Genomic DNA, 144179 nt, shown 5'->3' with positions numbered 1-144179 from the left:
CAAGAGAAACAAAAGATAAAATGAACTTGTGGGACTTCATCAAGATTAAAAGTTTCTGCACAGCCAAGGAAACAGTCAGAAAAACTAAGAGGCAGCCCACGGAATGGGAGAATATATTTGCAAATGACACTACAGATAAAGGACTGGTATCCAAGATCTACAAAGAACTTCTCAAACTCAATACACAAGAAACAAATAAATCAAAAAATGGGCAGAAGATATGAACAGACACTTTTCCAATGAAGACATACAAATGGCTAACAGACGCATGAAAAAATGTTCAAAATCATTAGCCATCAGGGAAATTCAAATCAAGACCACACTAAGATACCACCTTACGCCAGTTAGAATGGCAAAAATAGACAAGGCAAGAAACAACAATTGTTGGAGAGGATGTGGAGAAAGGGGATCCCTCCTACATTGTTGGTGGGAATGCAAGTTGGTACAGCCACTCTGGAAAACAGTGTGGAGGTCCCTTAAAAAGTTAAAAATTGAGCTACCCTATTATCCAGCCATTGCACTACTGGGTATTTACCCCAAAGATACAGACGTAGTGAAGAGAAGGGCCATATGCACCCCAATGTTCATAGCAGCAATGTCCACAATAGCTAAATCATGGAAGGAGCCGAGATGCCCTTCAACAGATGACGGGATTAAGAAGTTGTGGTCCATATATACAATGGAATATTACTCAGCTATCAGAAAGAACGAGTTCTCAACATTTGCTACAACATGGACGGCACTGGAGGAGATAATGCTAAGTGAAATAAGTCAAGCAGAGAAAGACAACTATTATATGATTTCTCTCATCTATGGAACATAAGAACTAAGATGATCGGTAGGGGAAGAAAGGGATAAAGAAAGGGGGGTAATCAGAAGGGGGAATGAAACATGAGAGACTATGGACTATGAGAAACAAACTGAGGACTTCAGAGGGGAGGGGGGTGGGGGAATGGGATAGACTGGTGATGGGTAGTAAGGAGGGCACATATTGTATGGTGCACTGGGTGTTATACACAACTAATGAATCATCGAGCCTTACATTGGAAACCGGGGATGTACTGTATGGTGACTAACATAATATAATAAAAAATCATTAAAAAAAAAGAAAAGAAAAGAAAACAAAGTAATGTAAAAGAGAATCGCAGTGATGACATTTGAGCTCTCTGGAATGAAGATATTTGAACTGTCTTCAATGACAAAAATGACAAAAAACAAGGTACTAAAACCTGGGAGAAGGAAGAGGTTTCAAATGCAACAATGGCCATCAGGCAGAAGCAAATCTGGGATATTTGTGAAAGAGAGCTGGTGTTCCCAGAAGGTAATGAGGGGGAGAGTGCTAGGTGATATGTCAAAAGGTAGTTCATATGTGGCCTTATACCATTATGGTTAGGTTCATAAGTTGTTCTATATGGAATGGGAAGCATTTGAAGGGTTTTAAATAGGTATTCTAATCTAATTTATCTTTCAGAAGGGTCACAGTCCATGCTCGGAGGAATGGCTCATGGGGGAAGTGTGGGGCAAGACTATGGCACAAAGACAGGAAGAGCTTCCGAGACCCGATGAAACCTGATGGAGGCCAAGTTCTGGGAGGGGCCCTGCAATATAGTCACATTTTCTTTATGTGAAAATTTCAAAAGTAAGCTATTTTAACAGCAATTGGTTAAAACCAGTCTTTTCCCATGCTAACTACCCCTCTTTCAGGCTTTCCCTTGTTTTAGGTGGTGTTGGAGTAGCTTCAGACATTTTTGGGAATCTGGCTGGGGTGAGATGGAGCTGAGGACACATTTAGTTTGCATTAAGTGAGATATATTTATGTGATTTACAGTGATTTCTGCGTATAGTTAAGTTTCTGCTTGCCGTTTCTCGTGTAGGAATTGCTTCCAGGACTATTCCTTCCACCCAGCTGTAGGATGTGGAACTGCACAAAACTGGCTTGGACATGTTCTGTGGCCCTCAGTACTTAAGTATGTGGGTAGAAGAAGACAATCAAGGTATGAGATATACAGAGTTGTGTCATATAATTAAGTAATCCGCCTGTTCTCGGTACCTCCTATCAGAGGAATGAATCATATAGTGTTTGTCCTTTTGTGTCTGCCTTATTTCACTGTAGCCTATTTTCCAGGTTCATCTGCATTGTGGCATGTCTCAGTATTTCCTTCCTTTTTAAGGCTGAATGATATCCCGTTATAGAGATATGCCACGTTTCATTCATGCATTTGTCAGTTAATGGACATCCGGGTGATTTCTGCTGCTGGGCTGTGACGAATAATGCTTCTATGAACATTCATGTACAAATTTTTGTAAAAATATGGTTTTGAATCTGAGACTTGACGAATAAGAGAGAATTAGGCAAAAATGGGAGTGAGGATCAGAAGTATAAAATAGTATAAGATAGGAGAAGTAGTCTGGGGCCAGATCTTGCAGATCTTTGAAAGGAGTATAGAGTTTATTCTAAATATAATGTCAGAGCCATTGACTGAATAAAAGCTCCACGTCGACGTGATCTGCTTCATATTTCAGTACTGTCTCTTCTGCTGCTCTGTAGTGGGTGGGTCGTAGAGGGCAGAACTAGTGAGGAGACCAGTTAGAAGACTACTGCCGTGGTTCAGGCGAGGGTGGATCATAGCCGGATTAAGGTTATGCTGGTGAATATTGGATTTGCGACTGCATTCAAGAGGTATTTCCTGGTGGTTGCCAGAGGGGAGAGGGAGATACAGGCTCTCAGTCATGCAATGAAGAAGTCACGGGAATAAAAGGCACAGCACAGGGAATATAGTCAATGATACTGTAGTAGCGTTGCATGGTGACAGTTGGGAGCTATGCTTGTGGCGAGCATAGCGTAATTTTTAAACTAGTCAAATCACTGTGTCATACACCTGAAACTAATGTAACACTGTGTGTCAACTACACTCAAAAAATTAATAAAAATGATGTATTTATCTCTTCCATCAGGTTTTTTAAAAATTGAGACGTAATTGACAGATAACATTGTGTAAGTTTAAGGCGTACAATGTTGTGATTTGATATAGTTAATATTTCAATATGATTATCACCATAGCCTTAACTAATACCTCTGTGGTGTTACATAATTATCCTTTCTTTCTTTGTGGTGAGTACAATGAAGATTTAGCCTCTTAGCAATTTTGAAGTTAATAGTACAGTATTGTTGACTATAATCACTATGCTGTTTATTAGCTTTCCGGAACTTATTTATCTACGAGTTGCAAGTTTGTACCCTGAGTATCTCCCCAATTCCTTAACCGCCAGCTCCTGGTAAGCACCATTCAACTCTCTTTTTATGAGTTGGCTCTTTTAGAGTCCACGTATGAGTGATATCATGCAGCATTTGTCTTTCTCTGTCTGACACATTACACTTAGCATAATGCCCTCAGTGTACCACTCAGTAGCAAATGGCAGGATGTCTTTCCATCTCCTGGGTGAGTGATATTCCATTGTATAGCATATATACCACATCTTCTTTATTTTAAGGATTTTATTTATTTGAGAGAGAGAGAGAGAGAGTGGGGGAGGAGCAGAGGAAGAGGGAAAGCAGACTCCATGGTGAGCACAGAGCTCCATGTGGGGCTTGATCCCACAACCCTGAGATCATGACCTGAGCCAAAATCAAGAGTTGGACAATTAACCGACTGAGCCACCCGGGTACCCCTATATACCACATCTTCTTTATGCGTTTATCCGTTGACAATTTCCTGATTTTAAGTAGACTAAGGCTGTTGAAAAAATGTGGGAAACATGTAACTTCTTCAAATTTATTTAAAAGGACTCAGTACCGTGCTGGGAAGTTGCGATGGAATTATGAACCCTACCTTTTCACTATGCTTGCTCTCTGCTAATCCACATAACTTCTTTTTTTTTTAAGATTTTATTTATTTATTTATTTGACAGAGAGACAGCCAGTGAGAGAGGGAACACAAGCAGGGGGAGTGGGAGAGGAAGAGACAGGCTCCAAGCGGAGGAGCCTGATGCGGGGCTTGATCCCATAACGCTGGGATCACGCCCTGAGCTGAAGGCAGACGCTTAATGACTGAGCCACCCAGGCGCCCCCCACATAACTTCTGATTGGAGACACACTCAGAACTTACTTTATTTAGCCTATTGCTGTTTTGCGTGTTCATCTCCCACAGATACAGGAGAAAAGAGGATTGGACCAGCTGGTTTAGCAGTTGGGGACCCAACCACAAGATGGTGAGGCATCTCTGCTGATGCAGGATACATGAAAGGGTCCTTCTGGTTGACTGTGGGAGTATGCTAAGATAGAAGCAGAGGCTTGTGTAGACAGTTTAAGAACCACTGTGCTGTGGAGGAAAGAAAGAGATAACCTGGTAACAGAAGTAGCTCTCCTGGCTGGAGATTGCAGATCCCAGTTGGAAAAACAATGAAGACGTTTATCGGACCTCTGTTCCTGTTCTCGTGGCTGCGGCTGGACGGTGAGCGGAAAGCTTTGGGGAACAGGGTGTCTTAGTATTAGAAGTCTGAAAGGGAGACTGGTTTTTTCCAGACTTCCTGAAGTTGCTGCAGCAAAAAAGAAATGCACACTCTGGAGACTGATGACCTGATGATTTTGTCTGACTTTCCTTTTACCCGGGGGTGAGCAGAGGAGAGGTAAAGCAGCAGCCTTCTTTCCTGACTGTCTGGGAGGGAGACAGCTTCATTATCAACTGCACTTACACAGCGCCTCCAACTGCTTCTTTTGGTACAATCAAGAGCCTGGAAAACGCCTCCACTTGCTTATATACACTCTTTCAGATGGGGCCGAGAAACAAGAACAAAGACTCACCGTCCTATTGAATAAGAAGGACAAACATCTTTCCCTGCAAGACACAGCCACCCATCCTGGGGACTCAGCCACCTACTTCTGTGCAACAAGAGCACAGTGGTCCCCAGGCACCGGCAGCCTGTCCCCAAACCTAAGACTGGGGTGGAAGCCCCACTCTTTTTCCTTTGTCACAAGCCTTCAAGTCAGAGATTTTGCCGTATTCCATCTTAAATATATAAACATTCTTTTTAAAAGATATATATAAACATTCTAACTGATCTTAAAGAAGGTCAGTTTCAAAGTGACCCAGTAAGTGTCAGAACATTTGGAATGAACACTTAGTTAAATATCTGGGCTTTAAGGTTGACTTTATGGGGACCATTCATCGTTCTTGTCTACCAAGGACATCCTGGTGTCAGTGTCAGGGAGTACTCCTCCTGATGGAAAGATTTTTACCTTTTAATAATAGCACTTATTAACTTTTTCTCATTATAAAACTATTAACTCCACATTATAGGAGGAAAACCAAAAATATATATAAAGTAGAAAGTTCAAACATAACACTATTACCCAGATAAATCACGGCTAATATCTGGTATACATTCTTCATTAAACTCTTGTTAAAGATTAGAAACACACAGACTGATATTGGGACTTCCTTCCACTTAACATTATACCATAATCTGAGCATTCACATTTATCAAATTTTATGAAATTGAACTTTTAATGGTTTTATGAGTGATTTTATGTCACCATTTTATTTCTTCTTTAATCATTCCCTTATATTTGTGGGAATATTTTTCTTCACTCAGATGTTACCCTTTAAATAGATAGCTTTTTATATGTGGTAGCCAATAATAATATTACCAATACCAATAATAGTAATAACTAGTACAAAGCGGAAAAGCAAGGAATGGACTTGAATATGAAAGAGTTTGAATAAAACAAAAGAGGAATTCTAAATTAATGGGGAAGAGCAGGATTATCCTCAAATGATCTTGTATCAGTTGTTCAGATCAGAGGTTCTCATACTTTCTCCTGAAGCATCCCTACAGAGACCAAACATGACCTTTTCCTTCTTGAAATCTGGATGTGAGGGCACAGTCCCCCAAAGTAGTCTGGCGAAAGTACAAACAGTCTCATAGTTACTTTAAAATTTTGGAGAGATCATTTTTATTTTACTGCATTATGTATCCATATTAATTTTAGTGCAACATAATCTTGTAAATAATTTACCGATTCTTCAATTTTTCAGTAATAAAAGTGCTCCCAGATGATGCATGATATTTATTACATGTTTTGTCTTGAGGGCAAGAGTACTGTAATTTGACAAGCACAAAGTTGACTATTTGAAAACAAAAGTATTGCAAAATCAGCAGGCAATCAATAAATATTGGTTGAAAAAATAAATGAGGTACCTCACATGATGAAATAAATTCCAGAGAGATTAAAGTAATTAAATCACAAAGTTATTAGTGAAAAACACAAGTGCATGTTACTCAAGAAACTGAAGGGAGAAGAATTTCCTAAACTTGAGAACGACGGAAAAACTCAAGGGAAAAAATAGAAGATTTGATTACATAAATATTAAAAGCTAATTTATTATATGTAAAAATGACCAAAATTACCTTCAAACCACAGTTTACTGTTAATTTGCTGCTAAGCTGACAACAGATTAATAATTTCTCTACATAATTTTATGTGCATAAAGAGGAAAACATTAATATCGAACTATGTAAATAGAAGATGTGATGAGGGAGTTTGCACAAGAAAAAAATAGCATGGTTCAAAACACATGGAAAATGTTTAAACCCACTGGTATTCATAAAAATGTATACAAATAACTTTAAAAAAACCATTACGGAGTTGTAGGAATAATTTAATGGCAATTTAAAGAACAGAGAATTTGAGCAGGATGCTGTGAAATAAACCTACACTAGTGGGAGAGTTAATTTTAAAGCTATTTTGGAAAGTAATTAAAAAACATGATTTAGTAATCTAAAAACAGATTAATTTCCTTGTAATGTTTTCCCTGGAAAATTTGTCTTTAGGAAAACCCTCCATGCATATGAAAATAATTATTTACAAAGATATTTGGGAAGTTATTTATATTATCCCAAAATTGAAAACCAGAATGTCTAATCTTAAAGGGAAGGGCTTGGGGTGCCTGGTGGCTCCGGCGGTTAAACATCTGACTCTTGATTTCCACTCAGGTCATGATCTCAGGGTCCTGGGATCGAGCCCCGTGTTGGGCTCCATGCTCAGCAAGAAGTCAGCTTGTGGATTCTCTTTCCCTCTACCTAAGCTCCTCCCCCTGCTCTTTCTTTCTCTCTCAAATAAGTAAACAAATAAATATTGGGGGAAAAGAAGGGAAGGGCTTAGTCACCCAAATGGAATATTATATAGCAAACAAATGGTATTATAAAGAGAATCTATAATGGTTATCAAGATATGAACTGGTGTGATTGTTACATAGTATTGCTACATAGTGAAACTGTGAATAGTACAAAGGTTGGAAAGTAATACACCAAGATATCAATAATGTATATCCTTCCTTAACAGGGACGAGTAGTGATTTTTCTCTCTTCATTCTGTTTTCTCTATTTTCTAAAATACAAGCCTTATCCGATTTAAGGTATCTCTGATCCATCATTTTCTGCAAATTCTCTAAAATCCCTCCTACCTCTGAAGCTCAGTGAGCCCTAGTTCAGTCACTATGGGTCACAGTGAGAGGGGTGGCCGTGCAGCCCGCATTGTATCCCCTTTCTTAGAGTGACAGTTCCCGTCTGCATTATTGTGTGTGATGTACGTACAAAGTGTTTTATGTACATTAGTCCATCCACGTCTCCTCATGACATCCTGCTGCTATTCCTGTCTTACAGACGAAGAAATTGGTACCTGAAGACATTAAGTAGCTTTTGCCCAACCAAGCTCAGTCAGAGATTAAAGGCAAGAGTGGGTTTCAGAGCCGGGATGGCTTGAGGCTGGAACACACTCCACAGTGCCTATCAACCTTTCTCTTCAACTTACTCTTGTGCACAAGCAGCCAGGTTGAATGTATAGAATTTTTTTAAATATTACTTACTTGCTGAAAAGCCTCTGTAGGTTTTTTGCTAATAAATAACCTATAAACAGGGGCGCCTGGGTGGCTCAGTCGTTAAGCGTCTGCCTTCGGCTCAGGGTGGGATCCCAGCCCCACATTGGGCTCCTCTGCTGGGAGCCTGCTTCTTCCTCTCCCACTCCCCCTGCTTGTGTTCCCTCTCTCACTGGCTGTCTCTCTCTGTCAAATAAATAAATAAAATCTCTAAAAAAATAAATAAATAACCTATAAACAAATTCAAGCATTCAAAATCTTCTGCTTTCTAGACCCAAACTCTCCTTCCAGCTTTATCTCTCAGCATACCCTAGCCCATTCTCTTCTTTCTTTCTCCCATGAATTCATTTGCCCATCTGTCTGTCCATCTATCCATTCCTCTATAATTTAGGCCGCAGAATGGCCTAAATGTATTTGAGGATGTGACAACACTACACCCACCTTGGCGTTAACAAAGTAGAAAAGAAAGAAATTCTGATATACGCAATCAGAGGACTGCTGTATTTTAAAAAATAATTGACCCTTCAGGGAGCACGGTTTTGCATGAAGTAGGAACCTTCCCTGATTTGTTTCTGCTGGATTTAAAGTGAATATTTACTACACTATTCCAATGAGATCAAGAAGAGAGACCTGGTGAAGTCAAAGCAATAATTTTCCTGCCTGTGGGGAAGTCAGGAGGGGTGAAGAGAGGAGGATCCCTCCCTGGATCTGAGCAAGTTCCCTAGTATTCAGCCACACACTCTCTTGGGCTCCCCATTATCTACAGCTGGTGACGCCCTCCAGCAACTGTTGTAGGAACAACAGAATAGTTTGGGCGGTGGAATGGAGACCTTGGGAATGCAAATTCCTTTTTCCGGACTGAGACAAGCATTTGTCTAGTCCCACTACTTAAAGTAGTGGCATCGACATCACCAGAAAGCTTGTTAGAAATATAGACTACCCAGGGGCGTCTGGGTGGCTCCATTGTTAAGTGTCTGCCTTCGGCTCAGGTCATGATCCCAGGGTCCTGGGATCGAATGCTGAAGTCCTGGGATCGAGTTCTGCGGTCCTGGGATCGAGTCCTGTGTCAGGCTCCCTGCTCTGTGGGGAGTCTGCTTCTCTCTCTGTCCTTCGCGCTGCTTGTGTTCCCTCTCTCTCTGTGCCTGTCAAATAAATAAAATCTTTAAAATATATATATATAGACTATCCAATCCCACTGGAGACCTAACTGTTGGGGCCACAGCCTGACTTCCCCAAGATGGGCCACTTTGGCATGAAGATTATTTTAAGTTAAAAGGCGATCAAAACCCAGCAGAATCAGGAAAAGCTCTTTACACCCCCCCTAAAAAGAATTTAGATAGAGGACCTGCTCCAGGAAGACAGCTATCACCGTAAATAACTGCATTATACTATGAACTAAGTATGGTAGACAGGGAGGAACTTAACAAAGCCAGTGTGATAGAAGTCCTCAATGTCCCATTGTCTCTATGTTATCCAGCAAACATTTGCTTACCAAATATTTACTTTTTCATCTTCCTGTGAATTTTCTTCCCTTTGAAGTCCCAGACCCCACCCCCTCTCCTTAGTTGAGAATGACATACATACCTCATTTTGCCTGTCTTTGGAATTTCCATGTCTGCGTGGATTCCCATAAGTACGGCATCAGATTTGATTTTCTCTTACTAATCTGTCTCATGACCTCTGGATTCTTAGTCTGGCTAGAAGGACCTTGTAGGGAACAGGATATTCCTGCTCCCTGACATAATGAAAAAGAATCCGTATTTTAGCAAAATCCCCAGGTAATTGGTATGCACGGTGAGACGGACGGGTCTTGAGCACATTTTGTTATTGTAAAAACCTTCTGAACACAAGATGGCGGTATTTCCCATCTGTTTGGATCCTTTCTCAGATTTGAGACAAGCTCACTTTCAAGTTGGATTAGATCCGTGAGTGTCTGTAGAGGGCTAAACAAGCGTGTCACTGATTGGGTAGGAAGCAGAGACTTCCTCCCACAGAAGAACTCGAGTGACACCCACCAAACTAAAGGGAATGGCTTTTTGACTGAGGAGACTGAGTCCACATACCAGGCCACAGTTGGGGAGAAGAATGAAGCTGTTCCTGGGAGTTATTTTGGTGATTTTGTGGCTTCCAGTGGACTGTGAGTTGGAGGCTTTCTGGTGATGAGGGCAAAGAGATCCAGGGACCCAGCCCATAGGATGGGGTCCATTCTGCTTCATCTTTCATTATATCTGGGGTTGTGGAAAGGAAATAAGACACTTTTTTAAAAAATATTTATTTATTGGAGAGAGCGAGAGAGCGCGTGCACGTGTGAGCAAGTGGGAGGAGGGACAGAGGGAGAGAGAGAGAGAGAGAATCCTAAAGCAGATTCCCCGCTGAGTGCTGAGCGGCGCGCAGGGCCTGATCCCAGAACCCTGAGATCATGACCGGAGCTGAAATCAAGAGTCGGCAGCTCAACTGACGGAGCCACCCTCGCGCCCCGACAATATGACTTTTAGGAGTGTCAGTGTAGTGACTAAACCTCCTGTTTCTGGTATGGTGTTCTTGCCTCGGGGTAAGCTGCCAAAAGATGGAACAGAATCCGCAGTCCCTGAGCACCCAGGAGGGCGAGAAGGCCATGCTGACCTGTAACTCTATGGATTATTCTCCGGTGCTCTTCCCGCTGTACCGACGAGATCTGGGAAGAGGCCTCGTCTTGTTGCCACTCATTCGTGGAAATGAGGGTGAAAAACAGATGGGAAGACTGAGGGCCACCTTTGATCAGGCCGTCAGAGCTCCTTTCCCTCACAGATCCCCAGCCTGCAGACTCGGCCAAGTACTTCTGTGCTGCCGGCACACAGCAGGGCCTGCTGCTGGCCTCTGGCCCAAACTCTGCCAGCGGCTCAGTCCACACAGCTGCCGGCCGCGACCGGCCCCAGCCTAGGAAGCGGGGGCACCTGACGGGATGAGAGGGTGTGAGCCAGAGCCTGGATTGGCGCGAGCCTGTATCGCGCAGCCTGATTCTCTCGCAGCCGGTACTACTGCGTGGCTCCGGCCACTCCCGAATTCGTGGTCTCCGTGGCCTCGGGCAGAACATGAAGGGCCTGACGCGTGGTTCTCAAGGTTGTCTCAGCTCTGAAATTCAAACAGAGGCTAATTTTTCAGGAAGAAGAAATATGCCCTGAAGAACGCCAGAGAGCAAGAAAAGAGGACTTACACGCATGCACGCACGTGTGTGTGTGTGTGTGTGTGTGTGTGTGTGTGTGTGTGTTTAAGGACAGTTAATTCTGCCCAGTTTTTGTGACTAGGCCAGAAAGCCTGAGACATATACAGGGTTAAACACATTAAACACTGAATGTTTTCAGTGTTTACATAAAGAACAAAAAACAAAGTCTAAACATTCCTGAGACCCTTCTAAACTGAACCCCAAATAATGATGATAATGGTAGGAATAAAAAATTGACCTGTGGTAAAAAAAAAAAAAATTCAACCAAATAAAATTGAAGATCTAATTGGCTTCATTGAATGATTCATGCATTGAGCAGCATTCTATCCAGGAAGCAGAGGGGAGCTCTGCAGAGCCGCAAGGAAGGAAAAGTTTTTAAAGGCAGAGAGAAGGCATTTTAAAAAAGAAGAATTTATTAGCAAGGAATGCAGTGTTTAGGCAAAGTTGCCCCCCCCCCCCAGGGGTGAGGAGTCTTTCAGGAGACTGCCTCTAGGAAATTCCAGCTTGGCTGGTTAAAGGTCCATTCCTGAGGGATTGGAACTGCGGTTAGGTTAGTTATTAAATCTTGGTTTACTGATTTGTGGCCTTAAGTGGCTCATTATGGCCATGCGGGTTTCTTTTTAACACCTGTATTCTTTGTTATGACTCATCTCGTGAATGAAGGGCCAGACTATACTGGGCAACATGCCATAAGTCATGAGGACCACAGACGTGGATTTAGGGATGTAGGAAAGACATTAGGGCTTGAAGGCAACGGCCAAGAAAGAGTTCTTGAGATGTGTTTGGTGCAAAAAGGTGGTTTTATTAAAGGTCTGGAACTGGGCCCTTGGGCAGAAAGAGCTGCGTTGGGATAATGAGGAATGGCCCATTATATACTTTCAAGTTGGGAGGGAGTTAGGGATAGGGTAAGTCCCTAAAGAATTTGGAAGCAAGGTTTCCAGGACCTTGAGGGGACTAGCTATTGTTAGGAAAAAGTCATTTATTACTGTTTAGTAAAACCCTAGTCATGAGACCCTTCAGATGTATATGGTGGGTCATATGCTTGGGTGGGGATGACCGCCAATGTATATCTTGGGGTTAGAGATAAGGGAAGTTTCCAAAAGAACTTTTATATGTTCAAATAGACTTACAGGACCGTGGGAGTTGGGCTAAGATTGCCTTTTGCCCTCAGTAAAGTATTAGCATGGAGGCAGCTGAGTTCCTAGAGGAAGGTCACTCTGTTTCAAGGACGTGTCAATGGGCTGTAGGTAGTAAGGCAATTTAATCTTTTTCTTTTTTTTGCCTTGTTTCCCACGTCATTTAGAACCTTTGTTTACTGTGTGTGGTGTCGGCGAGTGCGTCTGTGCATGACTGTGTAATAGACAGAGCTTGCGCCTTCTCATACTAGGCATGGGTTCTGAGTTGAGGACTTCTCTATTTTTTTTTTAATCCAGCACTGACATTTCTATTGAAAGGGAGCAGAATAAAGCTCTAGAAACTCTTATCAATAGAGAAGGTAGCCACTTAAATCTGCACAATCACCATACCCTTTGTTTACTGTGTTTTGCCTGGAAACCTCCCATAACTAACATATCCCTCACCCCCCACATCTTTCTTTTGTCTTTAGCTGAAGATGGTGTTTATTCATTTTTTAAATTTTTTTGATGTTTAAGATTTTTATTTATTTATTTGACAGAGAAAGAGACAGCTGTCGAGAGAAGGAACACAAACAGGGGAAGTGGGAGAGGAAGAAGCAGGCTCCCAGCGGAGGAGCCTGATGTGGGGCTTGATCCCAGAATGCCGGGATCACGCCCTGAGCTGAAGGCAGATGCTTAACGACTGTGCCACCCAGGCGCCCTTGAAGATGGTGTTTAAGGTGATGGCTTGGGCCATTTCTGGAAGTTACTCAGTTTTCCTTGATCTCTCCCATTGACGAGGGAGCAGAAGGCAAGCTAAGGAAAAAGCAAGAGCTGACACCCTGCAACTCCCCCCCACACCCTTAAATCCTGGGTGGGGCAAGTGTGACATTCCTCTGGGAAACTTCCAACTATCTTAATGTTAATGCTTTGCTAGAGGGAAAAACAAACCTTAGCTTGATAATAGCAAGGCCTCCAGTATCCTGAGGATCTTTAGTATATGAAAGTCCTTTTGGACACCTCCCTTTTCCCTTACTTCCCCCAACTCCCACAGTATAAAATCAGCCACTCCTCCCCACCCAGCACAGCAGCTCTTTCTACCCCCGGGTCCTGTTCCCTGTGCTTTAATAAAATCACCTTTTTGCACCAAAGATGTCTCAAGAATTCTTTCTTGGCCATCAGCAGCAAACCTCACCAACATTCCAAAAGGACATCACCATGAATACAGGAAGTGCACATGCCATCAAACTCCTGTTTGTTTTTCTTCTGTTAATCTGACTTTTGTTATAGGGGAGGGGGAGTCAAGAACCTAGAAGAGTAGAAGAAAAATTACTCTTCCCCCCACATTACCAGTGTGTCATTTATCTATTTCCTCCTTTTTGGATTCATTTTCAGTTTATTCATTAACAAAAGGGACAGACAGATGCCATGGCATATACAGTTACTAATATTAAATAAAGAAAATCCAACCAAGTAAATTTGAAGATCTAATTGGCTTTATTGAGTCATGAATCCAGCAGCATTCTACCTAGCAAGTAAACGAAAGTTCCCAGGAATTGTACAAAATGGAATGTTTTTTTATATGAAGGAGGGTGGGACAGAAAGTTATTAACATAAGAAAAGAAAGGATTGTTTTAGGCAAGGTCACCTTTTCTTAGGGGGAAGGGCATATATGGAGGAGAATAGAGGAAGAAAATGAGAAAATGAGAAATAGAGAATTTGAGGGCTAGAATATACATTAACAGTCAACCAGTATGAATCCTTAATCGTAATCATAATCACTATAATAGAGAATGCTAGGAACATTAGGAAGCTAGGGAATAATTGGCTCTGAGTGCTGGCTTCTGGGATTTGTTAGAAGAGACTCAATGCAGGGTTGTTAAACTGGTTACACTTCTTGAAAATTTATAAGCCTCCTGAAATCGAACATAGGGGTTGTGTTATTAAGGCATATGTGTTATTTGGGAGGAGTTTTCACTGCATCTTTAAAAGGTGTAATAAGCCAAGAAAGATTCAGATAATTTGACTAAGAGTAAAAATCATGTCAAGAAAGGGGGCTGAGAGAAGGATGGGGAATCAGCCAGCAGCTCAGGACAGGGATGGGGAAGGAGCTTAGAAATTATTGAACGTAAAGGAATTACATTAGTGATGAGGGAGCAGAAGGCTGGCTGAAGACAAAGCATAAGGTGACACCCTGCAACCTCCCCCACCCCCACTCCTGGGTGGGATACCTGATGTTCCTCCAGGAAGTTCTCAACTATCTTAATGCTAATAATGCCTTGCTAGAGGGAAAAACAACCTTAACTTGACAGTGGCAAGGCCTCTGGTGTCCTGGTGTCCTGTGAGTCTTCTTTAACATAAGAAAATCCTTTTGAAACCTCCCTTTTTCCTTACCTTCCCCCAGCCCCATAGTCTATCATCAGCCACCCCTCACAAGCCGGCCCAGCAGCTCTTTCTGCCAAGGGTCCTGTTCCTGTGCTTTAATAAGCCACCATTTTGCACCAGAGACACCCGAAGAATTCTTTCTTTGTCATCCACTCTGGACTCCACCCCACTGAACCTCACCTATATTCCAAAACCGCATCATTAGAATTAAGTAAATAGGGGCACTGGGGTGGCTCAGTCCCTTAAGCGGTTTACTATTAGACAGAGAACATAAATAGGTAACGAAGGCTTCAGCATTTCATGAAGCTTAAAAATTTTTCAGTATTGTGTTTTGGAGGTGGTTCATTACATGGAATGAGCCATCTTGATAAGGGCTCCAAAGTTAAAAATTAGTTTATTTTTAAGATGGAAAAATATGACAAAATTAATGACAATGAAGCAAACAATTATCTGTTATACTAAAAATTAAAATTAGTAAGTTAAATATAAAACATGAATATAAATTTTACACTATAAATACCCAACGTTAATGACATCACTTTAAGGTGCAGGGAAAGCCACAAGAGGGCACTCCATTCCTCAGATGTGGTTTATTCCCTCAGTCGCGTGGTGGCTTGACACTCATTGGCCCTATTTCTCTGTGCATGTTATGTTCTCTTTTCAGTTGCAAGTTGCTGTAGGGCAGGAAGTTTCTCTTTCCAAAAGAGCAAGGACTCTCTAGAAGATTCTATCCAGAATCCAGAATCAGACTAGAGGAGCACCCAATCAGCTTTGTTATATTTGGGGGTACAAAGCCATTTTCTCTTCCCGCAGCTCAAACAGCCATGCTTTCTGCTTTTTGCTCAACGCTTGTGGTGGTCCTGCTAGTAATTCTCAGTGAGTAATGTTTCATTTTTTTTAAATCAATTTTTTATTAAGCTTTAAATTTTAATTCCAATATAGTTACCGTACAGTATTATATTAGTTTCAGGTGTACAACATAGTGATTCAACAATTTTATACATTACTCAGTGCTTGTCATGGTAAGGGGACTCTTAATCCCCTTCACCTATTTGTCCCATTCCTCCCCCCACCACCACCTCCATTCTGGTAACCCTCCCTCTGTTCTCTATAGTTAAGAGTCCATTTTATGGTTTCTTTCTCTCTCTTTTTTTTCCCCTTTGTTCATTTATTTTGTTTCTTAAATTCTACAAATGAATGGAATCATGTGGTATTTGTCTTGGTCTGACTGGCTAATTTCACTTAGCATTGTACTCTTCGGATCCATCTGTGTTATTGCAAATGACAAGATTTCATTCTTCTCTATGGCTGAGTAACAGTCCATTGTGTATATATACACCACATATTTATCTTCATCTATCGATGGACACTTGAATTGCTCTATAATTTAGCTATCGTAGATAATGCTGCAATAAACATAGGGGTGCACATATCCTCTTGAATTAGTGCTTTCATATTCTTTGAGTAAATACCCAGTAGTGTGATTACTGGGTGATAGGCTAGTTCTCCTTTTAATTTTTGGAGGAATCTCCGTACTGTAGTAATGTTTCATTTTTTAAAATGATTTTCTATTCCTAGGTCTGGGTGATGATATCTAGCTCAATTTCCTCACTGGGGACTGTCCTTTTGTTCATAAATTCCTAAATAACAAAATCGTCATTATTTTAGGAGAGACCCATGGAGACACGGTGATGCAGACTGAAGGCCCCATTACCCTCCCCGAGGGGACACCGCTGACCCTGAACTGCACCTACGAGCGCAGCTACTCAGTTTCTGTTTTCTGGTATGTGCAGCACCAGAACAAAGAGCCTGAGCTCCCCCTGAAGAGCTCATCAGAAAACCAGAGGGCTGAGCGTCACGGTTTTCAGGCCCATCGGAAGAGCGACAAGTCCTTCCCGCTGGAGAAAAGCGGGGCGCAAACGTTGGACTGGGCTCTGTACTACTGCCTGCTGGGAGCACAGTGAGAGCACCTGCAGGGGTAGCCAGGCACGAACCCAGAGCAGCGCAGGCGGGGCCTGGCTGTGGGCAGCCTGCAGCGCAGAGGATGCTTTCTCGAGTTAGTGTCCTGGGCTGGGCACTAGAGGGGAGGGAACAATGTCCAGCTCAGATGCCTGCGCGCTCCGGAACCCGGTGCTACTTTGAGCGAGGAGTGGACAGAAGCGATCTAAATGACAACTTGATTTCTAATTTCCAGAAATGTTCCTGCCTTCAGTCAGGATGCCGTTTCTTCGTGCCAGATTTAAAAAGACCCCATGGTAACCATTTACGGAAGTTCTGTGTAGCCCGGCTACCAAGTAAGCATGTGATTTCCTGAGCTCCATCTCTGAGACCGGAACATTGCACGGATCTCATCATTTTTAGGGAAAATAGCTTCTAGACTAAATGAGCTCTCAGGAATCTCCTCCCACTGATTTAGTTTCTTTTCTCCTGGGTCCCAGCCTTACTACGATAACTGACTCACAACACCATGCAAGGGCTCGGTGTACAATGTGTTGATCTGATACACGTTACAAAACGTTCACCACCATAAGATCAGCGAACACCTCTTTCCGGTCACATAATTACCATTACTTTTTTGTGGTGAGAACCTTCAAGATGTACTCTCTTAACAACTTTCAAATAGATGATACTTGATTGTTAACTGGAACCACAGTGCTGTACGTTAGACCCCCAGAACTTCTCCATTTTTTAAACTAGAGGTTTGTAGCCATTAGCCAACATCTCCCCATTTCCTCTACCCCCTGACCCCTGGTAACCACCATTCTACTCTGTTTCTATGAGTTTCACTTTTTTCGATCTCATATATAAGTGATATCATGCAGTATTTGTCTTCCTCTGTCTGAATATATGGTAAGGAAGCCTAATCTCTTTGGAGTACTGTCCTATCTCAACTATGGGTCCTCCTCCCAGGAAAGACCCTGTAGTGTCCACGTGTATAAAAACATAGACGAGGGTGCACTGTCTTTCTTAGTGGTTGGCGAGTCAAACTAACATAATGGTTCCATGTTTCTTGGGACCAGGAAACAGAGAAATGAGTCCCTTACCATAAACTGGGCACACATTTTGGATTCCAGCACTGAGCCCCTAATTGGCTTAAGGATACTCAGAGAAGACCCTGGGAGCCGCAGAGGTGACCTTATGACTTCAGCTGGGCTGTGATGATTTATATAGAGAGATGTGGGAAAACCTAAGAAGCATTCCCTACAATGCTTGTGGATGTCAATTATAGGGGTTTCATGTGGCTTTTAACATGATTTCAAAGACTTGATAACCTAAAGATCCAAAGACTTGCTGTTGGACTGAACTGTGTCCCCACCACCCATACTCTTCAATCCATATCTTGAAACCCCCACCCCTGATGTGACTGTATTTGCCCTTAAGGAGGTCATTAAGGTTAAATGAGGTAACGATTTCAACAGGTCTAGTGATTATGATATTTTTAATGTTTGGTAGGTTTTAAAGTTTGGTAAATAAAATGCCCCTTAAATTTTGGATTCTTTTACAACAAAACCAACTCAGGCTCACAGGTACAGAGAACAGATTGGTAGGTGCCAGGGGGACGGGGGTTGGGTGGAACAAAATGGGCAAAGAGGACTGAGAAGTACAAACTTCCAGTTATAAAATAAGTAAGTCATGGGGATGTAATGGACACCATGGGAAATATGTCAGTAACATTGTATTAACTTTGTAAGGTGGCAGATGGTAACTACACTTACTGTGGCGATAACTTCCTAATGTGTATAACTGTTGAGTCATTATGGCGTACTTTCAGTTATATTATTACTTTCAGTTATATCTCAATAAATGTAAAAATTGTCATTTTTGTAGATCCAAAGTGGTTTAATAGAGGCAATTTTATTTGGCTCATTCTAATACATAGATTACATTAAAATGTTTGGATTCTTTTAATCTCGTATATCAGTATAATAATCAACCACAATTTTGTCTGGTTCGTGGCCAAGGAAATATGCAGCTTTTCATTCTCCAGGTGGAAGCAGTGGAGACTCAGTGACCCAAATGGAAAACCAAGTGACCCTCTCAGAAAGGGCTTTCCTTATTGTAAACCACTCCTTTGCTGCCAACAAGAGTGCTTCTCCCTTTTCTGGTGTGTTCAGTGTCTTGGTGAAATTGTGCAGCTGTCCTAAGAACCACAAAAGAAAATGTGATGGAAGCAACAAAGGTTTTGAAGCCACAAATGAAGAGAAAACCACCTTTCCCTGGGAGAAACTTTCAGTCCCTATGGCAGATATGGCTGTGTGCCACTGTGCTGAGTGATGACCCAGGGAGAAGCTCCTGGGGAGCCCAGCACAAGCCCTCAGAGGGCCAGGCAGGACCCACCTGCAGACGACTGTTCCTCATGATTCATTCTGGTTCCAGGAGAGTCTACTGTGGTTTGACCCTCAGGCGCTCTGGCAGGTGCAAAGATCACCCAGATCAACTCCAAGGACACAGTGGAAGAATAGGAGGTGAATATGCCCTGAATTTAATGCCCCATTGTAGGAATAAGAAACAGGGTCTGGCTTCTTTAATCAAGGATCGGTGGGGGATGGAACTCGAGAGTATTATGCTAAGTGAAATAAGTCAGCCAGAGAAAGACAACTACCATATGATTTCACTCATGTAGAATTTAAGAAACAAAACAGGTGAACACAGGGGGATAAAAAGAGAGGCAAACCATAAAACAGACTTAATGAGGGAGAACAAACTCAGGGTTACAGGGGGGGAGGCAGGCAGGGGGATGGGCAAATGGGTGATGGGGATTAAGGAGGGCACTTGTGGTGAGCACCAGTGTTGTACAAAGGTGATGAATCACGGGGCGTCTGGGTGGTTCAGTGGGTTATGCATCTGCCTTTGGCTCAGATCATGATCTCAGGGTCCTGGGATCAAACCCCAGATGGGGCTCCTTGCTCAGCATGGAGTCTGCTTCTCCCTCTGCTCCCCCACTCATGCGCACATGCTCTCTCTCTCAAATAAATAAAATCTTAAAAAAGAAAAAACTAAGTGATGAATCACTGAATTCTACACCTGAAACTACTGCTACACTGAATGGTAACTAAGTGGAATTTAAATAATAACTTGAAGAAGAAAAAAAGATCTGTCTCTCCTCCTTCCAGACAAAGTGCAACCCTGTGACTTTGGCCAAGGTCACCCAAAGAAATAGCAATGTATATGATTTTTTCGTTAGAGACACAACATGAGATAGATGGGGTTACATCTGCATAATGTCTCCCTGACAGAGAGAGGCTTATTTCCTAAGGGACACAGGAAAGAACTGAAGCAACTGGTTCTTACGGCAAGAATCAAAGGGAAGACGGAGAACAGAGTTCCACATGTAGGCAAAGAACGGAAGGAAAATTAGTTATCAGAGCTTCGTTTGGTGCAAATGAAATAGCGGTCAAGGACCGGTGCTCTCAGAAGTGGACACAAACCCGTAATTGAAGAGGCGGCTCGTGTCCAAATCCTATGCACACTCTTTCCTCCCCTCCCTCCCATATCTCCATTAGCCGGCTTCTTTTTTCCTTTTTTTTTTTTTTTTTTTAGATTTTATTTATTTATTTGAGTTTGAGAGAGAGAGAGAGAGAGAGAGGGAAAGCAGAAGCAGGGAGGGGGGAGGGAGGCGGGGGGAAGAGGGAGGAGGAGAGACAAAACTGACTCCCTGCTGAGCAGGAGCCAGACACAGGGCTCGATCCCAGGACCCTGAGATTATGACCTGAGCCAAAGTCAGACTCTTAACCAACTGAGCCCAGGTGGCCCTTGATTAAGTGGCTTCTTACAGCCAGCCCTTGGGACAGACAGCACTGTCCACATAGTCTGAGGAGAGAAAACACTCAGGCTCGAATTCTTCATCAGAGCATAGTTCAGGGATGGCAGTTAGGGGGAACATCGTGTAGCTTCCTCGACTCCTTTCAAGGATTTTTTCTCCTCAAGGAGACTAGTGGAGAAGTGGAAGGTGACAGGGTGGGTAGAGGAAGAGGGTGGAGAAGAAAGAAGAAGAATCCCTGGATTTCATTGCAGATATTCCTGGGGTCTCCTCAAATACTGGGGTCACGTCCCTTGTGTATTACAGCCATTCAATGAATATTGATTTTTGGTCCATCAAAAGAAATTTGACTTTCAGGGAGAGGGAATGACAGAGATTTTCAGTGTGTCTCTGTATCTCAGGAATTGCAGTAGAAGGCAACTGGGAAAGATACTGAAAACATAGGAGGGAAGGGTCCTTCCCCTTTGATGTTTCCTTTTCCTCTCGTCCCCCTGCCCCGGAGTCTTGTCTAACATTTCCTTTCTTACTGGCCCCCTCTGTCAGTGTTATGGATGAGCTGAAGTGATAACCTCTCTCTCATTTTAATTCTAAAATTATTAGTTCTTCCTTCGCAGTTTAAAATTTTAAAATTCCTTTTTAATGAAAAATAATATAGGTACCTGGTAAACAAAAAAACTTGAAAGAGAGCAAGAAGATCTACAATAAAAAAATAAGTAAGTCTCAGATGTTTGGTTGAACTGAGTTGATTGAAAATTTATGTTGATCTCTGCAGCCTCCTGAAAGCCTACTAAAATGTTAATAAAGAATTTCAAAATATATATAAACACATAAGCACAAAACACCCAGGCAAGGTGGTGACAGCACAGGAGACATCAAGATGGTGTTTAAAGGGTGGAAAGTAAATGGAGAAGAGGTGACTCGTTTAGCAGAGGGGAACCCTGTGGCCGCGGTGGGAGAGCCAAGAGGAAGCATTTCTATTTATGCTGCCGCGTTCTGGGAATGCTCAAGAATGAAAGAAGGATTGGAAGCACCAAGTACACTCTGGGAAAATGGTACCAGGTGTAGAGGGCAGTGGGAGAGAAACAGAAGGATTGAAAACACTAGACTACAAGCTAACCTCAAATCTAGAAAAACACTGAAGATAGTCTCTGGTTGGTTCAAATCAGATAGTGTTTGGATGAGGGCATTCCAGAGACATCTGAAGGTGGAGTGAGGTGCCAGGGAGAAGGCAGGGGGATTAGGCGCAGTACTGTATTATTAATGGTAAATCTATCAGCCCTGATGGTCAAACGAGTTTATAATTCTAGTTTTTTAAAATAATTTTTCATCAGAATCCTCTCTTTTAACATTTACTGATGCTAAGAAATCGGATGTCAATGTGATTGGTACCCTCCCATCTGCTCCCGCCACTGGTGATCCCTTTGACTTTTCTTTCTATGCACTTTTTAAAAAAAATTATTTATTTATTTATTTATTTATTTATTTATTTATTTATTTATTTATCAGAGAGAGAGAGAGAGCACAAGCAGGAGGAGTGGCAGACAGCGGGAGAAGCAGGCTCCCTACCGAGCAGGGAGCCCAATGCAGGACTCCATCCCAGGACCCTGGGATCATGACCTGAGCCCAAGCAGACACTTAACTAACTGAGCCACCCAGGCACCCCCCCATCTACTGATTTTTGAAAGGGGTTGGCAACAACATTTTTTAGCTTCTAAGAGCTCTTCCTGGTTGGTGAATCTTTGCTGTTGAATTTTTTCAAGATATGTTAATTTAGATATTTTTGAACATTTTCTTTCGTTCTTGGAATTTTCTGTTTCCTTTTGTGTCAGGTTTTCTGACTTTCTGTTTTGTTTTGTTTTGATATTTATCACTTGTACTGTGAAGGAAGGAGAGATTCCTTACCCTGCAAAGTCTTCCAGCTGGACTGAGAATTAAATTTACATGAGACAGATCAGCAGGAGAAAAAAAACAAAGCTTTATTTTGGGCACGAGGAGCCCGAGTAATGAAACTGAGACTGAAAGAAATGACCAAGGCTGGTAGTTTTGTTTTTGTTTTTTAAGATTTTATTTATTTATTTGACAGAGAGAGACAGCCAGCGAGAGAGGGAACACAAGCAGGGGGAGTGGGAGAGGAAGAAGCAGGCTCCCAGCGGAGGAGCCTGATGTGGGGCTCGATCCCAGAATGCTGGGATCATGCCCTGAGCTGAAGGTGGACGCTTAACGACTGAGTCACTCAGGCGCCCCAAGGCTGGAAGTTTTTATACTTTTTAGACAAGGTGACATTAAATCTGTGAGCAATTGCCGGCAAAGAAGACTTAACATTAGGAGCTTCAGTAATTAAGGAATTCTGAATGGAATTTGGTCTGGGTAAAAAGTAACAAGTGCTGTTTATATGGCATCCTTGTCTCTCAATTTCCTATCTCTGGTGTAGAAGATCTCTTTTTACCTCCTGGTATAGGAAGGGTGCCTTTCACATGGGAGGCTTATTTCTTGCTTTCAAGGGTACAGAGAAGGTCTGAGTTTTAAATGATTTTTATTTAAAATAATCAAAATGCCCATATGGCACATTTTGGGGCAGTCTGACCTGGGCCCCTATCACTACTTGCTTTATACGTTTGGCTAATCCTTCCTGCTGTCGCTTTGAATTATAAGAATGAAGGATTGTGAGGCATTAGGTATTATTTGTGTCATTGTTTAAGTTGGTCTGTTTGTTTTTTTTTTTAATAGACTGCTTTGCAGATTGGATCAAAGTTAAGGACTTTGAGGTAGGAATAACACCCTGGATTATCTAGGCAGACCCGTCTAATCACATCGGTAATTAAAATTGGGGCAACTTTCCCTGCTGTGGTGAGAGGAAGATGGGACTATGGAAGAATGGTCAAAGGCACAAAGCATTTGTGGCTTTGAAGATGGAGAAGGGGGCCATGAGCCAAGGAATGTGGGCAACCTCTAGCAGCTGGAAAAGTTTAAAAAAACCATTTTTACTCTGAGAGGCTTCAGAAAAGAAGCAGTCCTACTGGTGTCTTGATTTTAGCCTCCACGTCCTCCTCTTATGGCCAGCTTACTGCCAGCGAGGCATCCACAGCTCAGCCTGGCAATGCTGATCTGCTTATCTGTGCCTAAAGAATGGCCCCGCTGCTTTTACTTGAAGGTTCTGTGGATTCTGAAGTCTGATAGACTTACTGTATAATCAGTTTCTCTGTAGTTTACAGGCCCGATTATTCATATAGGCAAGGATTAATATTACTCATTAGAGAAGGCGGTATGTGATATGCTAAGGGAAGAAAGAAAATCTGTTCAGTGGAAGTTTTTGATGTATCTCTAAATAGAAGGAAAGCACAGATTAGCTTCCAGTGTAGAGTCTGGATCGGCTCTCTGTCCGATGTCTGGCCTCCAGAAGGTGATGTTGCACCAATTAGAGATCTCTGTTTCTTTGGAAGCTCAGCACCTTCCCCTCAGCCCCTCCTCCCTGCAGTTAGGAGACTCAAGCATGCTTGCTGGCTTCTTTGACATTAAGACAAGTGAGATATTCAGAGGTCAGAAAACACTCAAGATCATCTGAGGAGTTTCTTTGCATTTTTGCCTCAACAAGGGACTCGTCTAGCCCAACCTTACTCACATATCTTATTTCCAAGAGCTGGGTTCCACAGCTGCTCTCCTGCTTGCTCAGATGAAATCTTCCAGAAAGAAACCTTCCACATCCCTGCTGCTCCTCCATGCTCCTGTTGCTCATCCCAGTACTGGGGATGCTTTCTCCCTGAGTGAGTAATATCCTATTATGGCCCCTAGTTCTACAGAACTAACTTTTCTTATGCAAATTTTAGTAGAAATGCTTTTCATAGCCACGTCTGCTCTGCATTCACTGAGAGAACATCGATTTTGCAGGAGACGCCGGAGCCCAGTCAGTGACCCAGCCTGATGCCCACGTGTTGGTCTCTGAAGAAGCTGCTCTGGGGCTGAGTTGCAACTATTCCTGTGGGACACTCCTGATCTCATCTGGGATGTGCAGCACCCCAACCGAGGACTCCAGCTTCTCCTGAAGTACATGTCAAGGGACACCTGGGTTAAAGGTATTGGAGATTTCGAGGCTGAATTTACAATGAAGTGAACCCTCCTTCCACCTGAAGAAACCCTCAGCCCATGGGAGTGACTCAGCCAAGTGCTTCTGGGCTGTGAGGGACACAGTGCTTGGGATAGCACAGGGAGCTGAACACAAACTCCGTGAGACAGTAGGGAGGATAAGTGCATCTGAAAGGTTTTGGGTTCTGACGCAGTAGGAGCCTCCGTGTTCTTATACACAGTGTAGAGGTGTTCAGAACTCGCTGAGCCGGTGTGGGGCGCACAGGCTCTAACAGGATGGATATGAGAGTTCGGACATGGCACAGGAAGGCTTTACTTTTCATTCATTCATTCGTGATTGTATCTTTCAATAAACTGAACAGAAGGTGAACTCCTTTTGTAGACTTACCTCCTTCTTACAAACTTACTGTCTTTCCAACTTGGTAATTTCAAGATCGTTTTCTTGGAATCTTTCTTCCTGGATCCACTCTGTGCCGGTTATTTCCCCTCATTTTTAGGTGCCCGTCTAGGACAAAGGAGATGATTGGGGTGGTGAGCGGCTCAAAACACAGTGCGCTTGTGGAGATTTTTAGATACTGATCAGGAATGTTGCAGAAAGAATGGTGAATAACTCACATTTCTTCAAGGACTACTAAAAATGTGGAAGACACTAAATCTAGATACCAAATTCTACTTGTTTTGAAGTTAAGATAGTTTATTTTTACCAACTATAACAATTGGTTTCCTTTCTTTTGACACCTTAAATTCTCCAAATCTATTTCAGAAATCTTCAAAATTGGTGGGATAGTAACTTTGGCCAATTTCCAACAAATGTTATCATTATTTTCTCTTTTACTCTTGTTCTATTTTCATATTATTTCACTGTTGGAATATTAAAAATTGGTTCTTATCTGTTTGGCATGTGAAGGGCAGGAAGACATTTTTCTTGGTCCAAGTTTCTTGCAGCTGGACTAAGAATTAAATTTACGGGAGACAGATTAACAGGAGAAAAATAAGCCAAATTTTTATTATTTGTACGTGGAAGCCTAATAATGAAATTGAAATCTAAAGAAATACCAAGACAGGAAGTTTTTAGACTTTTTAGCAAACAGACAATACATCTGCGAGAAATTGACAAGACAAACAAAACAAAACACACCCTTAACTTTGGGAACTTCAATTAGTAAGGATTTCTAAACTCACAGTGAGGTTTTAATAAAGGGTTAAAACTCTCATGTAATAACAGAGGATCAGGTTTATCATTAGCTTAATTCCTGCTTCTCATGTGTGGGGGTTCTTTTCATGTTCAGTCCCACTATTTTGAAAAAATGGCAAATTCTAAATGACGATTTATGAAATGTTATGGTAGTCATAATCCACACTCAGGTACTATCTGGGCTAATTATTGCAGAGGTTTTCTGATTACAAATCACAGTTCGATTAGTGTCTCTAGGTTTAGACTGCACTTTACTTCGTGTAGATGAGGACTTAGTTCACGGACATGCTGCCCTGTATGCTACCCACGGGCATCTTCCTCATCCCTTTATAATATACTTCCCCACTTTGCTGGGGAGAAGCCCGACCTACATTTCCCACAATCCCTTTCTTTCACCATCTACTTTAAAATCTGCAGTTGAGAATCATTTCTGGGATTTTAAGAAAATGAAAGAGAAGGAGGAGCCATTATTCTTCAGATTACTGGCCATGGTTTTGTTTGGCTTCTGGGTTTCTTTCTGAGAATCACCCACTTTGGGGTTGCAGGTAGCTGGTCTCATTACACTTCAGAGTTTCTTTTATTTATTTATTTTTAAAGTTTTATTTTTTTAATCTCTTTAACCTAATGTGAGGCTTGAACTCAGGACCCCAAGACCAAGAGTCACATGCTCTTCCTACTGAGCCAATGAGGTGCCCTGACACTTCCGAGTTTCTTGTAACCAGTCTTTGCCATCTTTGCTTCATCAGCTCTTCCCATGTCTGTACATCTAATTCCCTATGTTAAATTTCTTTCTATTTAAAATATTTGGACTTGTTTCTGTTTTCCTGACTGACTTTTGACTAATACCTTTGGGTAAATCTAAGTCCCTTAAGCAGAGCTTGTGAGCTTTTGAAGGCAGGACATCTGAATAAAATTTATTGTTAGCTGGAAATTAGCTTAAGCAATTTTTGTTATTGATCACACATCTGACGCATTCCACTCAATTCTGCTACAATTCGTCTATGATACTCATCTTCTTAGGAACTCGTGGTGTGGATGACAGATTCCCTCAGAGGAGCTGGAGGGTTTTTGCAGCACAGCAACAGCAAGGGACAAGGCTGACTTGGGTGAGTGAAGGAAGTCATGGGACGGGAGACTGTTCACACGTTATTTCTACTTTGACTCCAGCTGGGGTAGGGCAGAGGCATGGACGAAAGGCTAGGGGAAAAGGAGGAAGACACTGCTTCTCACAGGGACTTGACACAGGGTAGAAAGGACGCGGAAGAGCGAGAAGTGATTACGTACTGAAACGATATCCAGACCTAAGTTTTCTACCCAAGTCTGAAGCTTGTTGCTGTTTATACCTTGTTGCAGTACTACGTAGTTGCCTTCTCTGACTTCATGGAGCGGTTGTTTTCCAGAAAGCACGCTGGAAAAGCCTTCCGTGTTCAAAGACAAATATTAGCGGGACTTGACACAAAGCATCCTTTTCCCTAAGTTTGTCCTGTGAACATTTGGAGTTTTGTGTGTTCTAAGTGGAATGGGCAAGCATAGTGGGAGGAAGCAGTAATTCTTTCTGCAGCTGTGACATCGGTACGACCATGAAAAGAGAATGGCTTTAAGGTTCTGTGAAGATTGTAGGCGTTTTCTCATGCTGACCCCCAGATGTGTTTCGCAGACACCACAACTGTCCTCTTAGTTCGGGGTTCTCGAAGGTTCTTTTGTAAATGTGTTTAATGTTGGCTACGTCACAAACCATTTGAGATATTTGTCTTCCCAAAGCTTACTTCTAGAGATTGTGATTTTGTAAGTGGAGAGATCTCCAAATCTGTACTTTTAAAAAAGATTTTGTTTATTCATTTGAGAGAGAGAAAGAGAGAGAGAGGGGAGGGGAGGGGCATGGGGAGAGGAAGTCCCAAGCAGATTGTGAGTTGAGCATGGAGCCTGACGCAGGGCTCGATTTCACAGCCCTGAGATCACAGCCTGATCTGAAATCAAGAGTTAAACACTCAGCGGACTGGGCCGCCCAGGTGCCCCAACAATATTTTATTTTAACTTAAAACACAAATGAGCATTCATTCAGTAATGAGAATGTGTCTGGAGATTGTAATTCCAAGTCATCTTGTTGCATGTATCTCTCTTAATACATCCTTATTTCTGATTTTTTCTGTCTTTAAAATGGGTGGAGGGACACCTGGGTGGCTCAGTCTGTTAACTGTCTGCCTTTTGTTCAGGTCATGGATCCCAGGGTCCTAGATCTAGTCCCACCTCAGGCTCCCTGCTCAGCGGGGAGGCTGCTTCTCCCTCTCCCTCTGCCTGCTGCTCCCCCTGCTTATGCTCTCTCTCTTTCTGACAAATAAATAAATAAAATCTTTAAAAAACAAAAACAAAAAAATGGGATAGAAAGGCAAAGATAATTTTTTTGAAAGATTTTATTTTTAAGGGACACCTGGGTGGCTCAGTTGGTTAAGCTGCTGCCTTTTGCTCAGGTCATGATCACTGAGGCCCACATGGGGCTCCTTGCTCAGCGGGGAGCCTACTTCTCCCTCTGCCTGCTGCTCCCCCTGCTTGTGCTCTCTCTCCCTCTCTCTCTGATAAATAAATGAATAAAATCTTTAAAAAAAAAGACTTTATTTTTAAGTAATCTCTACAGCTAACATGGGGCCCGAACCCACAACCCTAGAGTGGGGGGCTCCACTGACTGACCCAGCCAGGTGCCCCAGGGCAAAGATAATTTTAAAACAATCCGAGGGCACAACACTTCTATCACGTGAGCAAGGTTTCATGTGTTCTTTCCAGTCGCCTCTTTCCTGAAGACAATGACTGCTCGACTGCTATCAGCATAGATTTAGTTTAACTGTTCTAGAACTTTAAATCAATGGAATCATACGGTAGACACCCTTTTGTCCCTGGTTTCTTTCAGTAAACATGACACACCTATATCTTGTGTATCAGTCATTCATTACTTTCTACTACTGAGTATCCTATTAAATGAATATATCACAATTTGTTTATCCATTCAGCTGTATCCACCACTGGCTGGACACAAGATCTGTTAAGGGTAAAATCTTTAACTCCATTCATAAACTTTCAAGGTACAGAGTACCTTAGATTTTTATATTCTTTTGGTGCAAGAGTAGGGTGTGTCTCTAAAATATTTTAGCCAAAACATATATCTTAGATACCTTTATTTAAAGGTATGTTGGGTGCTTGGCTGGCTCACTCAGTGAAGCATGTGACTTTTGATCTCAGGGTTGTAAGTTCAAGCCCCATGTTGGGTGCAGAGTTTCTTTAAAAAAAAAAAAGCAAACCCAAGTCTAACATTCATTTAGCTATTTAATATACCGCTACTTTTCCAATAAAAACCTAAAATATGGTATGCTCTGTTGTTTAGTAAAATTTCAGGTGTGTGTCCGGATGTGAATAGCTGAATTATAGTTTCCTGTGCCATGGCATTCTATTATGATGCAAGCTGATCACCCCTGAAATTCGCTTTCTTGTCTGGGGCAACTGCCTCTCCTTAGAGTTGAAGCTTATTTAAATGGCACACATGCATGATTCCCTTATTGCCTCTGTTGAAAAAAGTTTTAATGTAAATTACACATCTTAACACTTTGATATACAGTTGACCCTTGAACAAGGTGGGGAAGGTGGCAGTGTATGGACGCTGACCCCCTGCACAGTGTCCTTGACCTTTTTTCTTCCTAGAGTAATTTCCATCTACTAGCCTCATGACTTATTCCTTCACTTTTTCCTAGTCTCAGCTCCTAGAGAAACATGTGCATACATGAATAAAGAATGCTCAAAAGGCTTTATTGTGTTGTGTTTCATAGATTTAAAAAATCAACACCTTAATGCTTCATTAATAGAGGAAGGGATGTATAAACAGTGGTATATTCATCATGTGGAATACAGTGCAACAGAAGGACATATGTGTGTTAACACAATAAGACCTGCAAGATTTATTATTGAGTTTATAAAGAAAGTTACAGAAAGGTACACACAATATGTATCATTTTGTATTAAAACACTGTAAATAAAACTGTACATTTTCTATGGATTCATATATTTGGTATATGTGTGCAATCTACAGTAAAACACTTGGAGGCATCAACTTCAAATCGAATAATGAAAAGGTAAAAATTGAAAGTGGCAGTCAAAGGGGATTTTAGTCTTTATGGAATGCTTTATTCCTTTAATAATTCATATATCAAGAATTCCTATTGAAGTTATTATTAATAATAAGCAATAAGCTATCATAAAGGTTTATATTTTCCTCTATTCTTTTCATCAAAAAGGAGGAAAAGAGAGAATGACCACATTCTTCATAAGATTTTGTCCAACCACCCCACACAGAAATACTTCTCCCTCCTCTGGGATCATAAAGCTTTTCGTTCATACTCCTCTTAGGGCCCTACTCTCTGACTCTACTATAGTTATGGATATTTTTGTCTTCCCCGGTAGACTGTAAACTACTGTCTCATCCCTTTTACATATTCTTAACACCTGGTGAATTACCTCATTTATGGTAAAACTTCAGCAAATGTTTATGGATTTAGTTTGAGCTATGTAAAAGAAATCAAATAGCACGAGATGAGAATTGCCAAAGTATTTTATGATATTGATTTCCATGCAATTCCATTCTAAAAGTGGGACTTGGTTCACTTTTAATCCCCATTCACTCTAAGCAGTTACTTTGTTTTCTGATCATCTGCCTCATCAAGAAGCATGGAACGATGGTCACCGTACGGTACGTCCTTAGTTTCTGATGTAGGGATCCATGATTCATTGTTTGCGTGTAACACCCAGTGTTCCACGCAATTCGTGTCCTCCTTAATACATATCATAATAAAATTAATTAATTAATTAATTTTTAAAAAGAAGCATGGAATGACCATATGGGGCTCAGGGTCTGTCTGCTGAGTTACTTGGTCTCAAGCGGGCGTCATTTATGTTTTAGTCCACTAGGGGGCACTCTAGGCTTTACAAAAATGAAGGGGTTTTTTTGTGTGTGCGTTTTTTTTTGTTTGTTTGTTTTTTTTTTTTTTTTTTTTTTTTCCCTGATGGTAAGAGAGTTGAACGGTTAGGAGAGAACAGAAAACATGCGAGACAATCAAATTATAGATAGCAAAGGTGGAGGGAAACAGGCAACCCTGTCTGTGTAAAGTTCATCTTAGGTTTTCAGTTCTGCCATTCCATATCAACTTCACAAAGATGGGACCTGTATCCATCTCTACAAATCCACTGTGAGGATGATTCTCTGAGACGCATGGAAATAGGAGTATTTCTGGGCACTTGTGAGGAAGCTCAACAGAAAACGTCCATTAGCTGTTTTCAATTTTTTAATCGCTCTGAATAAAATCCCCCAAACCCACTGACCTAGAAATTATCTTAATACTCCAGCTATCCTACCTTTTCATATATCTTGGTTGAGAATGGAAGGAACAAGAATGAAGAGAAGAAAAAAGGAAAAAAGGGACAGAGAAGGAAAGAGAGAGGACAATATTGACTGTGACCGGCAATGTGTGGCCTGGCCAGACTCAGCTCTGTGGGTGAGCCAGGTGTCCACCAGTCGCACAGGAGAGATGGAGAGGTGGAAATTAAGTCAGAGGGGACAGTATACAGACATTCTCTTTTTCACCAACCAAATTCTGGTTGGAATCATTTCCTATGCAGATGGTGACTGTCTTGGTTTCTAGAACTCTCTCGATTTCAAGAAATTGTATTTACTTCTGCAATACACACTGCATGCTATCAGTTAGTTTTCCTTTATCAGTATTTTTATTTTCTATTTTTTTAATTTTAAGTATTTTATTTATTTATAAGAGAGAGAGAGAATGAGTGAGGGGAGAGGCAGAGGGAGAAGCAGACTGTCTGCTGAGCAGGGAGCCCATGCTGCCAAATCCCAGAATCCTGGGATCATGACCTGAGCCGAAGGCAGATGCTCAACCGGCTGAACCACCCAGGCGCCCCATCAGTATTTTCATATAACTGAATTCTCACATTGTCTATCAAACTATGTACGATGCTTCATGGTTCTGTGTAACCCCCTTTCCCCACTGACTCTTCTAGAAAATATGATTCACCTTACTTCACACGGATTTCTTACACAAAGTGTTTTAAGAAAAAAGCCCCTTATATCGTCCTACATTGGAACTATTGCCCCCACCTCCTGCACTGTTGACAAGCACAATTTTGGAGAGATTGCTATGAGTGTCACTGGGCCACTGTGGGTGGAGTCTCGAGTTCCCTGAGTGGCAGGGCTGAGGTGTGACTGGTGCTCAGCGGCTATGTTGGAACGATTGACTGTAAGACACAGTTTCTCTGGCCCCAGGACTCTACTCTCTGTACAGTAGGGTATCGGTAACTCGGCAACTAGACAAGGAATCATGAGCAGACACTGGGGAGCTCTGCTCGGGCTCCTGTGGGTCCAGGTGTGCTGTGAGTGGGGGCGTCCAGATGGGGCTGGGGAGTGGTCCACAGCCCACGGGGGTGGAGGGAGCTGAAACTGGGCTCCAAGAGGGTTCTACAGCCCCAGGGGTGTGTTTCAGGACATTTTACAAGTTTGAAATCTGCATCGGTGACCCCCAGTGACATGACTTGTGTTTGTTCTTCTCTTTCCAGGCAGGGGTGAGAGGGCTGGAGGTGGAGCAGAGCCCTTCAGCCCTGAGCCTCCAGGAGGGAGCCGGTGCTGCTCTGAAGTGCAATTTTTCCCAAGCTGTGCGCAGTGTGCAGTGGTTCCGACAGAACCCCGGGGGCAGCGGCCTCACCCGGCTGATTTCCATGGCTTCGGGCACGAAGCAGAGCGGAAGGCTCAACTGCACACTGAACACAAGGGAACGGTCCAGCGCCCTCCACACCGCAGCCTCCCAGTTGGAAGACGCAGCCTCCTACCTGTGCGCCGTGGAGACACAGTGCTGCCTGCTGCTCCGGGGCCTGCACGCCACCTGCAGCTGCGCCTGGGCCCCGGCCCCGCCACCAGGAGGCCCTGCACAGCAGCCGCGCCAGCAGGCTTGGGCCATCTGGGGCTCTGCCGGGCTCCAAGGCGGTTGGCAGTAAACCTTGACAATGAATTATTACTAAATACAAGTGTGTATGTTGACGTTGCATAAAGCATATTGGAGGGATAGAAGTTCTTAAAATGTTTAGAAGCTCTAGTTTTAAAAATTACTGCAACATTAGAAAGCAAATATCTATAGGCTTAGAAATAGAAATTTAAGGTAAAGATAATAGCTTCAGTGGAAAAGAATACCATTTTCATGTGAACTTTGAACTTATTCAGTGAACCGATTTTAACACAGAGGATAATCTGAAATTAATTTGTCTTGTAACTTAAGATATAATAAGATGCATAAACAGGCATTCTGAATTGTATAAAAATCATGAAGCCACTTTTTAGTTTCATATACACCCTCCAAAAGTTACAGCAAATGTCAGAGAAAACAATAAAATGCTGCGGTATAAATTTACATTTAAAATTAAATTTAGGTTTACATGAAACTGATTGGTATGAAGAGTTAAATCGTTTATAGAACAACTGTTCCACCAGAGGCATCAGCTCTAGATTCACTTTATTTATATTTCAACTAATTTATCAGATATTTACGCTAATTTTGTCATAGCACATAAAATAGTCTTTAAAATCTGTAATATCAGTTGCACCAACAGAACTATCCTTCTCAAAATCAAAAATGTTCAAAAATTCCATTTGCAGCATCGTGTTTACCAATAGCAACTGACATTGCTTTCATTTATATTGATTGAAATGAAGTTACTGAAAGTATTAATTTAGATGGCCAAATAAATTAATTTGGAGAAAAGCAAGCCAGAAAAATATTATTACGATATTACACTACCAAAGTAGTATTATTTATTGCATTATACAAAATTTTTATAATACTTTTTCTAACTTTTTTTGGCAATTTGTCAATTTATATCTTATGTATCACTAAAATTCTATTGTGTTTTATAAGTAAAAAAATTTTATTTTTTAAAAAAAATTTAAAGCTTCTATTTATTTATTTGAGAGAGAGAGTGAGCCAGAAAGAGAGAGAGAAGGAGCAGAAGCAGAGAGAGAAGCAGATTCCCCACTGAGTGGGGAGCCTGACATAGGACTTGATTCCAGGACTCAGATTATGACCTGAGCCAGAGGCAGACGCTTAATGGACTGAGCCAGGCAGGTGCCCCAGTAAAAAAAAAAAAAAAAAAAAAAAAAAAAAAAAAATTAAAGAGAGCTTTATATTTTATTATATACTGTAACATTTTTTCCTGTATTTTAAACATGGGGCCCCAGATTTTCCTTTGTCATTGCATACCACAAATTATATAGCCATCTCTGCCTGGGAATTCTGAACACCTGAGTTAAACTTGAATGAGGGAGCCAGAAGCTAGAGAGCAATCAGGCCTTGTGAGAACGTACTTTTCGCTTTACATATGTATGAGCAAAAGCTCAGCCACCACAGAGCCAACCCCGTCTCCCTGCCTGTGGTGAATGTTATACTCAGTGAGTAAAGCTCCATTTTATTCCATTTTCCTGTAGATTTAGGTCCTCCTCAATCCATCTTTGGTCTCATAGAAGAAAAGAAAAGCCAGAGAGGATCTTACCCTGAAGACTCAGTCTCTGCTTGTGAAGCGACCACAGGGTGGGTTAGGATCAACCTCAGACCCACTAGGTCACATGTGGTTGGGAAAATGGTCTTGGGGTGCCATGATGCAGGCTGTTACCCCTCTCTGACACCAGTCCACATTGCACACAATGGTCCTCAATAAATATTTCCTTTGTTATATGGTATAAAAGAAATTTAGAGCTGGAAGAGCCCTTAGAAATCCTTTAGTCCAAAGGCATTTTACAAAATACAGACTGTATTCGGGACGACAGTAAGGAGAATCAGGTAGTAAATGAGCTGGGGGAGGGAGAAAGTGGGTTTCCTCACTTCCTCTTTGACATTCTTGCCCCCACCTCCATGCTGTAGGACCAACTTGCTGGGTAAAAAGAATGGGTCTAACGCAAGCCCAGCCACTTAGACCTCTGCAGTTTGGGTCTGAGAAAGTTGTGGTCCAGTCAGTTTCAATGCCTGAATGGAGAGGTCCAATTTATGTAAAAGTTTGAGACCTTGGGCAGGAAAGGAGACTCAGGCTGAGCCACTGTTGCTCTACCAGCAAACTCATGCCTCACTCACTGTTTCTGCAGGACAAAGCCGAAGGTGGTGGTGCCGTGTGATCCCCGACATGTGTTTCTAAGGAATTTTCCCCAAATAGCAAATATATTTATCATCCCAGCCCCTTAAATGCAATGTATGAATACAGAGCATCACTAATACATTCTTATAAAATGTAATCACTGAGAGGAGGAGTTAAGATGGCGGAGGAGTAGGGGACCCCTTTTTCAGCCAGTCCCCTGAGTCGAGCTGGATAGGTACCAGACCAGCCTGAACATCCACGGAATCAGCCTGAGATGCAGGAAGATGCATCTGGATCTCTACAAATGAATATCTCCGGTGTTGAGTATTGAGGTACGAAGCGGGGAGCCATGAAACCGCGCACAGATGTCGGAAGATAAACGGAAGAGGGAGGGAGCCGCCGCGTTCGGGCACCGGGAAGCGGCAGCCACCTGTACGGGGGAGCGGGCGGACTCACTGACGGCACCCGCGAGAGAGCAGACTGAGGCCATGAGCCGGGGAATGCGCGCCACCAGACTGAAACAGAGCTCCGGTGTGCTCACTGGAACCAGACTAAGACCGGGAGCTCCAGGAGCACGCGGGGTGGCAGGCAGCTGGCGGCGTTAGAAACACAAAGGACAGAGACGCGCCAGCCCTGGAAGTGAGGGCTGGGACGCCGGGTGTGGGGCGCACATCCCGGGACGCTGGAGGGTTGAGCCGCACCAACAGTAACGGAGTTAAAGTGGCCAGAACATCAGTGGAGAACGGTCCGCGATCCCTCTCTTCTGTGACAGAGGCTGAGATTCGGCCCCTGATGCTCTGACTCTCAGAAGAGGCACAGCAGACCACCAGGGAAAGCCGTCAGAGAACAAAAGCCTGGAAATACTGGCTCACAGAGTGCCCATCCCCATCCCACCCCTCACAGGGGACACGGAGACTCTACCCAAACAGGGTTGCCTGAGTATCAGCGCGGCAGGCCCCTCCCCCAGAAGGCAGGCTGAAAAATCAAGAAGCCCACATCCCTAAGATCCCTATAAAACAAGGGTGCACTGCCTGGGTCCCGGTCAATAATTTGGGCTCTGGACAACCCCGCAACCTCTCCTCATCAGAATGACGAGAAGGAGAAATCCCCCCGCCAGCAAAAAAAAGACAATAAGTCTGTGGCCTCTGCCACAGAACTAATGGATATGGATATAACCAAATTATCAGAAATGGAATTCAGAGTAACAATGGTCAAGACGATGAGTAGACTTGAAAAAAGTATTAACGAAAATGTTAATGAGTATATAGAATCTCTAAGGGTGGAAATGAGAGCAAATCTGGCAGAAATTAAAAATTCTATGAACCAAATGCAGTCAAAACTAGATGCTCTAACAGCCAGGGTGAATGAGGCAGAAGAACATATCAGCGAATTGGAGGATGGGTTAGTACAAGAGAAAGCTAAAATAGAAACTGGGCTCAAAAAAATCCAATCACAAGATTGTAGGTTACGGGAGATTACTGACTCAATGAAACGTTCCAATGTCAGAATCATCGGCATCCCCAAGGGGGTGGACAAAAACAGAGGTCTAGAAGACATATTTGAACAAATTGTAGCTGAAAACATCCCTAATCTAGCAAAGGAAACAAGCATTCGTGTCCAAGAGGCAGAGAGGACCCTTCCCAAGCTCAACCATGACAAACCTACGCCATGTCACGTCATAGTGCAAATCACAAATATTAGATCCAAGGATACAGTATTGAAAGCGGGCAGGGCAAAGAAATTTCTCACGTACCAAGGCAAAGGTATCAGAATTATGTCAGACCTGTCTACACAGACCTGGAAGGAGAGAAAGGGTTGGGGGGGCATTTTTAAAGCTCTTTCAGAGAAAAACATGTAGCCAAAGATCCTTTATCCAGCAAGGCTGTCATTCAGAACTGATGGAGAAATAAAGACCTTCCAGAATCGCCAGTCATTGGCCAATTTCGTAACGATGAAACCAGCCCTACAAGAGATATTAAGGGGGGTTCTATAAAAGTAAAAAGGCCCTATGAGTGATACAGAACAGAAAGTCACAATCTATAGAAACAAAGACTTTACTGGCAACATGGTATCATTAAAATCATATCTCTCAGTAATCAGTCTCAATGTAAATGGCCTAAATGCTCCCATAAGATGCCACAGGGTTGCAGATTGGATAAAAAACATGACCAATCCAATTGCTGTCTACAAGAGACTCATTTTGAACCTAAAGATACATTCAGCCTGAAAGTAAGGGGATGGAATACCATCTTTCATGCCAATGGACCTCAAAAGAAAGCTGGGGTAGCAATTCTCATATCAGACAGATTGGATTTTAAACTAAAGACTATAGTTAGAGACACAGAAGGGCACTATATTATTCTTAAAGGATGTATACAAGAAGTGGATATGACAAGTATAAATATATATGCCCCCCAACAGGGGAGCAGCAAGATACACAAGCCAACTCTTAACCAGAATAAAGAGACTTATAGATAAAAATATGTTAATAGAAGGGGACCTCAACACTCCACTATCAGCAATAGACAGAGCACCGGAGCAGAAAACCAGCAAAGAAACAAGAGCTTTGAATGCCATACTCAACGAGTTGGACCTCATAGATATATATAGAACACTACACCCCAGAACAAAAGAAGACTCATTCTATTCTAATGCCCATGGAACATTCTCAAGAATAGACCACTTTCTGGGTCACAAAAGAGGTCTCAACCGATACCAAAAGACTGAAATTATTCCCTGCATATTCTCAGACCACAACGCTTTGAAATTGGAACTCAACCACAAGGAAAAATGCGGAAAAAACTCAAACACTTGGAGACTAAGAACCATCCTGCTCAGGAATGATTTGATAAACCAGGAAATCAAAAATCAATTTAAACAATTTATGGAGACCAACGAGAATGAAAACACAACGGTCCAAAACCTATGGGATACTGCAAAGGCAGTCCTAAGGGGAAAACACATAGCCATCCAAGCCTCACTCAAAAGAATAGAAAATCTAAAATGCAGTTTTTATATTCTCACCTCAAGAAGCTGGAACAGCAACAGACGGACAGGCCTAATCCACACACGAGAAAGCAGTTGATCAAGATTAGAGCAGAAATCAATGAATTAGAAACCAGGAGTACAGTAGAGCAAATCAACAGAACTAGAAGCTGGTTCTTTGAAAGAATAAATAAAATTGACAGACCACTGGCAAGACTTATCCAAAAGAATAGAGAAAGGACCCAAATTAATAAAATTATGAATGAAATAGGAGAGGTCACAATCAACACCAATGAAATTGGAAGGATTATTAGAAACTTTTATCAACAGCTTTATGCCAATAAATTAAGCAATCTGGAAGAGATGGAGGACTTCCTGGAAACCTATAAATTACCAAGACTGAGACAGGAAGAAATTGATTTCTGAAACAGGCCAATTAATTATGAAGAGATTGAAACTGATAAAAAACCTTCCATTAAACAAAACTCCAGGACTGGATGGCTTTCCTGGGGAATTCTACCAAACATTCAAAGAAGAAATAATACCTATTCTCCTAAAGCTATTTCAAAAAATAGAAACAGAAGGAAAGCTACCAAACTCATTCTATGAGGCCAATATTACCTTGATCCCCAAACCAGGCAAAGACCCCCTCAAAAAGGAGAATTACAGACCGATTTCCCTAATGAATATGGATGCCAAAATCCTCAACAAGATCCTGGCAAATAGAATCCAACAATACATTAAAAGGATTATCCATCATGACCAAGTGGGATTCATCCCTGGGATGCAAGGTGGTTCAACATTCACAAATCGATCAATGTCATAGATTTTATCGAGAAGGAAAAAGCCAAAAATCATATGATTCTCTCAATAGATGCAGAAAAAGCATTTGACAAAATACAGCATCCTTTCCTGATTAAAACACTTCAGAGTGTAGGGATAGAAGGTACATTCCTCAATCTCATAAAAACCATCTATGAAAAGCCTACAGCAAATATCATTCTCAATGGGGAAAAGCTGGAAGCCTTTCCCTTAAGATCAGGAACACGACAAGGATGCCCACCCTCGCCACTATTATTCAACATAGTACTAGAAGTCCTTGCAACAGCAATCAGACAACAAAAAGGGATCAAAGGTATCCAAATCGGCAATGAAGAAGTCAAACTGTCTCTCTTCGCAGGTGACATGATACTCTATATGGAAAACCCAAAAGAAGCCACTCCTAAACTATTAGAAGTTATAGAGCAATTCAGTAATGTGGCGGGATACAAAAATCAATGCTCAGAAATCAGTTGCATTTCTATACACCAATAATGAGACTGAAAAAAGAGAAATTAGGGAATCCATCCCATTTACAATAGCACCAAAAACCGTACGTTACCTTGGAATTAACCAGAGACGTAAAGGGTCTATATTCTAGAAACTATAAATCACTCTTGGGAAACATTGAAGAAGACACAAAAGGATGGAAAAATATTCCATGCTCATGGATCAGAAGAATTAACATAGTTAAAATGTCCATGCTACCCAGAGCAATCTTCACTTTCAATGTTATCCTGGTCAAAATACCAATGACATTTTTCAAAGAACTGGAACAAATAGTCCTTAAATTTGTATGGAACCAGAAAAGGCCCCAAATCGCCAAGGAATTGTTGAAAAGGAAAAACAAAGCTGGGGGCATCACAATGCCGGATTTCGAGCTGTACTACAAAGCTGTGATCACAAAGACAGCATGGTACTGGCACAAAAACAGACACATAGACCAGTGGAACAGAATAGAGAAAGCAGAAATGGACCCTCGGCTCTTTGGGCAACTAATATTTGATAAAGCAGGAAAAAACATCCGGTGGGAAAAAGACAGTCTCTTCAATAAATGTTGCTGGGAAAATTGGACAGCTACATGCAAAAGAATGAAACTTGACCACTATCTCACACCATACACAAAAATAAACTCCAAATGGATGAAAGACCTCAATGTGAGACAGGAATCCATCAAAATTCTAGAGAACATAGGCAGCAACCTCTACGACATCGGCCAAAGTAACCTTTTTCATGACACATCTCCAAATGAAAGAGAAACAAAAGGTAAAATGAACTTGTGGGACTTCATCAAGATAAAAATCTTCTGCACAGCCACGGAAATAATAAAAAAAAAACTAAGAAGCAGCCCATGGAATGGGAGAATATATTTGTAAATGATACTACAGATAAAAGACTGGTATCCAAGATCTACAAAGAACTTTCAAACTCAATACACGAGAAACAAATAAACAAATCAAAAAATGGGCAGAAGATAGGAACAGACACTTTTCCAATGAAGACATACAAATGGCTAACAGACACATGAAAAAATGTTCAAAATCATTAGCCATCAGGGAAATTCAAATCAAAACCACACTAAGATACCACCTTATGCCAGTTAGAATGGCAAAAATTGACAAGGCAAGAAACAACAATTGCTGGAGAGGCTGTGGAGAAAAGGGATCCCTCCTACATTGTTGGTGGAAATGCAAGTTGGTACAACCACTCTGGAAAACCGTGTGGAGGTCCCAGAAAAAGTTAAAAATTGAGCTACCCTATGATCCAGCCATTTTACTACTGGGTATTTACCCCAAGGAAAAAGACGTAGTGAAGAGAAGGGCCATATGCACCCCAATGTTCATAGCAGCATTGTCCACAATAGCTAAATCGTGGAAGGAACTGAGATGCCCTTCAACAGATGACTGGATTAAGAAGCTGTGGTCCCTATATATAATGGAATATTACTCAGCTATCAGAAAGAACGAGTCCTCAACATTTGCTGCAACATGGACGGCACTGGAGGAGATAATGCTAAGTGAAATAAGTCAAGCAGGGAAAGACAATTATCATATGATTTCTCTCATCTATGGAACATAAGAACTAGGAAGATCGGTAGGGGAAGAAAGGGATAAAGAAAGGGGAGGTAATCAGAAGGAGGAATGAAGCATGAGAGACTATGGACTCTGAGAAACAAACTGAGGGCTTCAGATGGGAGGGGGTGGGGGAATGGGATAGGCTGGTGATGGGTAGTAAGGAGGGCACGTATTGCATGGTCACTGGGTGTTATACGCAACTAATGAATCATGGAACCTTACATCAGAAACCAGGGATGTACTGTATGGTGACCAACATAATATAATAAAAAAACAATAAAAAAAATAAAATGTAATCACTGCAGTTGGGAGACTAAGGGGGAACATCGTCCTCATGCAGCTGGCCATCCCTGAAGGTATTAGAAGAAAGCCTTTCTTAGGTCAACAAGTTTTGGTGATGAGTCAGGCAATATTCAATGAAATAATCCTGAGGCTATGAATGTTGCCCAGGGGGTGATCATACTTGTGCTATAGTTCGTTTATAGAACACTGCTCTGGATAGAGCATATTCAAGCTGTAACATTCAGTTCTGCATAACGTAACTCCAAAGGGCAAATACTGACTTGAAGTTACTGTCTCCAAGAAGAGGGAAATTCACCCAAAGAAGGATTTGGGAATTCTATCCTATGGAGTATGGATGAGTAGACAGAGGAAGATTCTTAGAATGGAGAAATTTTACGTATGTAAAAACACATTTTATATTCACAGACAAATTTATATGTTGATTTGGATTCTTCATCATAGTTGTCCCCAGATTTTCAAGGGTGTGACATGCGGATGAGGACTGTATTTACTCTGCACAACTCCAGAGGACCAGTGAGTATAAATCATAGGAAAAGGGCTTCGACGTATGGAGGTAAGGTAGTCTTGATTTCCCAGGGATCCTTTCTCATGATCACTAGCATATTTGTACTGTACCCTAGAAACATGGCAATATTTAGGCTTTCCTAGATTTTTTTCCATACAGATGTAATTGGAAAATATCCAGTTACTAAAGTAGTTGAGGAAGGGTGTTTGGCAGAAATGGATAATTCTGGAAATCTACAGGACTGAGGAACTTTGTCAATGTCTTGGGAAAAGGACACTGGAGTGGAGTCTGGGAGAAAATAAGAGTGTGGAATCTGAAACAGCAGAAATCTCTATGCTCAGAAAGTTGCCTCACACTTTAGAGGAAATTCCACTAAGGATTTGAGTCAGTTACTGCATTTAGGACCTGGCATTCCTTTTGATACTAGAAAATAAAAGCATCTGTAGAATAAATTTATATATGGGTACATTTTTGAACCTGAAGCCTGATGTATTCTGAGATTTTCTACTCTTTCCCCCAGTGTTTCCAGGATATAATCCATGTAGCAATAGGAATAGATTTCTTAAAGCATGTTGGATTTCTCAGCACAAATCAACCAGGTCTATAGTTCAAATTGTTTCCTAACTCATGGAACTTTTCCTCTGGCTCCTTTATCATTGGAATTTTTATGACTGTCATCTTAACCGATGGAAGAATCCACATTTTGACTGTTGGTGCTGTCAATTCTGTGGAAATTGCAAGGTCACAGGGAGACCAGCTTAGATGAGCAGAGTCAGAGATCAGAGGGATTGGAAATATCTAATCTTTGGCTTCCTTGTTCCTTTTAGAGTTTTTCTCCATAACAGACAATTGAGAACGGTAGATTTGGCAGAAAGGGAAGGTTTTATATTTTCTTTGTTTAAGAGATTGAATCTTGATTCCTTGCTGATGTCAGACATGTGCACCAGGCCCATCACGGAATAAACAGCGATAGCATCTACCTCTTTCCAGCTTACTATCAGTGACTCAGTGGTGCGCAGAGGTATAAATCTTGATCTCCACATTCTCGCTGTGCACTCCATCCCTGATCTAACATATAATTTGCTTGACTGATTGCCGCCTTGCTGCAGGTGAGCCCCTCAGAGGCACAGGTAAGGAGAAGAGCATTTCCCCGGTGAGATCAGTAGCGCTGTGACCACAGACGGAAGTGCACCTGCCTGCGCAGAACACGTGGAGGGCTCGTTTTCCTGCATCTGGTGCACTAGACTGTGGCAGGAGCAGGGCCTTTTTCTCATTGGCTGGGGGACCACGTGGGAAAGTCCTCTGTTAGAGGAAGGGGACGGCCTGACAAGAGCAGGAGCTGAGCTGGCTGGAGGCTGCAGTTCTGAAGCTGGTCTAATGGGGAGGAGCCATGAGGACATCCAGGGGAGCTTTAATCGTGTTCTCGTGGCTGCAGCTGAGCTGTGAGTTGTCAAGTATGGGACACGGAGGATATTAGTGGACGGTCTTCAGAAGTCAAGTCTGGCTTTACTCAGGTTTCCCCCGTTAGTGTAGAAAAGAGCATTTGGACGGGTAAGAACCTGGAATCTCTTCTCCTCTCTCTGACCTTTTCTTTCTGCACAGGGCTCAGCCGAGGAGAGACTGTGGAGCAGCGGCCTTCTACCCTGAGTGTGCAGCAGGGACGCAGCTCTGTCATCAACTGCAGCTATTCAGACAGTGCCTCAGACTACTTCCCTTGGTATAAGCAAGAGCTTGGAAAAGGTCCCCAGCTCCTTATAGACATTCGTTCAAGCATGACCACAAAAGAAGACCAAAGGCTCACTGTCTTACTGAATAAGACGGCCAGACATCTGTCCCTGCACATTGCAGACTCGCAGCCTGAAGACTCAGCTGTGTACTTCTGTGCAGCAAGCACACACTGCTCCCCAGACACCTGCTGCCTGCACTCCAACCTGCCACCGGGGCAGCCCCCTGGCCTTTGACACAGACCTTCCAGGATAGCGTTTGTGCTGTTGTTTGTCTGTAGGTAGAAGCTAATGTGTTAGACGTTAAAGGCATATAGTAAAATATTAGAATGGAGATGACACAGACAGGGTTAGAACATTTTGTTTGATGACTGTTGTTTAATGGATTCTTGAGTGGAATTAGTAATGTTTTTTTCTGAAATTCAGTTTTTAAAGAACTCTACATTTGCTATTAAGACTTGTCTCTTATTAATAACCCTTTAGTACCAACACTACAGTCCTTTTTATGGATGTGCACTTAAATATTGTGTCTCAAAATCATTTTTTATTTTGTGATCCTTAAACATTACATGCCAAATATAGAAATATGGAAAGTGCAAATATGAAAGTGATATTTCTGTAATCATATAATATTGCTAATATTCCTTTTGTCACTAAATATTTGTATTGTAATCAGTTTCATGATCTTTTCACTTTATGTATTTTGAGTTGAGCATTCCCCACTTCATCAATTCTTTACCTCAAAGTTCTTCCTTGTTTTAATTTCATTTTTAAGTTTTGATTTAACATGTGCTTTAAAGTACCTGAGATATTTTAATTAATTACATATTCATATAATTTTCTTCCTTCTCAATGGGGCATAATTTGACAGACCTTTCTATGTACTTTGATCCTTTTTTTGTTCAGAAACTGTGTCATGGGTCTTCCCTAGAGCCCAGGGATAGTATGTACTATTTGTGTGTTTGAGGGAAATTAAGGTCAGGAGTCAGTTGACAATGGGAGCTTCAGATAAAACTCACAAATCTATTCTTGTTTATAAAATTCTGTAAATATCTATTTGCAATAACTCTCTCATACAACTTAAGAGACAGAATTCTACATCTCATTCACTGCTATATTTGCAGTACCTAGCACAAACTTTTTCACATAATCGATTTTAGTAGGTGTTTGTTAAAGAAAGAAGGAAAGGTCAATTCTGCTACTTACTCATAGTTTTAATTTAAGTTTGATGTTTGAATTAGATTTATAAATTGATTTGTGAAAAATGAAGGACCTTATGTGTATATCTGATTATTTGATCGTTTTAGGACATACTCTTTCATTCCATTTATATGTCTCTCTTAATAAAGCTCTGTTGTTTTAAGATAATTCAATTTATTGCAGGGCTTGTAATTTTTTGTCATCCATGTAATGAAAACCTTTCTTTCTGAGATATATGGTAAAACATTTATATGCATGTAATAGCCACCTTACTATTATTAGTAGATTGCACAAAGGCATTTGAACTAATGGCTACTGTAGAGACGATGGGCTGCCAATCTCCCTGCCACGTGTTCGCATTTCATTGAATTAAGCATTACTAGCCACAACCTTCTTTTTAAAAAGCTTATTTCTCAACAAAAACTTAAGATGTACTATATGCTGACTAACTGAACATAATAAAAAAAATAAATATTTAAAAAAAAGAAACGTATTTCTCTAGTTCTGTAGAGACATCGATGGAGTGAAAAAAGTTGTGTAAATATTTAATTCTCTCCTTCTCCCACTCCTGCTCAAGGGTAGGCTCCTGTCAAGGTCCCTTGAAGCTTTCCTAGCTAAGGATGGATCTAATTGGCCATTGTCATGGTGAATGTGGTTTCTCTTAGCTGAGTTATGGTTGTGAGTTATTGCTAACTGGCTTGCTCTGATTGGGAAACACATCAGATTAAATTCAGTTTATCACACACAACGAAGGAGGTCAGGACGGCAGCCCAACACATTGATGGGCTTGATTCTTTCCCTCCTTGTACCCCCAGCTCCCGGCAGCAGAAGCAACCTGACTCCTGATTGTCCCATTTCCTGCTGGCCTGACAATGGGGTCAGAAGGAAGCACCCGTCTATGTTATCAGTTCATTTCTTCTTAAGTCAGTTAGAAGCGAGACAGAGGGTGCTCTTGCTACAGGTTTGAAAGCTCGATCCTATTTAGCTGAGCACTGACGCAGTGGAAGCAGCAAGGGTTTAGCCAGAGTGCGCGGGGAGCCCGTAGCTCAGATCCAGACAGGGTCAGGCTTCACACCTTCACGCGGTGGGTGTGTCTGTCTCCTACTGCCTGGGACCGCGGAGCACCAACTTCAAGGCCTTCTCTCCATCCTGTGAGGCCAGACTGGGGCTGAGAGTCTCCCTTTCGTTGGCTTTCTCCAGGCCGGTGCTGACTGCATATGTGTGGTTTCTCCCAACCCGGGTGATGGGGCTGCTTTCTGCACATGCTCACTAGCCACTTACAGAAGCTCCCTCTTGCTGCCCCTGAGTGCGCTGGTGGCAGGTCGCAGGGTGCGATGATGTGCGGGTGAGGCACTGAGTGTTGTGTGTGTAGTGGTTCGTGTAATTAGGTTTGTTGGCTGTGAGTCATCTGTACTCATGTTAATTTCTAAGGGACCTGCTCTGTGTTCACTGTCTTATTAACACCCCCACCATGCGTGTCCACAGTTTGCATACAGGAGTTTGACCTGCTTCCCACCTGTCTTATCCACAAAGGATCATAACTAGGGGCTCTAGGTGGTCCCTGTGAAGGAGCAGAGTGTGAATTTTCCCTTTTGTGAGTTCCTGCTTCTCTTCAACACTCCTTCAAAGGCATTTTTTTTTTGCCTACATGTGACTCAGTTTGCATATGTCCAAGTCCTCCTTGTTTGATCAATGTTCCACACTCCAAAATCCTCACTCTCTTCATTTCCCTCCTTCCACCTCTACCCCCTTTTACTCAGTGCCTTAAAATTAGGGGCACCTGGGTGGCTCAGTCGTTAAGCGTCTATCCTTCGGCTCAGGGCGTGATCCCAAGGTCCTGGGATTGAGCCCCACATCAGGCTCTTCTGCTGGGAGCCTGCTTCTCCTTCTCACACTCCCCTTGCTTGTGTTACCTCTCTTGCTGGCTGTCTCTCCCTCTGTCAAATAAATAAATAAAATCTTAAAAAATAAATAAAATAAAATTGGATGGTAATGAATGGTTAATAATTGGTCTTGTAACACCCTCTTATATTTGTTTGTGAGGCAGATTTGTAGAGTAGAAATCTTAATTAAGTATATCCTCAATTTTTTTAATTATAAAATTATATCTTTTTCACATTCATTTTTACCATTTGAGCATTTTCATTTTTTGAGGGAACTGTTCAGTGTTACGAATACATTTACATTGTTCAAACAGCACCACCATCCACTTCTCGAAATCTTGTCATCTTGAAAAACTGAATATTTGTACTCATTAAACCATAAGTTTCCTTTACTCCATTCCTCAAGTCCTTGAGAACTACTGTTTTGCCTATCTTTCCATGATTTTAACTACTTTAGACCTCGTAGAAGTGGAATTATACAGTATTGGTCATTTTTTGATACATCTTTTAACATAAAGTCCTCAGGATGCACCCACTTGCATCACGTGTCAGAATTTCTTTGCTTTTTAAGGTTCAATAATATTCCAGTGTATGTCATACCACGTTTTGTTTATCCATTCCTATCTGTTGTTGGACTTTTGGGTTGCTTCCACGTTTTGGTAGAAACAGGAATTCAAAAACGTCTCAATATTTATGGTAAATATCCAAATTCTTTCAATTTTTGAGTATATATCATAACTAGATTGCTAGGTCATAAGGCCATTCTATTTTTTAAAAATTTAGACACATTTATACTGTTAATTGGAACAGCTATGCTCTAGACTGCATTATCACAAGCAAGTTTCTAGAAACAGAAACAGAGTGACCACTAGTCATGAAAGGAGCGCCAGTATATTGGTGAATCACAAAATCCTGGAAGAGTTTTTCACTCTTGCTACAGTACATAGCGTATTTCGGGTGTGAATAACTGGTTTGGGCAGAATCGTGAAGCCCCTACCCTCTGTCAGCTGCTGAATAGCAGTTTGGGCATCCATTATAATATGTTTTCTTTCCTCTTTTGGTAAAAGATCCAAACCTGCAATTATTTAATTCTTTTTTAGTAGTTCCATTTGCGTAAATAAAGAACCTATAAAAGACACTTTTAAAATATTTCAAAGGCTTAGGAAGAAGTCATTTGCTGTCTCTCTCTGAAATTTGACAATCTCTGGTGTCAAAAAGAGGGAACAGGCTTTTGCTATCATCCAGCTCTGTGTTCTAAACTATTAGCTCTGCCATGAACTTTCTTGATACTTTTGAGCTTTGTTTCATCGTTGGGAAAATGGGAGAATGTATCTTCTTTAGTATTTTGTTGTGACAATTTATCAATAATATACCCAGAGAGATTGACAAGTAGCAGATGAGCAGTTTAGGGGGGTAATCTCAGTAGGTACAGAAAAAGCATTTGACAAAATTCAGATTCATTCCTGATTAAAACTCCCAACAAATTAGATAGAATTGAAGGAAATTTCCTCAGCTTAGAAAAGGGCTTCAGAAAAATCTACATCAAATGTCATACTTGATGGTGAAAGCTTAACTGCTTTCTCCTCAGTTTCAGAAATAAGGGAAGAATTTTGGCTCTCAGCCAGTTGTGTTTAATATTGAAGTAGAGATTCGAGCCAATGTCAAAGGCAAGTAGAGGAAACAAAAGCCATACAGTTTGGAAGGGAAGAAGTGAACTTTATTAACAGAGAGCGTATTTGAGCAGAAAATGCAAGGGAACTTACAAAAAAGACCTACTAGAACATATTGGTTTAAGCAAGTCAAATGTACGCCTACCATATGATCCAGTCATTGTACTCCCAGATATGGACCCAAGAGAAATGAAAGCATATGTCTGTAGAGAAATTTTATGTGCAAATGTTCATAGCAGTTTTGTTTGTAAGAGCCCCACTGGGACTAATCGGTATGGTCATCAACAGGGAAATAGACAAAGTGTTTTATAGGCACGTGTTGGGATACCACACAGCAACAGAAAGAAACAAACTCTTGACAGTTATGCCTATGCAAGACTCTCAAAACAATTATGCCGGAAGAAGCTAGACAAAAGAGTACATATGATTCCATTTATACAAAGTTATAAATTATGTAGACTAATTCATGACAGAAACGTTCCCTAGAAATGGGAGTGGTGAGCGCTGAGAGAAGGATTACATTACCTCAGAGAGGTAACATTTAGGGCGATGCGTATGTTCATTATCTCAAATGTGGTGAGGGTTTCACAAATACATACATGTGGCAAACCTTAGAGAATTGTTTAATTTGGTGCATTTTATTGTTATATAAATTATGTGCTAAGAAAAGCCATTAAATATCAAGATTTACTCTGCTATATCTTCGCTCACTGGTGTGCAAGTCTTGTGTGAACCAAAATTCAAAATATTTCTCTGTAGGCCTTCTTTTTAAAGTTACAGATAACAACTGCTGCATCCATGTGCTATACTGTTTATTTTCTTTTTTCCTTTTTAAAAAGATTTTATTTATTTACTTATTTTAGAGAGAGAGAGAGAGAGAAGAACAAGTGGGGGGAGGAGGAGAGAGAGAGGAAAAGAGAAAGGGAGAGACTCCTGAGAAGTGTACAACTCCATGAGGGGCTCAACCAACAACCCTGAGATCATGACCCCAGTCAAAACCAAGAGCGCGAGGCTCAACCACCTGAGCCACCAATCGCCCCCTATTTACTTTCAACCATTATCATCCCAGCCTCTTTGGGATTCTCCCCGTGTATCTGAACACAAGGTTGTAGGGGCTTGTCCCAAATTCCTTCCTAGCATAGTTTTGTGGCAGGACTGACAATGTGATTTGAAAGGTGGAGGGGAAGGGAAGGCGTGTGTGACCCCAAACAGTATCCAAGCCAGAATTTCTTACTTCCCTCTGCATGTGGGAGACTTCCCGTGTTGGCTCTGGATTCATGAACCTCTTTGATCTATTTCTATGGAGAGTGGCCTCCAGGAAACAGCCTGAGCTAAGCTTCCATCTCTGTGTCTAGAGATAAATGTTTACGGGGCTTTACAGATGATGTGTCCCTCTCCAGAACATTATCCTGCTAATCCTGTTTTCTTACTTTGTGGGGATTATTATTTTTCTAAATCTTGGTAACAAAATGTGACAGAGGCATTGTAATGGAAAGCATGCTTGAGGCTACGACCTGCTAAGAGTGCACCATTAGCTTTTTTTCCTGAAAAGCTTTTAATAAAAAGATAGTATTCCTTATGATTGATATTATTTTAGGACCCAGTAAATACTGCATTTCAAATAAAGGCTGTTGTTCATTATTTTTTTTTACTTAACACATATTTAGTGAGTACATAAAAAATGACAGTCATTGTTCTAAATATTGGTGTACAGTGTAGAAAAACAGAATCACTCAGCAATGACTTGACTTATTATTTTTTTCCATGTTCAACTCCTGGCCCCTTTCCTGGCAGTCAGTGGGTTACAGACTGGCCCACGTGGACAATGAGAATATGAAGCACTGTAGTAAGATGCTTAGAAGATTGTTACCCTCCAGCTACAGAAACACCCTGCGATTCTGTGTTAAAGAACTTCCATATCAGTAGTGTCTTAGGAACGAATAGACCTGAGAGGACATGATTTCTGTTGTTCAGCATTCCAAGGGCACCTGAAGACTCACATGTGCCTCATGAAGTCAGGGATGAAAAACACGGTGACTTGGGGAGGATTCTGGCCAACACGCACGCACTCAGTCCCCGTCCACCAGGGGGTGCAGCTTCCCATCACAATCACATTTCCAGTGTGAAATGTGGGCTTCCCCTCATCATTTCTCTGTCACTCCAAGGTTTCTTCATGGTAAGAAAGAAGAACATTATTTAGGTGACACTGCAGAGATGAAGTGTTCTCCAGGCTTCCTGACTGTGATACTCTTAATGCTTGGTAAGTAAAATGCCTCTTAAAACTTGGATTCTTTCTTCCATTGTGTCTGCAAAATCTTTAACTATAATTTTATCCAAGAGCTTTATGCCCGAGGTGACACAGGTCTCTTTTCTCTTTCCTCAGGACAAACCCATGGAGACTCAGTGACCCAGACTGAAGGCCCAGTGACCCTCTCAGAAGAGGCTTCCCTGACTATAAACTGTACTTATTCAACAACAGGGTCTCCCACTCTTTTCTGGTATGTCCAGTATCCTGGTGAAGGTCTACAGCTCCTCCTGAAAGCCTTGAGGGACCAGGAGAAGAAAAGCAACAACGGTTTTGAAGCCACCTTGGACAGCAAATCCAAATCCTTTCACCTGGAGAAAGGCTCAGTGCAAGCGTCAGATTCAGCTGTGTACTACTGTGCCATGAATGACACAGTGACGGGGACTGCAGGGGGAGCTGAGCGCAAACTCTGAGCAGAACAGGGGCCTGGATGCTGAGCGTCTTTGACTGAGCCACTCTGGTTCCAGCTTACTCTGTGGTTGTTTGTACCCCAGTGTCTGCTTGATACAAAATCATAGAGATGTAGAGAGTGTAGGAACCAGAAGTAACATCCTCAACCTCAGCTGTTCCTTAGTGACACTGAGTACAGTTTGATGCCAAGAGTCCCTCAGCCAGGGCATAAGTAATTTCAAGGTAAAACCACGTAACAATGAAGGGGTCTCTTGCTCATCCTTGCAGTGAACGTCCAGCCCCACAAGTTGTTCAGGGCAGCCTGGTGGGTGTGACTGTGTCTGTGACACTTTTAGAGACACACAGTGTGTCTGAGAAGGTGGTGATGTCCAGTGTCTTCCTGACAGAGTGTGGCAGGAGAGGTGATGGGAGAGCTTCAGCCCCAAACCAGGTTTCAGTAGAGAAAGAAGGGAAGGGAAGAAAGGAGGAGGAACACATGTACCTGAGCAAGGAAAAGAGAGTCTGGGGACCTCTGCCCTGCTTTCTTTTCTAGTAAATCACCTGGCCGACACAGACTGATATTCACCATGAAGGGTTGGGGGCAGAAACAGATTTGAGGAAGTAGGTCATGTCCTGGAGGGTTAAATAGGTCAGTTGGCTTTCTGACAGTAAAACTCAAGTGAGATGGTGCAAACTACACACTATTTCTGTATCAGGACAAATTGTCACGAACAGTACATCAAATGATTGGATAAATTTCATTTGCAATGTGCATTAAGAAAAGTAATAGAAAAAGAAAAACTGCCCACAGAATAATCAGAACATGAATTCTCTCCATTCTTCCTCAACCCTTTGTCCCTGACTCCCCTCTGGCTAGAGGAACTTTCACCTGTTATCCTCATGGTTTATTCCTTCTGTTCTTCCTAGTCTCTGTTCTAGAAAAATATGTGCTCATGTGAGGAATATTTAATAAGGTTTATTGTAGTGTAGTATTTCCTGAAAAATAAATCATCTTGACTTTTAATCACTAGAGGAAAGGATGTATTAATGGGAGTATATCCACAGAATGGAATATAATGGAACAATGATGCATATAGGTTAATAGAGTAAGACGTATAAGATTTACTATTGTGTTGATAAAGGAAGTCACAGAAAGGTATACCCTGAATGCATATTTGTATTATAATAAAGTCTAAATAAAATACTATATATTTCCTTTTGATTCAAATTCAGTAAAACATCTGAAACATCAACTCCAAATTGTGAAGATGAACAAAAAATAGGGTAGTAAGTGACGAAAGAGTCAGAATTGGGAGTCATAGTAAAAGGGCTTTTCCTCTGTAGGTAATGTTTTATTACTTTTAATAATTCATATATTCACAAGTTTCTATTGTTAAAAGTAATAAAAGGCATAAAAGTCATCATAAAGATTTATCCATATTCTCCTTTATTCTTATCACCAAAATAAAATAAAATAAAATAAAATAAAATAAAATAAGAGAAGAGAATATTTGCCTTCTTGATAAGATTTTGTCCAATGACATAAACTATACTTATTTCTCCCTCCTCTGGGGTCATATGTTTTTAGTTTCCGCACCTCTTAGGGTCCTACTCTTTGACTCTATTAAATCATGTAAATTACATGTAGACTGTAAACTGGTATGTTTTCCATTTTTATATATTTTATCTGTTTGTTTATTCTTTCAATTTTATTTCCGGTTAGCTAACATACAGTGTTATAGTAATTTCAGGTGTACAATAGAGTGATTCAGCCCTTCCACAGATCACCCGGGGCTCATCAGGACAAGGACAGTCCTTCATTCCCTCACCAATGAACCCATCCCCCAAACCTCTCCCTCCTAACCATCAGTGTGTTCTGTTTAATTAAGAGTCTGCTTCTTCCTTTATCTCTCTCTATCATTTTTTTCTTTGCTTCTTTGGTTTGTTTTTAAAATTCCAAATGAGTGACATCACATGGTATTTGTCTTTCTCTGACTGACTTGTTTCCCTCAGCATTATACTCTCTAGCTCCATTCATGTCATTGCAAATGGCAAGATTTCATTCTTTTTTATGGCTGATTAATATTCCATTACTCGTTTACATATTCTGAACATCCCATTGAAACGAAAAGCTCAAGGATTATGGATTTCCTTTGAACTAAGGTAAAGAAATCAAATAAATAGCACAAGATGAGAATTACTTAATTATTTTCTGATATAATTTCCTAGAAGTTCCATGCTAAAGTAGGATTAGGTTCACTTGTAATCCCCATTCAATCCAAGCAGGTGTCTTCTTTTCTGACCAACTGCATTTCCTTCATCAGAAAGCTTGGAATGAAAAGGGGTGGGGATCTGGGTCTGCTGAATTGCTTGGTCTGAAGGGGTCTTTGCTGACTGCTTCAGTCCTCCAGGGGGCACTCTAGGCTTTACAAGAAACAAAGACTTTCTGAGGGCCCAGGGTGAACAGTTAGAGAACAGAACTCATGTGAGCCTGTCCAATTACAGATAGCAAAGGTAGGCGGAGAGGGGGGACAGGGATTGTGTAAAGTGCATCTCAGGTTTTGAGTTCTGCCATTGCATAGCAACTTCAGACATCTGGAGGCCATATCTCTAGAAATCCATTATGCACATAATTCTTCACAGATAACCAGGACAGGATTATTTCTCGGTATTGTGACCATGGAAACTCAACAGAGAACATCCCATTATCTGTTGTCAATTGTTATGAATAAAAACTCCCAAACTTACTGGGCTTGAAATTATTTCAATATCCCAGATATCTTACCTTTTCATAGGTCTCTGCTGAGAGTGGAGGGAACAAGAATGAAGAGAAGAAGAGGGGAAAAAATAAGGAACAAAAATAGAAGGAAAGGAAGAGGACAATATTGATGTTGAGCAGCAACGAGTGGCCCAGTCAGACTCAACTCTGTGGGTAAGCAGGGTGTCCACCAGTTGCACTGGAGAGGTGGAGAGGTGGAAATGAAATCAGAGAGGACATTATGCACACAACCTATTTTTCACCAACCAACTTCTGGTTGGAATGATTTTCTATGCAGATGGTGACTGTCTGTCTTGGTTTCTAGAACACTCTTGATTTCAGAAGTTGTAATTACTTCTGCAATACACAATGCATGCTATCAGATAGTTTTCCTTTATTGGTATTTTTATATAATTGAATTGTCACATTGTCTTCAAATTATGCAATTTTGAGAATGGTGTCACTCTTCCCTATGTGTCTTCAAGGTTTTTTGTAACCCCTTTTAGGCCCTGACTCTACTAGATATATCATTCACCTTTCCTCCCACACAGTGCCACAAATTTCTTACATAAAGTGTTCTAAGGTAAAGCCCTCTTATCCTCCTATATTGGAAATATTGCCTATATCTCCCTGCCCTGTTAGCAAGCACAATTTTGGAGAGATTCCTATGCAGTGCACCTGGGTCACTGTGGGTGGAGTCTCGAATTCCACGAATAACAAAGCTGAGGTGTGATTGGCTCAAAGATTCTGTGGGAACCCATTGAGTGTAAGAACACAATTTCTCTAGACCGAGGACTTTACACTCTACAGACTGGGGATGTGGGTTTCAGCCACAAAGAAGAAATATGAAGAGCCACTGGGGAGCTCTGCTGGGGCTCCTGTGGGTCCAGGTTTGCTGTGAGTGGGGGCATCCAGATGGGGCTGGGGAGCAGTCCGCAGCCCACAGTGGTGGGGGGAGCTGACACTGAGCTCCTAGAGGGTCCTACAGCCCCAGGAGTGTGTCTCGGGACATTTTACAAGTTTGGAAACTGCATCAGTGACCCCCAGTGACATGACTTGTGTTTGTTCTTCTCTTTCCAGGCAGGGGTGAGAGGGCTGGAGGTGGAGCAGAGCCCTTCAGCCCTGAGCCTTGGAGGGAGCTGGCCCTGCTCTGAAGTGCAATTTTTCTAGCTCAGTGCAGAGTGTGCAGTGGTTCCGACAGAAACCCAGGGGTAGTGGCCTCACCTCCCTGTTTTTCATGGCTTCAGGCACGAAGCAGAGCGGAAGGCTGAACTGCACACTGAACACGAGGGAATGGTCCAGCACCCTCCACATCGTGGCCTCCCAGCTGGAAGACGCAGCCTTCTACCTGTGCGCCCTGGAGACACAGCGCTGCCTGCTGATCCAGGGCCTGCATGCCAACTGCAGCTGTGCCTGCGCCCCAGCCCCTCCCTGGGGCATCTGCACCCACAGCAGCCTTGGGTCCTTTTCAGATTTTCAGATCCATGTTACAGCACCTTTTCCCTCCAAAATGAGATCCATCAGGGCTGTCATTTCACTTGCTTTTCTTGACCTTATTTTTCTCTACCATGGGCACTTTGGAGCAAGTGATAGAGATGCCCCTATCTACTGCCCTGGGAAAGCAGGTCTTCTGGCAGCTAGCATATAAATTATATGTAAATTACCCAAATGGAAAAGACTCAAAAAATAGATGATAATGAAGAAAAGAAAGAGATGACTAATTTTTTAGTTACCTATAGATGGTTCTACTATCAAAGGATAGTAATGAGAATATGTGTAATGTTTTTTCCAGTCTGTATTCATCTTTTTCCTCTTGGAAATACAAATATAACAAAATAATTTTAGTGGCGCCTGGGTGGCTCAGTCATTAAGCTTCTGTCTTCAGCTCAGGTCATGATCTCAGCATCATGGGATCGAGCCCGGCACTGGGCACCTCCGCTGGGAGCCTGCTTCTTCCTCTCCCACTCCCCCTGCTTGTGTTCCCTCTCTTGCTGGCTGTCTCTCTCTCTGTCAAATAAATAAATAAAATAGTTTTATTGAGGGTCAGGCACTCTAATTATTCAATTACATATACTTTTTATTTCAGCAAGGTAATACCCTGTAAATAGTACTTTTACTTCATGCAAGAATAAGTCAGGATCTTAGAGCGTAAGTGCCTTAGATGAGCTCATATTATTCCAAAGTTAGTGACTCTAAGGGGACATGAGAGCTTATCCTCTGAGCACCTGAGGAAGAAAACACTTAGAATGACAAAATCTTAAGGATTTCTATTGCTCAGTTTATACAATACGTACATATCACTGCCAGAAGTGTCCGTTTAAGTAATTTCTAAATAGCACCTTGTGGGAAGAGCTCATGGAAATTTTCACTCTGTTCCATGAAAATGTACTGCCCTTCCTTGCATTTTGAGTGAATCTACGACTCATGATTATGTAACATCATTCCTAGTTTGGTAAAGGGAGCAGGGAGCTTCCAGGATTACCCTAAATGATCCCCATCTCTGTTGTATCCAGAAACAAAGACTTCTGACCCCAAACCCAAAGTTGAAACTTGCATGTGTAAGGATTCCAGCACAAGGGAATCCCAGCCTGCTCTGGTTGTTATGTTGACAAAAGGGCATTGACAGGAAAGATGGGTCCCTGAAAATTCAGATGGAGATAAAGGGGTAGACTCCCAAAGCTGGGAGCAGAGCCAGCTTCTTGAACAGGGGACCTGGGCAGTTACACAGCCCCCTGCTCTCCCAAGGAAGCCTGCCCTTGGTTTAATGCTGGGCCCTCGCTGTCTTGAAATTCATAGTAATTTTACTTTGTCCTTGTCCTTTCTAAGTGACTCCCGTGAGTGGGAGGAGCAAGTGCCTGAGCAGAGACACACGTGGGGCAGCAGGACACAGGCAGGAGCGCAGGTAGGCTCGGGGTCTGGGTCACGGCAGGTGGTGTGTGCACTGAGCAGCGGGCAGGGCCACCTGGGGTCTGTGCCTGCTTTGGACTAACTGGGGCTTCGACGTCAGCAAAGGGCGTAGTAAATTCTGTCGGGAAATTACTACAGAAGGAAAGTGTTTACATGGACATTTCAATAAAGCTGTTTGGCAGTTTCTTATACTATTTTAACTAAACATACTCTTACAGTCCAATCCAGCAGTGGCTTCCTGAGTATTTACCCAAAGGGGTTGAAAACTTATGTCCACACACAGATTTGTACACAGGTGTTTTATGGCAGTTTATTCATAATTGCCACAACTCTGAAGTAAGCAGCATGTCCTTCAATAAGTGAATGAATAAACAAATGGTGGTCCATCCAAAATGGAATATGATTTGGTGCTAAAAAGTAATGAGCCATGAAGTGATGAAGAGATAGGGGAATCTTATATGCGTTTTACTAAGTGAAAACAGCCCATCTGAAAAGGCTACATAAGGTCTGATTCTTATGACATTCTGGAAAACGCAAAACTCTGGAGGGGGTAAAAGGCGGTGGTTGCCAAGGGTTGAGCGGAGCAGCAGGGATGAAGAGCACGGAGCACGGTCAGTGCAGTGAGCCCACATCTCCGACACGACAATGGTGGACACGTACTTACATTTGTTCACACCCACAGAATGTACAACACAGGCGTGAACTCCAGGAGACCTGCGGGCTTTGGGCAACCCGACGAGGCAGCATAGGCTCCTTCACCGTGGAAGGTGTCCGGGGGGGTTGACAATAGCAGAGGCGATACCTGTGTGGGGCACGAGGTGCACCGGAAGCCTCAGCACGTCTGCCTCGGTTTTCTTAGAACCTGAATGAGATGGTTGAAAAGAACAAAGTCTTTCAAAAATCAAATTCAGAGACATGAAACTAATATGTATGAAGAGTTAAAGCATTTTAGATAAATGGCTCCCCTAGAAACATCACCTGATGACACCTTTTCCCTGCTTTTTGAATAAAGATTCCAGATTTTCATTTTGAAATGATCTCACAAATTGTATAGATATCTGTGGCTGGAAATTTTGAAACTCCAAAGTAAGGTTTCAAGGAGAAAGCCAGAATCCAGAAAGAAATTATGCTCTTTTATTTTTTATTTTATTTTATTTTATTATTATTTATTTATTTATTTTAAAAAGATTTTATTTATTTATTTCCAGAGAGAGAGAGCAAGAGTACAAGCAGGGGGATCAGCAGGCAGAGGGAGAAGCAGACTCCCCACTGAGGAAGGAGCCGACACGGGACTCGATCCCAGGACTCTGGGATCATGACCTGAGGGAAGGCAGATGCTTAACTGACTGAGCTACCCCGGCATCCCTATTTTTTCATTTTTGTCTACAAGCAACTCACTTTATTTTTTTCACTTTTTTGTTATTTTATTTTATTCATTTTTATTTTATTATGATCTATTAGTCACCATACAGTACATCATTAGTTTTTGATGTAGTGATCCACGATTCATTGTTTGCATATAACACCCAGTGCTCCTTGCAATATGTGCCCTCCTTAATACCCATCACTGGGCTAGCCCATTACCCTCCCCCCGAAACCCTCATAAGTAGAAAATATTCTATGAAACAATCAGGGAGCTGGGAATTTTGTCCAATGGATGGCCTCATCAGTGCAACAGTTAATACATAAAATAGCATTATTCATATGAATGGTCACATTCAGTCCCTTACATTCTGTTCTGCATGTCACGCCTAAAAAGCGCAAATATTGACCTAACTACCTATCTTGGAGAAGAGGGGAATTTTCCAAGAGAAGAGTCTGAGAATTCTTATTTAATAAAGAATGGGTGAGAGAAAGGAAATTTCCTCGAATCAAGACGTTTTCCTTTCATAAAAACAATTTCATATATTCACATATGTTTATATATTCAGTTGATGTTCTTCACCATAGCTGCCTTTAAATCTTTCAGGGTGGGAAAGGTGGAAGGAAGGTAAGTTTATTCTTTGTCAATTCAGAGGATCCATGAGTAGGAATCACAGGAAAGGGGCTTCCACTTTTGGAAATGAGGTAGTCTTCCTTCCCAGAAACCTTTTCTCCTGATAGTTCTTTAGGGCCAGGTTCCTGCTGGTACCATTCCTGGAACACATGCAATATTTATACTTCCCTGGATTCATTCTCACAGAGGTCATCAGAAATTTCCAGAAATTCATGTGAATGAGAAAGAGGTTTTGTCAGAGAGAGATAATTCTGGAAACTCAAGGACTGGAGAACTTTATCAATGAGCATCAGGGAAAGAACACTGTAGTGGCGTTTAGGAGAAATCTGATGGAGTATGGAACATGAAGCAGTGTTGCCAGGAAGTGGGAAGCGTGACAGGATAGATGGTAACACTATAGAGGAAATCGTCCTGGGGCTACGAGTCAGTAATTGCACTGGAGGACATGTTATTTATTTTGATTGGAGAAAATGTAATCACTGCAAGTTTAAAGTTACATACGGTTATATTTTCTGAGTTTGCATCTTGAGGTTTTCTCATCAGTAGAATTTCTACTCTTTCTTTCAATACTCTGCATTATATAAGACACAGAGGATTCAAATAGATTTCTTAAATCATGTCAGATTTCTCTATGAAAATTATTCAAAGCTTGGGTCAAAAAGTTTCCTATAGTTGACATAGTAATAACAGATGGAAGTTACTCCCCTGCTCCCTTATCTTTGAGATTTGGACTTTTACTTTTGTCACTGTCATCTTAATTGAGGGAAGATGAAACATTTTTTAAAAAAGATTTTTATTTATTTATTTGACAGAGACAGCCAGCGAGAGAGGGAACTCAAGCAGGGGGAGTGGGAGAGGAAGAAGCAGGCTCCTAACTGAGGAGCCTGATGTGGGACTCGATCCCAGAACACCGGGATCACGCCCTGAGCCGAAGGCAGATGCTTAATGACTGTGCCACCCAGGCGCCCCAAGATGAAACATTTTGACTGTTGGTACAGTCACCTCTCTGGAAATCACAAGGTCATGAGCAAGACCAAGCAGGAAGAGCAGAGTCTGAGCAAAGAGCCATTTGAAATATCAACTGATGCTCTCTCTCTAACTCTAATCCTTGGCTCCCATGTTCCTTTTAGAAATAGTTTTTCTCCATAACAGACCATTGAGGACGGTAGATTTGGCAGAAAGGGAAGGTTTTCTATTTTCTTTGTTGAAGGGAGTAAATCTTCATTCCTTGCTGATGTCAGACATGTGCAGCAGGCCCATCACGGAATAAACAGCGATAGCATCTACCTCTTTCCAGCTTACTATCAGTGACTCAGTGGTGCGCAGAGGTATAAATCTTGATCTCCACATTCTCGCTGTGCACTCCATCCCTGATCTAACATATAATTTGCTTGACTGATTGCCGTCTTGCTGCAGGTGAGCCCCTTGGAGGCACAGGCAAGGAGAAGCGCATTTCCCCGGTGAGATCAGTAGCGCTGTGACCACAGACGGAAGTGCACCTGCCTGCGCAGAACACGTGGAGGGCTCGTTTTCCTGCATCTGGTGCACTAGACTGTGGCAGGAGCAGGGCCTTTTTCTCATTGGCTGGGGGACCATGTGGGAAAGTCCTCTGTTAGGGGAAGGGGACGGCCTGACAAGAGCAGGAGCTGAGCTGGCTGGAGGCTGCAGTTCTGAAGCTGGTCTAATGGGGAGGAGCCATGAGGACATCCAGGGGAGCTTTAATCGTGTTCTCGTGGCTGCAGCTGAGCTGTGAGTTGTCAAGTATGGGACACGGAGGATATTAGTGGACGGTCTTCAGAAGTCAAGTCTGGCTTTACTCAGGTTTCCCCCGTTAGTGTAGAAAAGAGCATTCGGACGGGTAAGAACCTGGAATCTCTTCTCCTGTCTCTGACCTTTTCTTTCTGCACAGGGTTCAGCCGAGGAGAGACTGTGGAGCAGCGGCCTTCTACCCTGAGTGTGCAGCAGGGACGCAGCTCTGTCATCAACTGCAGCTATTCAGACAGTGCCTCACATTACTTCTCTTGGTATAAGCAAGAGTTTGGAAAATGTCCCCAGCTCCTTATAGACATTCATTCAACTATGACCACAAAAGAAGACCAAAGGCTCACTGTCTTACTGAACAGGACGGCCAGACATCTGTCCCTGCACATCGCAGACACGCAGCCTGAAGACTCAGCTGTGTACTTCTGTGCGGCAAGCACACACTGCTCCCCAGACACCTGCTGCCTGCACTCCAACCTGCCACCGGGGCAGCCCCCTGGCCTTTGACACAGACCTTCCAGTATAACGTTTGTCCTTTGCTGGTCTGCAAGTGGAAGCTAATATGTTAGGCATTAAAAGCATATGATAAGATTAGGATGGAGATGACCCATTCTTAACTCACATAAAATAGTCACCTTATGCTGGAGTCAACAGAACAGGGAGAACATAAGAGAATAATCACAGATTCGGGTGCCTGAGTAGCTCAGTGTGTTAAGCATCCAACTCTTGTTTTATGTTTTTGTTTTTTAAGATTACATTATTTATTTGGAAGAGAGAGAGAGGGAACAAGCAAGGGAAGCAGCAGAGGGAGAGGGAGAAGCAGGCTTCCCACCAAAAAAGGAGACTGACGTGCTGCTCCATCCCAGGACCCTGGGATCATGAATTGACATGAAGGCAGACGCTTAACCGACTGAGATACCCAGGGCCCTGAACTCTTGGTTTTGGTTGAAGTTATGATCTCAGGGTCTTGAGATCAAGTCCTGCATCAGGCTGCAATTTCAGCGAGGAGTCCACTTTCCCTCTCCCTCTCCCATTGCCTCACCCCTCGCTTTCTCCTCTCCCTCTCGAAAATAAATAAATAAATCTTAAAAAAAAAAGAATCTGAGATCATTCTGTGGGATTCAACTTCATTTATGATGTTTCTTCTGTCTAGAATTCATATATTCCACCATTGAACAATTCTGATTTTCCGGAATATTTGACTATTAAAATTATTGACTATAAAATAGTGTGACTTTTCTTCTGAAAGCCTTCATTAAAAAGATAAGTATTCCTTATAATTGGTATTATTTTAGGACCCAGTAAATACTGTATACCAATTAAAGGCCATTTGTTCATTTCTGTTTAATTTAACAATTATTTAGGGAGTGCTTAAAAAAATGACAGTCACAGTTCTAAATATTGGGGCACAGTACCAAAAACGAAGAATCACTCAGCAATGTCCTGACTTCCTATTACTTTTTCCATGTTCAACCCCAACCCATTTCTGGCAGTCGGTGGGTTACAGGCTGGCCCACATGGCACATGAGAATATGAAGCACTGTAGTAAGATGCTTAGAAGATTATTATCCTCCCACCTACAGAAACGCCCTGCGATGCTGTGTTAAAGACCTTCCATATCAGGTAGTGTCTCAAGAACAAAATAGATCTGAGAGGGCAGGATTGCTGTTCAGAATTCCAGGGGCACCTGAAGACTGACATGTGCCTCATGAAGTCAGGGATGAAACACATGGTGACTTGGGGAGGACTCTGGCCAACACGCACGCACTCAGTCCCCATCCACCAGGGGGCGCAGCTTCCCATCACAACCACATTTCCTGTGTGAAACGTGGGCTTGCACTGTTCATTTCTCTGTCAATCCAAAGCTTCTTCATGGTAAGAAAGAAGAACATTATTTAGGTGACACTGCAGAGATGAAGTGTTCTCCAGGCTTCGTGACTGTGGTACTCTTAATGCTTGGTAAGTAAAATGCCTCTTAAAACTTGGATTCTTTCTTCCAAGTGTCAGAAAACTTTTTTTTAAAAGATTTTATTTATTTATTTGACAGAGAGACAGCCAGATAGAAAGGGAACACAAGTAGGGGGAGTGGGAGAGGAAGAAGCAGGCTCCCAGCGGAGGAGCCCGACACGTGGCTCGATCCCAGGACTCTGGGATCACGCCCTGAGCTGAAGGCAGACGCTTAACAACTGAGCCACCCACGCGCCCCTGTCAGAAAACTTTTGACTATAATTTTATTCAAGAGTTTTATGCCCAGGTGACACAGGTCTCTTCTTTTTCCTCAGGACAAACCCATGGAGACTCAGTGACCCAGACAGAAGGCCAACTGACCCTCTCAGAAAAGGCTTCCATGACTATAAACTGTACTTTTTCAACGACATGGTCCCCCACTCTTTTCTGGTATGTCCAGTATCCAGGAGAAGGTCTACAGCTCCTCCTGAAAGCCATGAAGGAGAAGGAGAAGGGAATCAACAAAGGATTTGAAGCCACCTATGACAAAGATTCCAAATCCTTCCACCTGGAGAAAGGCTCAGTGCAAGTGTCAGATTCAGCTGTGTACTACTGTGCCATGAATGACACAGTGACGGGGACTGCAGGGGGAGCTGAGTGCAAACTCTGAGCAGAACAGGGGCCTGGATGCTGAGCGTCTCTGACTGAGCCACTCTGGTTCCAGCTCAGTCTGTGGTTGTCTGTCCCCCAGTGTCTGCTTGATACAAAATCATAGAGACGCCGAGATTATAGGAACCAGAAGTCACATCCCCACCCCAGCTGTTCCTTAGTGACACTGAGGAGAGTTTGATGCCAAGAGTCCCTCAGCTAGGGAGTAGGTAATTTCCAGGTAAAATCACATGGTCTCTTGCTCATCCTTGCAGTGAACATCCAGCCCCACAAGTTGTTCAGGGTATCCTGGTGGGTGTTGCTGTGTCTGTGAAACTTTTAGAGGCACACGGTGTGTCTGAGAAGGTGGCCTCTGCCCAGTGTCTTCCTGACAGAGTGTGGCAGGAGAGGTGATGGCAGAACTTCAGCCTCAAACCAGGTTTTAGTAGAGAAAGAGGGGAAGGGAAGAAAGGAGGAAGAACACATGTACCCGAGCAAGGAAAAGAGAAGCCCAGGACCTCAGCCCTGGTTTATTTTCGAGTAAATCAGGTGGTAAACACAGGCTGATTTTCAACTGAAGAAGTAGAGGCAGAAACAGAATGGAGGAAGTGGGTCATGGCTAGCCAGTTAAATAGATCAATTGGCTTTCTGACAGTAGGAACTCAAGGAGATCCTTCTCAGAGCCTAGGAAATACGGTGAGAGAAAATGCTCTTGCACTGATGTTTCCTAACAATATAAATAGATAGGCGACACTGAGGGGGAGATCCTATAGATGTCTCTAATTCTTGTTTTGCAAGCTGTCACAGGGAGCCACAAATCATGGGATTGGGAGACTGTATGGGGGATAAGTGAAGTTGTACAAAGAATAATAGAAAAGCAGTTGTCTGTATTGCAGTGCAAGACTTTGCCAAAAAGGCTGCAATCTTCTTTATTTTTTAAAATATTTTTAAGGTCTTATCTGTTTACTTTAGAAAGAGAGTGAGAGACAGCCAGAGCATGTGGGGGGGGGATTTGGGGGGTGCGGGAGGTGGGGAGAAAATCTCAAGCAGACTCCTCATTGAGCGGGGAGCCTGACATGGGGCTTGATCTCAGGATTCTGAGATCATGACCTGAGCCAAATGCAAGAGTCAGTTGCTTAACCAACTGAGCCACCCAGGTGCCTGGTGATCTTCTTTAATTATTATCCACTTCAGTAGATTTTATGAATGAGCTGTGATTAGAATATTAATACATTTCCCTATATATTAGTGTATATTCTTGGTTTAAATCAATTTTTTATTGGTTTAAAATATAAACTTTTTTGAAACCTCTATCAATATAACTACATGTCAGAATGTACTTGAAACAATTCAAAAAGGTATATAATAAGGATTTTTCTCGGACATTTGGATAAAATGGTAGACTAGGGTTACTGTGAGCTCAGAAGGTAGAGCTGCTATTCTGGATCTCGTGGTTGTAAGTTCGAGCCCCATGTTGGGTGTTGAGACTACTTAAAAATAAAATCTTTAAAAAAAACCCATGCTAGATTAATAATGCATGTTTACCTCTTGATTTTTCTAAAACTCTATTAAAAAAGATAGTAAAGATATCTGAAAGGGCAGAAAGCTGCAAACACAGAGAGAAATAGAAAAGAAGCTCCTAGCAGGCAGTGACACCAACTAATTTTAGAAAATGAGCTGTAGATGGAGAGGGGCAAAGACTTGCATGAAAGACTAGAGAAGGGTTGGGGCTCCTGGGTGGCACAGCAGTTAAGCGTCTGTCTTTGGCTCAGGGCGTGATCCTGGCGTTACGGGATCGAGCCCCACATCAGGCTCTTCCGCTATGAGCCTGCTTCTTCCTCTCCCACTCCCCCTGCTTGTGTTCCCTCTCTCGCTGGCTGTCTCTCTCTCCGTCAAATAAATAAATAAAATCTTAAAAAAAAAAAAAAGAAAGAAAGACTAGAGAAGGGGAAACCCAGGGCTGGTGTGGAAGCAACTTGGTGTGTGCTGTGCCCTCAGGAAAGGGTCAGGGAAAAGAAGTACCACATAGTTTGGATAATTGAGGAAGATGGTGTTGCCCACGTTGGGGTGTGTGTGTGTGTGTGTGTGTGTGTGTGTGTGTGTGTGTGTTGAAGGTATTGAGGTGGAGGGAATAAATTACGTGGGCCACATGAGAAACTGTCTAAGTCACAGAACAACCGTGTACTCCTCGGCCCTTTATAAGAAGCAATGATCACTTCTAAACCCAGCACAACACTGCAAGTTGGTCTTTGAGGAATTGAGAGGAGCACATAAATAATTTCCCCTCATCTTGTGTATTACTATGCTTTTAATTTTTGCTCATCAGTTCAACATTCCTTTACTTAAAGAAGTTTTTCCCTTCCTCCCTCTAACCCCTGGCAACCACTGATCTTTTTACTGTCTCCATAGTTTTACCTTTTTCAGAATGTCCTATAGTGGGTATCAAACAGAATACAGCCTTTTCAGATTGGCTCCAAGAAATAGGAAGATCCGTAGGAGAAGGAAGGGAAGAATGAATGGGGAGTAAACAGAAGGGGGAATGAACCATTAGAGGCTGTGGACTCTGGGAAACAAACTGAGGGCTTCAGAGGGGAGGGGGGGTGGGGGATTGGGATGGGCCGGTGATGGATATTAAGGAGGGCATGTATTGCATGGTGCACTGGGTGTTATATGCAAGTAATGAATCATGGAACATTGTATCAAGAACTGGGGATGTACTGTATGGTGATTAATATAACAAAAGAAATATTATTTTTTAAAAAAGAAATATGCATGTAAGTTTCCTCCACATCTCTCCATGGCTTGATAGCTCGTTTCTTTTTAGCACTGAATAAGATTCAGCTTGTCTGGCTATACCATAGTTTACTTACCCTTTCTTCTACCGAAGGACATCTTGGTTGCTCTCATGTTTTGTCAAAAATGAATTAAGCTGCTATAAACATTTGTGTGCAAGTTTTTGTGTAGCAGAATTTCCAGCCATTTGGGTAAACACTAAAGATTGTCATCGCTAGATCATTTGGTAGGAGTCTGTGTAGTTGTGTAAGAAACTGCTAGTCTTGTGTTCCAATGCGGTGTTACCATTGTGCATTCCCGTCAGCCATAAATGAGGTTTCCTGTTGCCGGACAGCCTTGCTGGTATTAAATAAAATCCAAACAGATAAGCCTTGAAAATTCCCTGGGCAAAGATCACTTCCAAATCAGTTTAGTCCTACAAATAAAGCTTGATTTAGTTTATTTTGTCAGACCAACTTGACCTGCATCGTTTTGGCTGTGCCTTTGGAAATCCTAAGCGAAACTTGAACTGTTTCCTAAGTTTGATGTGAGGCACCCACTGAGCCATCTCTGATATCAGTTACAGCAACTCTGGTATTATAACCAGTCACTGTGAAGAAGATACGCTCCGGTCTCCTCACTATACAAACTGCTTTCCGACAATATACCCCTGAGCTCCATTCCATGGTTAGGTTTGAGTGCTCCCAACTCATGAACTCTCTTTTTGGGATGTGCACATAACACTTGTACTAATTAACACTTTGGTGAAATTCATTGGATTGACCTGGACTATTTCTGAGTTTTTGACACCAGCATTTGGTGGTGTTAGTGTTTTGGATTTTGGCCATTCTAACAGGTAAGACCTGTGATGTCTATTTTTTTTTAATTTAATTGGTATCGTGTAAAAAACACTTACCATGAGATTTTTTTTCTGTTCCATGAAAATCCATTGCTATTCCTTGCATTTTGAATGACTCTATTACTCATGATTTTGTAACATCATTCCCAGTTTGGGAAAGGAAGCAAAAAACTTCCAGGATTACCCTAAACATCCCCATCTCTGTTGTAACCAGAGACAAAGACTGCTGACCCCAAACCTTAAGCTGAAACTTGCATGTGGAATGATTACAGCACACACTGAATTCCAGCCTGCTGTTGTTTATGTTGATGAAAGGGCATTGATAGGAAGGCCTGTGCCCCGAAAATTCAGATGGAGGTAAACGGGCAGACTCCCAAAGCTGGGAGCAGCCAGCTTCTTGAAGAGGGGACCTGGGCAGTTACACAGCCCCCCGCTCTCCCAAGGAAGCCTGCCCTTGATTTAATGCTGGGCCCTCACTGTCTTGAAATTCATAGTAATTTAATCTTTGTCCTTGTCCTTTCTAAGTGAGTCCGTGAGTGGGAGGAGCAAGTGCCTGAGCAGAGAGATGCATGGGGCAGCAGGACACAGGCAGGAGGCTCCAGGTCTGGGTCACGGCAGGTGGTGTGTGCGCTGAGTAGGGGGCAGGGCCACCTGGGGTCTGTGCCTGCTTTGGACTAGCTGGGGTTTCGATGTCAGCAAAGGGTGCAGTAAATATTGTTGGGAAATTACCACAAAAGGAAAGTGTTTGCGGGGATGTTTCAATAAAGCTGTTTGGCAGTTTCTTATACAACTAAACACAGTCTTACAGTCCGATCCAGCAGTGGCTTCCTGAGTATTTACCCAAAGGGGTTGAAAACTTATGTCCACACACAGATTTGTACACAGGTGTTTTACGGCAGTTTATTCACAATTGCCAAACTTGGCAGTTCACAGCATGTCCTTCAATAAGTGAATGAATAAACAAATGGTGGTCCATCCAAGATGGAATATGATTTGGTGCAAAAAAGAGATGAGCCATGAAGTGATGAAGGCATAAGGAGACTTTATATGCATTTTACTAAGAGAAAAAAGACCATCTGGAAAGTCTACATATAGTATGATTCCAATTCTATGACTTTCTGGAAGAAGCAAAACTATAGAAGGAGTAAAAGACTGTGGATGCCAAGGGTTGAGCGGAGCAGCAGGGATGAAGAGCACAGAGCATGGTCAGGGCAGTGAGCCCACATCTCCAAAACGACAATGGTGGACACGTACTTACATTTGTTCACACCCACAGAATGAACAACAGCAGGAGTGAACCCCAGGTAAACTGTGGGCTTTGGGCGACCTGACGTGGCAGTGTAGGCTAGTCCGTGGTGGAAGGTGTCCGGGGGAGTTGACCGTGGAAGAGGCGATACCCGTGCGGGGGCAGCGGTGCACTGGGACCTCAGGACACCTGCCTCATTATCTTGGAACCTGGTTGAAATGTTTGAAAATAATAAAGTCTTTAAAAAATTAAATTGAGAGACATGAAACTAATATGCATGAAGACTTAAAGCATTTTCAAAAAATGGTCCCCAAGTAACATTACCTACTGACACCTTTTCCCTGCTTTTTGAATAAAGATCTTACATTTTCATTTTGAAATAATCTCAAAACTTGTATAGGTATCCCTGGCTGGAAATTTTGAACCTCCAAACTAAAGTCTTATGGAGAAATCCAGAATCCAGTAAGCAATTAGGCTGTTTTAGAAAGTGCTCCCAACTTTTCATATTGGTGAGCTCACCCACCTCCCCTCGGTTGTCTCCACTGCGGAGATTCTTTCTTTTTTTCATACGATACATAAATAATATGTAACAGATACCTAGAAGAAATACAACTGCAGAAGAACACCCTGTTTACCCATGGCTCAGCCTTGGAGGCCCCTGGTCTCACTGCCTACAAAGGGCTTTCCACTCAGTGAATAAAGTTCCATTTTTTTCCATGTTAATTTGGATTTAGTTCTCCTTGGCACCTTACTGATCTCATGGAAGAAATGAAAACCCAAACAGGACCTCATCCTGAGGATTGTGTGTCTATTCTGAAGAGGGTCAGGGTCAACCTCAGACCCACTATACCCTGTGTGGTTGTGAAAATGGACTTGGGGTCCATGATGCAGGTAATTTCATCCCACTCTGACACCAGTCCACACTGCACACAGACAGTTCTCAACACATATTTGCTTTATAGTATCAAAGGAATTTGGAGCTGGATGAGCCCTTAGAAATTCTTGAGTCCAACTTCATTTTACAAAACAGAGACTGTAACCAAGATGACAGTATGGAACAATTAGGTACTAAATGAGCTGTGTGAGAAAGAAAGTGGGTTTCCTACTTCCTTTAAAACATTCTTTCCCCTGCCTCTGTGCTGTGGGACCATCCTGCTGCGTAAAGAGAAAGTGTTTAATGCAAGCCCAGCCATTTAGATCTCTGCAGTTTGGGTCTGATAAAGCCGTGGTCCAATCAGTTTCAATGCCTGAATGGAGAGGTCCACTTTGTGTAAAAGTCTGAGACCTTAGGCAGGAAGGGAGACTCAGGCTGAGCAGCTGTTACTCTACCAGCAAACTCATGCATCTCTCACTGTTTCTGTAGGACAAAGCCAAAGGTGGTGGTGCCGTGTGAACACCGACATGCATTTCTAAGGACTTTTCCCAAAATAGCAAATACATTTCTTATCCCAGGTGGACATCCCTTGAAGTCACAATGACTATAATGACTATATTTCACACATTGTCAGCAAAATGATCATTGGAATGAAGACTCATGTAGCTGGAAGTCCATGAAGATGGTAGATGAAGGTTTTCTAGGCCAACACTTTAACAAAAAGTAAAGCAATATTCTATGAAATCATCATGGAGCTGGGAATTTTGTTCCAAGAATGGCTGTTTCTCTGCAATAGTTAACTCATGGAAGAGAGTCATTCATATGAATGGCCATATTCAGACCATTACATTCGTTGTCAGTGTCACACCTCACAAGAGCAAATGTTGTCTTATCGGTCTCTGAGAAGAGGGAAATTTGCCCAGAGAAGAGTTTGAGAATTCTTATTTTATGGGAAACCGGTGAGAGAATGGAAGATGCTCTGAATCAAGAAGTTTTCCAAACATAAAAACAATTTCATATATGTGCATATATTCATATATGTGCAGCTATCTTCACCATAGCTGCCTTTAAATCTTTCAGGGTTGGAGAGGTGGAAGGAAGATGAGTTTATTCTTTGTCATTTCAGAGGATTCATGAGTAGGAATCACAGGAAAGGGACTTCTGCTTTTAGAAATGAGGTAGTCTTCATTCCCAGAGACGTTTTCTCCTGGTCAGTTCTTTAGGACCAGTTTCCTGTTGGTACCATTCCTGGAGTACATGAAATATTTATGCTTCCCCGGATTTATTCTCACAGAGGTCATCAGAAATTTCCAGAAATTAGGGGCGCCTGGGTGGCACAGCGGTTGGGCGTCTGCCTTCAGCTCAGGGCGTGATCTCGGCGTTATGGGATCGAGCCCCACATCAGGCTCCTCCGCTATGAGTCTGCTTCTTCCTCTCCCACTCCCCCTGCTTGTGTTCCTTCTCTCACTGGCTGTCTCTATCTCTGTCGAATAAATAAATAAAATCTTTTAAAAAAAAAGAAATTTCCAGAAATTAATGTGAGTGAGAAAGTGTTTTTGGTAGAGAGAGATAATTCTGGAAACTCAAGGACTGGAGAACTTTATCAATGAGTGTCAGGGAAAGAACACTGTAGTGGCGTTTAGGAGAAATCTGATGGAGTATGGAACGTGAAGCAGTGTTGCCAGGGAGTGGGAAGTATGACAGGATAGATGGCTGATACTTTAGAGGAAATGGTCCTGAGGCCATGAGTCAGTAATTGTATTTGAGGACATGCCATCTATTTTGATTTGAGATAATGAAATCACTTCACGAATAAACTTTTGCGGTTATATTTTCTGAGTTTGCAGGTTGAGGTTTCATCTGAATTTCTACTCTGTCTTTCAGTACTTTCCAGAATATAAAACACATAGCATTCAAAAAGATTTCTTAAATCATGTCGGATTTCTTTATGTGAATTAGTCCAGTCTTGGGTCTAAGTGTTTCTTATAGTTGAAATATTAAGAACTAATGGAAGTTATCCCCCCTGCTCCCTTATTGTTTAGATTTGGTCCTTTACTTTCTGTTTTAGTCATCTTAAGTAAGGGAATAGTCCACATTTTGACTGTTGGTACTCTCGATCCTCTGAAAAAAAGCAAGGTCACGGGCAGGACTAGCTAGGAGGAACAGAGCCTCATATCAGAGGCATCTGAAATATCAAATGATCTTCTCTCTCTTACTCTAAGCTTGGGTTACACGTTCCTTTTACAAAGAGTTTTCTCCATGAAAAATGAGAATGATAGATTTGGCAGAAAGGGAAGTTTCTCTAACTTCTTTTTTAAGAGAATGAATCATGATTCCTTCCTGATTTCAAACATGTGCACCAGGCCTATCATGGAATACACAGCAGTAACATCTGTATCTTTCCAACTTACTATCAGTGACTCAGTGGTGCGCAGAGGTATAAATCTTGACCTCCACATTCTTGCTGTGCACTCCATCCCTGATCTAACATATAATTTGCTTGACTGATTGCCGTCTTGCTGCAGGTGAGCCCCTCAGAGGCACAGGCGAGGAGAAGCACATTTCCCCGGTGAGGTCAGTAGCGCTGTGACCACAGACGGAAGTGCACCTGTGCCGACGCAGAACACGTGGAAGGCTCGTTTTTGTGCATCTGGTGCACTAGACTGTGGCAGGAGCAGGGCCTTTTTCTCATTGGCTGGGGGACCATGTGGGAAAGTCCTCTGTTAGAGGAAGGGGACGGCCTGACAAGAGCAGGAGCTGAGCTGGCTGGAGGCTGCAGTTCTGAAGCTGGTCTAACGGGGAGGAGCCATGAGGACATCCAGGGGAGCTTTAATCATGTTCTCGTGGCTGCAGCTGAGCTGTGAGTTGTCAAGTATGGGACACGGAGGATATTAGTGGACGGTCTTCAGAAGTCAAGACTGGCTTTACTCAGGTTTCCCCCGTTAGTGTAGAAAAGAGCATTCAGAAGCGTAAGAACCTGGAATCTCTTCTCCTCTCTCTGACCATTTCTTTCTGCACAGGGCTCAGCCGAGGAGAGACTGTGGAGCAGCGGCCTTCTACCCTGAGTGTGCGGCAGGGACGCAGCTCTGTCATCAACTGCAGCTATTCAGACAGTGCCTCAGACTACTTCCCTTGGTATAATCAAGAGCTTGGAAAAGGTCCCCAGCTCCTTATAGACATTCGTTCAAGCATGACCACAAAAGAAGACCAAAGGCTCACTGTCTTACTGAATAAGACGGCCAGACATCTGTCCCTGCACATCGCAGACTCGCAGCCTGAAGACTCAGCTGTGTACTTCTGTGCGGCAAGCACACACTGCTCCCCAGACACCTGCTGCCTGCACTCCAACCTGCCACCGGGGCAGCCCCCTGGCCTTTGACACAGACCTTCCAGGATAGCGTTTGTGTTGTTGTCTGTCTGTAGGTGGAAGCTAATGTGTTCGATGTTAAAAGCATATAATAAGACTATTAGGATGGAGATGACGCAGACAGGGTTAGAACATTTTGTTGAATGACTGTTTTTTGGTGGATACTTGAATGGAGCTAGTAATGTTTTATTTTGAAATTCAGGTTTTAAGAAAATTTACATTGGCTATTCAGAGTCTTCTGCTGTAAATAACCACTAATACAGTCCTTATTATGAATGGGCACTTAATACTAGTTTCAAAGATAGCATTTTTAATTTTTCTGATTCTAAAACATCACATGCCAAATATAGAAGTATGGAAAGTAGAAACATGAAAGTGATAATTCTGTAAACAGATAATATTGCTAATATTCCTTTTAGTCTCTACAAAGATTCATTAGAATTACATTCATGATTTTTTCACTTTATGGATTTTGATTTGAGCATTTCCTACTTCATCAAATCTTTCCCTCAACGATCTGGGTTTTTTTTTTTTTAATTTTATTTTTTTTTAAGTTTTCATTTAACTTGTGATTCAAAATAGCTCTGTGAGGTATTTTCATTAATTATGGTTTCATATTAGTTTTGTTCCTCTGTATTTGGCGCAAAGTTGACTGCTGAAATTTTCTATGTGCTTTGACCACTTTCTTGTTCAGAAACTGTGAACAGGTTTTCCTTTAAAGTGTGGGAGTGGTATGTACTATTTGTGCATTTGAGGGAAATTAAGATAGGGAGTGATTTGACAATGTGAGTTTCAGAAAACTCAGAAATCTACTCTCGTTTACAAAATTTTGTAGGTCTCTGTTCACAATTACCCTCTCATAGAATTTAGGAGACAGAATTTTGTATTTCACTCACTGGTATATTTTTAGTAAGTAGCACAAACTTTTTCACATAATTAATTACCAGTAGATGTTAAAGAAAGAAGGAGAATTCTGCTACTTACTCATCATTTGAATTTAAGCTTTATGATTGAATTAAACTTATAAATTGATTTTGAAAAGAAATATCCTTATTCTGTATATCTGATTATTTGATTGTTTTACAACATACTGTTTCTTTCCACATATATGCATCTCTTTTTTAATAAAGCTCAGTTGTTTGAAGATAATTTATTCTTGGACTTGTAATTTTCTGTTATCGTTATAATGAAAATCTTCCTTCTGAGATATGTGGGAAATTTTTACATGCGTGTGTCAGCCACCTTACTAGTATTAGCAGATTGCACAAAGGCATTTGGACTAATGGCTAATGTAGAGATGACAGCTGCCAGCCTCCCTGCCACGTGTTCACGTTTGACAGAATTAAACATTACTAGCCACAATGCTCTTAAAAAAAAAAAAAAGAAGTAGAAGTGGTATCTCTAGTGTTGGAAAAAAGTCAAAGGAAATAAAGAAGTTGTGTAAATATTTAATTCCCTCATTCTTCCACCCCTGCTCAAGGGTAGGCTCCCGTCAAGTCCCTCTAAGTCTTCCTAACTAACGGTGGATCTAACTGGCAATGGGCACAGTGAGAATGGTTTCTCTTAGCTGAGTTATGGTTGTGAGTTATTGCTAACTGGCTGTTCTCATTGGGAAACACATCAGATTAAATTCAGTCTATCACACAGAACAAAGGAGGTCAGGACTGTAGCCCAAGACGTGGATGGGCTCGATTCTCTGGCTCCTTGTACCCCCAGCTCCCCGCAGCAGAAGCAACGTGACTCCTGATTGGCCTATTTCCTGCCAGCCTGACAATGGGGTCAGAAGGAAGCCTGCGTCTATGTTATCAGTTCATTTCTTCTTAAGTCAGAAGCGAGACAGAGGGTGCCGTTGCTACAGGTTTGAACGCTCGATCCTATTTAGAGGAGCACTGGCGCAGTGGAAGCAGCAAGGGTTTAGCTGGAGTGTGCGGGGAGTCCGTAGCTCAGATCCAGACAGGGTCAGGCTTCACACCTTCACGCGGTGGGTGTGTCTGTCTCCTACTGCCTGGACCACGGAGCACCAACTTCAGGGCCTTCTCTCCATCCTGTGAGGCCAGACTGGGTGCTGAGAGTCTCCCTTTCGTTGGCTTTCTCCAGGCCGGTGCTGACTGCGTCTGCGTGGTTTCTCCAACCCAGGAGATGGGCTGCTTTCTGCACATGCTCACTAGTTGCTTACAGAAGCTCCCTCTTGCTGCCCCGGAGGGCGCTGGTGGCAGGTCGCAGGGTGCGATGATGTGTGGGTGAGGCACTGAGTGTCATGTGTGCCCGTGGACCATCTGTGGGGGGCTGCAGGCTAACCATGGAGGCTGTGCCATGGTTTCTGGGTCCCTGTTGGTTTACTGCCCCCCAAAAGCCCTGGGTGCTGTTCTGCCAAGTGCACCCCGCTCCCCAGTGAGCAGTACCCCTCAGTGTTCTGGCTGGGCTAGAAAGAGGTTTTTCTCATGCAGCCTCCTCCGGAGCTGGAGGGCCATGTGTTCATTCACATGTTCTCACTTCCCTCCATGTGGAAATCACAGGCTGGAAGGTTTCTCTGGACTCGGAGCTGTGTCACATGGGTGGGGGTGAGGAGGGTAAAGTGAAATTGGTCTTCGTGCCCTCCTCAATCTGTCCAATCTCAGATTGTTCTGTTCCACGGTGTGCTGTGTCTCCTCTCTGGACTTCTTCACAGGCACTCTCTGTAGTTTAGTTATGACTATGAAAATCACTGGTTTTTTTGGGGGAAGGGATGGTGGAGATGGTAGAAAATTCCTATTTTGCCATTTTGATGTCAGTCTTGAAATTATTTATTTATTTATAATACCTCAATTGAGTTTTTAAAAAGATTTTTTAAATTTATCTGAGAGAAAAAGAGAGAGACAGAAGGGGTGTGCAGGAATGGGGGAGGGGTGGCGGGAGAGGGAGAAGCAGACTCCTGGCTGATCATGGAGCCCAATGCAGGACCACATCCCAGGACCCAGGATTATGACCCAACCTCCCGGCAGACCCTTACCCAGCTGAGCAAACCAGATGCCCCTACATTTTTTATTTTAAAATAATTATGTAGAAAATTCACTATTTTTGGTGTCCATTTCTGTGAATTTTGAAATTTAACACATTGTATAGATCATGTCACCATCGTACAATCACTGTACAGAATAGTTTCTTTGCTCTCCCAAGCTCCCTTGTGCCATTCTTCTGCCATTACACGCTTCCATATTCCCCACTCCTCGCAACATTGGTCTCCTCATATTTTTGTGTTTTAAAAGCGTCCAATTGATGGCAGCATGCAACACATAATCGTTTGAGAACTGCATGTCTCGGTGGGAGGAACCACATGCCACCGGGCACACCCATGACCTCACCTCTGTCACCACTCTCAGTGTTTCCTACCACTGAGATTTTGAACTTTGACGTCATTTTCATAGGAATAGCTCATCATTTCAAGTGTTCGAATTCCTTTAGAGACTTGACACATAGTCTACAAAATATGTCTGCCAGTTGATATCGCAGAGATGGTGCTGAAGGTTGGATCAGCTCATATAATCAAGATGAGTCACGTGCTGTGCACGAGTTTTGTTGTACAAACGTCATCTTAAATTTTTATCAGTAGATACTTTTTCACATTTTAAGGGTAATTTAATTGATGAAGATTCACTCTCTAGCAGTGCCAATTAGGGTATGGTTATTACTTGTTTTTTCCAGGAGTTCATATGAAATGACACATCCAGTGATTTTTTAAAAAATTATTTCATTTATTTTAGAGAGAGCTCAAGTGGGAGGAGCACAAGAAGAGGGAGAGAGAATCCCACACGGGCTGCCTGCTGAGCACGGACCCCAATGCAGGGCTCAATCTCATGATCTTGAGATCTCAACCTGTGCTTGAAATCAAGAACCTAGTGCTTAACCAACTGCTCCACCCAGGCAACCCTGCAATAATTCTTAAACTTTGTCGCACTGGCAATGGCTGTGCTGAGCTGAACTACAGCACCGTGGTGGGTATTGTCTCAAATAAAGGCTATGCGCATGCAAGTTATTTTATTAATAGGAGAACAAAGTCAAGATAATCAGAAATATGTAACACTTCACCATTAAAATGGGAAAATACCTCTAAAGTTTCAAAATAACCTCAAAAGAATGCAAAGGATTAAAATTGGTGGTTCCAAACATCTAGGAGAGTTCTCTTCTAATGGCCTGGGTGGAACTGTCTGCTTTATGCAATTACATGCTCATTTCAATACGTGCGTGCACAAGTATTTCAATGCTTGCATGTACTCTTATCTGTGTGCTGTTTCTGCTGATTCTCCAGAGAACCTCAGTTTAAGATCTCCAATACAAGTAACTCTCTCAATTCCTGTCAGTGAAGGATGCATAATGTCATACTAGTCGATAAACATGTAACCAAGGATCCATTTCTCCTACTTTATCTGCCAAACTGGTAATAAATTGTATATATAAGGTCATTTCATATATCTCAAGGGCAGTCTTTTTCTGGGATTTTGTTCAGAGCACCAAAGGTTTAGGTCATGTGATGGTGATTAAATGACTGTCCACAGAGCAGTCTGTACCTGGGATGAAAGGAAGAGGGTCTAGTTCAGTTTGTGAAGGTTGGAATGCGTGTGGTTGGGGCATCTGAGTTATGTGGGCCACAGTGAGCAGTCCATCATGAGACAGCCCAGGACTTGGAAGGATGCAGGGCCGTGAGGGCTAAGGCTGTACCAGGCCGCAGTAGTTCAAGGGGAACTGCTACAGTGACTCATTTCAGTGTTAATATTCCATTTGATGTTTCCACTTTTCCAGAGGGTTGGTGTGTGACAGGAGAAGTGAAGTTTCTGTGTGAGGCCTAACCTTACCTAACTGTCCCAGAGAAATTTCCTCTGCTACCTAGAGAGTAATTGAAATGGCACAGGCAGTAACACAAAATCCAGTTGATATTTAACTCTTGTGATTGCTGTGGCTTTCAGGCAAGAGACTGGTTCAACCCACGTAGAAAATAACATACCATTACCTGTCCACCCTCATAGCTCATGGAGGGAACGCAACTGTGTCAGATCCCTTCGGAGATACTCAAATGTTTCCTTAGGACAGTATTTCAGGGTGTATTCTACCTTCCAGATTTTATGGGATTTCCTTGACTCCCAGAAAGGCATGGACAGCCCCATTGTCAGCCATCCTAGAAAAGTCTCCCCACTAGTGTTTGTTTAATGTTGCGTCCAGTATATTCCCAGCGTGAAGTATTGTCTCTGGTGGATCATAGCAAGTGCTCCCTAGAGATCATTTGGTTGCACCAGGCAGCTGTCCTGACTTTGATATATCTTGTTTCCACGGATCAGGAAAATCAATCATTCATAATGATTCTTTACAAAATTTAGTGCCAAATTTTCTGTAACTAAGATTGGATTATTGAACTTTTCCATGCTTTTGTCTTTATCTTTTTAAAGAGGTGGTTATATCAGGCTCTTAGTTGGAAATGTATATTCAGATGACTTCCCAAGCATTTTTTCTTAGCTTTTACATTGTCTTTTTACTGTGAGACATTGTATTTCTTACACTATTTTTTTTGAATTACATGAATACATCAAATACTCATGAATTTGATGTGCATTTCTAATAGGATGCAGGAGACACATGAAAGGGTTAAGAAAAGTTAGAAAGTTAAGAGACCTCATCTTCTTTATAGTATTTGGAAGTTGTGACCAACATTAAAAACATATTGACCGACACTGACCTCATAATTTTTTTGTAAAATTACATATATATGAGATTTTCATTAATTCATCTTCTTGAATTAATGTAGCTTCTCCAAGGTTTGGATTTTATAAAGGGGTCTGGAGTAGCAATTGCATGCCCAGCCTCATGTTGTCTCTCAGTGTTTTAAGGACTCTGGCCAACATGCACTATTTCAGTCCCTGTCCACCAGGGGGCGCAGCTTCCCAGCACAATCCCATTTCCTGTGTGAAATGTGGGCTTGCATTGATCATTTCTCTGTCCCTCCAATGTTTCTTCATGGTACGAATGAAGAATATTATTTAGGTGACACTCGAAGATGAAATGTTCTGCAGGCTTCATGACTGTCGCACTCTTAATGCTTGGTGAGTAAATGTCTTTTAAAATTTGGATTCTTCCTTCTTTTGTATCAGCAAAAGCTTTGACTATAATTTTATCCAAGAGCTTTATGCCCAAGGTGACACAGGTCTCTTTTCTTTTTCCTCAGGACAAACCCATGGAGACTCAGGGACCCAGACAGAAGGCCAAGTGTCCCTCTCAGAAGAGGCTTCCGTGACTATAAACTGTACCTATACCACAACTTTGTACCCCACTCTTTTGTGGTATGTCCAGTATCCGGAAGAAGACCCACAGCTCCTCCTGAGTGTGTCGAGGGACCAGGAGAAGGGAAGCAATAAAGGATTTGAAGCCACCTTGGACAGCAAATCCAAATCCTTCCACCTGGAGAAAGGTTCAGTGCAAGCATCAGATTCCGCTGTGTACTACTGTGCCCTGAGTGACACAGTGACGGGGACTGCAGGGGGAGCTGAGCACAAACTCTGAGCAGAACAGGGACCTGGATGCTGAGCATCTCTGACTGAGCCACTCTCGTTCCAGCTCAGTCTGTGCTTGTCTGTCCTCCAGTGTCTGCTTGTTATAAAATCATAGAGATGTCGAGAGTATAGGAACCAGAAGTCACATTCCCACCCCAGCTGTTCCTTAGTGACACTGAGGACAGTTTGATGCCAGGAGTCCCTCAGCCAGGGCGTAAGCGATTTCATGGTAAAACCACGTAACAATGAAGGGGTCTCTTGCTCATCCTTGCAGTGAACGTCCAGCCCCACAAGTTGTTCAGGGCACCCTGGTGGGTGTTGCTGTGTCTGTGACACTTTTAGAGACACACGGTGTCTGAGAAGGTGGTGATGTCCAGTGCCTTCCTGACAGAGTGTGGCAGGAGAGGTGATGGGAGAGCTTCAGCCCCAAACCAGGTTTCAGTAGAGAAAGAGGGGAAGGGAAGAAAGGATGAGGAACACATGTACCCGAGCAAGGAAAAGAGAGTCCGGGGACCTCTGCCCTGCTTTCTTTTCTAGTAAATCACCTGGCCAACACAGACTGATATTCACCATGAAGGGGTGGGGGCAGAAACAGATTTGAAGAAATAGGTCATATCCTGACCAGTTAAATAGGTCAGTTGGCTTTCTGACAGTAAGTACTCAAGTGAGATAATTCTCAGTGTCCAGAAAATACGGTGAGAGAAATGCTCTTGCACTGATGTTTCCCAACAATATAGATCGATACGTGACACTGGGAGGGAAATCCTATAGATTTCTCTACCTCCTGTTTTACAGCCTCTCACAGAGAGCCACAAATCATGGGTTTGGGAGACTGTATGGGAGTCAGTGAAGTTGTATAAAGAATAATAGAAAAGCAATATCTGTGTTGCAGTGCAAGACTTTGTCATTATTGTTCAATCTTCCTTAATTATTATCTCCTTATCTGCAGATTTTATGAATGAGCTATGATCAGAATACTAATATATTCCCTATTATGTTAGTTATATATTCTTGGTTTAAAGTAATTTTTTATTTACTTGGTTTAAAATGTAATTTTTATTTTCCAACCTGTGTAAATATAAATGCATGTGAAAAATATACTTTAAACAATTGGAAGGATATATAATAAGAGTTTTCTCAGACATTTGAATAAACATGGTAGACCTGGGTCCCTGGCTGGCTCTGTGGGTAGACCTGGGACTCTGCATCTCAAGCCTTTGAGTTCGAGCCCATGCTGGGTGTAAAGATTACTTAAAAATAAAATCTTTAAAAAAAACCATGGTAGATTAATAATACACCTTTATCTCTTGATTTCTCTTGTATTGTTTTTTTAAAGGATTCTTTATTTATTTATTTATTTATTTATTTATTTATTTATTTATTTATTTATTTATTTTTGAGAGAGAGTGTATGAACAGAAGCAGGGGGAGGGGCAGAAGGAGAGGGAGAAGCAGAGTCCCCGCTGAGCAGGGAGCAGGAGACAGGGCTCAATCCCAGGACCCTGAGATCCTGACCTGAACTTAACTCAGAAGCTTAACTGACTGAGCCACCCAGGCGCCTCTTTAAAAAATTTAGGAAAGACATTCCAAAGGGCAGAAAACCATAGGCACAAACAGAAACATGAAAGAAGCTATCAGCAGACAGTGATGCCAACCAATTCCAGAAAATGAGCTGTATGTGGAGAGGGGCAAACTTGCATGGAAGACTAGATGAGGGGAAACCCGGGGCTGGTGTGGAAGCCCCTCCATGTGTGCTGTGCCCTCGGGAAAGGGTCAGGGAAAAGAAGCACCACACATTTTTGGAGAATTGAGGGAGATGTCATTGCCCACACTGGTGCACGCCTGTGTGTGCACGGGTGTGCATGTGTGTGCATGTGTTGAGGGTACTGGGGGGGAGAGAAGGTATATAAGAAGACCGGGTGGTCCCCTAGAGGGCTCAGAACTGAGCGTACGAACCATGGAAGCTTACTAGGTTCAACTGATGTAATCGGAAAAATATAAATTCAAAAGATTGATAACCTAATGACCAAACTCTGCTGTCTATTCTGGCCTTTCTGAGCAGAGCTGAGCTGTGGCGACGAAAACAGTGAGGAGAAGGAGACTTCGGTGACAGGATGTATGGTCTGAGGGCTGCAGCCCGAACTCTTCGGCAAAGAGTGATTTGATTTTTCTGTCTTTGGGTCCAACATAGGCATCTGAGCAGACATGGGTCTTGAGGAGGAACGCTGGCGTAACAATATGCTACATTGAAAGAGCGACAGTGATTAGTCTAAACACTTTACCTTCTTATCATAAAGTGATTTATCTCTACCCTGGGTGAAATCACATGGTGTGAACATACATGACGCTTACATCTTTTTTCATAATTCTTAAATCTTATGTGGTTTCCATAATTCATTACATGTAGTATTTAAAAGTTATAGAGTGCTTCGTGACTTTGCATGTCATTCTTGCACCTGGGCCATGTTAATTTTCTCTGGATCATTCTAATTTTAGTATATGTGCTCCCAAAGGGAGCCCCACCTGTCGTATTTTTGGTAAGTGCCACGCACCCACTTTATCACACATGTAATGAATGAACATCACAGTTAAACCATCAATCCTCAAATCCTCATTTCAATATAAATTTTGCTCATACTTATTTTCAGATGTAAGGTTTTCAATTAAAGTTGCTTAATGGAAAAGAATTTTCGGTAGTGAGACTTTCAGCTGGAACATAATTACGACAGGACCCACACACTTGCTCCACCAGGAAACCCCTGATTCCTGTTCCGGGGCCACAGCAGCACATACCCAGCAATCCTTCCCTCACACTGTCAGGCTCCCCTCACTGTGCCAAGCCCTGAAATTGAAGAAGAAGAAGAAGGAGGAGAAGAAGAAGACATTTTCCATCTAGTGGGAGAACTCAAACATGTTGCTCTCCAGGCTTCTGAGGGTGCTCGTGGCTTCCATGTGGCTAGGTAAGACGGTCCCTGTGGGAATATGCCTCCTCTATGACCTAAAATCTTGAGAGATAGGATCTTGCGGATACCTTGGGAAGGAGGGATGACAGTGAGTAAAATAGAAAGTTCTTTGTGCACATCACATATTCCTGAAGTCTCTGATTCTGTGCTTTTTCCTTCAGGATCCAGTATTGCCCAGAAGGTAACTCAAGCCCAACCGACAATGTTAGTGCAGGAGAAGGGGGCTGTCACTCTGGAATGCACACTTAGTACAAGTGACCCAAGTTACAGTCTACTGTGGTACAAGCAGCCCAGCAGTGGGGTGATGATTTTCCTGATTCGTCAGGATTCTTACAGCAGCAAAATGCCACTGATGGTTGCTACTCACTGAATTTCCAGAAGACAAGAAAATCCATCCAACTTGTCATCTCAGCTTCAGAGCTGGAGGATTCCGCAGTGTATCTCTGTGCACTGAGGGAGGCCACAGTGAGTGGCTTGATGGAGGGAGGTGTACCCAAACCCAGGGCTCTTCCTGATGCCCCTCCCTGCTGTTGGGCCCGAGGGGGGGCATTGCCATCCCAGACAGGAAGTGGCTAGGGCTGTGGCAGCACACGTGTAGGCTTGGAGGGAAACCTCACTCTAGGAAAATACCTCTCTGGATAAGAGTTATCATGCATCAAACACTTCCTCATCCCTGAAAATTTATGTTGTAATTGTTTACTGAAGACTAGAATCGTCACAAAAAATAATTTGCCCTTTTGTAATTAGATTCAGCTACAATGATTGGCTAAGGAAATTTAGAAACCCTTGACTCAAAACTCAGTAACAATGTGTGGGAATTGCAGGATTTTTCAGATCAATTTGTTCAGTACATATTTATGTGTATATTATGTTACAGGCATTGTTTGAGTAAGAAAGGCCATGAATGTCTGTGTGATTTTCCTTTTCTTGTTTTATATCATGATGTTTTATACCATTTAATGACTTAGTTTAATTCGGTTTGTTTGCTGTGAGTCATCATATTCACATTCAGTTTCTCACGTGCCTGCTCTGTGACGTAGTTCGTACTGGTGTTCATTCCATCTTACTAACGCCTCCAGTGCAGATGTGCTCAGTCTGCATCCTGGACGTTTTCCTGCTTCTCACCAGTCTTATTTCCAAATGCTCATAACTAGGGGCTCTTAGGGGGACAGTGTGAAGGTGCAGAGGGTGAGTTTTCCTCTTTGTTCCTGCCCTTGACTTCAACACTCCTTCAAAAGCACTTTTGCCTGGTATTTCCCAAAGAGGCAGACGTAGTGAAGAGAAGGGCCGTATGCACCCTAATGTTCATAGCAGCATTGTCCACAATAGCTAAATCGTGGAAGGAGCCGAGGTGCCCTTCAACAGATGACTGGATTAAGAAGATGTGGTCCATATATACAATGGAATATTACTCAGCCATCAGAAAGAACGATTTCTCAACATTTGCTGCAACATGGACGGCACTGGAGGAGATAATGCTAAGTGAAATAAGTCAAGCAGAGAAAGACAATTATCATATTATTTCTCTCATCTATGGAACATAAGAACTAGGGAGATCGGTAGGAGAAGAAAGGGATAAAGAAAGGGGGGTAATCAGAGAGGGAATGAAGCAGGAGAGACTATGGACTCTGAGAAACAAACTGAGGGCTTCAGAGGGGAGGGGGGTGGGTGAATGGGAGAGACCGGTGATGGGTAGTAAGGAGGGCACGTATTGCATGGTGCACTGGGTGTTATACGCAACTAATGAATCATGGAACTTTACAACAAAAACCAAGGATGTACTCTATGGTGAATAACATAATATAATAAAATATTATTATGAAAAGAAAAAAAAGCACTTTTGCCAACATGTGGCTCAGTTTGCCCACTTCTGGGCACTGCCTGTTTGATCAATGCTCCACACTCCAAAATCCTCATTCTCTCCATTTTCCTACTTCCATCTCCAACCCCATTTCTCCAGTGTCTTAAAATTCGATGGTAATGGATGGTTGATAATTGGTCTTGCATTGCAACACTCTCTTATATTTGCTAGAAAGGCAGATGTGTAAAATAGAAATCTTTAGAATCTCTTCAAACATTTTTAATTATAAACTTGTACCATTTTAACATATATTTTTACCATTTAAAAAATTTTTCAGTGTAGAGTTCGGTGGTATTAAATACATTTATATTGTCGTTCAACCAGCAACACCATCCATTTCCAGAATTCTTTTCATCTTGAAAAACTAGGGGTGCCTGGGTGGCTCAGTTGTTAAGCGTCTGCCTTCGGCTCAGGGCGTGATCCCGGCATTCTGAGATCGAGCCCCACATCAGGCTTCTCTGCTGGGAGCCTGCTTCTTCCTCTCCCACTCCCCCTGCTGTATTCCCTCTCTAGCTGGCTGTCTCTCTCTGTCAAATAAATAAATAAAAATCTTTTTTTAAAAAAAAGAAAGAAAAACTAAATACTTGTACTCATTAATCAATCACTCTCCATCGCTCCATCCCTCCAGTCCTTGAGAACTACCGTTCTGTTTTCTCTTTCCATAAGTTTGATGACTTCAGATACCTCATAGAAGTGGAATTCTGCAATATTGGTCATTTTGTGACATTTCATTTGACACAATGTCCTCAGGGTTCATCCATGTTGCAGCATGTGACAGAGTTTATTTCCTTTGTAAGGTTGAGTAATATTACAGTGTATGTACCTACCACATCTTGTTTATCTATATGTATCTGTGGATGGACTTTTGGGTTGCTTCTACCTTTTGGTGGAAAGAAGAATCCATAAATATCTCAATATTGTGGGTATATAGCCAAATTCTTTCCATTTTTTAGTAGAATCCTGAAGTTGAATGTGGTTATTCTTAGAAAACATATTGGAAGCCCTAACGTGTGACTGTGGAAGCAGCTAAAATGTCAGCAGTGTTCCTGTTCTCAGGCTATTAAATGCAATGGCCCAGTAGGAGCAGGATCCCATGATCCCCAGGGGCAGGACATAAGCTAAAAGCTCATGTAATCCTCAGTCCCCCCTTTCTGCACCTGGCTACTGCTTGCCCAGACATCCCGCTCCTCCTTTATCCCATGACTGACTCACTGCGTGCCTACATGTAGGAAACAGTGCAAGCCTGCTTCAAGATACTTGCCATCCCCTTCTTCTCCTTTCCTATGCTTGGAGGCATCTGTCCCTGCTTTTCTGATAAAAAAACAAAATAAGAGCTATCTGCAGGATTCAGCTACTGCAGCTCTCCCTTGCAGAGGCAGCCCTGCACAGCCGCTCAGACGGGTGTCTGAGAACTTTGTTTCAGTGCGCGACAACAGTTGAGTTTCTGGATCATAAGGCCATTCTATTTCCAAATGTTTTGGAAACGTTTATAGTAGTTAATTGGAGCAACTATGCTCTGGACTGCATTATCACAAGCAGGTTTCAAGGAACAGAGAAAGAGAGTGACCACTAGTCATGGATGGGGCTCCAACATATTGGTGCATCAAAAACCCTGGAAGAGTTTGTCACTCTTGCTACCGTGCATTGCTTAAATCAGGTGTCTACTAACGGGTCTAAATGGAATGGTGAAGCCACTATCCAGTGGTCAGCTCCTGAGTATCAGGTTGGGTATCCATTATGCTACGTTTTCTTTCCTCTTTTGGTAAAAGAGACAAACTTGCAATTATTTAATTCTTCTCATCACTTCCATTTGCATAAATAAAGAACCTGCTAAAGGGCGTCTTAAAATATTTCAAGGGCTTGGGAAAAAGTCATTAGCGACCATCTGGTCTCTCTCTCAATCCTTCTCTGACAATAGTCTATATTGATCAAAACAGGGAACAGGCTTTTGCTATCATCCAGTTCTTTTTTCTAAACTATTAGCTCTGCCATGAACTTTCTTGATACTTTTGAGCTTTGTTTCATTATTTTTAAAATGGAGAGTGATATCTTCTTCAGTATTTTTTGTGACAATGTATCAATAATATATCCAAAGAGTTTGACGAGGTTACAACTAATGAGCAATTTAGGTGGGTAATCTTAACAGGTACAGAAAAAGTATTGGACAAATCCAGATTCATTCCTGAGAGGAAGTCCCAACAAATTAGATAGAATTAAAGGGAATCCTCACCTTTAAAAAGGGCTCAACAAAAAGCCTGCATCAAATGTCATACTTGATGGTGAAAGCTTAAATGCTTTCTCCTTAGTTTTGAATGTAAGAGAAGAATTTTCATCCTCACTTGTATATAATATTGAAGCAGAGTTTCCAGCCAATGCAATAAGACACGTGGAAGAGACAAAAGCCATACAGTTTGGAAAGGGTGAAGTGAACTTATATTTATCAATAGCAACATCACTGAGCAGAAAATGCAAGGGATTCTACAGAGCATCTACCAGAACAAATTGGTTTAGCAAAGTCAATTGTACACCTGCCATATGATCCAGCCATTCTCCCAGATATGGACCCAAGAGAAATGAAAGCTTATTTCTAGAGAATATCTTAAACACAACTGTTCACAGCAGTTTTATTTGTAACAGCGCCATGGGACTAATTGATAAGGTCATCAATTGGTGAATAGACAAATTGTTTTATAAGCACGTGACGGGATGCTACACAGCAACAGAAGAACCTGCCTTGATAATTATAACCCGTGAAGAATTTAAAGATAAATATGTTGAGAAGAAGCCAGACAAGAGTGCAATTTGTACAAAATTTATACAAAATGATGAAATATGTAGACTAATTCATGATTGGAGTGTTTCCTGGATATAGGGGCAGGAGAGGGTTGAGAGAGGGATTAAGAGACATGAAGAAACATTTGGGGTGATGCATGTGTTCGTTATCTTGATTGTGGTGATGGTTTTATAAATATATACATGTGTCAAATAATATAGAATTGTTTAATTTTGTGCAGTTTATTGTATGTAAATTATGCATTAAAAAGCCATTAAATATCCAAATTTACCATGCAGCATCTTCCCTCAACATTGTCCAAGGCTTCTTGTGTGACCTAAAAAAGCAAAATATTTCTCCTGTAGGCTTTCATTGGCCGGAAACTATGTTTTTTCTTTAAGGTATGTCTTTTGCATCCATGTGCTATATACTGTTTATTTTCTTTCTTTTTTTTAATGATTATTTATTTATTTGTTTATTTATTTATTTAAGAGAGGGAGCTAGAGGGAGTGCAAGCATGGGTGGGGGAGGGGCAGAGGGAGAGGAAGACAGGGAGGGCGAGAATCTGGAGCAGACTCCTGGTGAGCCTGGAGGCCCATGGGGGCTCCATCCCAACATCCAGATCATGACCCCAGTCAAAACCAAGAGCCTGAAGCCCAACTGACTGCCTGTTTATTTTCAACCAGCATCATCCAACCTCTTTGGGATTCTTCCTTTGTACCTGAATACAGGTTTGTAGGGGCTTGTCCCAAATTCCCTTCTAGCATAGTTTTGTGGCAGGTTCTGACAATGTGATTTGGAAGGCGGAGGGGAAGGGAAGAGATACATGAACTGAAAGTGTTTCCAGGCCTGAGTTTTGTACTTCACTCTGCATCTGGGAAACCGTTCCCATGTTGGCTCTGGACTCATGAAGCCCCTTGACCTGATTCTCTGGAGAGTGGCCTCCAGGAAACAGCCTGAGCTAAGCTTCCATTTATATGTCTGGAGATAACTGTTTACAGGGCTTTACAGAAGATGTGCCCCTCTCCAGAACGTTATCCTCATAATCCTGATTTCTTACCTTGTAGGGAAATCTTTCTTTTTTAAATCTTGGCAACAATGTGACAGAGCCATGGTAATGGAAAGCATCCTTGAGGCTAAAACCTGTTAAGAGTGCAGCATTAGTATTTGCTGCCTGATTCCCATACACTAGTCACCTTATGTTGGAGTCAACAAAACAGTGAGAACATAAGTAAGAATTTCAGATCATTCTATGCAGATCTGACAACTTCATGTATGATGTTTCTTCTGTCTAGAACTCTTATTTTTCACTTTTTAATGATTCTGAAATTTAGGAATAGTTGACTATTAAAAATTTGGTTATAAAATACTGTTGATGTTTCTTCTAAAAAGCTTTTATTAAAAAGATAGTATTCCTTATGATTGGTATTATTTTAGGACCCAGTAAATACTGTATTTCAAGTAAACACCATTTGTTCATTATTTCTGTTAAATAACAAAGATTTAGCGAGTACTTAAAAACTGACAGTCACAGTTTTAAATATTAAGGCACAATGCCAAAAACACAGATTCTCTCAGCAATGACCTGACTTCCTATTACTTTCTCTGTATTCAACCCCATCCCCTTTCCTGGCAGTCGGGATTATACGCTGGCCCACATGACACATGAGAATATTGTGGAATATTGTAGTAAGATGCTTTAGAAGATTGCTACCCTCCAGCTACAGAAACACCCTGGGATGCTGTGTTAATGAACTTCCATATCGGGTAATGTCTTAAGAACAATTAGACCTGAGAGGACAGAACTGCTGTTGTTCAGACTTCCAAGGGCACCCAAAGACTGACATGTGCCTCATGAAGTCAGGGATGAAACACACGGCCATTTCCCAGAGTCCATAGTCTCTCCTGATTCATTTCCTCTTCTGTTTACTACCCCCCCTCATTCTTCCCTTGAGGGGGATGGAGGATTGGGACAGCCCAGTGATGGATATTAAGGAGGGCGCATATTGCGTGGAGCACTGGGTGTTATACGCAAATAATGAATCATGGAACACTACATCAAAAACTAAGGATGTACTGTATGGCGACTAACATAACATAATAAAAAATTATTATTGAAAAAAAAAGAAACACATGGCTGACTTGGGGAGGATTCTGGCCAACACGCACGCACTTCAGTCCCCGTCCACCAGGGGGCGCAGCTTCCCACCACAATCCCATTTCCTGTGTGAAATGTGGGCTTGCACTCATCATTTCTCTGTCCCTCCAACGTTTCTTCATGGTAAGAATGAAGAACATTATTTAGGTGACACTGCAGAGATGAAGTGTTCTCCAGGCTTCGTGACTGTGGTACTCGTAATGCTTGGTAAGTAAAATGCCTCTGAAAAATTGGATTCTTTCTTCCATTGTGTCTGCAAAACTTTTGACTATAATTTTATTCGAGAGTTTTATGCCCAAGGTGACACGGGTCTCTTCTTTTTCCTCAGGACAGACCCATGGAAACTCAGTGACCCAGACGGAAGGCCAGTGACCCTCTCAGAGGAGGCTTCCGTGACTATGAACTGTACTTACTCAACAACTGGGTATCCCACTCTTTTCTGGTATGTCCAGTATCCGGGAGAAGGTCTATAGCTCCTCCTGAAAGCCTCGAGGGACCAGGAGAAGGGAAGAAATAAAGGATTTGAAGCCACGTATGGCAAAGATTCCAAATCCTTCCACCTGGAGAAAGGCTCAGTGCAAGCGTCAGATTCCGCTGTGTACTACTGTGTCCTGGGTGACACAGTGACGGGGACTGCAGGGGGAGCTGAGCGCAAACTCTGAGCAGAACAGGGGCCTGGATGCTGAGCATCTCTGACTGACCCACTCTGGTTCCAGCACAGTCTGTGGTTGTCTGTCCCTCAGTGTCTGCTTGATAACAAAAATCATACAAAGGACTAGAGCACAGAAACCAGAAGTCACATCCCCACCCCAGCTGTTCCTTAGTGACACTGAGGACAGTTTGATGCCAAGAGTCCCTCAGCCAGGGCGTAAGCGATTTCAAGGTAAAACCACTAACAATGAAGGGGTCTCTTGCTCATCCTTGTAGTGAACGTCCAGCCCCACAAGTTGTTCAGGGCACCCTGGTGGGTGTTGCTGTGTCTGTGACACTTTTAGAGACACACGGTGTGTCTGAGAAGGTGGCCTCTGCCCGGTGTCTTCCTGACAGAGTGTGGCAGGAGAGGTGATGGGAGAGCTTCAGCCCCAAACCAGGTTTCAGTAGAGAAAGAGGGGAAGGGAAGAAAGGATGAGGAACACATGTACCCGAGCAAGGAAAAGAGAGTCCGGGGACCTCTTCCCTGCTTTCTTTTCTAGTAAATCACCTGACCAACACAGACTGATATTCAACATGAAGCCTTGGGGGCAGAAACAGAATGGAGGAAGTGGTCATATTTATATCACCCACTGTGCCCCTACTATTATTCTTGGTAAGTACATGGATCATTAACCTTCTAACAAGTAGGTCTTGAATGAGGAGGTTTTTCAGTGCCAAGGAAAGCTGCACCGTACGTGTTCCCCCTACACCCTCTGAAGCCCTATGAAAAAGATGGTAAGAAAATTATAAAGGGCATAAACCCACAAAGAGAACAGACAAAAATGACGGTGGACCGTGATGTTAGAGACATTTTAGAGGGTGAGCTGCATGTATAGGGAGCAATGCAAACTTGCTCAGCGGACCAAATAAAGAAGAAACCGAGGAGCACTTAGGAGAGAAGCGTGTCAGTGTGTGCTGTAGCCTCTGGAAGGGGTTAGGGAACAGAGGCACCAATTCCATTTTAATAATTATGGTAGGTGGTGTGTGTGTGTGTGTGTGTGTGTGTGTGTGTGTGTGTGTGTGTGTTTGGGGGACATTTAGAAGGTCATAGGAGGACAGAAGAGAGAATATGTAAGTAATGGACACCCCATGTTCTTTACAGAGCCTATATAACTGGCAGGGATCACTTTTCAAATTCTGCAGAAGAATGGAAGGTAGTCATTATGGACTGAGGAACACACATCAAAAAGTCCAAAACCCAAGAGCACCTGGGTGGCTCAGTTGGTTAAGCATCCGCCTTTGGCTCAGGTCTTAGTCTCACCGTCCTGGGATGGAGCCAGGCATGGGGCTCCCTGCTCATGGGGAGCCTGCTTCTCCCTCTCCCTCTGCCCCTCCCCCTGCTTGTGCTTGTGCACTCAGGCGTGCCCTTTTTAAAATGCTTATTATTATCCTTTTGACTTTATGGGGTTTTTTTTGCCATCCAGAATTTTAAAAATAATATATAGTAAATTTAATGAATTTTTTAATGGATTCTGAATCATGTGTCCTGCTTAACAATCCATATTTTCTTTAGCTTCTCCCAAAGTATTTTTATCTTTAAAATTTTAATTTGGATGTGTGTGTGTAAGAAGTGAACTTGAGGTTCAAGGCTTTCTATTTTCTTTGATTTTGTTTCTTTATTTTGAAGCCACTAACCAGGCTCGACATCCATTCTTGAATGACTAATTAATTAATTATTCTTCATTGATATTAAATATTCTCTTTGGGTTTTTTTTCCACTTTTAAAATCTTCCTTATTAAGGTTTTCAACCTAGCCACTGCGTTTTCATCCACAATTTATACTTGAATATTTTGGTGCTTCATGCCAATAGCTTACTGGATATGCAAAGAATATATATGTCCACTCAGCCTGGAGCCCATTCTAGAACTTAATACAGAGAAAACGATGTGAATGGAAGAAATGCCATTAGAGAAGGAGGGAGAGGTAAACCCAGCCCATGACTTGACAAGATGTATAGCGAGAGGTCATTTCAGGCCATGTGCACAATCTGTCTGTTTTTCTGACTCTGTCAGTTGTTTTGGGTTGAGGGGACCCGAAGTAGCTGGTGTCATGCTCGCAAGTGATAAACCCAAGAACGGGAAGGGGCACCAGATTTGGAGAATAAATGCAACTTTGTATCTCGCGTTCTTCTCTAAGAGGAGGAATTAAATAACCGAGACTTGGGGTTGGAGTTGAGAAGAGGCCCAGCTACTTGAAATGCCTTGAAATCTGCTGCCGCCTCAGTGTTTTGGATCCTGGCGTTGTTTTGCAGGGAATTTCCTGACTTTTCCCCCATGACTGCATAAGCTTCTTGATGAAGTTTATGGAAATTCATTGTAGTGACTACCATTGCCTCTCTTGAGGGTGCTGCTTTAGATGGACTCTATTTCAGGCATCGTGCCCTTATTTTAAGCAGAATGGGTATGGACTGTTCTGTTGTTTGAGGTTCTCTCTTTCTCCCTCTCCCCCTATCCTCTCCTCTCTTCCCTCAGCCTTCTCCCTCCTGAGTTTGCTGGAGCGATTCTGTGTTTCAGTTCTTCCCTGAAGTGAGTGTCTCCGAAGGATCAACCATTTCTTGGGGCTGCAATATCTTCACCATCAATACTTTAAAAACCATTTTATTGTGAAATCCAGCAAATGTTTACAAAAGTACACAATGCAAGCAAACCATCTGCATTATTTAAGTGTATACAAATTAAAGACTGATTTTTTGAATATGAAATTTCTTCATTAATTTTTAAAAATACTCTCTGTATTAGTGAACATTCTCCAGAGAGACAGAATCAATAAGATCAACAGGGTGTGTGTGTGTGTGTGTGTGTGTGCATGTGTGTGCATGTGTGTGTAAAGAGAGACAGACACAGAGAGACAGAGATTTTAGGAATTGGCTTATGTGATTGTGGAGACTGGCAAGTCCAAATTCCATAGGGCAGGTGGGCAGGCCGGAGACCCAGGGAAGAGCTGATGTTGCAGCTTGTGTCCAAAGGCAGTCTGGAGGCAGAATTCCTTCTACATCCAGGACCTCCATATTTTTCTCTTAAGATCTTCAACTGATGGCATGAGCCCTACTCACGTTATGGGGAGTAGTCTTCTTTACTCAGTCTATTGACTTAAATGTTAATCTCATCTAAAAAATACCTTCACAGGGGCACCTGGGTGGCTCAGTCGGTTAAGCTCTTGATTTCGGCTGGGGTCATGATCTCTGGGTCGTGGGATGGAGCCCAGGGTGGTGTGGAGCCTGCTTGGAATTCTCTTTCTCCCTCTCCTCTGCCTCTCTCAAAACAAAACAAAGCAAAGATGAAAAAAACTTCACAGTGACTTCTAAACTGATGTTTGACCAAATATCTGGGTACCATGACCTAGTCAAGTAGACACATAAAATTAACCATTGCACCTTCTTTACCTCCAATAATTCTATTCCTAAAGCCTAGTTTGTTTTCTATGCATACAGTATGCCAGGTTTCTTTTGATAAGTGTTTCCACGGTATACCTCTTTCCATCTTTTGTATCCGGCCACTCTGTATACTATACTTCAACCTTGCAATGAGGCCTCATACATCTACATTCTCAACTATTCATTGAGAAAATAGAAGCGATAAGAAGAGAATTTTCACAAGCTTCTAAACTTACCACTTACCGGTATCTATGCTCAAATATTCTGCCTTTCCTCTTACTAGACTGTAATTCCATGAAAGCAGAGACTTTGCTTATTCTCAACACATACAAGCATACCTGACAAACAGCAGGCCTACAAAAAATTTGTTGAATTACAAATGAGTAATAAAAAATACCATCGGTACTGAAGAAAAAATTATTAATTCATTCAATAAAACTTTGTTATGTGCCCATTTCTACAAACTGAGGATATAGGAGCGAACAGAACAGATATCCTAAGGAGTTTATATTTTAGTTGAGCTCCAAATCCAAACTATTCCCTGCTGTAGGCACTTTATATGCATCTTCTCTTTCATTTAAAAATTTTTCCAGTTTTATTGATGTATAATTTGCCAAATAAAAATTGTCTTCATTTAGAGTATACCACATAATGGTTTTTATTTTTTTTAAGATTTTATTTATTTATTTGACAGAGAGAGAGGCAACGAGAGAGGGAACACAAGCAGGGGGAGCGGGAGAGGGAGAAGCAGGCTTCCCGCCAAGCAGGGAGCCCATGCAGGGCTTGATGCAGGGCTGGATGCGGGGCTCGATCCCAGGACTCTGGGATCATGACCTGAGCCGAAGGCAGACGCTTAACGACTGAGCCACCCAGGCGCCCCTCACATAATGTTTCGATATAGTATACGTTATGAAATGATTACAACAAAGCTAATTAATGTACCCACTACCTCACATAGTTACTGGGATGTGTGTGTGTGTGTGTGTGTGTGTGTGTGTGTGTGTGTGTGTGTGTGTTGAGAACGCTTATGATCTACTCTCTTGGCTAATTTCAAGTATGCAATACTAACAACTTTAGTCGCCATCTTGTATATTAAATCTTCAGAACTTTCTCAGCTGGCATGGCTGAAACTTTACATTCTGTGAATACATCTCCCCATTTTTGCCCACACCCAAGCCACCTTAACACCACCATTCTACTCTCTGCTTCTGTGAGTTTAACTTTTTAAGATTCCTCATACGGTTTGATTATTACAGTATTTGTCTTCCTGTGTTTTGCTTATTTCATTTACTATGTGTCCGTCAGGGACATCCATGTGGTCACAAATGGCAGGACTTCATCTGTTGGTGGACATGTAGGCTGTTCTCCATACCTTGGCTATTGTGAATAAAGCTGCAATGAACATGGGAGCACAGAGACATTTTGAGTTACTGATTTCATTTCTTCTGGATTTATACCCAGAAGTGGGACTGCTGGATTGCATGGTAATTCTATTTTTAATTTTTTGTGGGACTTCTGTACTATTATCCATAGTGACTATACCAATTTACATTCCCACCAACAGTGCCCCAGGGCTCCCTGCTTTCCTCTCTCTCTCTCTTTTTTTTTAAAGATTTTATTTATATATTTGACAGAGAGCACAAGTAAGGGGGAGTGACAGAGGGAGAGGGAGAAGCAGGCTCCCTGCTGAGCAAGGAGCCTGACTTGGGCTCAATCCCAGGACCCCGGGATCACGACCTGAGCTGATGGCAGATGCATAACCGACCGAGCCACCCAGATACCTGGCTCCCTGTTTCCTACATCTCACCAACATTTGTTGTCTCTTGCCTTTTTGACAAGAGCCATTCTAACAGGTGTAATGTGATATCTCATTGTGGGTGTGATTTGCATTTCCCTCATGATCTGTTATTCTGAACACCTTTCTATATACCTGCTGGCCATTTGTATGTCTTCTTTGGAGAAATTTCTATTTCGGTTCTCTGCCCATTTTTGAATTGTGTTATTTGTTTTCTCGCTGTTGAGTTGTTTGAGTTCCTTATATATTTTGGATATTAGTCTCTTATCAGATGCGTGGTTCATGAATATTTTCTACAATCCCATACATTATCTTTTCACTCAGTTGACTGTTCCCTTTGCCATGGAGAAGCTTTTTAGTTGGATGCTCCCACTTGGTTATTTTTGTTTTTTTTTGTCTGCGCCTTTGGGGTCATACCTTAAAAAAATTAGCTAGCTGGAGGATCAAGCTCCGTCCATTGCTCAGTGCTCTCTGTGAGATAGAAACTGGCTTATGGAGCATGGTTTGAATTATTGGGCATAAGGCCTCCTTCCCTTCCTTTTCCTCTTTGTGGGGGTAAAACCTCAGTTCTGCACTTATTCCCAATCTTCCAAGCAGTACCAGTTGTAGGATGATGCCCTTCCTTTACTTTTGTTCCCAGCTGTCCCAAGGGATCAGGCTCTGCCTGTTGTTCAGCATTCGTATGAGGCAAGATAGAACTCAGCCCCATGGAGGGGCCTGAGAGGCTAGGAAGCCAGGTTCATGCTCCATTCTCACTCCCCACCCTCCAAACACCTACCTCTCCGTGGGAGCAGTCACAGGCCCAGGCAATCTTCTTGGTACTGAGCTAACTTGATGCGGTGGAGGGGCAGACCTGGGTGAAGTGGAAGTGTTCTTCTTCCCTGTATCAGTGTAAACACTCTCAGTCTGTGCTCTTCTGGGCTGCTTTTACTTCTTAGCTAGATTCTGAATTTGTCTTCAAGGTACTAGTATCATTGTTCAGTCAGTGTAGTGGTTCTATACAGGAAGAGATGGCCTGCGTCATGTCTTCTAAATCTTTCCGAAATTGTCAGGTATGTGTTACTACACTTATTTTCAGACAAGAGAGCTGACGCTTAACTCTTCTATCCAAAATCACCTTTAGCCTGAACTCAGACTGAAGGGTTCAAACATGTTTTCAGCACTAGTCTACTGTGCTTGTACAGGGCTTATATCCTCTAATATTGCAAATGGCATGGAGAAAACCCAGCAAGAAGGTTCATCAGAGCTTCTGAGCAGCTGTAGCCACAGCCCCAAGATGGCAGTGTTCTCAGTGACCTTGCCTGTGGAAAGATGGTTTTTGGAGGGGCATGTGGTCTCTGATTGGCTGATCACACCCTTGAGAATCCCTTTGTTTAGTGTTAAAAAGACGTTGAATAGACAAGTCAGCCTTTGTGGGCAGCCCAGTGCAGAAGAAGGATGGAGAAGCACCTGAGAACGTCCTTGGTGGTTTTGTGGCTTCGTTTTTGGTGTAAGTGAACACAGAGTTTTAGCCGGGTTGATGTGGGAAGTTCAGGGAGCATGTTCTTAGGATTTTCAGCAAAAATGTATGGCATTGGGGTAAGAGAAGGGAAGAAAATGGGGCCATTTTATAGTTTACCTGGGATTCATTGTGGAGAGAAGGAAGGGCTGTAGATCAGGAAGCATTCAAATGGATGATTTGTTTCTTAAATCTCACTTTGCTTTCTGAATATGTGTGAGTGCAAAAACCAAGTGGAACAGAATCCTCCATACCTGATGGTCCTGGAGGGGGCGAACTGCACAATGCAATGCAACTATACAGTGAGCCCCTTTAGCAACTTAAGGTGGTACAAGCAGAGCACCGGGAGAGGTCCTGCTTCTCTGGCAGTCATGACTTATGGTGACAGCAAAAAGTCAGATGGAAGGTATACAGTGACTCTGGATGCAACCACCAAGCACAGCTCCCTGCACATCACAGCCATGCAGCTCAGTGACTCAGCTGTCTACATCTGTGTGGTGAGTGCACTGTGTTCCCTGGGCACTTGCAGCCCGTACCCAAACCGCACCTGCAGGTTGTGACGGCCGCCTAGGAGGTGAAGCAGAGCCTTGCTTTTTATGTCATATACACTTTCACAAGTGAGCTGGTCCTTCTTGCTGCCATATGACTGAGTTCGAACTTCAGCTGGATGTCTACATAGCATAAGGTTATCTTCACCCAACACATAAGGTTAACTGCCACATCCAGCTATTCCCCAAAGTAAGACTCATGTTGCATTACTGCTATTGAAGTAAATAATAATTTTGCTGTAAATGGAGAGATCAGCTCTGTCTGGGGTCCAGCGACTACTAGAATGTCAACCAAGTGGAAAAGCAACATGTTGATGGGGCTGAGGACAATATCTGATAAGCTTCCTTCCCCCTGACAGATTTTTATTCCTCACTTAATGGCTGTTCAAGTTCTTAGGAAGCGTTCTGTGGAGAGAGGTCTGCTTTACCAATTTATCCATGCTCCACATCCAGCCACCTTTCTAGATGGGGCACCAACTCATTTATTGTCTTCCACAGCTGCTCCTTTGGAGAACTTCACCGCTCATACTATCATGCCAGCATGATGCTGGCAGGCACAGTCGCTCCCAGGCAGCAGGGCAGCTGTCCCAGGCTCTTCAACTAATAGTGTTCTAGAAAAGAAACTTAGGGGACAGAATGTCTTCATGCTATGGGTAGTCTCAGATTGCACAAATTAGCTGTGATGTTCTTTTTTGAGACAGAGAAATTTGAATATGGTTTGAGAGTTAGATGAGACAAATATTTCTTTTATTTGAAAGGTACTGAGAAATAACTGAGAAAAACAAGAAGGATATATAATAAGATATTCAAAAAGGTCATCTCTGAGTGGTAGGAATACTTCATTTTTATTTTTGCATCTTTCCTTGTCTATATTTCTAATTTCCTATAGTTCACAGGTTCTGCTATGTCAAAATAAATGTTATTACAAAACGAAAACCAGGGACTTCCAGTTGGTTGTTCTGCATATAAGGGAGCTTTATTTATTTTTTGTCAAGATTTATTTATTTATTTATTTATTTATTTATTTATTTATTCCTTTATTTAAGAGAGAGAGAGAGAGAGAGCACAAGCAGGAGGGGCAGACGGAGAGGGAGAAAAAATCTTAAGCAGACTCCACGATGAGTGTAGAGCCCGACCTAGGGATCAAACACAAGACCCTGAGATCAGGACCTGAGCCGAAACCGAGAGTCAGATGTTTAACTGACCTGTACCACCCAGACACCCCTTCACGTAAGGAGCTTTAAAGTTACCACTTGTCCTAACAAGTAAAGAGCTGACAAGCCGAAAAATCAACAACTGTTCTTAGATCTGTAGAGGAGGAGAACACAGGACAAACTGCTGCCCCCATGACTGGAGAGACAGACAGTGAAAACAGGGAGTTGCAGCTTATTGGAGCAAAGACTCATGAGCACAAACTGCAGTAGGAACCAGTGCTGGACACGAAACCCCAAACTGTAATTGATGAATTGCTGGAGGCTTAGTGTGGACAAATTAAAAACTTCAGGGCACTCAGTCATAGGGGAACCCCACAATATTGTGATATTATGTCTAGGAGCTCATCAGGTACCTACAGTAAATACTGGAGAAAAATCCCCCAAATGCTAAAAGGGGTGGGGGAAGAACTACTTTGAAATGCACGAGGGAAATCTCTTCTTCCTTAGGGGAATAGTTAACCAGCACTTAACCTGCTGGGATACTATCAGAGCCTAACTAACCTAGGTTAAAGGGAATTCCCAACTCCAGCCAGTTTAGCCATCTTGCCCCTCCTAATGGGGGAGAAACAAATAGAAACAGAAAACTAGAGAAGTTCAAAATCCAGAAGTACAGGCTCACTGGAAGACTGAGCTCCTTTAACAGGACCACGGACACTTCCCTCTTTCCCCATCTCACCACCATATTCCCAACAGCTTACTTCAGCAGCTCCTTTTGCCCAGTACATCCTGTCTGGCTATTAAGGAGAAATGACAGGGCAGACAAAAAAAGAGCATACTTTGGAGAGACATAGCAAGCATCAACCAGACGTTGCAGAGATGCTGGAATTATAAGACCAGGAGTTTAAAACAACTACAATTAATATGCTAAGCCCTCTAATGGATGAAGCAGACAGCATGCAAGAACAAATGACCCATGTCAGCAGAGAGATGGAACCCCAAGAAAGAATCAAAACAAAATGTGGGAGATCAGAAGCACTTAGACCAGAAACAGCTGAAGGAAAAAATCTCTGACTGTGATGGTATCTGAACAGAAACCTCTAAAACTGAAAAGCAAAGAAAACAAAGATTGAAAAGAAAAAAAAAAAACAAAACAACCCCAGAACAGGATATCCTAAAGCTACAAAAGTTGTAACATATGCTTAATGGAAATATCAGAAGGAGAAGAAACAGAGAGAGGAACAGAAGAAATAATTGTAACAATAATGGCTACTTATGTTCCCAGTTTAATGTCAGACACAGATTCGGGGAACTCAGAGAACACCAAGCAGGATAAATGCCAAAAAACAAAAACAAACACATTTTAAAAAACCACACTTAGGCATATCATTGTCATACATAGAAAATCAAAGATAACAACAACAACAAATCCCAAAAGAAGCCAGGCAAAAAAACGCCCTCCCTTAGAGGAACAAAGATAGGAAATACATCCGACTTCTTTCAGAAACCATACAAGCAAGAAGAGAGGGAAGTGAAATATTTAAAGTCTTGAGAGGAAAAAAAAAAAACCCACAAACCTAGAATTCTGTACCCTGTGAAATTATCTTTAGAAAGTGAAATAGAAATAGACTTCCTCAGACAAACAAAAATTGAGGGATTCTTTTTTCTGCTAGACGTGCCTTGCAACAGACATTAAAAATTCTTTAGAGAAAAGGAAAAGAATATAGGTCAGAAACTGAAATTGGCGTAAAGCAGGGAAAAGCATCAAAAAAAGAATAAGTGAATGTTAAATAGAAACTTTCATTTTTTTAGTCTTAATCTATCTAACAGACACACATTGAGTTTATTCATTATACAATTATTTATTGAACATAGAATAAGTGACAGATATTTTTGTAGATTTACAATGTAGAGTACCAAACAAAACAGACAAATGCAGACACCAAAAGACCTTCCCTAATGAGGCGTGAATCTAGATTGGTCTATGGTGTTCACTTTCTTTTAAGGAATATACTATTAAGTTAATTTTCCAATGTAGGCATTTTCCTTGCTTGCTTTCAGTGACTGGCACATTTCATGTGGTGATGAAAGGCATAGACATTGAAATCTTGTGCTTACTAAATGATGTGATGACAAAATTACTAAACTTAGAGCACCTATATTTCATCATCTATAATAACATATACCTCATCACATAGTTGTAAGAATTCAATTCAATTCAATTCAATTCAATTCAATTCACTGAATTAAATGAATGGGATTAGCAGAAAATGATTTTTCAACTAATGGTGGCTATTCTTGGACATAGATGGGATGAGGCAGGGAAGATAATTTAAGAAAAAACAACAAGAAAATATCAAATACAGATTAAGGCTTAGGTCTTCATCATTCCACCATTGATTATGTTACTTTACTATGGTGATGGCTGGGAGTCTCCATTTATTTCACATTGGACTTATCCCATCCAATTATCTGAAGCGACTGTAATGGCTTTCTTGTTCTTCTTCTTCTTTTTTAATCTCATAGGTGTAAGGCACAGCACAATCACCATTTCTTGCTTCTAGTGTATTTTTTTTTAAGTAGGCTCCACGTCCAGTGTGGAACCCAAAGTGGGGCTTGAACTCACAACCCTGAGATCAAGACCTGAGCTGAAATCAAGAGTTGGATGCTCAGCTGACTGAGCCACCCAGGTGCCCTACTGCTAGTGTATTTAATGTAACGTGTAGGATGGATCCACACAAGCTTTACGAAGCAGGGCTCGGATAATATGAGGTCATTGCACTGGGCTCCAGTGCCACCAGCTAGATTCCCACGTAGGGGCTCATCTAGCAGATTTCTTCACTGAGAAGAGAAAAAAGAACCTCTCTAGGTTTTCCTTGGGGGAGGGATGATTTTTCATTTTTCAATTTATAACTTGTACATGATAGATGCTGAAGAATTTTGTAAAAGAAAAAAGGAAAGCGAAGCATCTAGGGGACGAACGATAGATGTAGCTCTCCAACGAATCTGCACTTGGTCTTGACATGATGCTCTTTCCATACGATCTCTTCAGAGGTCAGGAATAGCTGAGTGAGTATGTGCACAGGGGAACGGATCTAATCCCTGGTTACCTGAGGAATCTCTCAGCTTCCTGTGATGACAGAAGTATAAATAAGGCTTGTAGTGTCTGAGAGCTCTCAGACTCCAGGCTGAGTCCTCAAGAGTCCAATGATAGGAAAATGGGGAAGTCCTTGGGAGCTTCATTTTGCTACTTTCTTTGGCAGCTGTGTTTTGAGTTTGGGGGCTTTGGAGATTATGAACAAAAAGAGCAGATCCTAGTCATCTTGGCCATAAACCTGAGAGTTATAGAAGGGTGGTTAGAGCTACCCTGTTCAGCTGGGGGGATTGTGAAAAGACACTCTATTCTTGCACAAAATAATCAGCCATTAATAAATCTTTGTCTGTGGTTCTGTTTAAACAGTTGAACAGCCCATATACATTTGAGCAGAGTCCTTCACTCCTGAGTATCTAGGAGAGAGCACACACCATTCTTAATTGTACACCTTCCATTGGTTCAAGCAGGATTCTGGGAAAGGATTTGCATCTTTAACTTTAATTCAATCAAGCTGGAAAGAGCATGCAGACAACAAAAATTTTAAAGAACTGCTTGGAAAAGAGAAGTTGTATAAAGTTTTGCATATTCCAGCCTGTCATCCTGGAAATTCGACCATCTACTTCTGTGTTTCGTGGCCCAGGGCTCTCCGAGCTCCTGCAGTCATACCGCAACCCAAGAGCTGGGCCTCTTGACACAGGTGGGTGGGAGCGAACCTGGTTTCCTTATTTATAGAGGCAATTTTCTGTATAATTTTTGTCTCCATGCAGAAGTGAAGGATAATATACCATCTCCCTTAGGTGATGAATCTGAATTTGTATTGACTTGAATTTCCTTTGGTTGCTATTGAAATTTCATTGCTCACTGCAGACTGTACTGATCCTGAACCTGCGTACCCAGAGTGCCTTCCACTGCTGTCCCTGAAAGAGGGCAGATCCCTCTGTGGCTCAGGCTGTCAGTCCTCAAAGCAATTTTTCACTAAGTGCTACCCTCACTAGCAGCATTTTATTCATTTGTTTATAATCTCCATGACACTTTCTATATCATGTACCATTTATACCATTGTCTAATAATTTAATATTAAATTGACTTTTATATTAAATAGTCTTTAAAAATAACTACATAGAAGTTATGCTTGTTTTAACTGACACCCTCTGTGAAACCTTATATTTGATGTGCTGGTTGTATTTTTTCTATTACAAATTACAACAATGTGATATATGTAACAAATAAAAATGTATTGCCTAACCAACTTCTAGTATCAATCACACTTTAGGAAGCACTGATTCAGCCACGCCCCTTATTTAACAGATGGAAGAATTAGGATCTACAGGCACTGCGTGACTCAAAGCATGACTTACAGCAAAATGGAGGCTAGAGGTAGAACCCAGACGTTCTGACCCATCATCAATTGCTTCTTCCGCTAAAGATGCAAAGTAAGATCTAGACTTTGAAGGAATGAGTTATGTGTTTTAAATTCAAATTAAGTTTAAAATTGTATTACTTAATTTACATGTTAACTTCAGATTAGTTAGGAGGTATAGACACCCCTTCCAAAATAGAACAGTCCCATAATTTCATGATATAGAAATGATGACTATTACTATTCCTCAATTTTTTGTGAGTGCACACATACAGCTATATCTTTCTATGAAAGGGACTTACAATGTACCTGGTATTTATTAGCATGCTTCTTTCTCTCAGCATTATAATCCAGGTATTTCCATGCCAGGAAATATATATATATATATATACACACACACACACACATACACATACAAACACACATATATATTACATATATACATATATATATCTACACACACATACACATACACACACATATGTTACATATGTACATATATATATCTACACACATACACATACATACACACACATATATATTACATATATACATATATAAAATATATACATATATATTTTTAATATATCTAAAATACACACACACATTATATATATATATATATATATATATATATATATATATTTATTTATTTATTTATAAGTAATCTCTATGCCCAATGTGGGGCTTGACCTCATGATCCCAAGATCAAGAATCACATGCTCCACTGACTGAGCCAGCCAGACACACCCAGGAAACACAGGAAACATATATTGAGGGCATAATTTTAAGTGACTGCTGGGTTTCCATTATATAGATGTATTTTTAAAATTAATCACTTTGTTTTCTCTTTTAAAAATTTAACTTAATTTAATTTAGTTATAATTCTAGTTTGGGTTAACATACAGAGTTATATTAATTTCAGGTGTATGATATGATGATTCGACAGTTCCATACATCACCCAGTGCTCATCACAAGTGCATCCCTTAATCCCCATCACTTATTTCACCCTAAATTAACCACTTTTTGGCATTATTTCCAACTATCCAGTATTACAGATAATGCTTTTATGAACATCATTAAAGCTGTAGCTTTAATGGAAATGAAATTGCTTGAATAAGGGAAAAGACAAGACACTGAATATCTGATTTCCCTGAAGAATTTTGTAACTAGCTATGACTTCAATAGGAGAACATGAGGCTGCTGATTTTCCAACACTTTGCCAGATATGGATATTATTATTTTAAAGTCCCTTCCATTTTATTAAGTGAACATTTTCCATGTTCACTTTAATTTGCTTTTCTTTTAACCTGTGGGTTTATACATTTTGTCATTAAAAAATAAACAAAATAAGATTAGAAGACACCGGGGTACACTATACAGAGTTAGAATAAATATCCCTTCATAAAATAAGACCTATTAAACAGAGTTTGAAAAACACTCTTCTGGCCCAAGCTACCTTCTAACTGGTTTCTTTTCTCTAAAGGCAGTGTATTTCCCACATCTTTGCTGCTCAAAATGTGGACCAGCAGCATCGGAACTTGTGCAGCTCTCAGCTCCACCTTAGATGGACTGAATTTAAGTCTGTGTTTCACCGAGATCCCCAGATGATTCTATCACTAAAAGTTTGAGAAGCAGCAGCCTGACTAGTACTCAGAGTGGTCATTTATTCTTTTATTTTAGTGTTTTTTTTATTATATTATGTTAGTCACCATACAGTACATCCCTGGTTTCTGATGCAAAGTTCGATGATTCATTAGTTGCGTATAACACCCAGTGCACCATGCAATACGTGCCCTCCTTACTAAAGCAGAAGTCAAAAGTTGTCTCTACTTGCCTAAAATGCTCCCATGGTTTTCTATTGCCCCTACAGTAAGATACAAACTCCAGGTTGTAATATACAAAGTTCGGCATAATTTGAATCTCTCCTGACCCCTCAATCTCAGCTCTTAACTCTCTGTCCTTGGCTCTCTGTGCCGCAACAACACTGATCTCCTCTCAGTTTTCTGAACTTGCCATATCCTTTCCCACATTTGGTCTTACTCTTTCATCCATCCGAGACACTCTTCCCCTAAATCTCAGCAACCTGACTCATTTTCATCTTTCATCTTTCAGCTCAAATATCATTACTGTGGAAAAAGCCTTCTGACTTCTGCTGGTCTCTCTGCCTAAGGCAGCCCCCCGCAGATCTCCTCCTAGCTCTCTGTCACAACACCCTGGTTATTTCCTTGATGGTAGTAATCAGGGCATGCAGTTATATTGTTGACTTATGTGTCGATATGTTCATTGCCTATACCTCTGATCAGAATACAAGCTCTATGAGGCCAGAGGTATTATTTATTTTGTTCATGGCTTTGTCCTTAGTGCACAGAATAGTGACTGACCCACAGTACTCAGTTATATGAGGTTAAAGGAACTCAGGGATTTTACTGCTCTATCATTCTAGCAAATGAATGAATGAAGGAATGGAGGAATGAATGAATGTTGGCCCTCCTTTCTGTCTCCCTTTTTCGTTCTTCTCATCCCCACCCTAGCAATTCTCAACACTGTATATTCTCTTTGCTTAAGTATGTGGTACAATTTAGTTCTCTCTGGCTCTTATTCTCCAGACTCAGATCCTGGCCTTTCTTTGCTCAGTGCAGTCTGTCAAATAATTATATCCACTCAGGGTTTCAGCCTGTGTCCACTCAACTGACCTCACTTTATCAGGTATAATCTGAAAGAGCTGGGCCAACTCGAAGGCTAGCAACCCCATAGTGAAATACCTAAAAGAAAAAAGAAAAAAAGACATATCCAAAAGGCTTTAGAAAGTGGAAAAGTAACTTCAAGTCAAATAATCATGAGCTCATGTCAAAGTTTTATTTCAAATTATTGCAAGAGAAAAGCTCCTCAGGAAACAAATTCAAATAATTAGCCTTGTTAGAGACATGTCATAGGAGACTAGATTTTTTTGAAAGTCTGATTAAAGATCATTAGTATGGTCAGAGGACTGGTTCATAATGATCTACTTTTGAATATCTGTGCACTGGCTATTAGGTACCTCAAATTATTATTAATCATTTGAGTAACACTATTTTCCCAGAAGGAGATTTTATTTCATTTAAGTATATCAGAGAATTATTCTAGCATTTTATCAGAAATGATAATAAGTCCCATATGGGGCTATACATTACATCCTTCAAAAAAAAGTCCATTCTAGAACAGTTTGGGGAAACTTATCTTTCTCAAAGGAATTAAAATCTTTACTATAGTATTTATAAATGTGGGAGAGGGGGTTTGGCAGGACTTGGATCTTAACCTTCTCACAAGCTAATAAGCTTATTGTTTCTTTGCTGCTGTTGTTGAAGACACAGGGCTCTTAGGTCAGAGACAACGCATTTTATCTTTGCAAATCAATAACATTGGCATATTCGCTTCAGTTGCCTTTGCTTTTAATTCTCACAGGGTGATATAATGGGTGCACAGGGATGCTATGCATGCAGTGGGATTGTGTCATAGCCTAGGAGCACTGAGCTTGGGGGATTTACTGCTTTTTTAGCAAGCAGTAAGCAAGCTTGCTCTTTGTCTCAAGGAAGACATTACCTCATTGCTCAAGGTTCAGGTTGAGTGGTTCAGGTCGAGTGACCACGGCCTTACATTATTGGCACACCCAGCAAGCTATGCAGAAGTATGAAAGATTCAGAGTGGATTGTCTTTCAACAATAACCACTCCATGGTCTTACACTGTGTGCTTCTGGAAATGTTTCATGAATATGCCAGTCCATCAGCCATCCTGATTAATCCGACTGACAGAGACCAAGACTAAATCCATTCAATTTGTCTTAAACAGCAAGTTAATTAAAGCTGCTATTAGCAGAGCTCTAAGCAGCAGGATGACACCAATTTGCAGTATTAACCTCATCCATGCCTCCTAGGATCCCAGATTCAGTCCACTGTGAATAAGTCCCAGGATACAGAAGCTCGGATATGGGTAATATTGGTTATGTTCCATGCGAGAGAGTTTAGACTGACACACTGAGCTTTGGTTTAATTGTAAAAAAAAAAAAAGAAGAGAGAGAGAAAGAAAAAAAAAAGACGAAGAAGCAACCACATTCCAATGGAAAGATGTTCTCTGGCCCTTTTCTCCCCAGACATAAACATATAACCCAAAGGGACACAAGTTAATCAGTTTGGGATTTATTGTTAGACTTGATTACAGTCAACGTTACATCACTTTGGTTAAGCTGTCTGAGCCTCGTTCCTGAGGATTTGCAACGTCTATAGCAAGTCAGGGGGCGTAGCTCAAGGCCGTCTGGACATCAGAAGCATATATGTTGGTCCCAGTCAGACTGAAAAAAGGCTGTGCTGGTTTATGTTTGTCTACACATACGGTGATGGGAATCCATATTGGGAAGCTTCCATTGATGGTGTCAGGCACAGCAGAATAGTTCAGACCAGGCCATATTCATATCAGTTTTTCTGTTTTGGTAGAATGTGGAAGAGAGGGGCGCCTGGATGGTTCAGCTGTTTAGCGTCTGCCTTCGGCTCAGGTCATGATCCCAGAGTCCTGGGATCAAGCCCCGCATTGGGCTCCCTGCTCAGCGGGAAGCCTGCTTCTCCCTCTACCCCTCCTCCCTGCTTGTGTTCCCTCTCTCACAGGCTGTCTCTCTCTCTGTGTCAAATAAATAAGTAAAATCTTAGAAGAAAAAGAAAAAGAATGTGGAAGAGGATGACAAACGAGAGGAGGTCAAATTGCCAACCACAGCTGTTGGTTGGCCCCAGCAGACCATAGGGTTGTTTTGCTAGGCCGCAGTGCTAGGTCTGGCACACAGAGACACCATTCATCCCTCACCCTTCCCTGCCTCTCAGGGTCTAAGGTTTTCCTTTCCCGGGTGCCTAGGTTGTTGCTCTTTCTCCATCACCAAATAATTGGAGATTTTTATATACATGGAAACACACACATCTTTACCCATTGTGTGCTCATTAACATTACTGTGTTGTTTAAGCATTTGATTTTTAACTCGTAGAGGAAAAAGAAGGAGATACAAACAATGTATGGCACTGCCATGTCATCAGCACCCAGAACGTGGACCTGAAGCACGTTAGAAATACGTGAGCTCAAACGGACACAAAATCACTAGCATTTGCAATATGAGATGAGTTCCCTTTGAATGGGAGCCTGTCCTGCAGTACTTCGAGGTTCACAAGACATGTCTAAGAAACGCACTGGTGTGGAAAACGAAGACTACCTAAATCGAATGAGAGAGGGGACTGTGGGGTTTCCTTTTGATTGATCGCCTCAGCATCGTCCTTCCATCATCTGAAGGAGTTCCATATGTTCTTTAGACAGCATTAGGCACGGACGCTTCTGCAGGCAGGACCGTGGTGATGCTCTGTGGATTCTGTCACCTTGCCAGCACGGATAAGGCTTTGTATCCCCCACAGTATTGGGTCGATTAGCCATTTATATTCATTTTTGTGACGAATCTTAAAAAAGGGTGTGGTGCTTCATACAAAGACTGTGCTTCAGGTCGACATTCTATTTTTAAGGCTTTATATTTGGGGTTCATAAGTTCCCTAAGACCGTGGTGCTTAGCATCTTCTGTGGCCGTTGCATCTCCTTCGGTTTTTACCTTTACTGAGCAATGGCTGTATGGTTTCTGTCAAATGGAATGTCCTCTCAGAGAAAGGGATTCCAATATTAGCATCTTTTCCCTCATGCTGTTTCCAACACAGTTTTCAGTGGGAATGGGAAGGGCCTGACTGCCCCCTCTTGTCTGGATCCTGATTACATGGGTCCTGACCAGAAGAGAGCCGAGCCACTGCTGGTCCGTAGCCACCAGCTTCTGCGAGGACACGAGGTTGGTTGTGGAACAGGGAGGACAGCTGTTGTCTGTGCTTCTCTGTAGTCCCAGAGAAGCTTCTGGCATAGATTGCCCTCTGACAAATCTGGTTTGCTGGCTAGGGTAGGATGGAGATGTAGAGGGCGCAAGACCAGATCTGTAACTTTTGGAGTTGAATCCCTAAATACGGGCGCTTTATGCAAGAAAAGGAAATAAGAATTAGACACACGAACCGGTACACTAGGTTTTCTCTATAGCCTAGATATTGAAGTCAAGTCCATCTCTACAGTAGTAGTAATAATAATGATAATAGTAATAGCTCTAGTAAGCACTATTTTGGTGCAAAATGGTATGAAAAATCCCAAATTCCTCCAGTCCTTGGCCTTTCTAAAAAAAAATTGCCCAAGTTTTGAGCTGGAAACATGTTTATTTGGTCAGATTTTAGGCCACCTGTCTTGAAAGGATTCTTTTGAGTTAGAATAAATTTCTTTAAAAATTGGAGGTGAGGGAATGAGATAGGAAGAGTCTGGCCTGATGTGGAGAAGAGCTACACATTATGAAATGCTCCTCGAATCGCAAGAATCTCGCTGGGCTTCTAAGCTAGAATACTCTATGACGGCTTTTTCGGCGCAGGAAAGTGGCTGTTTTCTATAACAGCTTTTGCTCAGACAAGCATTGCCATTTCATGTAAAACACGTTCACATCTCCCTCTCCCCACACACATTGACTTGGACGATCTGCTTCTTAAATTTTTAATTTTACTGAAGTGGCGGATTTTTACTGCTGTCAGTTCATACAATAAGGGTCTGCATTTTGAACATTTCTTTGATCTCTATCATGAGTCCACAAGATGGCAGTGTTTTCTCAGAGAGTGAGGAAAGCTCTGGTGTGTGTGTGTGTGTGTGTGTGTGTGTGTGTGTGTGTGTGTGTGTGTGAGAGAGAGAGAGAGAGAGAGAGAGAGAGAGAGAGAGAGAGAAAGAGAGAGAGAGAGAGGGAAAGGGAGAGGGAGAGGGAGAGAGAGGGAAAAGGAGATGAGAGGAGGGGCTTGGTGTAGCAGGGGTGGTGACAAGATCTCTTTTTTCCTAGTTGGTAGAATAGATTCTATGATTCCTAAAGCAGAAGAATTTGAAATGTCTGAGCTAGACTCATTTTTTTAGGACTTAAAATCTGAATCCTCAGTGCACCAGAGGAGGAAAGAACGATGAAGTCAAGAGTTTTACTAGTGATCCTGTGGCTTCAGTTAACCTGTGAGTTTGGGGCATCTCTCTGGGAATAGAAAGTACAATGTTTGGAGTTATCACCTATTCTGGGGCTGTGGGTAGAAGCATGAACGTTTTTCCCCCACTAAGAGAGGGTCAGGGTAGGAGGCCTGTGAAAATTCATTTAATTCTGGAGAGTAAGCATTCCCTACCCAACGAATATCCTTTGACTGACCGCTATCTTTTTGCATAGGGATGAAGAGTCACCAGAAGGGAGTGGAGCAGAGTCTTGGATCTCTGAGCGTTCTGGAGGGAGCCACTGCGTCTCTCAACTACAATTATAGTGACAGTGCTTCCCAGTACTTCGTGTGGTACAGACAGTACTCCGAGAAGGGCCCTGAGCTGCTGGTGTACCTGTACTCCCAAGGTGACAAAAAGGAAGGAAGATTTTCAGCGCAGGTCGATGCAGCAAAACAATATGTCTCCCTGCTCATCAGCAACTCCCAGTCCAGCGACTCAGCCACCTACCTCTGTGCAATGAGCACACAGTGCTCCCCTGACACCTGCTGACTGTACCCAAACCCTTTGGGGCCCCAGCAATACCTGATATAGAGACTAGGCTGCAGGGTAGAAAATTTCTGTTTGCTGTCTAGACGCACATGGGAATTAAGAGCATTAGCCATAGCCCTAGAATGCCTTATACCCCAGGCAGAACACGGGAGCTCAGAATGACTTCACATTTCCTGAGAAGGGTCTCTAAGTAAGTACCTAAAAGAATTCCAGACACCGAGGAGCTTTGTTATGGTGATTAAAGACCTGAGTGGATCAATTATCCAAACCATATGGTATTGAAGATGTCTTAGAAAATGTTGGTGAGGGGCGCCTGGGTGGCACAGCGGTTAAGCGTCTGCCTTCGGCTCAGGGCGTGATCCCGGTGATCTGGGATCGAGCCCCACATCAGGCTCTTCTGCTATGAGCCTGCTTCTTCCTCTCCCACTCCCCCTGCTTGTGTTCCCTCTCTCGCTGGCTGTCTCTATCTCTTTCGAATAAATAAATACAAAATCTTAAAAGAAAAGAAAAGAAAAGAAAATGTTGGTGAGGGAAGTTGATAACACCAAAGATTATACACAGCCCCCCCTTCCCTGAGTCCTTGGTACTTGGGAATTGCCCTACAACTTACGTCCAAGTCCAGGAAAAAGGTTTGTGGCTTGATAGAAATAAGGCGTTGTGATAGATGTTACAATTACAGGGGGGAAATGTAAAAGCCACATTTATTGTAAAGCCAAAGATGTGGGCTGTTAGGACATCGTTTATGTAGTCCAAAGGGTGGGAAAACCTGGAAATGGGGAGTTAAGATATCTGTTCCATTTTGTTCCCATAGTCACTGACTAGAAGGATGCAACCCAGTCGGGAACTTGCTTCAAATTCTCAGTTTGTGGACTAAAGACTATTCACAAATATTTCCAAACCATGGAAGAAAGATTTGAAAGGCAGTGAGAAAGAGCAGGACGTCGTGCTGGAATCAAGACACTTGAATTCTAGTTCTATTTGTGTTGTGTGTCTTCTGGTGTCATGGTGCACTGGGAAGAATTTGGTCTGTGGTCCCAGCTTGAATATCTTTCATGTTACCAATGGGCCATTTGATCTTAGGCCCATAATATATATATTTCTCTCTTTTCAAAAGATTTCATTTATTTATTTAGAGAGTGTGTGCAAGTCGGGGGAGGAGAAGAAGAAGAAGGAGAGAGAATTGCAAGCAGACTCCACACTGAGCTGAAAGCCTGACCTGGGGCTCCATCTCATGACCCTGCAATCATGACCTGAGCTGAAATCAAGAGTCGGACGCTTCACCAACTGAGCCATCTAGGCTTCCCCAGCCCATGTTATATCTATTTCTACCATGTATATTTCAGGACTGATTTCAGGATTAAATGAGATTCTGTATACCCTATGCTTCTCCCATAGAAGTACAGTAGCCGGCTGGAGCATACAGAGGGAGACCAGCATAGCTAATCCACATATTGACCTTCAATTTGTCCCCTGTGTCTGTCCCTCCTACCCTCCATCAGAATCTGTCTCAGCCCAGAACCTCTTCAGGGTCCTAAGAGGTCAATTTCCTTCACTCACATTCTACCGACATCTTCTCATGCTTCATTCTGGGCTATGCTTTTCCCCTCTCCGTCTCACTCATCACTGTGCTCATATCCACGTTCCTTCTTATGGGATTGTTGATGTCTTTTATCTTTTTACTATTTTCCCATTATGGATTTAAGTTCATCCTGTTTATGCTTCTAAATTTTATTTCAGTGACAATTTGGGGGAGAAAGGAGGAGAGTACATACACTTAGATATTTTGAATCATAAACACATTCCGGTACATTTAAAATTCCAAACTGGCCATGTGATTTAGTCCCATGTGTGAAAGAAATCTATAGGCAAGAAGTAAATCAGAAGCCCGAGGGAGAACTGATTTCAGGCTGGTGCAAGTCAACAGAGGATTCAGAAAGGAGTGAGTTGTTCTGTCCTTCTGAAAAGGACTCCTGTTGACCAGATTCTCATTTCACCTGAGATTTCTCTCTTTAGTGATTTCAGTCTTAAGGTTTCAGTGGTCTCAACATAAGTCGAGGACGGAAGTCTTACTATTTTCATCTTACTGTTAGAACCTAGAGCAGACTTCCCCAGGTAGAGAGGCCCTGTGCCTGCTGTGTGGACTGTGTTGCTTCACTGCATTGAGTGTCCCTGATCATCTACTTCCATGGCTTCTACACCCACCCCCGGAAGTTCCTCTCATTTCCGTTCTGCTGGCTGCCCTCTGTCCAGCTTTACTGAGTTCATACAGATTCGCTTTTTTCTCTCTCTCCTGAATTCCTTCTAGAATCACTTATTTATATGCCTTATTTTCCTTACATTTATAATTCTGCTCACTTTTCTGCAAATGTTCCTCTGTCGATGTTCTTTCTACTGTGAGGTCCCCATCATTTGGCAAAATATATCAGTCTGTTCTGACCATCAGCAATTGTAACAGGACTCTCGCTTTCTCCACTTAAACACGGAGTGCCCAAGTTATTCTCTCATAGCCTAAACATGCATCAAATGTGTTCACCTGAAACCAAGGAATCTTCTTCACACTTTCTGCCTGACAAAGAAAATTACTGCCTTAGTAAGTTTGCACTGGTTATATAGTGTCACATGCCCCAGGCTGATCTGAAGTATCATCCAGCAGCACGAGGCCATATGAAGCTCAGCTCTGCTGAGGCAATTGATCTTAGTCATTCTGCCTGATGAACGGCTTTAAAGGTAATATAGAGCCTCTCAACGGTACTCCAAAGTCTAGAATAGTGACTCATTTCTCAGGGAAGTAAGTTGCTCTTCTATTTTTACAAAGCTCCCATTTCTCCCTTATTTTAGGATTAATACCATGTCCTGCAGAAGGTGACATCATCACAGATTCAGGGAGGAAGAAACACTTTCTGGTGACGTTCTGATGAGCACATCTCTGACATGAGAGCAGAAGACCACTAGGTCTCTTAGATCCTTGGTCCTGCCTCTGGGGACAGAGGGTGATGTTGCACAAATGAGACGTTTGTTCTGGTTGCAGGTCGTTGCCAGACACTCAGCCCCTCCTCCCTGCAGCTGGCTGGTGTCTGTGCAGAGAGGAAGCTGTGACAAGAGGAGGCCAGAAGAGGAAGACTCCTTCTAACCATCTTCAAAACTCGTCAAAGCAAGGGGCTTGTCCGGCCCAACGTCCCCACTCTTCCTATAGCTCTGAAGTCTCAGTGACCTTGGCCACTGTCCCACATGCTCCGGAGCCCACAGTGTGTCCCCTGCTCAGCCATGCTCCTGCTGCTCATCTCAGTGCTTGATGTGATTTTTAACCCAAGTAAGTACCATTTTTTCCTTTCCTTTCCTCCCAACACAAAAGTGACTGTGTTCTAATTGGATGCAGAATAAAGACACCGTCTCTTCATAGGTAAGTCTGTCCTGGTCTCACTGACTCAGCATTGATGTTTCAGGAGGAACCGGAGCCCAGTCAGTGACCCAGCCTGTTGCCCACATCACTGTCTCTGAAGGATCCCCTCTGGAGCTGAGGTGCAATTATTCCTATAGCAGAACTCCTTATCTCTACTGGTACGTGCAGTACCCCAGCCAAGGCCTCCAGCTTCTCCTCCAGTACTTTTCAGGAGACACTCTGGTTCAAGGCATCAGAGATTTCGAGGCTGAATTTAGGAAGACTGAAACCTCCTTCCACCTGAGGAAACCCTCAGCCCATGGGAGCGACGCGGCCAAGTACTTCTGTGCTGTGAGTGACACAGTGTCTGGGACTGCAGGGGGAGCTGAACACAAATCTCCTGAGACACTGGGGCTTTTTGTGACTCAAGAACTCAGGAGAGTTTTCCAAGCTCTCTTCTTCAGTGAAGGCAAATCGGGCAGGACAGGCTGGGCTCTGGGGAACGCTCACCCCCTGAGTAGTTGCCTCAACAGCCATGCTGTGCTACATTCCGACAGACTTTGCTCCAGATCGAGGTCTTCTGATGAATTTCTCCAAGACAGACGCACCCCACCAAGTCCCCACCCCACTCCCACGCTGAGTATGTCATTAAGTGTCAGAGTTCTGAAGCAAAAAAGGCAAGAGCATTTTTATTTTAAAAAAATCATTTCTAGCATTCATGAAGGTCATTAGCATGGCCTCAGGTGTTGAGCTCCATGTGGAAAACCGAAGAACGTGGTTATAATGTCAGCTGACAAGCTGTGTCACGTACATTCTCAACGAAGGGAACACAAACAACATAGATTCTTTTTTTTTTTTTAGATTTATTTATTTATTTATTTATTTATTCGACAGAGATAGAGACAACCAGTGAGAGAGGGAACACAAGCAGGCGGAGTGGGAGAGGAAGAAGCAGGCTCATAGCAGAGGAGCCTGATGTGGGGCTCGATCCCATAACGCCGGGATCACACCCTGAGCCGAAGGCAGACGCTTAACCGCTGTGCCACCCAGGCGCCCCCACAACATAGATTCTTAATCAGTGCAATATCGAGGCTAGACCTAGATTTGAAGCTTAACTTCTAGCACATACGTAATACCCAACCGTGTGACACTCCCATGTTTTAAAGTAAAATAGACGTCACAATATCTAGATTTCCAATCTCGTGTAACACAAAACCAGTGAACCTATTTTACATGATTCTTAAGCAATATTGAGAATCTAAAAGCCACCCAGTGGTAATTGTTTTTTGAAATAGCTATCCCAGTGATTTCCAAATTAAAAATTTGAGGTTACTAACCCATAAAAAGATATCAAATATGATATCTGCTGAAAAACTCCTAGGCATTTTGTAACAAGTCACACTCATTCATGATATAGTATAAAACTGCATACTCAACAGAGGTTTCTAGACTTTCAAGGCACATTAACAAAGCTCAGAGGAAAATCAATCTTCATGACCAAAGTTCATGGTATCAAAGATTACACAAATTCTAATAGGGATATCCAAGACCAGAGAATATTTTTATGTCCTCCAAAATAACTGTATCAAAGAGCTCACATGTTTAAGATATTTTGTGTATATGATTATGGCTCTAAATTGTTGTTTGTGATTTATGTGATTAAAAAAATCACCCCCAAAACGTTATAAAAAGTTTACACACACAAAAACTAAGCCTCACGGAACAGAAATTAATTTTGAAATTAGTAGTAAAGTAAGTAATTATATTTCATGTTCCCCCAACTTCTTTCTACATCTCTGTCCATCTCCTCTTTTTTTTTTTTAAGATTTTATTTTTAAGTAATCTCCACACCCAACATGGAGCTTAAAGTTACAACCCAGAGATCAAGAGTTGCGTGCTCTACCAACCAAACCAGCCGGGAACCCTTCACTCCCCCTCTTCTATTTTCATCTGGGAAACATCTCTATTCCACTCCCAAGATAATATCTCTACTTAATTTCTTGATAACATTCCTTTTTATCTTTTCTGGGGAAAGGACAAAATGATCACGTTCTTATTAAATCTTTGTCTAAGTGTCCTCTAAGAAATGTCTCCTTATTTCTGGGTTCCTGTTGTACTTTTCTGGGATGCTCTTTGGGATATGAATACGCACACCCTTCCATGTCTGTCTTTCCTGCTATACCATAGTGTTCTACGAGCAGTGATAATGTTTCATTCAGGTTTTGATCTTTTAAGACCTAGCACAAGATCTAGTTTATAGGAGACCTTCAATAAATTGATGCGGACTTATCTTGAAATAGATTGGAGAAATTACATACAAGCCTGAAGGTGCAATTTGACAAAATATTTTAAGATAGTAACCTTCATTAAATGGCATTTTGAGGAAGAAATCAGTTTACTTAAAAAAAAAAAAAAACAAAAAAAAAAACAAAAAAACCTCCAGCCTGGTTTTCGCCAGTAGAGGGCACTCTAGGCATTACTCTAAATGAACAACTTTATCTCTCCAGTTCTGAGATAGTTGAACATGAGCGAAAATTTGAATGAGGGCTAGCAGCAGTTCGGAGAGCATCTGGTCTTGTCATACCCGGTCAGAACAGAGAGAGCACCATATATTCATCTGTGAGGACGGTCTGCTGACGTGAATGCGGACTCCAAGCAGACCTGAGCATCATCTAGACAAAGGGAAAGCTGGAAGCTCCAGGAGAAAATATTTACATTACATATTTACTGTTTTGGTGTTTATGACTAAAAACGCTAAAATATGAGCCCTTACCCTCACTTCAGAATTATTCCAATGATTCCTACCTTCTATTATATCTCTTCTGAGATTAGAAAAACAGGGAAAAAAGGAGAGGAGAAGATGAAATGGGAGAAAAATAATGAGTATATGTAGAGAGCGAGGAGAAAAGAGAGTGAAGAGAAGAGAAATTGGGGAGAAAGAAATAGAACATAGTTACTTGAGTTTCAAAATGTGGCCTATTCTTCATAGTCACAGAACAGAATCAGCCAGGTGTGCCTGCAAGGTATACAGAGAAACTGTTGGACAAGAGAAGAATGGAGATAGACATGAGGTCAGGGTGACCATCATATACACGTTCTATTTCTTTCCATAAGCCAAAGTCTTGTTGGAGACATTGTATTTGTTCATAGTGACCACAAGTCTGAGGTTTACAGAATTCTCCTAATTTCATTTAATTATATTTACTCCTCTAAGGGGATTGAATAAATTAACAATGCATTCAATGATGTATTCTTTCTTTGACACAGATTTCTTATAAGTGAATTCTCAATCACTTTTCAGACTACGTGTCCTGATTTTTGGCTAAGGCAATTGAGTCACTGACCCTGATCATTTTTTCAGGCTGTACTTGACCCAGGTGACGCCTTTATTTCTCTCTGAGGTTTCTTTTTCCCTTTCTTTACTCCCCTCCTGACATGTCTGATTACTGGGGGCAGTCTATGTGGAGGCGATCCTGTGAGAATGAAGAGCCTAGATGTTTCTGTGCCCCTGGTCAGCATGGTAGCAGCCGGCAAGGCACTGATAGAGCAGATGTCAGTACCCTGCTGAAAAACTAGAAGGTAGCCTTCTTGCTCTCTGATATCCTTGTACTCCTCTGCATTAAGGACAGACTCAGCCTACTTGTTACTTCCTTTTTGGCTATTTGGGGGCTAGAGGAGAGGCTTTCTCAAGAGAATGGTTTCCTTCTTAGAGGTCCAGTAATCTCTGCAGGCCAAGCTCTCTCAATGATCCGTAGTTTCGTGCTCTTCATCCCTGAGTTCCCTGATACCTGACCCCAGATTGATATGTGACTCCCCATAGGATTCCTCACTTGAGCTCTCTTGGCATCACTGGGTGATTACCAGAGGCTCCTTGGCGAAGCGCAGGGAATCAGGGGCGTTTTCAATCTATCATCTACCTAGAATTGCTTTCTTTCTAAGCCAAATGGTTGTTTCTTTGTTGGCCTGTTTTTTAAAAAACGTGTAGAACTTAAATTCTAAAAGACCACTGCCTGGTGTAGGGAAGGTCAGAATCAGTGATGATGGATGGAAAAATCACTTGATCTGGTACTGTTTAAACATTTTATTAGTGTACCCATACAGAAGTTAATATTTCTATGAAATGTGATCTATCAATAGTTTCTGTTATGCGTTCTGACTGACATGCTCAAGCAAACTATGACCATCCTCAATTTATTTAAAGAATAGCTTATCTTTTACTTAAAAATTTTAAATATTATTTCACTTAGAATTTATTTTGTAACAGATACTAAGGCAGATTTCCACATTTGTTTGTCGATCTCTAAGTAACTCCATTTATGAAGGCACATTTAATTTTTTTAACTTCTCTTTTCCCCGTTTTTGTTATAACTAATTTTCCATAAGTAATTTGTATGTTTAAACTTTCTATTCCATTCCATGGATTTCTCTATCTGCACCTTTATAGTAGCATGCTTTTTCAATTAGTATAGCATTACACTTTGCCTTATTAACTGTGAGGAAAATCCCTCTTCGTTCTGAGAATGTCCAGGCTTCCTTGAAGAGCAAGATTATCTGCAGTATCTGATTTTGCCTCTAGAGGAAGATGTTACACAAATTGAACTTCGCAGAAAGCCAGAAACCCACCACCACTTTGAGGAAGAGCCTTTGCTTTACACACCAGTAAGCTCACTTCCCGCTCTGTCAGTGTGCGTGTGGCTGAACTGTTTGCAGAAAAGAGCTTCCTGTTTCTCTGCGGCTCTGCCATGAAGGCCACCCTCCTCCTCTCAGTGTTCCTGATGATAGTCACACTCAGTGAGTATAGTCCCTTTTTATTCTCTTTCTGTGGTCTTCTGATTTAGATTAGTTGAAAGGAATATTCTCCTCAGCCCGCAAGACTCTTCCTGGTGCTCAGTTGGTGTTACAGGAGGAACGGGAGCTCAGACAGTGACCCAGCCTGAGGACCACATCTCTGTCTTTGAGGGGACTCTGTGCAGGTCAAGTGCAGCTACTCATATTCTGGGAGTCCTGTGCTCTTCTGGTATGTCCAGTACCCCAAACGAAGCCTCCAGTTACTCCTGAAACACATCTCAGGAGAAAGTATCAAAGGTTTCACAGCCAACCTTAACAGGAATGAGACATCTTTCCATCTGAAGAAACAATCAGCTCAAGAGGAAGACTCAGCCACGTATTACTGTGCTCTGAGGGACACAATAACTGGTTTCAGAAGGGAAGCAGAGCACAAACCCTTTAGGAGTTACGGAAAGTATTTCTTCATTAGTTCTTTTTTTTTTTAAGATTTATTTATTTATTTTAGAGAAAGGAAAAGAGAGTGCAAGTGAGCGGGGAGAGGAGCAGAGGGAGAGACAGAGAATACCAAACAGATTCCATGCTGAGTATGGAGCCCAACATGGGGCTCGATCACACGACCCATGAGATCATAACCTGAGCTGAAACCAAGAGTCTGATGCTTAACCAACTGAGCCACCCCGGTGCCCCTCTTCTTAGGTTTTCTATATGGCCATGGAAGGGCATTTTTTTCCTCTGCAGTCTGACATTGAGTTTACCTCCTAGGTATGAGATCATTGGTTGTCAGTTAGCTATCGATTCATCTCAAAAATCTGTCCAAGGAAATTCTCGTTACCTACTCTGTTTAATTACTTTTAAAGATATAAGTGCATGTATTCTGTCCAGTAGTACCTGGAAAAATGCTTTTGAAATAAACTATATAGCACAGCATAAAAACCATTTTTTTCTTGGCCCAGGGCAACTCTCCAGTGGTTGGGTCTCACCTCTCCCACTCCTCTGCCACCCCACCCCACCCCACATGTGTCCATCACCATATTCCTAAGCACGGCTCCTTAAAACTACTGTACTGCTTCACGGCATGTGATCGCTGGCCCCTCCGCATGATGTCTTCCCTGTCATGCACTTTATGGATGCCTACTAACTCAATCAGGAGAAAAAACAAAACAGAACACCAAAGTAATCTGAACAAGGAAAGTTTAATACAAATGATTATTAACTGATAATAGAGAATCAGCTACTAATGAATAAAAAGAACTCTAAAGAACACAGAAATAGCATATGTAGGGAGAAGCTCCTATCCTAGGACTAAGCCAGAGTTCCCAAGTAAGGGACATATTGTAATACCACACCCTCCAAGGATTCGGATCTCGCTGGGGAGTGTGTGGCTGTGGCCTGCGGAGTGGTGGAGAAGCGCATTGAGGTGCCAGAGAAAAAGGCTGGCAAGCAGAAAAACACCTACCTGGCTTCCAACAAAGTTTATAGGAAGCTAGCAAAAGAGTGCTGCTGAACTCGCTCGGCGCACTCGTGAATCTTGCCAAGAAGCTGATGGGTGGCTGTCACTGAGCCTTGCTGCAGGTGAATGCCACTGTGTGTCCCACAGGCTGGCCAAGAACTGCAGGAGCAAGAAATATGAAAATGTACCAGAGCCAGGAAGAGAAGCTTCTCCCTCCTGCAGTGCCCTTCCACATTCCTCTTATTGGCATAGCTTGATATCATGCCAGCTGGTGAAGGAGAGATGTTCCCATGGAATGGGTCCAATATCACAAATGGGGCACTGAAGGGTGGATTTGGCAATAAGAAAGGCAATAAATCAGTAACTGGCACACTTTATCCCCGTGGTTACTTATCTTTCATATGCGCTTCTGCACACACATTTGAACTTCTAAACAGCAATGAAATGACTCTATGTTACCATCCAGCAAGCTAAAGCTGTCCTTTGAACAAGAGAAGTTCTTATCCTTTCCCCAAATTAAGACCTATAGTCCCAACAGTCACTATACATCTCTTGCTCTATTAATCATTTCTAAAAATTCGAAGGAAATTCCATTGAATATGCTGTTATATACAGACTAAATCACAAAGTCAGTCCTTGAAAATGTATATATAATGGTAAGAAGGAGGGAGAAAGAAGAAAATGACAGCATATACAGAACACACATGGATAAAGAACAAGGAGAAGATAGAGAAAGCTGCTACACTCTTGGAGTCCAGATTTGGTCATGGGGCTGAGGGGCCACAGCTCACTCCTGTTGCTTTGCATTTTCTGTTTCCCTGCCCGAAGCCATGACCTCGCTGGATTTGGGTTGTTTGCCTTGTGAAGTGACCCCAAACTTCATTCTCGAAGGGTCTGAGTCCTAATGATCCTACTTTTTCATTTATTGCTCTGGTAGTCCATTAACATTTACAATGAAAAGTTTCCCTCTCAGCCCAGCTAGCTCAATTCCCAGTTCTCCTCAGAGGTCAGCAATGTCTCTGTTTCCTTTTATTTTTTTAAAAAAGGTATTACTTATTTATTTGAGAGCGAGATCATGAGTGGGGTGAGGAGGGGGCAACGGGAGAGGGAGAAGCAGACTCCCCCCTGAGTGGGGAGCCCAATGTGGGGTTTGATCCCAGGACCCTGGGGTCATGAGCTGAGCCAAAGACAGATGCTTAACCAACTGAGCCACCCAGGGGCCCCTCTGTTTCCTTTTTCTGCTTCTCATTACACTTTTTGTGTATACAGCCAAATAGATTCAAATAGTAAGGGAACTCAATTCTTATAAGGTGGTGGACAAGTCCCTTAATTTCTTAGAACCAGGGGTCATCTCCTAACCACTAGTCAAAAATTTCCTCACAAATTTGTCAAAAGTATGTAGCAGAGAGCAGACAGATTAAAATGTAAACTCCTTAAATAACATCAGTTCCTGCCTCAGAAAGCTTTACGATTTCTTTGTCTCATAGTGACAAACACCCAGGTTTGCTGTGGTAGTCACCCAACACAAACCTTCTTCTAGAAGTACCTCCTAGCAGTCTCCAATCTCCAGCCAACAACCTCTCCCCTTCTTCCTTTCTTTCCTTCCTTCCTTATGTTTCTTCCCTCCCCACTTCCCCATCTCTCTATTTTACACACAAAATATCTTAAAGTCAGGTTTTGAAACCATTTAGAAAATACTCTAGGGAATGTTTGCCATTCCTTTTGACTACTCACCATCAGAAGCCATTTTCTCGTAACAACAATAATTTTTGAGTCATTGGTAATTGTCAGGCTCTGCTCTAAATTGCATTTTCTTATCTCATCAATCATTTCTAAAACTCTAAAAAAGCAATATTATTATCACTCATCATCCACACTTCATAGTCAAGAGAATACAGACACAAATGATATAAACAGCTACTGAATGGGTAGATCTAAACTGGACCTCCCTGGCCTCACTGCAAAGCTGGTTCACTTCTTGCACCCTACTGCCTCCTGCCATAGAAACAGAAATATCAGATACTCATTGTTATGAGATGAATTTTCTCCCCACCAAAATCCGTATGTTCCTAACTCCCAACACCTCAAAACGCGACTGTATTTGGAGTAGGGTTATTAAATAGGTAATTAAGTTAAAGTGGGATTGTTAGGGTCGACTCTCCTCCAGTATGACTGGTGTCCTTATGAGAAGAGATTAGGATCGGGCCACATGCACAGAGGGAAGACAGTGAGGACATGGCGGGAAGGTGGGTATCACTGCTTTGTAATTGTTTCTGAATCGCTCCCTTCACCTTTCCAGAGTACATTCTATCGGCAAGATGATGTTGCTACCACGAGATGGCAGTGTCTGTCCTCAGACTCAGTAGGTTTGAAATCAGTTTGTACTGAAAGCAAAGGGATGCCTCTGACTGGCCAGGTGAGACTCTGGTGTGCAGAAGGAACAGATAAATACACCCCACAGAGAGAGCCAACGCTTTCGACTGAGTATCCTGGCTGCATTTCAGGCCCCAGAGCTGAGTCTTCTGCGATTCCAACAAGGAAAAAGAATGGAGAAACTTGTGGAAGCATCTTTGCTGATACTATGCCTTCAACTGGCCAGTGAGTTGGGGTTCTTGGTAATAGAGACAGGGTGACCAAATTTACGGGAACAGGGTGACCTAAGTTCGGTGCCCACAAGACTGAGTTTGGGCAAACTCTTCTTGTTAAGTTGAAAATACACCAGAAAGTTATGGAAGGAAATGTAAATACTAAAGAGGGAAAATACAATGACCAACTTCCGGTGTCTGGCCTTCTGTCTTTGCCTAGGGGTGAACAGCCAGCAGGAACAGTATTATCAGGTCCTGACCGTCCAGGAGGGCGAAAATGCCACCATGAACTGCAGTTACAAAACTTCTATAAGCTTCTTACAGTGGTATAGACAAGACTCAGTTTGAGGTTTTGTCCAACTGATTTTAATACGTTCAAACGAAAGAGAGAAACACAGCGGAAGGCTACAAGTCACACTGAACAACTCCATCAAAAGCAGTTCTTTGTCCATCATGGCTTCCCAGACCGCAGACACCGCAACTTACGTCTGTGCCACGGAAAACAGTGATCGCCAGGCAGCTGCAGCCCCCACACAAACCTTGCCCAAGCTGCTGCTGTGAAGCCCCACAGTGGGTAGCATTAGTGGTTATGACTTCCCAGGAAGGAGAGTCTACAAAGAGCGGGCAAGATGAAAGATGGACCCTCTTAAACTCATGGCTTCTTTGGAAGCACCTTGTACCAGGGCAAAGGGTATGAAGGTTAGAACGAGAAACTGCAATGCCAGGTTCGGCTCTGCCAGTCCCGGCCCTACAGCTTTGGGCACAGCATCAGCGAAGCGGCCTTCCATTTCTTCACCAGTAATGAAGGGTTTGGACCGATGAGCCCAAAAGACCCTTCAAGCTCTAATTTTATCAGGGAAAAAGCTAAGCACTGGACACATGTGGAAAGGGAAAGGACTTCTGGGTATTAGAAGGTCTCATACGTGCAAGCCCCTGGTGACCCAGATGGCTCCTTGAGATGCGTGAGATGATTTTTGCTTCCCTCCAATTCCTGTATAGGAAAAAGAATTAAAATGGATCTTAGAACTCTTTCAGCCAAATTTTTCATTTTAGAGCTGAGGAGTGGAAACTTGTGTACCCATAGAAACAAAGCTCCAAATCTCACTCTGCATTTACTAGTCTTATGATTTCCAAGCTTCAATCTCTCCATGAATCAAATGAGAACTTACGAGAAAGTCATACTTTTTCCCCATCCGTGTGAGAGATGCATGTTCTCCACTACCAGGCCCTGAAATTTTGTTTTTAAGAAGTGGGTACTTCTATTATCAAATACACCATGGTTTTCCTTTATGTCTTGTACCTAGTAGGATAAATAAATGTTGAATATAGTTTTCAAGTATAATTCAAGCTAATAAACATACAGTGCTATATTAGTTTCAGGTGTGCAATACAGCGATTCAACAATTCTATACATTTCCCAGTGCTCATCACGACAAGTGTAGTCTTAATCCCCTTGGCCTATTTCACCCATCCCCCCACCTACCTCCCTTCTGATGACCATCAGTTTTGTTCTCCATAGTTAAGCCTGGTTTTTTCCTTTGTCTATTTTTTCTGTGTTCACTTATTTTGTTTTGGAAATTCCAAATGTGAATGACATCATATTGTACTGGTCTTTCTTTGACTGGTTAATTTCGTTTAACGTTATACCCTCTAGACCCATCCACGTTGTTGCAAACAGCAAGGTTTTTTATTCTTTTTTGTGGCTGAGTAATATTCCATTGTATCTAGATCCATCTATATCTATAGATCTCTCACATCTTCTCTATCCACCCATCATCGGCAGACACTCGGGCTGCTTCTGTAGTTTGGCTATTGTATATAACGCAGCTATGAATATAGAGGTGCATGTATCTTTTCAAATTAGTGTTTCCCTTTTCTTTGGGTAAATATCCAGTAATGGAATTACTGGATCATATGGCTCGAATGTAGTTTTTTTTTTTTTAAAGATTTTATTTATTTATTCGACAGAGATAGAGACAGCCAGTGAGAGAGGGAACACAAGCAGTGGGAGCGGGAGAGGAAGAAGCAGTCTCCTAGCGGAAGAGCCTGATGTGGGGCTCGATCCCATGAGGCCGGGATCACGCCCTGAGCCAAAGGCAGACGCTTCACTGCTGTGCCACCCAGGCGCCCCTGAATGTAGTTTTCTTAATGAAGTTTTGATACTACTGAAAATGTGTGGACAAAATTGGGGCATTTGTATTTATGTACATGTTTGGTGAAACAGGTGGGGGGAGGGTAGAGGAAACATCCTACAGGGCAGTGGTTGCCAAATGCCAGACTTCAACCACCAGCAGCACCTGTATCAGAATCACCCAGAGCACCTTGGAAGATCTGGATTATTGGCTCTCTCCCAGCTTACTCCCTCAGTCTCTGTTGGAAACAATGGATTTGTGTTCTTAACGAACACCATCTGTATGAGTTTAGAGATTGGTTCAGCTTCACGTTACAGAAAACTCAAATGATGATATTTTTAACAGGGTGGAATTTATTTTTCTCTCACATAAAGAAGCTCTCTCATGTGCAGGGCTGGTATGCTAGCTTCCTCATTGTAGGAAGGATCTAGGGTCTTTCTAGCTCACTGTCTTAAGTGACATCCTTAAGACATCACTGTTGGTTTTATACTTTAAAGAAACTGCTAGAGATCTGTCCACTTTAAACACCCTCCAGGCAGAAAGAAAGAGAAAGTCAGAGGGCAAATGGGCACATGATGGCCGAGTCAATCTTTTCCAGAAACTACCCCCAGTGGTTTCTATTTCCATTTCATTTACCTGAGTGTTATTTAATGTCTCCACCTCTCTCCCATCTGCAAGCGAGGCCGAGATATCAGGGCTATTTTTTATCTTAACATGTTGCCACCCATGTTAAAATTGGGATTCTGTTAGTAAGCAACAGGACACAATGGGCATCGTAGAGGGAACTAGCCATTTCTGCCACAGCCCCACACCAGGGTGTATTAGGACTCATATGCTTTTTACTTATTCATAATTATTTATTTTTGAAATACTGAATCCAATCTCACTCCCAGTTCTGTCGAATTTCTCCTAAGAGTCTTCCAGAAGACATCACGACCCCCCAAACCCAGTTCAACTCCACCATCTTAATTAAAAATCCACCTTAAACCCTTGCTTCCCTACTCAGCATGTTTAACATTTAACCTCACGACTCCTCAATGTACTCCTTTGTAGTCTCTTGTCAGAGTGAACATTTGACCAGGTCAATCACCTGAATCCCCATCTGCTCTTAAAATAAAGAAAAAAACTTCTTAATGACCTACAAAACCTTGCATAATTTAGGCTCTTGCTATGCGACCCTGTCAGCCTCATCCCACGGTATGCTCTGTCTCTCCCTTCCTCCCACTCTCTGTCTGCCTGTCTCTGTCTTCACAAATACTGGTGTTATTTAAGTTCCTTAAAAGCACTTTGTTCCTCCTATACAACCCTTTCATAGCAACTGTAGGTGATTTTCTCACATTCTCCCTTTCATAAAATTCTTTTCCCTTCCTTCAAAAGAGTAAAAACCACCAAATGCCTGCTCTTTCTCGTACACCTGGCGAAGGATAACTGAAGAAAGGTCAATGTATACTCTTAGAATCATAGACCCCTGCCTTTCTAAACTTGCAGTTTTTCCTTTATTTCTTTGATTATTTGATTAAAAGCTATTTCCACTACTACTCCGTGAGCTCCCTAATGGCAGGGACAATATCTGCCTTTTTACTCCAGAATTCTCAGCACCAAAATATCTTAGGCATTAAGATCATCAAATCTCCTTCTTTCTCCTTTGTATCCTTTGCTTATTTAATATCCTTCCTTTATTTTAAGCCCCCTCGAGGCTAATATTGATAATATTGCAGTGACAGGACAAAAAGAACAACACATGGCTGAGTCTGTCAGACTGTAATCTGTGGGACTTTGGAGGTTTATGGGTAAATTCCTGGGGCTTAGCAGGGGTTGGCAAACTACAGCCCACAGGTCAAAGCTGGCTACCACCTGTCTTTGTAAATGAAGTTTTATTGTAAAAACAGCCATGCCCATTTATCTGTGCATTGACTAAGACTGCTTGTACTGTAACAGCAGAGCTGGGCAGTTGCTTGGAGATAATGACTTCAAAGCCTAACGTATTTACTATTTGACCCTTCGCAGAAAAAAGCTTGCCAACCCCTGGGAGACAGGAATTACCTGAGAATTTTTAGATTTGGAGTTTTCTGTTTGATGACAACAAAATAAAAAAATAACAGCGTATTTCTAATTATCTATATGAACAACTTCGAATACTCCCCTTGGTTTTGATACTTTTGTGTTCTTTATGCCACTTTTACTGAAGACAAATGGAATAATGGCATTCTACAAATAAAGACATCACAGTTGTTTAAATGGAGAAAATGGCTTAGGAAATTTTGGTTATGCTATGGCATGTGGTACTACACACAGGCCAAACTCCCAAGAACCTATGTTGCCATGGTTACCACAATGTTTCCATTGAAAGCGGGTGAGTCACTAACATTCATTGTTTGGACATATCAACATGCAATTCAGTAGATGGAAGAGTAGCAGTAGATACATAATATGTTTTTTTTTTCAGTGCTGATTTTTGGGTGCTTTATTACATTTATTTATTTTACTTTTGTAAGGGGGCAAGTTAAATGGATATTTTTGAATAGGAAAGTAAATGTACTCGGAACAACTAATTATATAACTCAGACAATAGTACGTGAAGCTCCAGATCGTCTCAGTCCTGTGAGTTACCAAACTACCCACATCTTTAGTATTCTTCTAATGAGACTGCGCCAACCCTTTGTTTCAGCAAAAGATCACTTTACAAGTTATTTGAATTTGGTTGATTTTGTATTTTGTTTGCGTTTTTTGTTTGCTGTGGTAACTGTGTAAGACCTGTGAGCCTAAAATGTTTACACTGAACTTCAATTTGTGTATGTTACAGCATCATAACATTTTTAAAAAATAGTATGAGAGTGGTTCCTTATACGGAGATCTGTACCTTACTCAATTTTGAGAAACACTGAATGCACCTGTATTTGAGGTCTGGGATCTGACTCTGGGAGAAGCCAGAGGCCTGAGGCATATGCTCTCATAGAGGCTGTGCTGCATAATAAGATAATCGTACCTACCAGACATAGCCACTCATTCATTTATTCACTCATTCTTCAGATATTTTTGAGCATCTCCTAATGGCCTATATATTTTGAGAAACTGGCCGCTGAGACTAATCTTTCAAGTTCCCGATCTCAGGGGCACCACGTCTAGTTTGAAAAACAGAACACAAATGATTCTACTATGAGGTAGTAATGACAGTGTAGATAGGTACGTAGAGTGGGAAAAGAGAGGGGCGCCCTTAAAGACCTGAAGGTGTCCTTCCGCAAGGAGATGCTGCATAAATTGGTTCTTAAAGAATGAATAGAAGTTACTTAGGCAAAGGCAGGGGAGAGAAGGGAGCACGTTGTCAGCAGGGGGGCTCATCCCTTGGTTCGAGGGGGATCAGTGGAGGAATATGTCAAGAAAAGGTCTCAGGTCATGCTTCTTTTTTTTTTTTTTTAAAGATTTTATTTACTTATTTGACAGAGATAGAGACAGCCAGCGAGAGAGGGAACACAAGCAGGGGGAGTGGGAGAGGAAGAAGCAGGCTCCCAGCAGAGGAGCCTGATGTGGGGCTCGATCCCATAACGCCAGGATCACACCCTGAGCCGAAGGCAGACGCTTAATGACTGAGCCACCCAGGCGCCCCTCAGATCATGCCTTTTTTACACTTTCAGTATGCCCTAAGTATACCATGATAGCTTCAAACCAGCTTAATCCTCAGCGGAACAGACACTAGCTGCTGGGATGAAGGCGATTTGGGGAGCCATAGTGTCCTGCTTCTTAAAGATGGTGACAGACCCACTGTCTCAGCCTCAGGCACCACTTGAAGTCTGCAAAAACTTTTGCTGCTTCCTTCCTGGAGCCCTACCCCTCACCCCAGACACCCATTTCCCTTCTATGTCTACAACGTAGGCTCCTGCCAGGGTCAATACCAATTCAGTTGGAAAGTGGCCCGCAGGTCGGGGGGAATCACGGGAAGGCGCTGCTCCCTTCAGCTGGTGGTTTGACACAAATTCATCTTCCACTTCTGAGCATGTGTCTCTTTTTTTAGAGCCTGTGAGGTGATCTCGCAGGGTAGTTTGTCCTGCTAAACACCTGAACCAAGATTTTCTAAAAGATTGCACTGAAGGATCAAGAACCTAGAGGAACGTCCCTCTCAGCTTTGGGTGTATCCCCAGATGAAACCTCCCACCGCTTCTCCACAAGCCATGCCCTCTGCTTCCTACTCGGGACTTGTAATCTTGCTGATACTGAGTAAGTGACATTTATTCGAAAGTCCCATGATGTTCTATTGCTTGGTTTGAGGATGGTTTTTTGCCTTTACTAAACTGGAAACTATCCTTCTTACATTATCCATAAAGCAAAGTCTTTACCTTTCTTTTCCCCCAGGAGGGACCCGTGGAGACACGGTAACGGAAGGCCCCGTTACCCTCCCCGAGGGGACACCACTGACCCTGAACTGTACCTATGAGCGCAGCTGCTCGGTTTCTGTTTTCTGGTATGGGCAGCACCAGAACAAAGAGCCTGAGCTCCCCCTGAAGAGCTCATCAGAAAACCAGAGGGCTGAGCGTCACGGTTTTCAGGCCCATCATAACAGCGACAAGTCCTTCCCGCTGGAGAAACGTGGGGCGCAAACGTCGGACTGGGCCCTGTACTACTGCCCGCTGGGAGCACAGTGAGAGCACCTGCAGGGGGAGCCAGGCAAGAACCCAGAGCGGCGCAGGCGGGGCCTGGCTGTGGGCAGCCTGCAGCGCAGAGGATGCTTTCTCGAGTTAGTGTCCTGGGCTGGGCACTAGAGGGGAGGGAACAATGTCCAGCTCGGATGCCTGCGCGCTCCGGAACCCGGTGCTACTTTGAGCGAGGAATGGAGAGAAGCGATCTAGGTGAAAACTTAGATTATAGATATGCCTATAAATAGAATCTTTTAATACATGGCCTTTTGTGTCTGGCTTTTTCACATAGCATCTTCTTCTCAAGGAAAATCCACAGATCAGTACTTTGTTACTTCTATGGCTGCACAGTAATCCATTGTATGGACACCCCATACTTTATCCATTCATCCATTGATGGGCATTTTGGCCGTTTCTGCTGTTTGGCTGTTATGAATAATGCTGCTATGGACGTTCACATACAGAGCTCTGCTCTTTTAAACTCTAATATATTGTAAATTAGAGGTTTCTGAGTATTTTTGTTTTTGATTTTGCTTTTTTGGTACTAACATTTCTTTGTGGACATAAAATGAATACATATATGAGAAAATGATCCTTACAAATAATGATTTACACCAAAGTAAGATATTATTATTCTCAGTTATATCTACATTCAAGAAAAGTTTTGAGCACCTACTCATGTGCGTCAGTCATTTCAATAAGGATTGGGAATACAGTTTAGGTAACAGATCTCCGGCCTTAGAATTTTATAATGCAGTGCATTAAAATACCATATAAGTCTTAAAATAATGCTTTTTTCATAAATAATTTTATTCATGCACTGACTTCTATTTGTTCCCAAATATTTATGGTACTTACAGTTTTATGTGACTTGGGCTAAGCACTTTAAATTCCTCCCCATCCCTCTCTAGGTACTACCAAATGCTTGCTTTACACATGACAAAATTGAGGCTTAGAGATGTTAGGTGACTTACTCAAGGTTACATAACCAGCTGGGCGCAGAAGTTGGGCTAGGCCCAAATCCGACGCGTGACCAATATTCTTAAATTGGTTGAGCCTTCTTAGAAGTCCGTCTTCTTTTTTTCCCCAGAATGCAATTGTAATCTTAGATTTCATCATTGTTGATGTTTTTGTTTGGCAGAGAAGAACCCAATGCAATAGTGAAAGCTGCAGTTTACTCAATCGGCAATCACAAGAGTCTATATACATATCTGTTTACTGAAGCCCAAAACACACTCACCATCTCTCATGTTCTTGAACCGTAAGGCTGCTCATACGCTCTCCGACTGAATAGCCTGGCTATTCTAGGAGTCATCGCTGAGCCCCAGTGGCTGTTATCCGGAGACATACAGGTATTTGTCCTGGAAATGGGGGCTCTATTTTCCAAATACAAACAAAAATACTGGATATGGAAAATATGTCTACTTGTTGCGACTGCAGGACACAGTACTTTTGGTTCTGCTACAGCGTATATCTGATTAAAACAAATCCTTTTTCAAAGAATTAGTAAATGCAGGTATAATGTCAGTATCATGTGAAAGTTTTATTGGTTTCATGGATTTTCCCAAGCACATGAATAATTGTTTCAAATCAAAGAACTATCAGGGGCAAGTTTTTACTATTAAAAAAAGCCTCAACTCTACTTCAGTATCAGCCGAGTTTGTTGTAGTGGCTTCAAGAATTTCTAGGGTTTTCAAGGTAAATCTACCCGATGAAGCTGAGAGTGAGGATATAAAGACCATGGGGCTATACTCACCACTCACGTTAACAACATTGATTCATGAAGAATAATAACACTAAATTTTTTTAAAAGATTTTATTTATTTATTTGACAGAAAGAGACAGCCCGCGAGAGAGGGAACACAAGCAGGGGGAGTGGGAGAGGAAGAAGCAGGCTCCTAGCGGAGGAGCCTGATGTGGGGCTCGATCCCAGAACGCCGGGATCACGCCCTGAGCCGAAGGCAGACGTCTAACGACTGCGCTACCCAGGCGCCCCAATAACATTAAAATTTTTGATGAACCAGCTCTTATAAGAGACACGTATGTTCTCATGGACCTATATCTAGAGAGGCAAAACCTAAGTCCCAGCATTTAAGGCTGCAAAGAGTTTACTGATTATAATGCAGGGGGCAAATGCCAATAGGTATTGAACTCTGCTGGCATTCTTGATAGGATTTCTATTGTTTTTGATAATGTTGTGGCTACAAAGTTGTATATTTTTAGGATTTCTCCCTCTCCCATTTTCCACCATAATTAATGTGTGTAGTTTGGAAGAGGAGGGGTATTTTGGAAATATGTGTATTGAGTTATATCAGAAATTCCTAAGCTTAGGCACAGAGGAGAATTTTCTGGACAGTAGCTCCTGTGTCTGCTCAGAGGGAGGCAGGACCACTTTATTTTCCCTAACTAAATAATTTAAGATATATTTGCTCATATTTGCTGACAGCCCAAAGAAGAAATACTCTAAGACGTGAGCAATAATCATGCCAGCTTTCAAACTGCTTTGGTTTCAACCTTGAGCGTTACCGGAACAAACAACCAGCAAAGTTCCACGAGATAAAAGCTAACAAGGAAATGGCATTTTCCCCCTGAGGAGGTATTCAACCAACAGATAAGTTGTGAGACACTAAATCATTATAGGTTATGGTGGGGTTTTTCCCCTTTTATTTTAAGAGTATGTAAATACTTTTTCAATACACCTGAAATTTGACTGATGGATGCATTTTCCCTGAAATGAGGTCATAGTTGACAGAGAAGATACCCTCATCCTGTATCCAGGTAAAATGCAAGCTGTCTTGGGAGTAGGATGAGCTTTCTAACCCGCTCCAAGAAACTAGGAGAAAGTATCATCCAGTCTTAGAGCACGACACAGCCTCTCACTTCTCTGCTCATTAACAGGAATATGGATGCTACTAGGGTCACTGACCTGCGTCTCTACTAAAATTGTTCTCATTGCACCAGACATCCTCTTTGCTTCTCTGTAGCTGACAACCTGTCTATAACTCCTGTGATCATACCTTCTGGAAGGAAAATGGGGAGCACAGCAGGTGAGAAAAGATCAGTTTTGCTGCTGAGAGATGTGGCCTAGGCACTGAAACACTGCAATTTCATAATTTCTAAGCATGATTCTTAAAATGTAGAGTGGTCCTGGAGTATGTATAGTCACTATTCTTACCTTACAAGGCCCAGGTCTCCTACCAAACACAATAGATGTAATCCCTCCTCTAAACTTTCCAATCACTTCTTAAGCCTTCTTGGTACTGGCCACTGGATACCTTGTCTTGTGGTCCTGAAAATTCATATCTATAACAACACTCTGCACAGAGTGGATAAAGTGAAGAAGACAGACAACACCAAGGGTCTACAAGAGCATGGGGCTGTGGGAGTTCTCAGGTGCCACTGGAGGCAACGTGACCTGGTGCAACCTTGCAAACCATTTGACGATACCTATAAAGCTGAACATATACATACCCTGCGATCCAGCAATTACACCTGTAGGTATATACCCCCAAGAAATGTGACCTCTGTTCATTCATAAGACATGTGTGAGAAGAAGAACATGTGTGGCATCAGTAATTGTAATACCCTACAGATGTCCATCAGCAATTTCAAGGATAAGTAAATTCAGAGACTAGACTACACAGCAAGAGAATGAATAAACTTGCTATATGCTCGATGCGGAATGAGTCCCACAAATGTGACTGAGTGAAAGATGTCAGACACAGAAGAAGCTCAAAAATTGGTCAGACTAATCCATGAAATTATAAGTCAAAGAGTAGAGGTAGCGGTTATCTTTATGGGAGACAGTGACTGAGAGATTGAACAAGGGAGGTTTCTGGGATGTTGATTACATCTGTTTCAATCTGTACGCTAATAATATGAGTTCACTCAGTGAGAATTCACCAAGCTCTACACTTAAGTTTTGTGTATGTATGTATATCACACTTTGATAAAGTTTTTAAAAGTATACATTATTTAGTCCATTAGCTGAGTTCTGAGAACACGATTCATAATCCATCTATTTTCATATCCCCATTGCCCCTCACACTGTGCCCCCATTAACAGATGCTTAATAAACATTTGCTCAGTAAGACTTAGCTACTTTGGACACATATTTGCAAAGATTCTCTGCTCCCAGTTGCAGGAATACAACATGCCAGTGGACTTGAACTTCCCTCTAGTGCAAGCTTCTCTAGAGGACCGCCCCAAGTGGAAACCCTCAGCATCTCACATCCGGTTTTCTGTAACAGCCTTTGAACTAGCCTTCCTCCTAATAAGGTCTCCTCCCTGGATCCTACTCCATATGCCACAAAACAATTTATCTTTTTAAAAAACACAGCATCGATCGCATCGGTCCACTGCTTAACAACCCTCAGTGACCATCCTTTGTTGGCAGTAGTAAGGTTAAAGCTCCTGGTGTGGCTCTCAGTGGCCTCTACAGTGTTGTCAGGAACTTTCTGCTTCAGCAGATTAAGTCTGGCTCAAGGGTGAAGTTGGGGAACACTCACTGTACTCCTTAAAGAGTCCTGCCTACAATGCGTTTCTCCCATAATCACCTCTCCCTAGTGCTTGCCATTATGACTCCTCCCAATCCCAGAGACTATCTCAGACCATTCCTGCCTCATGAAGAATTTCCTGGTCATTCCAGCCCACGGTGTCTTCTCCTTTCCTGTGAAAAGCCCTGCCACTAATTATTACCTCTGATAAGTAACCTAATATGTTTTAAATATTTCAATTGCACCACCTAACTTTACAATGCACTTTCATAAGCATTAGCTCATTTGCTCCATACAATGTTGTGAGCAAGTGAAGGAACACAGGATTAATCTCATTTTATGGTTTAAAACCCTAAGGTTCAGAGAGATGAGGTGACTTAAACCAGTGTGTTCAGCCAAGGGTAGAGCCCAGGCTCATCCGAAGTCTCTATATCAAACTACCCAACTGTGAGTTTATATATTATCACCCCAGAAAGATTATACATGTTTTGAAATGTACTTGCACTTTTTTGAGGGATACTTCAAGTGCTGGACAAGGCATTTAGGGGACTCTGCAAAGCTAAGTTCTTCTATTTCCATATTGTCCCCATTCTGCTCAAGGACTGATAAAAACATACTACTTCGGCTCTATGAGACTTCTGTGGCAAAAGCTAAAGAAACACGTCACTTCGTCTTCAAAATATTTAGCTTTAGAGCGTAGGGAGAAGGGAAGAGCCCTTCTAAGGCCAAGCAGCCTTAATTTTGCCTCTGTAAATTGAAAAAAAACAAAAGTTTCAAAGGAAGCCAGCAGAGGTAGTGGCAATGAGCTTCAAAAACCTCAATGTAATCACGATAAAATAAATTTCATATTGATCACATTTCAGAGATCATTTCTCAAATAATTCAACTTTCAGGCAAAATGGAGAACTTTTCGATTTTGAAACCCAGTTTTATAAAATTTAAGATATATCAATAAAAAACTTACTTTTATTTATGCCAAGGCTAGACAATACTAAATCTTCCTGGAAGCAAGTCAGAGAATTAATGTGATGAGAAGGGAGAAGGATCTAGGCATATGTTTAGACACCCAACCCTGAAGGTAAATACTGCCTTCTTCCCTAACATCCTGGACTCCTGGGTATTAGACACCTGAGCAGTGAAGGTTGAACATCACGATAAACAGGCCTAAGAAAGGAAGAGGGAGATGGAAAAGCAAAAATAAATCTAAACATTAGAAATAAGATATTCAAACAGGTTTTATTCACCCAGTGATAAATGCATCAGCTATCTATTTCCTGTCTGATCCCTCATTCCACCTGCCTGCGCCTGGGCTCCAGGGAGTACAGGCAGGAAATCGGATTTGTTCTACTTATCTGATCCTCACCAACTGAAACCAATTTGAGATAGGAATCGTATCTTGCTTTGGTTTATATGCTTTTTATGGAGTTTTGCACATCATAGATAACTGTAAATTTCCAGAATGAATGCTTGAGCTTAGGGATTCCTGAACATGCAGAGTAGTTTAAGAGCAGCTGGGTTCTGAGCTTATCTAGAGAACCTTGCCAGCATAACTCTACTCAAGACCCTAATCTTAGTAAGAGTTAAACCAAAGTCAATTTTAATTGGTGACAAAATCTATTCAAAGTGAATATTTATCATCTGAAGAAGAAGAATCATTCTTGCGTTCACTGATTTGGTTATAGTAATTGTTATTATATCAAAGACACTATCCCTCAGAGCCTACGTAAGAAAATATCACAGCTGTCTGTCTGCAATAACAAAGTCCTGATGCCTTAAACGTATGTAAGCAGGGAACACTGTTTTGACTTCTTACTATAACACAATCATACTCTGCATAAAGCAAACCCAATCTAGAGAAATAGAGAAATAACGAGCTATGGAAATGACCCTTTTCAATCTGCTGGGTTTGTTTCAGTAGCACAAATAATTACAAAGGAAACTAAACAAACCAACCAACAGACACAGAGCCCTTAATTGACATTCCTGAATTCTCTAATAAAGCAACATAGCAGGAGGCAGCTAAATACCATATACATGCCTCTGGAATGAAGAGAACCTGGCTAAGAATATTAAACATCTAAACCTGGCTTTCTAAAATACTGGGGCGCCTGGGTGGCTCAGTCGATTAAGCGTCCAACCCAAAAAGATGACGCAGGTGTTGGAATGACCAGACATGTACTTTAAAATAATTATGGTAGGGGTGCCTGGGCGGCTCAGCTGGTTAAGTGGTTCAACTCTTGATTTCGCTCAGGTCGTGATCCCAGAATATTGGGATTAAGCCCCACATTGGGCTCCCTGATGCATGCACAGGCTGCTTCTCTCTCTCTGCTGCTTGTGCTCCCTCATGCGCTCTCTCTCCCTCTCAAATAAATAAAATCTAAAAAAAAAAAAAAAGATTCTGTCCCTCCCCTCATTCATGCTCGCTCTCTCTCCAAAAACAAATAAAATAAAATAATTATGGTAAAAATGCCAAAGGATTTAACAGAAAATGTAAACAATACACATGCAAAGATGTGGAAGTTTAGGAGAGATTAGAAATATGTATAAAAAAGGAAGTGATTCAAATGAGCAAAAGAGAAACTTGATGATAAAATAGGAAAAGACCTTCAGTGACCTTGAAGACAGGTCAACAGAATTATCTCAACTGGAATAAAAGAGGTAAAATGGTAATAATAAATAGAACAAACTTTTGAGATCTGAGGGACATAACAAATAGTCTAACATGTGTATAATCAAAAATTCCCGCAAGGAAGGTAAAGAATGGAGCAAAAAAATATATTTAAAGAGATAACGGCTGAGAACTTCCACATTTGAAGAAAGTTGTTAATGGACAGATTAAAGAAGGTCAGAGAATTCCAAGTGTGATAAATACAAGGGGGGCCCCATCTAGGCACATCACAGCCAAAGTTCTGGGGAAAAAAATTAAATAAAGATCAGATCTTAAAAAGCAGTCAAAGGAGAAAGACAGACACATTACCCTCATGCAGGAACAAAGATACAAATGATAACTGACTGACAGCCAAAAACAGTAGAAACAAGAAGACAATAAAACAACATTGTCCAAGTGTTGAAAGAATCAAAATAAGATCACCTAAAATATCTCACTTGCAAAAATATCCCTTAAAAATAAAGACAAAATAAATATATTTTCAGAGAGACAAAATCAAAGATTATTCATCTCCAGCTGACTTGCAGCTGAGAGATGTTGAAGGTCTTCATGTTATAGGGAAATAATATCACATGGAAACACAGATTCACAAAAAGAAACAAAGAATATCAGAAAGGGTAGATAACTAAGTAAATTTTTTTAAGTTTTGTTGGTAATTTTAATAACTTCACTTACTTAAAAATACTACAATTTCTGGGGTGCTTGTGTGACTCAGTCGGCTAAGCGTTCAACCCTTGATTTTGGCTCAGGATCGTGGTCTCAGGGTGGTGAGATCAAGCCCCTTGTGGGGCTCCATGCTGGGCGTGTAACTTGCTTAAGATTCTCTTTCTCCTTTTCCCTCCACCTCATCCTACCCCCAGCTCTCTCTATCTCTCTCTCTCTAACAAAAAAAAAAAAAAAAAGCTGTTTCTTTAAAGCAACAAAAACAATGTGCTGTGGCCTTATAGCATACTCAGATGCAATCAGAGCACGTTTTTTTCCTAAAGAGAAATAATATTATTTAAAAGCAGGCTAGGATAAATTAAGATGCTTATTTTAATCTCAAATGCTGCTCCTAAAAATAGCACAAAACAGCAGAGACTCTCTTGGAGACCTCAGAGCAGACAGAGACTTCTTGGCATGGTACAAAATATGCTAACCATAAAAGAAAGTTTGAGAAGTAGGACACAAGCAAAATGTAAAATTTCTACTCATCAAACAACAATAGTAAGAAAAGCAATAAGCCATCCAAAGTCTAGACAGAAGTATTCCAGAAAGAAGTAGTTGGAAAAGAATTATTTCCAGAATATATAAAGAACTCTCATAAATCAACAATGAAAAGATAACACAATAATAATAAAGTACATAAATAGGGTGATGAATAAGAACACACAGTACGCTCAGTGTTATTAATCATCAGGGAGAGTCTAATTAATTCACACGCAGATGCTATTTACCCCCACTAGAAGGCCTAAAAACAAACCATGTGACAACCTCAAATATTGGCAAATACATGGAGCAACTGGACCTTCCACACACTGCTGATAGACGGCAAGTTGGTACCAACACTTTGGGGAACAGCTATGGCCCAACAAGTCCACAAATAGTTATTTACCGAAGGGAAGTGAAAACGCAGACCAACAAATGACCCATACGAAAATGTTTGTTGTGGGCTTATTCATATTCACCATAAACTGGAAACAACCCAAATGTCCATCAACAGGAGAATAGGTGACAATTAATGGTATGTAAGGAATATGACTGCAATAGAAAGGAATGAACCACTGACTGATACACACAACAGGATGGATCTCTAAAATCTGCAGTTGCTGACGGAAGCCAGACCCTTCCTCCCAAATGCTGTATGATTCCATTTATATGAACTTCAAGAACAGAAAAAACGAAGCTTGCTTGGAAAGTAGAAAGGCAGTTTCCTCCAGGGAGAGAGGTTTGCCTGGAGAGGGTCACAAGGGGACTTCCTGGGGTTAAGTAAATGTTCTCGATTTTGCTTGGGTGGTGATCACATGGGTATATAAAATTTTCAGGCTCATTGAAATGAACATACAGGGACTGTACATTGTTTTGCAAATAAGTTATACTTCGATAAAAAAGAACCAAAAGAAATAAAATAACCCACACGTGGAGAAATGTGCATCTGAATAATTACAGAGCTAGAAGAATTGTCACCTATTGGAAACACCCAGGTAACCAGCACCAATATGGAAAAACAGGGCATTACCCACATGCCAGGCCACTCCTGTACCTGCCGCCTGTCTCCACCACTCTCGGTAACCACTATCCTGACAGTGACCACACAGAATAGTTTTCTCTGCCTTTGTACTCTATGCAAACAGAATCATTTAGCATACACTCTCGTAGCCGGTTTCTTTTATATGATCTTACCTTTGTAAGATTTATTCCTATAATTATGTGTAGCTGTGGGGATCTTTATTCTGAGAGCTGTATTCTATTTTGTATAATCATCTCATGTGTATATATTTAGCCTCTCAGCATGTTAATGGCCAGCTAGCCTTTGTCGCTTCCTGGTCTCCGGCGGTTGTCGGAAGGGTTGGGAGTACGCTGTAATCACAGCAGACAGACCAGAGCTGTTCTGTAACAATTAAAAAATATGAGTAAATTTCTGTAACACCTACAGAAAGCTGGACGAATTAATTTTCTCTGTACCCATTTTATTTTACTGTGGATCACTTTTTTTATTGAGGTATAATTTTTTTCTACAATGAAATGCATAGATCAGTCCAGGGTGTCTGGAGAGTTATATATATGTATATAATATATCCAAGGAACAAAACAATATATAAAACATTTCCTTCACCTCAGAAGGCCCCCGGGGCCTCCTTCCAGTCAAACCCCTCCTCTTAGAGACAACCATTTTTCTGATAGTTGGGCCATCCTAGACTCCTAAAAAATTCTATTTTCTCATAATATAACATGGATGTTAGATGTCACTGAATAGACACATTCATTTCTGGAAGAGAAAGTAAATAGGTGATTAAAAGCTGCAGTTGCCTGAATCACAGTCATAAATCAGCTCATTGATGCCAAGCAAATCAGACACCAACTTCCACGCTGCAGAAACAGGAAGCCATCGAGCTACTGCTTCCGGTGAAAGCCTCTGAGCCACAGCTGCAGCAGAGAGCTGAAGAGACCGTTGCAATTTTTGAACGGCTCCTTTTTTGCTGTAAGAAAAGAAGAATGCATGATCTGGTGAATTTGACCTCATTTCGACTGGCAGGTGCAATATTCGAAAGCAAGATGTTTCTAACACACTTCCTATTGACTGCTGTTAGGCACGTGCTGCTGGACAAATGTTGTCAATCAGGAAACTAGCTGTGGTAGCATGACACAGACAAGGAACTTCATCCAGTGGAAATTTCCGCAGAAACCAATGCCTTGGAGTGTAGGAAGAAAAGTCATGACAACTGAGAGTGAATAGTTTTAGCTTCTTGTCTGGGAGAAAAAATCTCTGAGTATATTTTACTGTAGATTTTGTCTGGAGACAAATAAAAAAAAAAAGCACACACGGTAAAAAAGATGGATGACTATTTGTCCTCAGAAGTCACCACAATCCTAACATATGTATTTCCTTTGAAACTTACCAGTCCATCATAGATGCACTGGCTGAATTTGGCAGATGGGTGAATATTGATGTCCTACAATTCAATGTACCTTGTAGTACATGTCCAGATATAATGGTTGTGAATTAAATTACCAAAAGACTAAATAAACAAGGTAGACTCTCCCCCCACATAAACAAGCCACGGCACGACGCAAGCCCGCGGGGAGCAAACTGCATTTCCTGTTGTGGCACAGAAACTTCCTACAGCTCAGTAATGGTGTGTGGGCCCTGTGAGGTACAGGGCAGGCATTTAGACCCGAATTTGAGACAGAGCAGAGCACATTTCACTCAGAGGACACGCTTCCAACATGCTGCTCCCCAGCCTGCTGAGCGCAGTCATAGCCTCCATCTGCCTTGGTGAGGCCAGTGAGGATGGCCACGGACACACACTCCAGCTCCTCTGAGTCCTGAGTCCGGGGCTAGAGGCAGGTGCGGCTCTTCCTGTCTGGTGGCATTTAGGAGAGGGAATACTGGGCCGGGGAATCAGAACTCTCTGTCCTACATGAGTTCCTTAAAACCCTAGGCATACTACCAGGAGAATCAGCCTGATTCTCTCTTTCTTTTTGCAGGATCCAGCATGACGCAGAAGGTGACTCAAGCCCAGCCTGCCATTTCTATGCTGGAGAATGAGGCTGTGACCTTGGATTGTGTATATGAAGCTAGTGGTTCTAGTTATTATTTATTCTGGTACAAACAACCACCAAGCGGGGAAATGATCTTCCTCATTCGTCAGGACTCGTACAGCGAGCAGAATGCAACAGAGGGTCGGTCTTCTTTGAATTTCCAGAAATCAGACCGTTCCATCAGCCTCACCATCACAGCATTACAAGCTGCGCACTCAGCAGTGTATTTCTGTGCGCTGAGAGACACCACAGTGATGCGGCACCTGTGGGAGCCCCAGAAAACCTCAGATCTCTGCAGGAAGCACCCCCAGCCCTGAACACCTGGGAGGGTGGCAGAGAGGAAGGAAGAAGCAGGGCTGCACCTGGCGGGGGTTCTAAGGTGGACGCTTCACTCGAAGGAAAATGCGATTTCTCTGGCTCAGAGAACATATCAAACCCTGTCATTCAACAAAAGCATTTTTATCTTCGTTTCTTTACTTTGCGGTAGATCATTTAGCAAAGGATTTAAAAAAAAAAGTTGTTGGTGATGATTACATTAAAATGGAAGACCCAAAATCTAAATGGCTTCCCTGTTTCGACCTGTAGTGCCGAAGGGGGTCTTCCGGTGTCCGAATCTGTCCTGGTGTTGTAAAAGCGACTCTGGGAAGCTTCGTTTGAAGGATTTAGCGTCTTCCACAGCCCGAAGCTGAGTCTGCTGCTCTGTCATGGATGCACTTCTGCTCTGCAGAGCGCCCCCCTCCTTATGTCCTCTTCTGGTCACTGCTGCTCTTCCAGGGAAACCACAATCCCGTAGATAGGTCCGTTTTGCCTGGTTTTGAACTTTGTATTTTTTCTATCCTATCTGGATCCTTCTTTTTATTTTATTTTATTTTATTTTATTTTATTTATTTTTTTAATGATTTTTTTATTATATTATGTTAGTCACCATATAGTACATCCCCGGTTTCTGATGTAAAGTTCCATGATTCATTAGTTGCGTATAACACCCAGTGCACCATGCAATACGTGCCCTCCTTACTACCCATCACCGGCCTATCCCATTCCCCCACCCCCCTCCCCTCTGAGGCCCTCAGTTTGTTTCTCAGAGTCCATAGTCTCTCATGCTTCATTCCCCCTTCTGATTACCCCCCTTTCTTTATCCCTTTCTTCCTTCTCTTAATATTCTATTTCTGAGATTCAGCTGTGTTGCATACGGTTTAGTTCCTTTCACGGCTGTATTGTGAGCATACTACAGGTTAGCCACCTACTGAAATGGTTATTTGGATTCTTCTAGTCCTTGGCTGTTATCCACAGTGTCGTATGAATAGCCTTATAGTGTTCTTTGGTGAACATAATTACATTCTGCTTTGGGGCATATATGTTGGAATTTCTGGATTAAAGGGTCTAGATAGATCTGGCTTTAATTCCTCCAGTAGTGAAGCCATCAGAAAGAGTGTGAATGATTTCTATGTTGTAGATCAATAGAAATTTTCAGTACTCATCATAGCGGACCTCTCAGAAACTTTTGACACATGAGCTGTGACCACTTACTCTTATGACCACTTACTCTTAAGACTCTCTCCTCCTTTTCTCTGATGAACCACTTTGACTCCTGTGCACACTCTCATCTCCCTTCCAATCACTAGCTGTTGGAAGTCCTCAAGGGTTAGCCCTGGACACCTCCTCTCCTTATGTTATTCTCTCTCTCTAATATGACATTTTATTCACGCCTCTAAGACTCCCATATGTATACCTCTGTACCAGGCTCACCATTTACTTTCTCTTACTTTACACTCAATTAAAAAAAGGATATCACCAGCTGCCAGGTACATACACAGGTAAAAATGACAGAACAGTCAGCATCCTGGACATAAACATAGTAAAGTGAGAGAAGTTGTCGTCGCAACCTTGTGTGACCCTCTAAATCCTCCAAACTCCATGACATGCAGTTCAGGCTCTCTGAGCAAACTCTTGATTCTCCCCTCATGTGGCTGGAGGAAGATTGGAAATAGCGCAATACCACAGATTCAGTCCATTCTCTCCAACTCTTTAGAGAATTCTTAGTTTTTTTTTCATATATCCCATATATCTGGATAATAGACTAAGAACAATTTAACAGTTGGGTTTTATATATGCTTGGCATGTGTCCCTAAGCCTGTGTTGTGGTCTCTCTATACATGTTTTCATGTACTGAGAGCTCTCTCCAAAGACCAAGAAACATTATAATTAATATAGATGTATTTATGTCTATATCTATATTTATGTATAGATTTTAAAAAATTCCTGTAACTGTGAGCTCCATAGGGTAAGGAAACCTGTATGTATTACATGTGACACAGTACTTGGCACATAGTGGTTGCATATTAACTATTTGCCGGTTGAAGAAGAATAAATTGATCACATCAACAGATACTGAGCTTCTATCCTTTGGAGGCCTTTAGATAAGTGTTGATTAATTATTTCCTGTCTTTGCCCATTTCTATGACCATGAGAACACTCCTTCTGTTTGCCATAAATTCCCTTTCTGTACCTACAGATTTTTCTCATCTGACACTATTTCCAGGTTTGCAACTTAGATGGTCTCTATCTTGCTGGCATAGATGGAGGCATCTTTATCCCATGAGTGATGGGGAGAAAGGTGTATGTCTGATTCCGTTTCTTGTGGACTGGATGTCTCTCAGATATGTATGCTGATTCCTCTTGGTTTAGGCTAGTGATGACATCCCTCTGTTTTATCTCTTCTCTGGTTTGATCTCCAGGGTTTTTATCTTAGGATTTGAACCTCAAATATTTATTATGGCTGGAGATATGAGTCCTATAAAACTATGGGTGGTGATGGCAGGGGGGTGGTGAAGGAAATCACAGCTAACTCAGTTTTCTTTGTGTCCCCATATTTTTCAATTTCATCCTAATTTCTGGAACACAAACGAAATGACCTTTATACAATAGGTGTTCTCCATACACTAGATACTGCCCTTGTGTATAATTGGATTGGGTCAAACTATCTATTGTCATTTGTCTTTACCATTGCCATGGCGTGCTCTCCTTCATTGTACATTTTTCTTTCAAGTCTAGTGGCCTAGTTGATTCACTTAGCTTTAGGGTAGACATTCCTATCATTGGAAGTCCTAATGTAAGACTTAAGGAAAATGAGCCTGTTTTTCTAATTTCCTGATTCTGATTCCAAGGGCTGAATTATTTCAATCAAGAATACTTTAAAGCTCCTGGATTCTTAGCCCTTAATAAAACTTTTAAGAAACGATTATCCTCAATTGTAATATTGGTCTTTTCAAAATCCTCTCATGAGAGAACAAAATCATCCCTGTCCCTGGGGTGGTAGGAAGAAGCATCACTACATCCTGGAGGAATGGAGCTATCTGACCTTGGAAATGTGTCAGTGGGAAAAGGCAGATAAAAGCATGTGGTTTTAGGGAAAAGTAATAACAAGAAGAGGGGTTTTTCATTCTTGGGACAATCTGTAGAGAACATTCTTTTCTTCAAGAAACACATGCTCAATTATCAGGAAAGAAGTTATATACAAGGAAGGAGAATCTTGCTTTTAGTTCAGCTTAAAGTTCAGATTTAAAGATGACAGATGGGTATTTTTCTCAGAGATTTTTAAAATTTAAAAGAATGTGAATGTTAGGAAATATTACAGTTATCCTTTGTCATAACATAGATGTAACCACTTGGCAAATTCATACTAGAAAACATTTCAAAGGCTGATGAGTTGAGAAGGGTTTGGTTTGGAAATCATATTTTTAAATTTACCTTTTAGTTGGGGAAATCATGGTAAGTATAAAAAAGGAAATTTGCAGACTCACTCCTCTGTGAGAAGTCTTCAACTTACATTTTGGTTATGCTGCTTTGACCTAGTTACATGATCACAGCAAACAGGTAAGGACACATTCCTCTTTTTAAAAGAATCTTTAAAAAATTATGAAAAGTTAGCTCTAAATGGATCATGGACTTAAATGCAAAATGTAAAACTATGAAACTTTTAGAAGGAAACATAGGAGAAAGTCTCGGGACCTGGAGCTAGATTTGACATAATGTTCTTAGATTTGACACTAAAGTATCACACACACAGATACACACAGACACACAGACACACAGACACACACACACACACACACACACACACACACACACATATACTGGACTACATCAAATAAAAACTTATCCTCTGCAAAAGACCATGTAAAGAAGATGAAGAGATAAGCTACAGACTAGGGGTAAACATTTACACACCACGTATCTGGCACAGGGCTTGTATCTAGAATATATAAAGAATCCTTACATCTCAACAGTAAAAGAAAACAAAAACAAAACCACAATTAGAAAATGGACTAAAGAGTTGAATCTATTATTTCACCAAAGAGGATACGCAGATTGCAAATAAGCACATGAAAAGATGTTCAACATGATTAGTCATCAGACAAATGCAAATTACAACCACAATGAAATATCACTGCACATCTAACACAATGGCTAAAATAAAAAATAGTAATAACCCCAAATACTGGCAAACATGTGGGGAAACTGGATCATTTATAAATTGCTAGCAGGATGTAAAATGGTAAGGCACTCTGGAAAATAGTTTGGTGGTTTCTTAGAAACTGAATATGCCTTACCATGTGATCCAGTGATTACACACTTGGGCGCTTACCCGAGAGAAATGAAAGCTTATCTT

The 144179-nt window shown here is 41.9% G+C and overlaps 1 protein-coding gene, 1 non-coding gene, 2 pseudogenes and 6 gene segments (V, D, J or C); 9 read left to right on the top strand and 1 right to left on the bottom strand.

Annotated features, from left to right (window-relative positions):
• Window positions 1-31980: 31980 nt before the first annotated feature.
• Window positions 31981-32650, top strand: LOC125281525 (T cell receptor alpha variable 22-like). The segment is given in 2 exon segments: window positions 31981-32032; window positions 32220-32650. Coding segments are annotated over 2 exon segments (483 nt in total).
• Window positions 32651-50149: 17499 nt separating this feature from the next.
• LOC123000553 (T cell receptor alpha variable 9-2-like) lies at window positions 50150-50653 on the top strand. The segment is given in 2 exon segments: window positions 50150-50195; window positions 50319-50653. Coding segments are annotated over 2 exon segments (381 nt in total).
• A 3580-nt stretch (window positions 50654-54233) lies between these two features.
• On the top strand, window positions 54234-56377 carry LOC130542296 (T cell receptor alpha variable 22-like; annotated as a pseudogene).
• A 5552-nt stretch (window positions 56378-61929) lies between these two features.
• LOC130542295 (T cell receptor alpha variable 9-2-like) lies at window positions 61930-62669 on the top strand. The segment is given in 2 exon segments: window positions 61930-62011; window positions 62335-62669. Coding segments are annotated over 2 exon segments (381 nt in total).
• Window positions 62670-77752: 15083 nt separating this feature from the next.
• On the top strand, window positions 77753-78290 carry LOC130542294 (T cell receptor alpha variable 9-2-like). The segment is given in 2 exon segments: window positions 77753-77833; window positions 77956-78290. Coding segments are annotated over 2 exon segments (381 nt in total).
• A 2402-nt stretch (window positions 78291-80692) lies between these two features.
• Window positions 80693-80797, bottom strand: LOC113249595 (U6 spliceosomal RNA). Its single transcript, XR_003313833.2, has one exon. It is a non-coding gene; the product is annotated as a U6 spliceosomal RNA (small nuclear RNA).
• A 393-nt stretch (window positions 80798-81190) lies between these two features.
• Window positions 81191-106643, top strand: LOC130542293 (T cell receptor alpha variable 14/delta variable 4-like; annotated as a pseudogene).
• Window positions 106644-108553: 1910 nt separating this feature from the next.
• On the top strand, window positions 108554-109139 carry LOC130542292 (T cell receptor alpha variable 12-3-like). The segment is given in 2 exon segments: window positions 108554-108617; window positions 108823-109139. Coding segments are annotated over 2 exon segments (363 nt in total).
• A 3216-nt stretch (window positions 109140-112355) lies between these two features.
• Window positions 112356-128110, top strand: LOC130542291 (uncharacterized). The gene is made up of 3 exons (XM_057305183.1): window positions 112356-112449; window positions 112583-112987; window positions 127821-128110. Exons 1-3 carry the CDS (start codon window positions 112368-112370, stop codon window positions 128108-128110), a joined length of 777 nt encoding a protein of 258 aa, XP_057161166.1. The 5' UTR covers window positions 112356-112367.
• An 11082-nt stretch (window positions 128111-139192) lies between these two features.
• Window positions 139193-139824, top strand: LOC130542290 (T cell receptor alpha variable 19-like). The segment is given in 2 exon segments: window positions 139193-139241; window positions 139454-139824. Coding segments are annotated over 2 exon segments (420 nt in total).
• The last annotated feature ends 4355 nt before the right edge of the window (window positions 139825-144179 follow it).

This window comes from Ursus arctos, unplaced genomic scaffold, assembly GCF_023065955.2.
Source record: "Ursus arctos isolate Adak ecotype North America unplaced genomic scaffold, UrsArc2.0 scaffold_32, whole genome shotgun sequence".
Classification (NCBI taxonomy): domain Eukaryota; kingdom Metazoa; phylum Chordata; class Mammalia; order Carnivora; family Ursidae; genus Ursus; species Ursus arctos.
Note: the sequence above shows the minus strand (reverse complement) of the source record. Positions and strands in the feature narration are given on the sequence as shown.

Bases quoted from the DNA above. Each gene is read 5' to 3' on its own strand.
- LOC130542291 (XM_057305183.1), top strand. From the start codon at position 112,368: ATGCTCCGGAGCCCACAGTGTGTCCCCTGCTCAGCCATGCTCCTGCTG. The intron at 112,450-112,582 runs GTAAGTACCATT...TTGATGTTTCAG, and splicing joins TGATGTGATTTTTAACCCAA to GAGGAACCGGAGCCCAGTCA. The intron at 112,988-127,820 runs GCAAATCGGGCA...CTTTTCCCCCAG, and splicing joins AGCTCTCTTCTTCAGTGAAG to GAGGGACCCGTGGAGACACG.